A 144,179-nucleotide genomic window follows, 5' to 3' on the forward strand; every position below is an offset into this window, starting at 1 on the left:
ATTTTAAAACAAATGTTAAGGGGGTGGGGGGGAGGAAAAGAAAATGATCTATATTTAACGAATAATGCTTGGAAATGATCAAATAAAATATATTTTAAAAAAAACCAAGCAAGAGCTAGAAAAAAATCGCAAAATGTAAAATCAATAATTTTGATTACATCAAATTAAATAGTTTTTGTACAAACAAACAAAAAAAAAAGATTTGCATTCAGTGTCAAATAAAAAAAAGATTCCTATAAAAAAAACAAATGTTAAAATTCTTTTTTGTGAAATTGAGAAATATTTAATGAACTAAATAAAAATATGTTAGGGGAAAAATGAAAAGAAACCAGGATTCCATTGAAGGATATCTATCTATCTATCTAAATGTAGATATAGTTCATATTCATATAGTGCTTTAAGGTTTACAAAGCACATTCACATAAATAAACATGTTTATTTTACATTAGGGCCTCTGATTTCATTGGTCTAATGGATTCCAGATGTGGAAACTCTCTCTAAGAATGTAGGTCGGTACCTTCTTTCCAACTCATACTTTTAGAATGCTAAGAGGATAAATGACTTACTCAGAGTTAACATACTGGGGACATATTAGAAGTGGGGCCTGAAATGATGGGTGGGAATTATAATGGGGGAGGATTTGGGCATCACCATAAGGAAGAATTTTCTAACAGTGAAAGATATCTAAAAGTGAAACAAGCTGTCTTGGTGATCATGGGAGTTCCCCATGGTCTTTAGTTCCCATTGGACTTTAAGTAAAGTCCCCCTCGTCAGAAATTTTGCAGTGGGGATTTCTGCTTCATGTGTGGGTTGGACTAGATGCTCCTGACATTTCCAACTTGGAGATTCTATGGTTCTTTTCTTCCAATTTCATATGAATTCCTTCATTCTAAGTCATGGGATCATAGACTTAGACATGAAAGAGATATCAGAAGTCCCTCTAGTCCATTTTACAGATGAGGAAACTGAGGTAGAAGAGTTCAGTGATTTGTCCATGTCCTCTTCTCAGATACTTTCTCATTTGATCCTCACAACAATCCTGTGTTATACGTAGGTTTGGGGACTTCATCAATACCAAAATGTACATAGAACAACCAGACAACCTTCTATGTACTTTTCAACATTGAGATACTCAATTCAGTTCTACAGGTGCTTGGGATTTTGAACAAAATAGCTGTTGCCATTAAGGAGCTGACGTACTGTGTGTAGAGAGGAGACAGAGAATTGTATAGAAAAGCCACTAGCACAAAAGTATATGAGAATGGGGGCAGTTAGGTAGATCATTGAAAGTCAGGCCTGGAGATGGGAGGTCCTGGGTTCAAATCTGACCTCAGACACTTCCTAGCTGTGTGACCCTGGGCTTAACTTAACCAAAATTGCCCAGTCCTTACCACTCTTCTATATCAATACATAGTATTGATTCCAAGATGGATGATAAGGGCTTTTTAAAAAAGCATATGAGAATGCTTCCCTTTGCCTCTGCTGAAATGAGAGGCCTTTGGTATGGAATAAATTGCATAGACTTTTTTTGCTCAACTGGATTTTTTTCCATTTTTGTTCTTTGGGAAAGGAAAAGAAGAGGGATTTATTGCAAAATGTAGATAATATAAAATGTAGATGTTATAAAAACAAGATATTAATTAAAATGTTTTTTTTTTTTAAAGGAGAGGCCAGAATCAAATAAATATGTGTCTAAGAGGTGTTTAAAGGATTCTGCCCAGATATCCCTGGAAGGTTTGCCTTCAAGTTTGGGCCAATTGTGTCATTCTGTCATGGGTTTTAGATGGGTTATGATTCAAAGTTAGGTTCCTAATAGCTGAAGATTGAAAAGTGTGGTCTTTTAAAATCTTTTTTTCTTTAAACTTTCACCTTCTATCTTAGAATCAATCCTGGGTATTGGTTCCAAGGCAGAAGAGCAGTAAGGGCTAGGCAATGGGGATTTAGTGACTTGCCCAGGGTCACACAGCTAGGAAGTGTCTGAGGTCAAATCTGAACCCAGGATCTCCTGTTTCTAGGCCTGGCTCTCAAGCCACTGAACTACCTCACTGCCCCCAACAGTGCCTTTTTATACCGAGAAATGGCTATAGAAACTGTGACATATGAATGTAATGGAATATGATGCCATATGAAATGACAAAATGGACAGTTTCAGAGGAAACTTGGTTTATCCCCATTGCAGATGATATTAGCTGATGGTTTTAGATATATACTGTTTATTATTTTTAGGAATGACCCTTCTATTCCTATGCTTTCTAGTGTTTTTAGTAGGAATGAGTGTTGTATTTTATCAAAGGCTTTTTCTGCATCTATTGAGATAATCATGTGATTCTTGTTGGTTTGCTTGTTGATGTGGTCAATTATGTGGATAGTTTTCCTAATGTTGAACCAGCCCTGCATCCCTGGTATGAATCCTACTTGATCATGGTGGATGACCCTTCTAATCACTTGCTGGAGTCTTTTTGCTAGTATCCTATTTAAGATTTTTGCATCTATATTCATTAGGGAGATTGGCCTATAGTTTTCTTTCTCTGTTTTTGGCCTGCCTGGCTTTGGAATTAGTACCATGCTTGTGTCATAAAAGGAGTTTGGTAGGACTCCCTCTTTGCTTATTATGTCGAATAGTTTGTGTAATATTGGGGTTAACTGTTCTCTGAATGTTTGATAGAATTCACTGGTGAATCCATCAGGCCCTGGGGATTTTTTCTTAGGCAGTTCTTTGATGGCTTGATGGATTTCAATTTCTGATATGGGATTATTTAAGAAAACTATTTCTTCTTCTGTTAGTCTAGGCAATTTATATTTTTGTAAATATTCATCCATATCACCTAGATTGGTAAATTTATTGCCATATAGTTGGGCAAAGTAGTTTTTAATGATTGCCTTAATTTCCTCTTCATTTGAGGTGAGATCCCCCTTTTCATCCTTGATGCTATTAATTTGCCTTTCTTCTTTCCTTTTTTTAATTAAATTAACCAGTACTTTGTCTATTTTGTCTGTTTTTTCAAAGTACCAGCTTCTAGTCTTGTTTATTAGCTCAATAGTTCTGTCACTTTCTATTTTATTAATTTCTCCCTTAATTTTTAGGATCTCTAGTATGGTTTTCTTCTGGGGGTTTTTAATTTGTTCATTCTCAAGTTTTTTGATTTGCATTTCCAATTCCTTGGTCTCTGTCCTCCCTAATTTGTTAATATATGCACTCAGGGATATGAATTTTCCTCTAAGTACTGCCTTGGCTGCATCCCATAAGGTTTGAAAGGATGTTTCGCCGTTGTCATTTTCTTCAACGAAATTGTTAATTGTTTCTATGATTTCTTCTCTAACTAAATGGTTTTGGAGTATCATGTTATTTAATTTCCAATTAATTTTTGATTTGGGTCTCCATGTACCCTTGCCGATCAATATTTTAATTGCCTTGTGATCTGAAAAGGCTGCAGTTAATATTTCTGCTTTTCTGCATTTAAGTGCCATGTTTCTATGACCTAGTGTATGATCTATTTTTGTGAATGTGCCATGTGGTGCTGAAAAGAAGGTGTATTCTTTTTTGTCCCTATTTATTTTTCTCCATATGTCTATTAATTCTAATTTTTCTAAGATTTCATTCACCTCTTTTACCTCTTTCTTATTTATTTTTTGATTTGATTTATCTAAATTTCAGAGGAAACTTGGAAGACTTCTATGAACTGATCCAAACTGAAAAGCAGAACTAGAAGAACAATTTATAGAATAACATTATAGGAAAAAAAAACACTTCAGAACTCAGAGCACAATGATAAACCCAAATCCAAAAGAATTAAGAATAAACATTCCACTTACCTCCTCCTGACAGAGAAGTAAAGAACTTAAGATGCACAAAGTGACGTACAAGGCCAGTTTGGGAGTTGTTTTTTTCTGAACTGTGTACCTTTATAATGAAGGTTTTCTTTTTTGTTTGTTTTTTCATTAGTTCGTGTGTGTGTGTGTGTGTGTGTATGTGTGTGTGTGTGTGTGTGTGTGTGTGTGTGTGTGTGTAAGGGGAGTTGGAAAAAGAGAGGGACAAATGGATTTTTTTAAAAGAAAGAAAAAAAGATTTATGCTATTGTACTCCATATTTATTTCAATTTAATTTATTCCTATGCAATGATGTTGTGAATTATGATTCAGGCACTGAATCACCCTGCCAAAGAAAAATAGTGAAAATATACTGCATCAACATGGCTAATATCAAAATGTCTTGCATGACTTCACATCCATAATCAAAATCATATTGCTTGCTTTCTCAAGGGATGGGGGGAAAGGAGAGAATTTGGAATTCAAGGTTTTATAAAAGAAGGTTAAAAATGTTTTTTTTACATGTAATTGGGAAATACTTAATAGAATAAAAAATATTTTTTTAAAAATACTGCCTATTAAAAATATTTCACTGCCTTGCCCGAATAGGGGTAGGATTGCTATTGACTTTAGGGTTATTTGGAATGAATGAGGAGAATTAATGCATGTTAAAGAGGCCAGGATTTAAAGTGGACATCTCTTGCATCTTCAAATCATTGCCCTGCTAAGAACCCGTGCTGAGTGATCAAATGAAAACTGGGAATCAAAACAAAAGGCCAGAGTAGGAGAACAAGAAAGGGAGGACTGACTAAGCAGCTTTAGGAAGCCCAGGGTGGGGCTGAGTCTTTATAGGTCTGCCGGTGGCTATGGCAACGCCCAATTGGTCCTTTCAAATATTTCAGTCCTCTCTGTGGTTGGGCTGCACTGTCAGGTGTCTGCAGTCCTGGAAACGGCCCGGCCAATCAGAAGGCTGGTTTGCTAAATGCCTGGGTAGAATTCCCCTATTAGCTTAACTGAATATCGGCTGAATGTTACCATACACCAGAGCCACAGAATGCATGTGATGAGTTGAATATATCCCCTAGCCAGTTAATTTAACCTGTCCAATACGCTATTATTGGGACCAGAAGCTAAGAATATTATTATTAATATATTATTATATTACAGAATATATAATCATAATATTAGTTATCTTTTCCAAGATACTTATAGCAGCATTAGATAAATTAGGAAAAAAATACTGGCAAGAACTTGCATGTCTAATAACTCAGCAATGCCTGACAAGTGGGATTTATCAATAGACTATTATAATGTACTTAAAAAAAATAAACTCTTACCTTCCATCTTAGAATCAATAGTGTGTGAAGAGTGGTGAGGGATAGGCAATGGGACTTTTCCAGGGTCACACAGCTAGGAAGTGTCTGGGCTGGGATCTGAACCCAGAACCTTTGTCCTCAGGTCTGCATCTCTATTCACTAGGCCACCTAATTACCCCAAGGGTATGTGGTTGTTTTTTTTTAAGAATGGAGGAGACTGGGCAAGTCCCATTATTTAACCTTATTGCTCTTCTGCCTTGGAACCAATATACAGTGTTGATTCTAAGATGGAAAGTAAGGGTTTAAAAACAAAAAATATAGCCTGGGGGCAGCTGGGTGACTCAGTGGCAGGCCTAGAGACAGGAGGTCCTGGATTCAAATGTGGCCTCAGACACTTCCCAGCTGTGTGTCCCTGGGCAAGCCATTTAACCCCAATTGCCTAGCCCCCACCACTCTTCTGCCTTGGAACCAATACACAGTAGTGATTCGAAGACAGAAGGTAAGGATTAAAATCTATATTTTTTTACACTAGAGACTAGACCCTCCCATACCTCAAATTATTGTCCTTTATTTCTCCTCCCTTTTTTGCCAAACTACAGTACTTGGAAAAAACTATTTACACTCACAGCCTCCACTTCTCTCCTTTACCCTCTGCAATCTGGCCTGATCTCATCACTCTATTTAAACTGCTTTCACAGAAGTTACAGATAATCTTTAAACTGCTAGATCTTGTGGTCTTTTCTCAGTTATCATCACCTTGATCTGTCTGCTACATTTCACAGTTTACCACCCTCTCCTTCTAAATACAGGTATCCCTTCCATATTATGATTTTCCCCATCACAATTTTGATATTTCACAGGTTGGCTTAAGAAATCAAATGGGAATTTTAGGGGAGTTTTGTGGAAGCTGCAGATGACCTGTGAAGGCCGGCAGATGACAGAGAAGCCATTTAGAAACTCAGAAATACATAAAATATATAGGCAGTTTTATATAATATCAATATATTATTTTAATACTGTAAATATACATGGTTTCTTTTTCTAAGTTAAAATAAATAAAAAGTTAAAAGTTTAGGAAAAGAACACAGAAGTAAAAAATGTTAAGTGGATTTTCCAATTTGGGGGTGAGGGATTGGGGGGTTCAGGGGTGGTAGTGGCCAGGTTAGGTCTCTAACTCCCAGGAAGTGGAAGGGATACCTGTACTCTCTCCTCCCTGGGCTTCTGTGACACCATTCTCTCCTGGTTCGCTTATCTATCTGACCACCCCTTCTTGGTTTCCTTTGCTGGTTATCATATGATTTCACAATTCCTAATTGTGAAGGTTCCCCAGGGTTCTGCCATTGGCCCTCTTCTCTCTTTATATTCTCTTTGTAGCCTTATCAGCTACCAGGGGCAACTATGATCTCTGGGAAAATGACTCCTAAATCTATATATCCAATCCTGGTCTCTTGGTCCTTGCTCCTTCTCTTCCCCTAGCTTCAATCCCGTATTATTGTTGTTCAGATGTTTTTTCATTTGTCTTCAATTCTTCGTGACCCTATTTGGAATTTTCTTGGCAAAAAAACTGGAGTGGATTGTCTCCTTCTCTGGCTCATTTTCCAGATGAGGAAACTGAGGCAAACAAGGTTAACTGACTAGTCCAGGGACACACCACCAGTAAGTGTCTGAGATTGGATTTGATGATGGAATGAGTCTTCCTGATTTTATCTACTGCACCACCTAACAATCCCACATCACCATCTTCTCTATTATACATTTCAAACTGGATATCCCAGAGACATCTTAAACTCAATATATCCAAAGATAAACTAGATATTTTCTCTCTTTCCCTCCCTGACAAAGTTTTCTGTCTTCTAAACTCCCCTATTTGTCTTGAAGCTACCACCAACCTTCCCATCGCCAAGGTTCATTATCCTGGGCTCCTCACCCCATAGCCACAACCAGTTGCCAAATCTTGTTTCTACTTTTAGAAAATCTTCTACAGCTGACCCTTTCTCTCCACTTAGAAAAAAGTAGCTAGCTACCACCGCAGTTTAGGTTCCCATCACCTCTCACCCAGATGATTGCAACAGCTTCCTCGTGGCCTTCTTGCCTCAAGTCTCTCACCACACTGTCTCTCCTACCTTCTCCTGCCATGGCAACTTTCCTTACACAAAGATCTGACCATGGGACTCCTCTACTCCATCAACTCCAGGGGGTCTCTATTGCCTCCAGGCTCAAATAGAAACTTCTCTCTTTAGCTTTTAAAACATCCTATAACCTATTGCCAACCTATATTTCCAGCACTGCTGGACAATCATTACCCCCTCTTGCACTCTGTAACCCAGACAAAGTGACCTCTTCTCTCAACATGGCATCTCTCCTGTCCATGTCTTTGTAGTGATCATTCCAATTCCAGGAACACTTTCCTTGCTCACCTGTTTCATAGTGTCTTTCTATTTTTCTTTCCTTCCTTCCTTCCTTCCTTCCTTCCTTCCTTCCTTCCTTCCTTCCTTCCTTCCTTCCTTCCTTCCTTCCTTCCTTCCTTCCTTCCTTCCTTCCTGCCTTCCCTCCCTCCCTCCCTCCTTCCTTCCTTCCTTCCTTCCTTCCTTCCTTCCTTCCTTCCTTCCTTCCTTCCTTCCTTCCTTCCTTCCTTCCTTCCTTCCTTCCTTCCTTCCTTCCTTCCTCTCTCTCTTTCCCTACTTCTCTTTCTTTATTTTTCTATTTCTCTGTTTTACCGAGACCCTTCCTAGATGTGTGACTCTAGATAAGTCACTTAACCTCAACTGTGTAGCCCTTACCACTCCTCTGTCTTACAGTTGATACTAAAACAGAAGGTAAGAAGAAAAGGAGGAAGAGAAGGAAGAAGAAATAAAGTAAGTGTGTGTGTGTGTGGGGCAAGGGACAATGTGGTAAGGAAAAAATATACTAACTTGGGAGTCAGAGGATTTGGGTTCAAATCCTGATTCTGTTGCTTATTTGAATGATCTTGGGCAAGTCATTTCTTTCCTTAATCTCAGTTTCTTCCTTTGGAAAATGAGGAAATTGAATTCTGAGGTCCCTTCCAGTCCTAGCCCTCTGATCCTCTATACTATGCTGACCATTTGGGAAAGAGCTGTAAGAAATGTTGCTTAGTATGATCTCCTCTCCTAAGTTGTAAGGTCCTTGAAGGTCGGAATTGTCTAAGCTTTATATACCTCGACAGGATTCTCAGTACCAAGAGGCAGCAGGGTGGTATAGGGATGGAGCACCAGATTTGGCATCAGGAAGGACAGAGTCAAATCTCGTCTCAGATACTTAGCCTCTGTCTGCCTTGGTTTCCTCAACTATAAAATGAAGATCACGATAATTATTTCTCAGGGTTGTGGTGAGGATAAAATGCAATCATGTTTGTAAAGCACTTTGTGAATTAAAAAAACAATTCTATATAAATGCTCCCGATTATTGGAAGAGGTTCTTTCATTGATTGGTGAACTAAGGATTTTGTAAAAGATAAATCTTATATGTGACAGCATCTTGCACCTAGCTATAAGCAGTATTAGTATCTTTTTCATTACAGAGAAAGAACAACTATTTATTAAGTGCCTACTCAATCCTGGGAGATAGATGCGATTAGGGTCCCCATTTTATTGCTGAGGAAACAGAGGCAGACAGTAGTTACTTAACTTAGCCAGGGTCACACAATTGGTAGATGGCTGAAGCTACACTTGAGCTCAGGTCTTCCTGATTCCGAGCCCAGTGTTCTACCTACAATACCACCCAAGTGTCAATACTTTGTATAATGCCCTCCTTTATCTCATTTATCACCCATTTCCCACTCTAACTATCCAATTCTTATCTACTTCGTAAGTCTAGTTCCAGGCCAGGAAACCTTCCTCAATCTCTTCTCCTTTCATTCCCAGAGTATGTAATCCTTCTCACAAAATCTATTGTTGATTCTATTCTGGCATATGCTTTATGTATTTCGGGCTCTGACATCTCTATTGCTTCAGTATTTTATTGGTGAGATTTTATTTGTGAAACCTGAAATAGTCATAAAGCTGATGAAACTTGTAATTAATGACTTTTTTATGGACCCTCAATATACAGAAAGCTAAAACAATGTCTCATCGGGGCCTCCCAGAGTCCCAGCTAGGGGGAGAAGAGGAGGGCTTTGTCTTTGGGAGTCAAAATCTGGAGGGCTCAGAGCATGGCTACTGTAGAAATTAACTCCCCCTGCCTTTTAACGAGGCAGAAAAGGGGAAGTTTTTTTGTTTGTTGTTTGGGTTTTTTAAATAGATTTTTATTGATATCTTCCATTATTACTTCGACTATATTTTGTACTGTGTTCTTCCTCTCCACCCAGAAAAATGAGCCTTTACAATAAGAGAAGAAGGGAATAACCATTTATATAGTACCTAGGATATTCCAAGCACTTTTACAATAACCTTGTTTGATTCTGCAAACAATTCTGGGAGGAGAATGCTATTATTATCCCCATTTTACAACTGAGGCAAGTGAGAGTGACTTTCCAAAGAATATCGTGTGTCTATTTTTAAACTCATACTTTTTGTCCTAGTAACTCTAGACCAGAAGGGCAAGGGCTAGGAAAATGGAATTAAGTGACTCACCCAGGGTCACACTACTAGGAAATATTTGAGGAAATATTTGAACCCAGGACCTCCCAACTCCGGGCCTGGAGTCTATCTACTGTGCTGCCTCGGCATCCTTTCTCAGTCTCTTTCCCCCCCTCATTTTCGAAGTTACACCCGCTGGCTATGGTTATCCCCCAACCTTCTGCCCTGTTTTCTCTTCTCTTTTTGTTGTATACAATCCCCACATCCACTGCCCCAGCGCTGAGGGATTCCCTGTCATCTCCCCATGAGGATGACCCAGATCTCTCTATGACCCAACTCCCTGTTGGACATCTTGGACAGGATGTTCTTTAGGCATCTCAGATTCCGCCTGTCCTAAACAGAACTCGTTATCTGCGGCCACCCTCCACCCCCGACAAATGTTCTCCTCTCCTGAACCTCCTTGTTGCCGTCAAGGACACCCGGATCCTCCTAGGCCCCTAATCGGAAGCCTCCCGTCCTCTGTCCTCGGCCTCGTTACAACATAGCCAGGCTGGCTGCACGGGGCCACTTCTGGACAATATCTTTCCCATGCTCCCCTCCTCCCTCTCAGCAGCAGTCTGGTTCAGGCCCTCCTCCTCCTCTCCTAATAATGATGAGGATAATAGTGACAAGGATGAAGTTGTTATTTTAGTGGTGTCCCACTCTTGGAGACCCCATTTGGGGTTTTCTTGGCAAAGAGACTGGAGGGGTTGGCCGGGTCCTTCATTTGACAGATGGGGAAACTGAGGCAACTTGTCCAAGGTCACACAACTAGTGTCTGAGGGCAGAAATGAATTCATGAAAATAAATCTTCCCTACTCTAAGCCTGTCACTCTATCCACTGAGCCATGTTGCTGCCATCAGCATCGTCATCATCATTATCACAATAATACGAATATGAATACTACTACTACTACTACTACTACTACTACTACTACTACTACTACTACTACTAACTGGGATCAAATTTGGCCTCAGCTATTGCCTACTGTGTGACCCTGGGCAAGTCAGTTAACCCCTATGGCCTAGCCCTGACCACTCTTCTGCCTTATTGACTCTAAGGTGGAAGGAAGGTGAGGGTTTTTAAGAAATAAAGTTAATGGGGGCATCTGAATGGCTGACTCAGTGGATGGAGAATCAGGCCCAGAGATGGGAGGTGCTGGGTTCAAATGTGACCTCAGACACTTCCCAGCTGTGTGACATTGGGCAAGTCACTTAACCCCCATTGCTTAGCCTTTAATACTCTTCTGCCTTGGAGCCAATATACAGTATTGATTCTAAGACAGAAGCTAAGGGTTGAAAAAGATAATTAAAGATGCTTCGTGGGTTCAAATCTGGCCTCAGCCATTTCCTAGCTGGGTGACCTTTAACCTCCATGGCCTAGCCCTGACCACTCTTCTGCCTTAGAAATGATACCTATATATTGATTCTAAGATGGAAGGTGAGGGTTCTAAAATAATAGTAGCAGCTAACATTTATATAGTGCTTATTATGTGTTAGGCTCCGTGTGAACTGCTTTACAGTTTAAAATTCTGCCCTGTTCTTCTCTTTTTATTTTATACAATTTTATAGTATAAAATTTTGTACACATTTTATACAATTGTATAAAATTTTATATAAAATGCAATTATTATTTCACGTGATCCTGTCAAAAATCATGGGAAGTAAAGAATTCATGCTTACATAGCATTTACTACATGCTAGAGGCTTTGCAGTTATGATCTCATTTAATATTTGGTTATGATCAGAAAATCCCCGGGTGGTAGATGGTATTATTTATGCCCATTTTAGAGATGCTGAGCCTGAGGCTGAAGGAGGTTGAGTGCCTTATCCAGGGTCTCACAGCTAGGAAGTGCTGAAGGCGAGCTTCTGGCTCAGGTCTTCCTGCCTCCAGATTCCGTACTCTCCTCACTCTTCTACCTCCCTCTGGCTCTGGTTTAGTAAATTTCAGTTGTGTCTGATTCCCCTTTTGGGGGCGAAGTGGGTTTTTTTGGCTAAGATGTCAGATGGCTCTTGTTCCCTTTTCTGGCTTATTTTACAGATGAGGAAACTGAGGCCCCCAGGGGTAAGTGACTAGCCCAAGATCACACGGCTAGAGGACTTCTTGACTCCAGGACCAGAACTCGATCCCTGGTGTCAGCCTAGCTGCCTCCAAAGCTAAGGCTAAAGCATCTCCAGCTCTGATTCTAAGGTTTCCAGTGAATAATCAACATGAAAGCCAGCCCGGAGGGGAACTGGACGTGGAGGGGAACTCGACATGGAGAACTGGACAGGGAAGCCAAGATCTGCCCACCAGCTTATCTGAGAGGCTCAGGAGAGGCTGGCTCTCCCGAAGGCTAGATCCGGAGGGAGTGCTGGCCTTGCTCTGCCTCAGCCTGGGTTTGGGGCCTGGATCAGGTTCCTTTCCTCTTTCTGTCCCAGCCAGGCGGGGGCCCAGGGAGGCTGAACTTAGAGGCTGCTGGACAGCAGGCCAGACACAGAAAGTTTGTTTGTTTGGGGGGCGGGGGGAGGCAAGAGAAGGCAAATCAGGAGAAGAAACGAGGTTCATAATTCCGAAGGAGAAAAGCCTTGGGTTTCCAAGATTTTTCATCATCATCATCATCATAACTCTAATAGTAAATATTATTGCACAATAAATAATATTTACTCATCATAAGTAGCATTTAAAAAGTGTTTTAAGATGTGCAAAATTCTTTCTAGATAATATCTCATTTGAGCCTCCCAGGCTGGTAGAGAAGATTAAATGAGATAATCATTGTAAAGTGATTAACACAGTGTTTGGCACCTAGGAAGGGCTCTGTAGATGTTAGCTATTATTATTATTTGGGTAGGGAAATAGGTACAAGACTTGTCCAAGGTCACTAACATACATATAGCTGGTGCCTGAGGTGGGATTCAAATCTAGGAAGCTGTGGGTATTCTGGAGATAAAGTAGCTGTAGTTCTGGAGATCAATTCACTTGAATAAACATTTATGAAGCACCTGGTGTGTGCTGAGCTGTGAGATAGCTCTGGGGGAAATGAAGAGGTCTAAAAAAAAAAGAGCCAAGGCCAGTCCCTTTTCCTCCTCATGGAGTTTAGGCACCAGGAGGAGATGTGTTGGAAATATGTCTAATACAGTCATAACTAGCATTTGTCACGCACTTTATAAATATTTTCTCATTTTATCCTCTTGAATGCTATTATTTAATTATTTAATATTCCCATTTCACAGGTGAGAAAATTGACACAGAGTTTGAGTGACTTGCCCAGCTAATAAATGTCCGAGGCTGGATTTTAATTCAGGCGCTGAGCCAGTTTGCCAAACACTTTCCTAATTGCAACCCTGTGAGTTAGGCGGTACAAATGGCTGAGGCTCAGAGAACTTAGTAACGTGTCTAATGTAGAACCCAGCCCCCCCTTTTAAAAATTATTTTAAACCCTCCCCTTCCATCTTAGAATCAATACTGTGCATTGGTTCCAAGGCAGAAGAGGAGTAAGAGTTAGGCAATGGGGGTGAAGTAACTCTTCCAGGATGCAAATAAGGAATACAAGCAAGGTGCTGAGCAAAGCTCGAGAAGGTAGATGGGAATGGGACCAAGGAAGACTTCCTGGAAGGAGGGGTATTTGAGCTGAGCTTTAAAGAAAGGGTAAACACTCTTCTGTTTTAGAACTGACACTAAGACAGAAGGTTAAGATTTAAAAAGAAAGAAAGAAATTAAAATAAAGAAGGGTTAGAAATGTGACGTAGTGGATAGAGCACTGGCCTTGGAATCAGGAAGACTCATGTTCCTGAGTTCAAATCCAGCCTCACACAAGAATTAGCTGGGTGACCTTGGGTAAGTCACTTTACCCTATTTGCCTCAGTTTCCTTGCTGGAGAAGGAAATAGCAAACCAGACTCTTTGCCAAGAAAACCTCAAAAATGGGGTCAGACAGGACTAAAAGGACTCAAGAACAACTCAAAATTAAATGGGCAGGAGGGGAAGAGCTTGGATTCCTTGAAAAAAAAATGAAGGGACTGAATCACTCAAAATCATTCCAGGTTATGGGCAAAAGAACCGGGAATAGAAAGACAAAGGATGATTCACAAACTTTCAAAGGGGTTATATTCTAAAAACAAAAAGTCAAATGTTAAAAAAAAAAAGAAGAAGAGGAAGAAGGCTTCTCTTCCCCCCTCCTAGCAGGGCCTGGTGGTCATTGGATTTGGCCTCCGGAAGAAATGAGCTCAAATCTCATCTCAGACACTAATACCTCTTGGCTCGGGAGCTTCCTCATCTGTAAAAAGAGGGAGGTGGCCTCCGAGGGCTCCCCAGGTTCCTTCTAAACTCTAATTCATTTTATTCTGTGCAAGAAGGGGGAGTTCTTTCAGCGGACAGTTGGTCTCCATGTCCCTAAGCGTCTCCTACAATATTTCCCCACCAGTCTTCTCTGGCACACTGAGTTTCCCCAAGAAGTTTATTGCCTTCCAGATGGCTCCCTGCTTAAGCTGCATAGAGATTGTGGGCGGATCGAATGGAGCTCGAATCCTTCCCAGCTCTCAGTGGAATCCAAGCCTCCAACCCAGACCGGGGGTGCACAGCGGGGCAGAGTTGGTCCCGGGTCAGAGGGGAATGACCCCGGGGATGATTGGGGCTGTGATTGGGTCACCTCTCTCCTTTCCCTTCAGAAAAAACACTCCCTGGGGTCGGCGGACTCCTAGGCAGTCGGGTTGCAGGGCAAATGTTCCCAGCTCCAGCAGGGCTCTGCTGAAAAGCGGTGGGAGGGACTGTGTTTTATGCTTCTCTCTTAAAGTTACCCCTAGCACCATCTGGGGGAAGGTGGGGGGGACAATGCCCCTCCCCCGGGCTCCTCTGGCCCTGCCGGGGATTGGGGGCTTTCATGGCCGGCCGTCTAATTAGGGAGGGGAGAAAAAGAAAGAAAAATCAAGTGTTGGGGAGGCCAGCTTCTCTCCCAGTCACCCCCAGAGCCCGAAGGGGAAGAGGAAGAGGGAGGGGAAGGGGGAGGGGACAGGCGATGGCCGAAGGCCGGCTTCAGGTGTCTCGGTGTGGGTCCGGCCCCCCTCCCCCCCCCATCCCCGGTGAGAACTCCAAGCGCCTAATAATCTCCTTAGAGCTAAACAGAGTCCAAGTTGAGAAAAATAAATAAAACGAAGTAAGTTTGGGTCCGCCAGCCCTGCCTCAGCTTTCCGGGAGGTGGGAGCTGTGACTTCTAGAGTAAATGTTATGTACGCGGCCCTCCGGGCTGGAGAACTTTTGCCCCGTGTTTACCAAAAGGCAGTTTTTTACCTAGAAACGGCAGCTTCACACCCTTATAAGGCCAAACCAGCTGCCCTCGTATCTGCTCCCGATTTTTAACCCGGAGCCTCCTTTCCTGACGTTACCTTTGTCCTCACCCTACGATCTCGTGGTCCATACATGAATGGGGGATTGACTGGAGAGGTGTGGACACGCGCATCTGCGCGACAGGCAGAATGAGAAGCATCTTTTGGGAGCCTGGTCTTTTCTTTTAAAGAAATATGGCTCTATTTCTCAAGTCGTAAACCCACTCCCATTTGCACCTCGCAACTTTCTCCCCTCCTTCAACTCCACTTGGGTGCGGAGGCCTCTCGGTCAAATCACCTGAAATGCACAGCTGGGCGCTCCCCCCCCCCCCATCGTAAAAAGAAAATCTCGGTGGCATCCAATTATCCCGGGAGACGGGAGGGAGGGCGGAGGGGTGCAGAATATAGGGGGCGGGGAGCCAGAATCGGTTTCATCTCTAACCTAGGGAATGATAAGATTTTGGCACGAGGGGGGAGAGGGAGCTTTTGGAAATCTCCAGGTTCCGCTCCCGGCACCCAGTCGGGTTTGGGAAACCAGAGCAACAGTACATAAGCAAACAGCAACGTTCTGGGTGTGATTACAAACCGATGTCGGGCAGAAGAATTCAAAGTTGGGAGAATGACTCACGGGCACTATTGTTGGTGGGAGCCGGAGAGGGGAGCCCTTCTTGGGATTTTTGTATTTCCTGGCACTGCCTGGGGTGGGTCTCACTCTTTCACAGTCACGTTAAAGGCATCTCTATGGAAAACTCAGGATTCATTCTAGAGTGCACTGCACAGCTTAAATAAAAAAGAGGGGAAAAGCAGAAAGCATGTCTGTACCTTGAATAAAGGCCCCAAACTAGCCTAATGAAGGGAAGGGGGTTTGAATTCAACATAAGGGCATTTTTCTTCCCACATCCAGACAAGGTTGGAAAAAAGGCCAACACACAAGCATACACACAAGCTCCAAACCAAGCTTTCCTCCCATCCATGTTTTGCTATGAATCAGCCCTGCATAGCTATGGCACTGATACACCGAGTTTCAGACCAAGCAAAAAAAGGCTTGGAGGCAGAGGGGCGCCCATAGGAAGCAAAAGCTGAAAAAAGTCTCCCTCCCTCTTTCTCCCCCCCCCCCTCTTTTTTTTTTTTTTGCAAAAGGAGGAGAGAAGAAAAAAAATGCTGCAATGTGCAAAGAGGCTCGTGAGTGAACGACTCCCGGCCAATCAGAGCGCGCCGTTCCGAAAGTTACCTTTTATGGCTCGAGCGGTGGAGCTCGCGCGCCCCATAAAACCCAGAGCGCGAGCGCGCTCCGACTAGCTGTGAGCTCTTTCACCCAGCGTGCACTTGCCTCCCCCCTGCCTCCAGGTGCGGCACCACCTCCTCTCTTAAAGGTTTAAACTTGCCACTTCAAAGGTAAGAACCTTCCCTTCTTCCTCTTCCCCGGTCCTGATTGCTTTGGGAGAAAGAATTACTTTCTGCCTTCCTCCTCCAAACCCCTTAAGGGTGGAGCGGGGTGCCGGGCATTTATTCCTGCCTGCAAGATTTCTTTGGGAACCTTGCATTAACTTGGGTGGGTGGATGGGGGCAAGAAACTCGCAAAAACTAGCTGGATTCTTCGGGGCTGGAATCCCCGCGGTAGATCCATTCTTAGACCTTTATTCTCTTGGAGAAGACAATTGCTTGGTTGCCCAGCCATCGCCCCCTTGGTTAGGAGCGTAGGTGTGTGGGTGCGCATTGGAGCTAGTGGGTTTTAGCGTTTTGAGAAGTTGGCTGGGTGGTGATGAGCTTTTGGCGGGCCTTGCATAGTAACTGCCGCCTGCTTCGATGCTCACTTAATCGGGTTCTCCCTGGAGTCCAGGACTAAGAGGATTTGAGCTGAGTGTTTGGAATAATGGGGTCTGGCTGGCCCAGGGTGATTATTCCTCAATAATGGGGAAGGCTTAATCCTGTTGGCGTAGGACAGACGGAGGTTGGGGCTTGAACCTCATCCAACCGGCTGAGCGAGGGCGCCTCTAGGCGCGGGTGGGGTTGGAAGAAGTTGTAATGGGCGGGGGCGGCGGGAAAAAGGATCCTGGCAAGGAGGGGGATGGGAAAGGGAGCCTTAACCGCCGAGGCGGCGGGAGAGAGGTTTCCAGGGCGTGACCTGAGCTTTGGGCTTCCGTCTTTATTGTAGCAGCGCATGGTTTGCAGGGGGCACAGAAGGCGGTGGGCATCGTGCCTTATGGGGGGTGTGGAAAAAGAGGTTCCGGTTCCTCCCTCCACTTTTCATTCAAAGGCGGGGGAATGAATTAAGGGTCTTTGTCTCAGTCCGGGCCCCGTAGTGGCCGGGCCTGGGAAGGGCGTGGGGTGGATTAACAGGTTATAGGGCGGAAGCTCCAAAGTGTAGGGGGGTGGGGACAGCTCTGGTCGCGCCTGGCTCTGGGAGTGGGAGTGCCCACTTGTCTTCTGGGGGCGGGAGAGGGGGAGGGGCTGGGGGGTCTGCTTTGCAGCTGCCTCACCGTACTTGTACGAGGAGTTGCTGGGACCACCAAAAACCAAGCACCAAGGTTGCTCTGGTTTTTATTGCATCCGTTTCCAAAAAGATTTTTTGGAGGGGGGGAGAAGGGAAGCTTGTGTCACTTGAAACAGCATCTTGATTTTTCAGTTTACTTGGTGCTTTAAGACAGATAATGCTCCCTTAACTAAGCCATCTTTGAGGGATGGAGAAGGGGTTTTGACAACCCCGTGGCCTAATGATTGGAGAGACATGTCTTAAGCGAACCTTAATTGGCTTTAAATGACTCCCCACTTCTGAGGCTTGATTTCCCAGAACAGGGTGGGGACCCACCCAGGATGAGTTCCTTCTCTAAATCTCGGGGCATGGGGGGAGGGCTGAGCTAGCAACTTCCCCTTTTGAACTTCTGCTCCTGCCAAGCCCCAGGAGCGCCCTGTTCTTCTGGAGCGGCTTGCATAAGCGTGGCTCCCAACCCTTCCCTAGCTGCTAACGTCTGGCTGGGGTGGGTGGGGTAGGGAGTAGGGACCGATCTGGGTGTGGCCACACCGCCATGCCTCATTTTGAAAAAGGCCAGGGGGAGGAGGGAGCAAGGGGGAGTGGCTTTTCCTTTTTAATCAAGTCTCTTTAAAAGGGGGGGGGGGACCTGGCTTCCTGCCGCACCGCTGACTTCTGCAAAGCTGCCTCTCTAACCATTGCCTTTTATGGTAATAATGAAAGGCAAGAGAGCTGGGACTTCCTTTGTCCCAAGTCTCTAAGGCGAGAAATGCAAGCGGGCACTCCCCCTAGCGGCCAAAGGGGAGCAGTGCATTCAATACTGACAGGAAGCTCGAGAAGGAAAAAGGGTGGGGAGTGGTCCCTCCAATCTGCTTGGTCATCGCTCTATGCTCCAATCTCCTAAGCATCTCCTAAGGTGGGGATGAAGGCACCTGTAGGCTTGATGGTGTGCCTTACCTTCTTGCCTGCTGCCCTGTAAATGTGGCATGCCAGTGGACAATTATATTTATTTTGCTTTTGGATTCAAATATTAAAACCTTCCCCCCTTTTTCTAACAGTTCGCCATGGATGATGATATTGCTGCGCTCGTTGTTGACAATGGATCCGGTATGTGCAAAGCTGGCTTTGCAGGAGATGATGCCCCTCGGGCTGTCTTCCCTTCCATTGTGGGGCGCCCCAGACATCAGGTATGCATTATATAGCTTTATCAAATGGATATTTTTGAAGGGAAGGGGGGCAAGTGGCTTTGATAGCAAATGACCCTGCAGAGATTCTCCAAGGAGTCTAGACTATTTTGATAACAAAGTATATCAAAAAACCTTGAGCCAAGAGAAGTCAACAGGTCTTTGAAACTTAACCTATTTCTTTGTTGCCTAGAGAACCCTCTTACTAAAAACTGTTGGTTTTAAGAGCATTCCTAATGGTTTGGATTTTGGCAGTTCTTCTTGGGGAAGATTTTAGTTCCATTATCTGAAAAGGGTTGAACTTCCAGGTTGAAAAATTGAGACCCATAAATTTAAATTTATAAAGTCAAAATTGACAGTGTCATTTTTTCCTCTCTAGGGTGTGATGGTGGGTATGGGCCAGAAAGACAGCTATGTGGGGGATGAGGCCCAGAGCAAGAGAGGTATTCTGACCCTGAAGTACCCCATTGAACACGGTATTGTCACCAACTGGGATGACATGGAGAAGATCTGGCATCATACTTTCTACAATGAGCTCCGTGTGGCCCCTGAAGAGCACCCTGTACTGCTCACAGAAGCCCCCCTGAACCCCAAAGCCAACAGAGAAAAGATGACACAGGTATGTCTGGACTTATTAGGGTTCCAAAATTCTTAAGCCTCTTCAGCTTCATCCATTTATTATCAAGTCTTTATATCCTGCTTCACTTTTCTTTTTTTCTTTGCCATTATCTAGGGTTTTCCTTCTCTGACCTGAATCTTCTCTTTGGATATCTACAGGTTCTGTTTGCTTTTTCTGAACTGGCTTTTTTTCCCCTCCCTTTTCACTAGCAATTGGAATTGATTGTCTAGGTACTAACAGCTCACTTGTCTTGAGTGACTCAATCTAAACTATACCAGCTTTTGCCATAGGCTGGTATATCTATATAAAAAGACTGGATCTTAGAACAGTTTTTCAAAGATTAAAAAAAATTTTTTTGACTGTAGGGTACTTACAAATCTACAAGGACGTGTTGCACACCTGCATGATTATCCTAGTTTTGCTATGTTAAATCTTTTGGAGTAAGTCACCTACTCATGTAACTGTTTTATTCTGTTTCTAGATCATGTTTGAGACCTTCAACACCCCAGCTATGTACGTTGCCATCCAGGCTGTGCTGTCCCTGTATGCCTCTGGTCGTACCACTGGTATCGTGATGGACTCCGGTGATGGTGTGACCCACACTGTGCCCATCTATGAAGGTTATGCCCTTCCCCATGCCATTCTCCGTCTGGATCTGGCTGGCCGTGATCTGACGGATTACCTCATGAAGATCCTGACCGAGAGAGGGTACAGTTTCACCACCACAGCTGAGAGGGAAATCGTGCGTGACATCAAGGAGAAGCTGTGTTACGTGGCCCTCGACTTTGAGCAGGAGATGGCCACTGCTGCATCCAGCTCTTCTCTGGAGAAGAGCTACGAGCTCCCTGATGGTCAGGTTATCACCATTGGCAATGAGAGGTTCCGGTGCCCAGAGGCTCTCTTCCAGCCATCTTTCTTAGGTGAGGCTTTTCTTCCAACAATCTTCCCTCTGTCAGAAAAATGGGGTTGGGGGCAGCAGGGTTGACTCAGTGGATTGAGTTAGGTCCAGAGAAGGATCCTGGGTTTAAATGTCTAGCTTTGTGACAGTGGACAAGTCACTTAATCCCATTCCCTGGTCCTTGCCTTGAAAATTGGTTCCAAACAATATTGTTTGCAAGATTAATAAAATTTTCTCTTCCTTCTCCCTTTCTCCTTTTCTCTATGTAGGCATGGAGTCCTGTGGAATCCATGAAACTACTTTCAACTCAATCATGAAGTGTGATGTTGACATCCGTAAGGATTTGTATGCCAATACCGTATTGTCTGGTGGTACCACCATGTACCCAGGCATTGCTGACAGGATGCAGAAGGAGATTACAGCCCTAGCCCCCAGCACAATGAAAATCAAGGTGAGTTTGTTAGCAGAAACTGCCTCAGGGGACAGACGGTGCTTTGAGAGTACATCATTATTCCCTGTTAGGGAATTTAATTAAAATTTTACAAAATTTAAATTTTGGGAGCAGGCAGATTTGCCCCCTCCATCTATTTTCCATGTAATATGCACTTTATTAATAAATACAATTCAAACAAGTCAGGTATTTTAAGTAGAGGAAAATTGCTTCTTAAAACATCAGGGCAGTCTACTAGGGCAAACCTGTTCTGAAGTGACTTGGATCTACTACGAGTTAACTTGGTGCTCATCCCCGGCCCCCCCTTTTTTTTCTTTTATAGATCATTGCCCCACCTGAGCGCAAATACTCTGTCTGGATTGGAGGCTCCATCCTGGCCTCCCTCTCCACCTTCCAACAGATGTGGATCAGTAAGCAGGAGTATGATGAATCTGGGCCTTCCATTGTCCACCGCAAATGCTTCTAAATGGACTGTTGGTGTTTTTTTCTTGGTTGTTTTTTTTTTTGTCAAAGGGTGTGACATGATAATTGCCCAAAAAAAGAGATGAGATTGGCATGGCTTTATTTGTTTTTTTGTTTTTTGTTTTTTTGGCGCTTGACTCAGGATTTAAAAACTGGAACGGTGAAGGTGATGAGCAGTCTAAAGTAATGTTGGAGGCAAACATCCCCAAAGTTCTACAGTGCGTCTTCAGGACTCTGATTGTACATTTTTTTTAATAAGTCATTCCAAATATTGTATAATGCATTGTTACAGAGTTACTTGCCTCTATGAAGGCTGTCTTGCTCTATTCCCACAGGAGCAGAGCGACTTAACATAAATCCAGATCAGGGGGAGGGGGTGGGGGGTGGCAGTAGTATTGCTTTACGTGTAAATTATGTAATCCTTAAAAAAAAAACTTTTTGTATCTTCCGCCTTAATACTTGTTCCTCTTTTTTTTTTAATTGTCAGCCATAATGAATGGCTCCCTAAATTCTCTCCCTGCCCCCAACATAGATGTGAATGAAGACTTTAACAGTCTCCCTGGGAGTTAATGAGATTGGTGCCAGTACTTGGGGGAGGGGAGGAGCTTTACCTGTACACTGACTTAAGACCAGTTCAAATAAAAGTGCACACGTTAAAGAAACTTTGCCAATTGTGTTATGTGCTTTGCATGTTGTCTTACTGTTTTATACTTTCAATCTGGGATGATTCAAATTAGCTTGCTTTCAGTCCAATAGGAAACTTTCGACTTAATATGTTCAAGTTTTTGTTTCCATGGTTACATGTTTTTTCCCTCTCCCCTCCCAGAGCCAATAAGCAATTCCACTGGGTTAATCACTCAATACCTATTTCTGTGTTTGTATTTTAAAAGGAGAAAAATGCAGGGGGTTGTTTGAAATAGCTTGGGAAGAAGTTTTTTAAATCTTTTATCTTGCTCATTACTGGAGGTAGGCTGTAAAAGATTAATTTAGTGTTTCCCTGGCAGCATTGAGGTTAAATAATCAAATTGTTTATTCTCTCAAGCTATCTAGTTTGTTTCCTTCTAAATTGGGAACCGGGCTTGCTCTACATCCTCAACAAAGTCGGAGAAAATAGGTTAGCAAAAAAGATAGTTAATAAAATGAACTGAGACTGGGCTTAATCCTCCTTGCTTTTTATTGGGAAGTTCATAAAGTATAAGTAATAACGCAGCAAGGACTTAAACATGGACTCCTGAAACTTCTCAAGCTTCTATGCCCCTCTATCACCACCCTCTTGGCACTGTGGCACTATAATAATCAGGGTAATAGTAGACCTGCTTTTAAGTTAATGATGTTACATATATTTAAATTGGTAACAACTGACAAAGCTAAGATTAGGTTTCCAGGGAGTGTCAAGAACTCAAAACATTAGCAATAAAGAATTTGGGGGGGGGGAGCAGAAAGATGGCTGAGAAAGTGCTTGTGAGCGGGCTCCCTCCTGTGACATTAAATGGGGAAGGGAGGGAGTTTAGGGAAATCTTGGTACCCACACATCCATGGGGGCAGGGTGGCAGCTTTTACTACCCTTCTCACTTGCCTTGCATGCCACCTCTAACTGTCCTATGGCTTTGTGAATCCTGACATAAAGTGATGTTTACACTTGTTCCATGGACTTCTCCAGTTGGTTCCAACCCTCTTGGAACCATTTGCCAGAGACATCCAAGGTGGAATGGGAAGGTAATCATGAAGCTGAAAGGGGCCCTTGGAGGCTTTTCATATTTTTAATTGAAAATTTTTATTTCATTTAAAATATTTTTCCTCATGTTTTAAAAATTTGTTAATTTAAAATCTTCAATACTGTGCATTGGTTCCAAGGCAGAAGAGTTTGGGGAAAGAGCTAGTTAGTGGGGGAATAAGTGTCTTGCAGCCAGGAAGTGTCTGAGACCAGGACCTTCCATCTCTAGGTCTATCTATCCACCAAGTCCCCTGGTTGCCCCCCCCCCCCCCCCCATACTTGGTAGTTCTGGAGCTCTATATTAAGCTCTTGAAGAGGGAAAAAAAGCCATTGAGCTAATGGGTATATATAATGAGAATCAGTAAGCAGCCAAACAAATTGCTTTTGCTCCCTGGATTTCCTCTGTAAGAGTTGGCCTAGATTTACACAGTTCTTTGCAGCTCTAAACTTGATTTTTCCTATTGACTTAACTTGGGGCAGTAGGCAAGTTAACCCCATGGGCTGACTTGTTAAAAAATTGGGTTTTATTTTTTGTTTCAGTCATTTCTGCACGTGTTTCTAAAAATTGTAGCCATTTGTTTAGTCCAAACTCCCTCATTTTACAATTGAAACAGGCTCAGGAATCAGGCCTGAGATCATGAAATACAGAGCTTTGGTTGGAAATAAGTCCATACTTCTCTGAAGCACCCTCCAAATGAGCCATCCCACAAGTTAAAGCCAAATGAGAAGGTGACTGGATGCTGTGATCCTGGTCGTCCTCCTCACTCTCACCCTCTCACCTCCATCTCTTTCAGGGAAGAGGTTTTTTACCTTCCAAAGACAAGACTTGGCCACTTACTGCTTGCTTCAGAGCCCAAACTAAGAAATGTGTTTGTCAACATGCAGGGCTGAGTTCTTTGCTGGAAGATGGATGTGCATCCAAGGTGGCATCAAAATGCATATTCTTTTTTTTTTTTTTTTTTTTTTTTTAAATATATTTTATTTGGTCATTTCCAAGCATTATTCGTTAAAGACATAGATCATTTTCTTTTCCTCCCCCCCCCCAACCCCCCATAGCCGACGCGTAAGTCCACTGGGCATTAGATGTTTTCTTGATTTGAACCCATTGCTTTGTTGATAGTATTTGCATTAGAGTGTTCATTTAGAGTCTATCCTCTGTCATGTCCCCTCAATCTTTGTATTCAGGCAGTTGCTTTTTCTCGGTGTTTCCACTCCCATAGTTTATCCTTTGCTTATGAATGGTGTTTTTTTCTCCTGGGTCCCTGCAAGTTGTTCAGGGACATTACACCACCACTAATGGAGAAGTCCATTACGTTCGATGATACCACAGTGTGTTTGTCTCTGTGTACAATGTTCTCCTGGTTCTGCTCCTCTCGCTCTGCATCACTTCCTGGAGGTTGTTCCAGTCTCCATGGAACTTCTCCACTTTATTATTCCTTTTAGCGCAATAGTACTCCATCACCAACATATACCACAGTTTGTTCAGCCATTCCCCCAAAATGCATATTCTTATATGGAATTTGGCTAGCCTTTGACTAGTTTCCCTTTATTCACCAAAGCAAGGCCCAGAAAATTCATCCCATCAGGAATCCTCTGCTGCCTGCATGCATATCACTGGGTTCTCTTGTTTTGTTTTGTTTTAAATAACCCTTACTACCAATACTGTGTGTATTGGTTCTGGCTAGAGCATGGGGGTTAAGGGATTTGTCTAGTGTCACACAGCTAGGAAGTATCTGAAGCCAGCTTGGAACTGAGGACCTCCAAGTTTCTGGGCCTGGCTCAATTCACTGAGCCATCCAGCTGCCCCCTGTAACAGCTATAGTTTTGGTGTTCTTATAGCTAAAACCTATTTGTACCCTTCCTGGCAGACTTCCTCTGGAGTCAGCTGAACAATAGTAGTTACAATCACTGTTTTTTTAAAACTTTTTATTTAATTTTAAAAATTTAATTAATTTAGAATATTTTTTGTGGATATGTGATTCATGTTCTTTTTCTCCCCTCCTCCCACCCCTCTCCCAGAGCTGACAAGCAATTCCACTGGGTTTTACATGTATCATTACTTAAAACCTATTTCCATATTATTTGTAATAGAACTTTTTTTTAAGTATTAAGTATTTAGTTAAACTTTAAGTAATTACATTTTCAAGCAAGATACCTATTTCCATATTAGCCATGCGTACCTATAGTTAAAGCAATTGTATAATTGATGCTTTCTTATAGGAGATTCCTTACTCTTTCTAAAGCAAAGAAAAATGCACATAAATGATCCAACGAGGGGGTGGGTGGGTGGCTCATTGAACTGAGAGCCAGGCCTGGAGATGGGAGGTCTCCTGCTCAAGGTCTGGCCTCAGATATTTCCTGGCTTTGTGACTGGGCAAGTCATTTAACCCCAACTGCGTAGCCTTTACTCCTCTTTTGCCATGGAACTGATACTTAGTATTGATTAAAGGTTTTATAAAAAAAAAAAATTACTATAAGTCAAGCCCCATTTAAATTTAAAGAACTTGTAAATGGATATAAGTACAGGTAGGGTGGTAAAATGGTTAGGATGCTGGGCCTAGAGACAGGAAGAGGGATTCAAACTGCCTCAGACCTGTTACTAGCTGTGTAATCTGGAGCAAGATCACTGAACCTCCCTGAGGCTTATTTTCCTCAGTAAAATGAGAGGGATGTAATTATTCAAGAGCCTTTAAGCCCTTTCCAGCTACATTTATTAATCCTATAAGTATACATTCAAATAAAAACTAGTCAATTCTAAACCACATCTTTATGTATATATTTTAACATTCTTTTTTAAATTGAGTTCTAAATTCCTTTTATCCACTGAAAAGGTAAACAATATTTTTTGTTATATATTTTCTTTTTCAAAATAATATTTTTTCTCAATTGCATGTAAAAACAATTTTTAATTTTTTTTTAAATTTGAGTCAAACTCTCCCTTTTATCTTTCCTTGATATGGCAAGCAATCTGATATAGATGTTACATGTGCAATAATGTTAAATATTTTTCCATATTAGTGATTTTTGTGGCTCAAACAAAAAATATTTGTGATAGGTGTTCTTTTTTTAAAAACCCTTACCTTCTGCCTTAGAATTAGTACTAGATATTTGTTCCAAAGCAGAAGAGCAGTAAGGGTGTAAGTAAGTAAGTAAGACAATGGGGTGATTTGCCCAGGGTCAGGAGTGTCTGAGATCAAATTTGAACTCAGAACCTCCTGTTTCTAGGCTTGGTTATTAATTCACTAAGTCACCTAGCTGCCCCATTGTTATATATTTTCAAGAAATTATTAGTCCCCTCCTAGACTAGTTCCCCTGTTGCTTAGCTTAATTTCAGGACATCGACATAAGTGGTGATCACAGTATCTTAACTTTCCATTTTATCTCTTAAGGGTTACTGAACTCTTGTTCTCCATATCACACTGTGAAGCAAGTAGTGCAAGTAATAGTATACCTGTTTTACAGGTGCTCCTGAGGCCCACAGAGGGGAAGTGCCTTGCTTGAGTTTCACATAACTTAGTGAGTGGCCAAGCCAGATTCCTAAGCCTTCTGATTCTTTGATCAGTAAGTGCTTTCCTTCCTTCTTTTTTCTTCTTTTTTTCTACCTCTTTCTTTCTGTCTCCCTTTTTCCCTTTGTTTTTTTCCCTTCCTTTCTTTTTCACTTATTTTTTCTGAGTTTATTTTTTTAATATTTATTTTTCTTTCTTGATTTTAAAATTTTGAGTTCCAAATTCTCTCCCTCTCTCTCACCATTCCCCCACCCACTAAGAAGGTAAGCAATATACTTATTATACATGTGAAATCATGTGACATATTTCCATGTTAGCTATATTGTGGAAAAATTGATAAAACTATACATCAGTTTGAATTAGTATTTATTCCATTGCATCACACTGCTTTTTAGTGGGATGGATCATAGATGGAACCCAAGTCTCAGAGCATTTTTTTAAAAGAGCAAGACATCAATATGAAAGACTTCCAGAAAATAACAACAATACACTAATATGTTCCAAAGTCAAATAAAAGAGTTTGGAGTGATAGAGGCTACTTTTATTCCAGCATTAAGGATAATCCTAGTTTAAACTGGATAGGACTTTAAAAAGGTCACTTGGACTCTCCTTTCATTTTACAGATGAGCCTCCATGCCCTCAGAAGGGAAATTCTTTGTTTAAGTCAAATCAACAAAGATTTATTAAATACTTACCATATGCTAGGCACTATATATATTAAGGTTTATTATGCAGGCAGAACCAGGGATTTTAGCTTAGGTCACCTTGGCCCCTGAATCCAGCATGCCATGCTGTAAGAAAGGCATTTAAATTTTTGGTTCATTTGTTTGAAGGGGGAAACCCCCCAAACTAGTTAAAGCTACCATTTCTCATAATTTAGTCCCTCAATTACTATTCATTTTTTAGATGCATCTACATAAAAAATTAAAGTAATTAGAGACTTCCAAAAACCTTGCTGGTTAAGAAGTTATCACCTCAATTACTAAGTATTTCATTGAGAATTGTGCTTGCCCTGGTGTGTCTATCATTTAAAAAACCAAACCAAACATTATCTTCTGCCTTAGAATTGATACCAAGCAGTAAAGGCTAGGCAGTGAGGATTAAGTGACATGACCAAGGTCATACAGCTAGAAAGTAGTGAAGGTCAGATTTAAACCCAGGCCTTTCCAGGCCTGGTGCTCCATCCACTGAACCACCTAGCTCTCCTGTTATAATCTATCATTTCAAGAGCCCAAGGTGAGCATGGGCAAATAGCATCATCTGAGCCAACGGCTTACCTTTCAGGGTATCTCTAAGTCCTGTCTCTGGAATCAGTCAACTGACCAAAGAGTCTTTTTATTTTTAATTTGTTGGCCTCTTTTATTTTATGTTTTCCAATACTTGTTAGTCACTTGATTAATTTCAGGAAGCAGGCCTTACAGGCAGAGTCCCCTAACAAGGGAGGAGATGCATCCTCATCTCTCTTCTAAAGGTCCAGCTTGGACATTATGAAAACACAGAATTCAGGGTTATTTTTTCCTAACAAGCATTCGAGAAACGCCTACTATGTGCCCGACACTGCTCCAGGCCCTGAAGATACAAATATAAAAGTGAGACAATCCCTCCCCTCCTGAGGGAGCTTCTCTTTTCCTAGGAGGATACAATACATTCACAGGTAAGTCAATCTGGTATATACTATCCTTCCCAAGAAAGCACACGATTATTAGGGAAGGAGTTAAATGACAAATTGTAACAGTTATATTTATATAGCACTTTGGGGTTTACAAACATAAGTTCTCTATAGATTCTTTGAACAGCCCTGTGAGGTAGGTGCTATTATATCCATTATACAAGACAAAGAAGCTGAGGCTCAGAATGGTTAACTGACAGAGGCTTCCATAGCTAGAAAATATCTCAAGGATTATGAAACTGTTTCTAGCTGGTTCTAGGCCTACACTAATCCTCAGTCATTCTGGCCACTGTTCTCCAGGTCTCTAATATGGTTATCTGTAGTTTATTTTTTCTCCCAATTATATGTAAAAGCAATTTTTAACATTAGTTTTCTAAAATTTTGGGCTCCAGATTCTCTCCCTCCCTCCCTTCTTTTCCCTTTCTCTAAGGTGGTAAGCAATTTGATCTAGGTTATACGTGTGATATGATGCCAAATATAGACCAAATCTCAGGTCACCATTTCCTGGGAACTGATTCTTTTCATCTTTGCCGCTTGGGTCTTTCTGTTTCACATTTTATCTGGGGCATATCTTTGAGCTCTTTTCTAGCCTCTTATCTCATAGTTCCTATCATTTTTCCCAATAACATATCCATTAGTGGGCAACCAGTTGGAGCAAAGAATACAGTGCCAGACCCCAAATCAGGAAGCCTCTTGTTCAGTTCCAATCTGGCCTCAGACATTTACTAGCTGTGGGACTTCACCATATTTGCCTCAGTTTCCTCATCTGCAAAATGAGCTGGAGAAGGAAATGGCAGACTATTCCATTATCTTTGCCAGGAAAACCCTGAATGGGGTTCCAAAGAGTTGGATGTGGCTGAAACAATTGAACAACTACTACTCAATAATAGTGCATATTCAGAAAGTACAGGCGTTCGGTTGGCATTGCAGGAATTAAGGGAAGGTACCCCTGGAATCTGGAAAATCCAAGGAAAATTGGCCCTTTATACTTGAGGAGAAGTCTGAATTTCTTCTTTTATGGGGTATTTATAGTACCTTATTGTAATATTTGGATTAAGATTGTGGCCATAGGCTATATATTAATGCCAATGTTAATTAAAGATGAGTTTCTAAGCTTCTTCTATGTCATCTGCTACCCTTTGCATATTGTTTGCAGCTTCTGCAAAACTCCGCCCCCCCATTCCCATTGAATTGCTTATGCCCACCTGTGATATGCATCAAAACTGCAATGAGGAAAATTGTGTTGTGGAAGGGATACCTGGACTTGCATTCACATAACATTCTCTTCACAAGTGTCATATGCAATAGATTGTAGAAGGAATGCTGTTTCCATTTTATTTTATTTTAATCCCTTACCTTCTGTCTTAGTATTAATTCTAAGACAAAAGAATAGCAAGGGCTAGGCAATAGGAGTTAAGTGACTTGCCCAGGGTCACATAGTTAGGAAGTATCAAAGGCTACATTTGAACCCAGGTCCTCTTGACTCTAGGCCTGGCTCTCTGTCTATTATGCTCCCTAGTTATCCTGCTACTCCTATTTTAGAGGTGAAGAGAAAAGTTTGGAGAGGTTGCCATACAGCTAACATTAGAATTTAGATTTGAACCCAGGTCTTCTGTCTTGGAATACAGTATTCCTCTGAAACATAGACAAGGGCCATGTTGTCAACAGCTTAAAATAGCAAGTGGCAATCTTTATGTTTGATCCATGAGACAATAGGGAAAACCATGGGAAGGGCAGTGAGGTGGCTCAGTGGAAAGAGAGGCAGGTCTGGAGTTGGGAGGACCTGAGTTCCAATCTGGCCTCAGACACTTTCTAGCTGTGTCACTCTAGGTAAGTCACTTAACCCCAATTGCCTAACCAATACCAAGCTTCTGCCTTAGAACCAACCCATAATGTTGACTCCAAGACAGAAGGTAACCCAATTTTTTGATAATTGTTTTCTGACATTTTAGGCTTCAGATTTTCTCTCTACCCCTCCTGTTGGTCGATAGTTCGATATAGGTTATTATAGCAGAGTTTTCAAACAATATATATTTCCCATATTGTGACAGAAGATACATATCACAGATACAATAAAAAAACTCTTAAAGGAAATAAAGTGGAAGATGGCATACTCTGATTTGCATTCAGCCTTCAACAATTCCTTCTTTGGCTGTGGAGTGTATTTTCCATTACCTTATCAGAAGGTAAGACAATTTAAAAATGTCTTAAATTTTAATAACAAACAAATCCATAACCATTAGAGTTTGGGAAATGGGAGGGGTGACATGGTCAGATCTATGTTTTTGGAAAATAATTTTGGCAGCTGAATGGAAGACAGATTGGGGTGGACAGAGACCTGAGTTAGGTAGAACAATGAGAAGGCTATATATGGCCATATATGATCCAGGCAGGAGGTGATGAGGGCTTGAAGTAGGGTGAGTGCCGTAAGAGAGAAATTGCAAAGTTTGGCAAAGGATTAGATTTGTGGGCTGAGAGAGAGTAGTCTAGACACTGATGCTGTCTGCTGACTGGGAGGATGATGGTGCTCTTTTCCAGTACTAAGGAAGTTCTCAATCTTCCCATTAGCCTTCTTTTTTATTCTCTGATCAGTAAATATTTATTCAATGTTATCTACACATAACATTCTGTGAGAAACCCCAAAATTTCAGGACATTATTTGTTGTTAGTTGTTCAGTTGTTTTAGTTGCAACTGACTTTTTGATTTCCTTCTCCAGATGAGGAAACTGAGGCAGGGTTAAATGACTTGGTAAGGGTCACACAGCTGGTTAGTAAATGAGGCTGGATTTGAATCGATGAAGAGCTGTCCTCAAAGGACATTATTGGTCTTGCCTTTAAAGAGCTTCTGATCTAGTAGAAAAGATGAAAAGAATATGACAAAGAATTTATTAAGCACCTGCTATAGTCCTGGGACTGTTCTTATTTATTGGGGATACAAAGAAAAGGCGAAAACAGTTTTTCCCCCCTCAAGGAACCACCAATTTAATGAGGGAGTCAGGAGACAACATGCAAACAACTACTAAGGACACACAGACTATGAGATAGATTGGAGAGAATGAGAGGCAAAGCAGTATACGAGGTTTTAACTACAGAGAGACACTAGGGGGCACTGTTGTACATAGTCAGGAAGACTTCATCATTCCCAGTTCTAATCTGGCCTGACATTAGCTGTGTGCCTCTGCTTAACCTTGCTTGCCTCAGTTTTCCCATCTGTAAAATGAGCTGGGGAAGAAAATGGCAAACCACCCCAGTCTATTTGCCAAGAAAACCTCAGATGGGGTCACAGAAAGTCAGACAGGGATGGAATGATTGAATGATGCTGAGAAACAAACAGATATGAGCCATTAAGAGAATTCAGAAGTTAGAGATTCCCTCCAGCAGGAACAAGAATATGATGGTAGGGGAAGGGATTATAGTGGTGAGTCATAGCATAGGTCAAGGTGAGGATGGGGGAAAAGCCTGGTCATGGTTAGAAATGGTGATCATTCCAGTTTGGTGGAGAAATAGGGCATACATGGCTCCCACTATATTCTCACCCTGCTCTCTCTTGATTCTGGGGTTTTGTTCACTTCTCCCTCCTTCCCCCCATAGGTTCTTAACCTATTTTGTGCAATGGATACCTCTGGCAGTCTTGTGGAGCCTATGGATCCCTTCTTAGATTATTGTTTTTAAATGAGTCAAACAAAATACACAGGCTAATAAAACAAACCAGTGATACTGAGCTACATTTAATCAAAATATCTATTAAAAAAGTTTATGGACCCCAGGTTAAGAACCCCTTACCTACTTATTTGGGGTTTTTGGTTTTATATGAGTATTCTCTAACAATAGTGAATGTGGAAGTATGTTTATATGATAATACATGCATAATCCAGGTCAAATTGCTTTCTGAGAGTTGGGAGGGAAGGAAAGGAGGGAGACAATTTGGAGCTTATAATTTTGGAAAATGTATGTTGAAAATTATTATTATTATATGTAATTGGGAAAATTAAAAAAAAAAAGAACTCTGACAGTAGTTTCCTTCCTCAGTCTTTGGCTGTTGAGATTCTTTTATTCCTTCTAGGCAGAGCTGCCGAGATAAAGCTAATTGGTACTTTATATACTGCTGGGCCTGGATCAGGAGGATTGAAATTCAAATGCTGCCTCATTAGTTGTGTTACCCTGGACAAGTCACTTAACCTCTGCCTACCTCAGTTTCCTTAAATGTAAAAGGGGGATAATAACAGTACTTACCTCTCAGGCTGGTTGTGAGGATCAAATGAGATACTATTTGTAAAGTGTTTTTCACAGGGTTTGGTATGTAGTAGGTGTTTAATCACTGCTTCTTTACTTCCTTCTACACCCACCTCATTTCTAGCTAGCTGAAAGTCATCTATTTCACTTTACCCAGATTTCTCCTTTGCACTTTTATTCTAGTTATTAGTGAACATGCCTTATGCCCTCTACTGAATTCTGTTTTAGAGAAAATTTCTAGAGCTGTTAGAATACTTGGATAGGGATAGATCTATAGCTTAATTGATAGAGGGAACTTCCAGGGTAGATCAGTGGATGTCAGGGTCTGAACTTGAACCTAGGTCCACCACAGACAATAAGTTGAAGGATTGCTGCATTGATAGGAATTTCTTTACTGGCAAATCATGGGTCAGGACCCAAAGCAAATTTATGTTTTAAAGTTTGTTTAACTTAATTTTTTGTTTTAAATAACTTATAAAGAATCTACTATGTGCCAGGCATTGTGCTAAGCAGATAACTTCAAATAACTTAGAATGCTATCTCATTTGATCCTTATAAACAACCTTATTGTAAGAGAAGAAGTTCTCTTCCCCATTTTACATTTGAAGAAACTAAGACAAAGTTTAAGTGGTTTACTCAGGGTCACACAGCTAATAAATAGTTGAGACCAAATTTAAACTCAGGTCTTCCTGACTCCATGATCAGCAACCACCAACTGCCTCTACATTCTTTCTCTCTGTTCCTCTGGGATAGGGTTGAAGAAGGAACTAACTGTAGGACTTATGTTTCCAGGAAGTGCCAGAGTGTTCACTTAATTCTACCAGTATCAAATATCAAGCTTCAAGGAACTATCAGAGTATTCCACAGCCTGTGGCTACATTGTATTTTATCCTCAAAGTTACTAATAATCAGATTATTCTTTTATGTGTTTAATAAGCACTTAATAACAAAAGAAGCAATATTACATATTAAGTCCAGATACTTTGTTTTATGTATGATTTACCAGTGTACAAAGAAACTGATTTATTTTCACTTCCTAACCTACAAATAGGCTAGTCAAAATAAATGGAAAGTGAATTAAGTCTGAAAGAGGGTCTATTGGTTCTGAAAATGTGAAAGCTGGACTTTCCCTAATATAGCAAACAGCAACTCAGTAGAAAAAAGGAGAGATGGAAGGGGAGCTAAGTGGATTGAGAGCCAGGCCTATAGATAGAAAGTCCTGGCTTCAAATTTGGTCTTAGATGCTTCTTAGCTATCTTACCCTGGGCAAATCTCTTGATCCCCATTGCCTATCCCTTAAACAGTATTGATTCTAAGATAGAAGGTAAAGGTTTAAAACAAACAACTACCAGTTTGTGATAAACAGAAAGACATCTTTTTTTCTCTGTTTGTTAAAACTCTGCCATTCTTTAAGACCCAGCTGACATCCTTCCTTCTGTTCAGAAAGCTTGTCTGATTCCCCTACCCAGAAGAAATCTCCCTTCTTGTATACTTTTTCTAAAAGTGATTTATCCTACTTATTCCATTCTAGTGGGCATCGAGGTGGCTCAGTAAATGGAAAGCTAGGCCTGGAGTTAGGAAGACCACTTAACCCTGTTTGCCTCAGTTTTCTGATCTGTAAAATGACCTGGAGAAGGAAATGGGAAACCACTCCAGGATCTTTGCTAAAAAAACAACAAACTGGGTCACAAAGAGTCAGACACAACTAAATAACAATCACAAAATTTGCATCATATCTATTTTATGGATTTGTCTGTCCCAACTGATTTCTTAAGTTCCTTGAAGGTAGGTCTATGTTGGCAGCTATAACATTTAAAGTAGTGTTTTCCATAAACTGTTACAGATAAAAGAGTGGTTGGCATAAACTGTGACTGCAGAAATATGGTTTCAAGACATTCCCAAATATGAAATATACCCAAGTCAGCTGAGTTTTTATGGAGATTTTAATTAATACAAATAAAGAATTAATGAAAGAGAGAGAGTAAGAGGAAACAATGAGAAAAGGGCTAGGCCAGCCCAGGCCAGCCTAGGCCCAAGCCCTAAGAGAGAGATCAGTCAGTCTTTAATCCACTCACCACAAGATTTGTCCCTAGCAAGATTCTAGTGTTCAGAGAGACCCACCAGTTCAGCTCCTGAGCTCCACTTCAGCTTCCAAGCTGAATCCTTCCTCAGAGAGAGTCTCTTTCTCTCAGCTTCTGACCTCCTTTTAAAGAGAATTTTCCCCTATGTCACCCCCCCCCCAAGTTCTCACATCCACCAATCACAGTAGACGTTTTCCAAAGGACAGACCATTCTTAATTCACACCTGAGTAGACTAAACTTTTGAGTAATTTACACCTGAGTAGACTAAAACCTCACACCTCTTTTGTTAAGGCTTGTCCCTTACAAGTTTGCAAGTTGCCTGACCTTCATAGGTACTTAGCACCTTCCTAAAAATAGACTTAGCTTAAGGCTTTTGCTTCACTATAAGTATGAGTTAAGTATTTTTTCATTGTTCAGTAAAGAGTTTACAACTTTATCTTCCCCTAAAGTATGCTTAAGTATGGGTGGAGTAGAGTTCTCACATTCCTGACCAAGTCGCTTCATTGTTTAAAATGGGGAATGGTCTTAACCAAGTGTTCTGAAGTAGGGTCTGAGAATTTTTTAGATTCACACAGCTATGTGGTGCAGTAGATAGAAAGCTGGACTCAGGAAGGCCTGAGTTTGAATCTTGCATCAGAACACAATTTATGTGACTGAACAAGTCACTTAACATCAATGCTTCAAATTCCTCATCTATAAGATGGGATGATAACATAGCACCTACCTCAAAGGTTTGGGTTCAAAGGAGATAAATTATGTAAACTATATAAAGGCAAGCTCTCATTACTGATCTTTGAATTTCATCCTTCCAACCTGCCTCCTGCCCCCCTTTTTGCTGAATTACTGAATTCATAGACAATTGAACCAGTTCATACAGAGGAAGCAATTATTATGGAGAAAGAATTTAGTCCCAGTTACCTGATCTAATCCTAAAATACAATGTATTTGAAACCTAAATCTCTATTTTAATTTGGGCAGAGGAAACAGGGAAAACTGTAAATAAATAACTGTGCATAAACTGTCATCAAAGCTAATCCAACATATTTTTTGCAGGATGGGATGGGGCGGGGGGTAGATAGTATCATGACTTTTTGAGGAACTCTCCGTAGCATTTTTCTGAATTTTATCATAAGGCTAACTAGGTGAGAATGTCCCTAGTTCTCCTCTAAGAGGCAGTGTAGTATAATGGAAAGAGCCTTGACTTCTATTAACAGGCCCTCCTCTTTCAGACTGAGTTTACTTTCCACTTGATTTTGGCTGTCCTGTTTGTAAGGTAGCTAGGTGGTGCCATGGGTAGAGTGCTGGGTCTGGCTTCAGGAAGATTCCTTTTAGTTCAAATCTGGCCTTGGACACTAGCTTTGTGATCCTGAGCAAGTCCTTTAACCCTGTTTGCCTCAATTTTCTCTTTGCCAAGAAAACCTCAAATGGGGGTGATCAAGACTTGGATATGACTAAAGAACAATATTTGTAGATTTGGAGGAGGTGGTACAGTGGTTAGAATACTGGGCCTGGAAATGGAAGATTTGAGTTCAAAACCAGCCTCAGATACTTACTAAATGTATAACCCTTGGCAAATAATTTAACATCTGTTTGCCTCAGTTTCCCCCACTATAAAATAGAGATAACATGGGTACCTAGTATATATATATTTTAAAGAACCTTTATATTCTCTCTTAGAATCAATATTGTATATTGGTTCCAAGGCAGAAAAGTGATAAGGGCTAGACAATGTGGGTTAAGTGACTTGCCCAGGGTCACACAACCAAGAAATGCTTGAGGTCAAATTTGAACCCAGGACCTCCATTCTCTAGACATGGCTCTCAATCTACTGAGTCACCTACTTGCTCCCATACCTAGTATTTATAAATACCTGGTACATAATAGATACTATATTAATGTATAAAAATTATTATTTTAAGTGCTTATCTATGTGACCTGAGATAAATTCCTCAATCTCATAAAGCCTCAATTTCTTCATCTAAAAAATGAGATGTCACCAGGAAAGCATCATTTAAAGATCACGGGTTGACGTTTATAAAATGTTTTATATGGTGTAGCTAGATGTTGAAGTGGATAGAACACTGGGCCTTAGAGATAGAAAGACCTTTAGCTCATATTTGGGCTCAGACTCTGTTTGCCTCCATTTCTGTAAAACTATAAAATAAGTTGTAGAAGGAAATGGCAAACCACTTCTATATCTTTGCCCAAATGGGGTCAGGAAGAATTGGACATGACCGAACAACAATTCCATATGCAATGTCATTGGATTCTCATAATAATCCTGTGAAGTAAGTATGTGAGTCGTATGGATTCCTTCAGTAATTTAAGGATCCAGATTTTAAGGGACAAACACAGTAACTCCCAATATACCTCATTAGACAGCTTTGGGGAAGTGTTGAGACCAAAAACAATTCATAATTAATGAGCTAACTTTCTAGTAGTAAACTGCTTTGGATTTATCTAGGCTAATCTCTAAGGAAAGGCACATAGTTGCCAAGCTCATAGAGTTAGACTTTGCCTATAGTTTGACCTCCCTCTGCTGGCAAAGAAAGCCTTTTGGAGAAGGACTTGGACTTGGAAGTGCAAGTGTTACTATTGTCAACATGGAATCTAGAGGTCCCCAGACTTGTAGCTTGGAGGGATTTGGTGATCCCCAGTTTATTTAATTTGAAGGCAGAAACCCCAGGTTTTGACCTTGTCACATGAGAGTTCCTCCCTGAGGGAAAGTCCTACTTCACTGATCTCAAATTAACAATAGATTTTAAGATTTGGTGCAGTAGGTAGCTGTCAGTCTTGCAAGCTGAAGGTCCCTAGTTCCATCCTGGGAAGGTGGGTGTGATATACTAGGAGAGACTTCTGGAAACTAGGAGAGTCATTTGACATCTTAAAGTCTATTGTTAGTCTGAGATCAGTGAAGTAGGACTTTCCCTCAGGGAGGAACTCTCAGGTGACAAGGCCAAAACCTGGGGTTTCTGCCTCCAAACTAAATAAACTGGGATCACCAAATCCCTCCAAGCTACAAGTCCTGGGACCTCTAGATTCCATGTTGGCACTATCTTCCTTATTTTACAGTCTAGGAAATTGAGGCTCCAAGGGAAGGAATTGGCAAGGTACACATATTCTAACCCTCCCTCCCATTTTAACGAATGAAGAAACAGAGGCCTGGGAGAGAGAATCGACAAGCTAAAAGTCAAGTAGGCGAACTCTGTATAGATAAGCTCAGTAGACTAAGCCTCCTTGAGGTCTTAACTAACTCTCCTGCTGCTTGCCAGCGCCACTCACCTGGATTTCCTTCGCTACTTATTTACATGCACGTGTGAGCGTTATGCTCATCTAAAGAATGTAAGCTCCTAGAAGGAAGGGATAGTTTCATTTCTTTTTGTAGCGTCGGCTCCTACCTTGATATTTGGCTCTGGCCAGGAGTTTAATAAATGTTTATTGGTTGATTAATCAGTCCCATAGGACATATATGGAAATTGGGGAAACTGACGCTCTGACTAAGGGACGTGGTAAGGTCATCCTATTAAAAGATGCCTATTTTACAGATGAGGCGACTGAGGTTTCAGTTTCGGAATTTCCAATTCAAGGCTAATTTAGCTCCCCACTTTAACTTCACCTTACCTTGGAGGTTATAAGTTGAGCCCACGCAATGTGGACGTGCGCGTGCGCGTCTTGTGTACGTGGGCGCTCGTGTGGGAGTCGAGGAAAGGAGGGAGGGAGGAATGACTGCAGAAGAAGGGAGGGGATGGGCTAGGTTGCCCTATTTGCCTCATTCAAGATGGTCACTGCGGGGAGCCGCGCAGGGGGCCGCGGCAGTTTCCGGAAGTGACCTCATCTGGTCTGCGACGGAAGTGGCGGGGCAGCCCCGCCCCCGGCCGCCAGGGCCCTCAGTTGAGCAGCCGACGCGCCGGGTTTGAGTGGCGCCTGCCCGGCTCGGGGAAGGCCCCGGCGTTGCAGACTCGGGTGGCTACTCGCCGGGCGGGCGGCGGCCTCGGCTCCGCAACATGTCCAGCTCCGGAGAGGTACTACAACCCCGGGCGCCCTGCGCTCCTCTCAGCCTCCTATGGGCCCTGCTGGCCTTCTCCCCGCCCCCTCCTTCCCAGGCTCTGGTCCCCCCTTGGGCCGCCGGCTCCCCTTTAGCTTATGGCGGCTACGGCCCCCACCCACTCCCCTCGTCTCCCAGCCCTTGCCAGCCTGGTTCCTAGAGCCACGGCCAGCCCCTTTCCTGTGCTTGCCGAAGCTCTAACATCTCACTGCCCGCTTCTCCGTCAGCTGCTTCCCCTGGAACACTCGTCCAGTCTCCTCCACCCTACAGGGGTCTCTTTCTCCGTCATCACCTCCCTCTCCTCAATCTTCAAATGCAACAGACAGAGCGCTGTATTCGGAGTCAGAAGACCTGCATTCTAGTCCTGGCTCTGCCATTAACTTGCTTGTGTGATCCTCAGTAGCTCACTTTCTTGTTACAGTGGAAAGAACCGTGGCTATGCAGTCAAGAGTTCAAAGCCTACCACTGACACTGCTGTTTGATCTTGGACTAGTTAGTTTTTCTTTCTGAACCTCCGTTTCATTATCTGTAAAATGAGGGGGTTGGACTAAATGGCTTCTGAGGTTCTTTCTCAATTCTAGATCTGTGATCTTGTGCTCTGTTATGTCTCAGTTTCTTTATCCATAAAATGAGGGGTAGGGGTAGGATTAGATCATCTCTAAGACCCCTACCACATCTGACATCTTTTATTTCTGTGATGCTTTAGTGATGTTTGGTCCCCTCCCTAATTTTCCTTAGTCCTCTATCCTTTTCCCCTTACCTATCCCTTGATTCTGACTTTAAATCTTTGACCTTTTCCAGTCTCTCTTCCTTTCAGTGCTTTATTTTTTCCTTTTAGTTTTCTAGCCTCTTGCCCTTCTCTCCTTTTAGTTCAAGAATCTTCCTCTAGTATTTCTTGGTATATGTTAGTTTCCCCCCACCTTTCCCTCTTTTTAAAAATTCCTTTCTGTTCTTTCATTGCTGAAACAATAGGAAGACCACTGCATTTGGAATTGGAGACTCTTGGGAAAAGTCAACTCTGGTGCTCACTCATTGTGGTGTGATATCAGACAAATCACTTAACTTCTTTGGGCCTCAGTTTCCATATTACATAATTGAAGAGGTTAGTCTAGATGATTTCTAAGGTTACTTCCAGCTCTAGACTTGTGATTTTCATTTCTTATGTTCCAGTACTCACTTTTCCATTTCTGAGCTTGACTGTGCTGTTTGTAATCTAGTTGGTCATCCTACTTTAGACACACTTCAAATGATCAATGTCTTTTTCTAAGGTGTTGTCTAAAATGGAACATTATACTCTAGATGTGTTTTTACAAGGGCATAGTATATATATAGCCTCCCATAATATGAAGTTATTCTACTTTTGACATAGATCTGGTTGGATCCCAAGGTGAATGAAGCTAGCTTTTTTATTGGAAGCCATTAATTAGAGTATTACTATCTCTTTGCACATGGTTCTCCACATGAATGATGCTTGTTTTCCTCAGAATTGGTTAGTTGTAGGTTGTTAGCAGCATTTCTTTTTAAAAAATGAAATTTAGATCAAAGATAACTTTATATACCAAATTGATAACATTTTGTGATAAGCTTATATCTAAGATTATAAAGGAAAGAAGTGGTTATAATTTGTGACCCTTGTCGAAAACTGAATTCCCAAGTTAAATTGGGAAGTCCCTGGAGAAGAATTAGGACTCTCTTTGTTGCTGACATTCTATTAGCACATCTTTAGAAAAATAAGTTTTAAGTAAAGATAGCCACTCCTGTTGCTGCAAAGACTGTGAAGAGTGGTGAGAAAGAATAGAGGACCAGAAATTGTGCAGTTTAGTCCATCTTTAAGCATTAATTTAACTGCTATTGTTCTGAATTTGAGATCTGAATCCATTGCTCTCTGAGTTGTCGAAGTACCAGAGGAACTGAACTACATCAATATAGGCTTGCTATAAATGAAAAGGGGAAAAAAATTCACATGTTCTTGGAGCATTGAACCAAAGAGTTGGTTTCATAGTGCAATCAAGCACAAGAAAAATGATTTCAGGGGCTACTTGACCATCTTGCCTTGAAGTGATTATGATGGGTGTAAGGAAAAAGACCATTGAAAAGATAAAGCAGCTTCTGCCTCCACATCTGCTGCAGAGGATAAAAAAGTTGAGAAATTCAACAAAGTACTTAAGAAAATCCTCCAAACCAAGTTAATGTTTGCTTTCGCATGTGACAACTGTTGTGTGAGGTTAGGTACCTCACCTCCAATCAGATCTCCTTCCACACTGGATACTTGGATTCTGCCCTTAGAATCACCTTGTGCTCTGATAGATAGACTTTTGCCTTATTTTACTAGGACCTCACTTTCCAGCTTTCTCTAAACTATACTTTCAGGGGTTCCCTAATTGCTTAAAAAAAAACAACCCTTTATGCATTATCTTCTCCCATTAGAATGTAAATTTTTGAGGAAAAGGAGGCTGTCTTAGCCTAGTTCTTCTTAGCAGAGATCCCAATATGTAGTAAGAGTTAATAAATGTATCTATTTATCTATTAAAGCTTTACTGTTATGATGGAAGCAAAGAACACAGTTGCAATTACATACTTGCATTAAGAAACATAGTATTCAAGACTCAAGGGAGGCTGTAGTCTTTGTCAAAATGGATCTAGAGTATAATATTCTGTTTTGGACAACATTTTTTAAGAAAAGAGATTTATCATTTAGAGTGTGTCTAAAGTAGGATGACCAGAATGGTTATGGGCTTTTAGATCATGTCATATGAGGATTGATTGGAGGTTTATCTTGGAGAAAAGAAAACAAAATTTGGTAGAAGTCTGATAGTTGACTTTTAAGTATTTGAAGGTCTGTCAAGCAGAAGAGATGAATTAGATTCCTTGTACTTGGTGTCTTGGACAGAATTAGGAGCAATGGGGTGGAAAGTGCAACATGAAAAATCTAGGTTTGATAGTGAAGTAAAACGTCCCAATAATTAGATAGATCCACAGTAGACTGTCTTCAATATTTGTGGGTTCATCCTGATTAGAAGTTTTACTGCATAGGCTAGCTGGCCACTTGTCAGGTATGTTGTAGGGGATTTCTTGTTCAGTTTGGAGTTTGGAATATAAGCTCACTTGCAAACAATTATAGAAGGATGATTAAAATTTATGAATATTATTCAAATGGATCTGTGGCCTCATCTATTTGGATATTCCCTAGTTTATATTGCAATCCTTCTGTCCTGTCCTGTGTGACTTCTTATCCTCCTACAGATTTGCTCCATCCAATATCTATATTAGGAGACCTTTCTCAACTTTTTTTTGATAACCAAAGATACTAATGGAGTACCCAGGTTGTATGACTATTCTGCCTCATCCATTCTACAGGGCCAGACTATTTTTTCTTCTTAGCACTAACATTTTTGATCATCTTTAAGGTTCTGAAATTGGTTACATGTTGCAACCTGTTATAGCATGTGCAACCTCACACCTACAAGGTACCTCTCCAGTGCCTTCTGTGTGATACTTATTTTCAATTCTTTTAGAAACTGTTGTTTTTTCCCTATCTTAGCCATAAAACAATGTTGATAGACTCTTGTTATCACAAAACAAAAAAGCAACACCTTTAAGGGGAAGCTTTGGATCATTAAATAAACTTTCTAGTTTTTATTCTCCTATCACAATCTGGTTAATAGAAATTCTTGTGTTTGCTTAGTCTTTTCACATGTGGATTGTTAAGCCAAATTCATTTAAGAGATTTGAGATCTCTTCCAAGAGACTTTGAAGTGATTTTCTGTTTCATGGTATCAGGTAAATATCATTCACAAACAGGAGCATCTGGAGGATATTCATAACAAAATCAGCTTCAGTTTGGACTCTAGGCTGAATCTCTTCCTGGATGGTATTGAGCACCTTTGAAAAAGCATATGCTTTACTTGATATTCATGATCAGAAAGTTGTCTAACAAAGTTATTTCAGTAATATTCTTCATAGAATCTTGAATAGTTTTGTTGTATAAATGGGAGACATCTTGTTGGAAGAGATCTTTTTTGCTTTACTGAATCAAATGCTGTTTCAAAAGTAGCAAACAAGAAGCAGAGTGAGATCTTGTGTAGAAATATCTTCTGTAGAATATTTCTTGCAAAAGTCTTCCTGATTCCTACTAATGTCATCATTGAGGATAGAGTATGAGAGAGAGAGTCAGTGTCATATTTTGTTCAGGTTTGAGTTCATTTAGTTACATAGGTAATCAGTAAGCATTTATTAAATACCCACTGTGTGTGAGGTATTCTGCTAAGTGCTGGAGAGAGAGAGAGAGAGAGAGAGAGAGAGAGAGAGAGAGAGAGAGAGAGAGAGAGAGAGAGGCGCAAAGGACAGTACTAATTCTGAATCTTTAATCTGATTACATATAGACAGTTGCTTCATTGATGACTTTGTGTGAGTAATAAGTCCTTTCCTGTCAAAATCAGTTATTTGTGTGTGATATATTTATTGCTTGCCATATTCAGCATCTAGGTTCTTTTCTTAAAAATAGCCATGATATAAAACTCAGACTTCTCTAGCCAACAGGTCTTTGTCCTCTTTCATTCCATAGGTCTTTCTGACCTATACTTTCCAATATATTTCTCGACATCCCCACCTAATGCCATTTTTGCATTGAAATAATTGAATTTCAAAGTATATAATAGGCTCACAAAATAATGGAAAGCATTGAAGGAGAAAATAAACCTGCAGAAAACTTGGTAGGAGATTAACTAACCCAAATCATCCCAACAGATAAAATTGGAAAGTAGAGAATAAATCAGAATGAAATGGAATAGATTTGCTAGTGTTTTGATACCAGGTACTTTTCAACATTGGTACCAGTGGAATGACAACATTTAGGCCTTTTAAGCCCATAGTACTTTATGAAGAAGTTTTTTTTTTTTTAAGAGAAAAATAGCATCCAAGAAAATGACAAATTATGGTGGAACCTGATTAAATATACACTGAAGAAATTCATAGACTGTGGTTGGAGGGGGATTTTAATACAATAAAAAAAAATCCTTACCTTTGGTCTTAGAATTGATACTAAGTATAGGTTTCAAGACATAAGAGTGGTAAAGGCTAGGCATTTGGAGGTAAGTGACTTGCCTAGGGTCACACAGTTAAGTAATTGTCTGAGGTCAAACCTGAACCCAGAGGACCTCCTGTCTCCAGGCCCACTTCTCTATCTCCTGAGCCACCTAGCTACCCTGTTTGGTACAATTTTTAAGATGGTCAGGGATTGTTTTTTTGAAGGCATATATCAAAGAAGGGATTTCAGAGACAAAGAGGAAATAAAGAGATTACATTATACTGGGTTGCAGAATATACATGAATAAATGTAGCACTAATAGATGGGATAAATCTGAGAATGCTTTACAGAGGTAACCTATGCTGTTCTTCAAAGAAGTTCAGGAGTCAATCAGGTGGAGTTAAGAAAGTGCATTCTAGACCTGGAGAATGTCACAAACAAATGTGGAGAGAAAGGAGATGGAATGTTGAATTTGGGGAACAGTTAGTAGACCAATTTGACTAGAATGTAGAGAAGAGTAATGTGAACCAAAACTAGAAAGGTGAGTTGGAGTAGAATTGTGAAGGGCCTTAAATTCTAGTCTGAGGAGTTTGTTGTTTTTGTCTTTGAGACAGTAGGGATCCTCTGAAAGTTTTTGAGCATAGGAATACCATGGTCTATAGTTTAGGTAGATTATTCTGGCAGCTATTTGTAGGCTAGATGGAGAGTACAGAGACCCCGAGCAGAAAGACCAATTAGGAGAAAGAGTCTAAAAGGATAGAAAAAAAATTACAACTTGTATGATTTCCAAATATTAGCAACTGTTTCTAGTAAATATTAGCAAAGCTTCTTTTTTCATCACTGTAGGATAATAGCTAACATTTTATATTTGCTTTAAGATTGGCAGAGTACTTTACAAATACTACCTCAATGGATCCTCATAGCAATCCTATGAAGTAGTTGCTATTATCACCACCATTTTACTTATGAAGAAACTGAAGTTTCATTTAAGTAAGTTAAACAGTAAGCATTTATTAAATACCTGTACATTTCAGGCACTGTGCCAGTTTCTGGGATCCAAAAAGAGGAAAAAGACAATCCTGCCTTCAAGGAGCCTAAAGGGAGAGACAACATGCAATCAAATATAACCAAAGCAAGCTATATACAGATAAATAAGAAATAATTAAATGAAGAAAGGCACTGAAATTAAGAAGGGTTGGAAAGGCATCCTATATAGGAGGTAGGATTTTAGTTGGGGCATGTAATGAGTTAATCCAGTTCATTCAAACTCATCTCTCTATCCACCTATTTCTAATTTATCAAGAATCTTTTTTTACTTACCTAATTAACAAATATTCATTACAGGCATAAAGGAAGCTAGGAAGGTCAGTAGTCAAACTGAGAAGGGAGAGCATTTAAGACATAGTGGACAGCCATAGAAAATGCCTAGAGTGGAGAGATGAGAGTGTCGAACAGCCAGAAGGCCAGTGTTACTGGATTGAAAAGCTTGTTTTGGGGAGTAAAGTATAAGAAATCTAGAAAGGTAAGAATGGGCTTTGATATAAAGGACTTTTAATGCCAGAATAGGTGGACTACTTACATGTTAAGAATAAAGAGAAGAGGTGAATAGCCCAAGTGCTGCATTATTATCTTCAGAGTATTAAAATATATAAAGGAAGGTCTCTGGTATGTGGGGTAGATACATTTCGAAAGATCATTGATATTTTCCAGTGTGGAAAGTGATGCTTATCAGTCAGGTTACTAAGGTACCCTTTGATGCTTGAGGTCAGCAGCCTTTTCCATCTATGTTTCTGGAAGTGTTGTAAAATTCTAGTGCTTTTAGCTTGCTCTATCTTTTTGCCCCTTGCTTCTGGAAACAACTTCTGTTGCTTCTATTACCTTGAATCACTGTACCCCCAAAGTAGAAGAATTCTTTTGATTATTTTGGGGGAAGTTTTTTCTCCCCTCTCAGTTATTTCTTTGACTCTTGGTATCTCTGGGTCTAAGCTCATAAGGGAATATGGTGCAATTTTTTTCCCCTTGCATTGGATATAGAAGTGAATTTCTGTTTTTTAGAGTACTTTTTTGGGGTTTTCTATTTTGAGTTAGTAACTAAAGTATCCTTTTTACACAGCAGGCATACAATAAATATTGTGGACTCTAATCCCAATTCAGAAAAGCTGCCTAGACAAGCAAGACCTGAAGAAAACAGGAAGGGCATAGTAGAAAGCTTTGAATTGTGCTTCTCTTGACATGTTCCTTTAATTGTATTAATTTGATGCCGAAGAACAATTGAATTAGATTCTGGTCCTAACTTGAATAGTAGGTTTTCACCATTATAGAGGTACATTCTTTTAGATAGTTTTAGACTGCAGTTTGTTTTATAATTGTATGTCTTGGGGCCTATTAATTCATTTGATTTCTGCATTTATGGGGGAGATCTTAAAGCAAAGCCTGGCTGTATTGTGGATGGGATTCTTGTTCAGGGTTATATTGCAGAAGATGGTCTCAGAGGTCCCTTTTGACTGTGGAATTTTGTGACTGTTGTGTGATGGATGAAATATGAACCTTTGTTTCCCATAGAAAAACACTATTCTCCATAGGCAGAATGTACCCCTGACCTTGCTCAGAATGTGATCTGAGGATACAAAAGGAGGAACCTTTTGGATCAAAGTAACTCTTCACTATGAGGAGGAAAACAATAAAACATTCTGAACTAATTGATGGCAATATCACCATTGTAGAGGAAGATGACACCAAACACTTCTGGTACTAATTTGGCGGTTTCAGACCACTAATCTAGGCATCCTACTTTTGGGACTGTTCTTTTTAAATTTGGACACTGTATACTTGTATCAGAGATAACATGCAAAGGCATGAGAAAGACATTAAATCACCTTGACCAAGTGATTAAAATGATTCTAGACTTATTGTAGCAGAATTGGTAAATTGTGGTAAGTTGAGAAAAATCAAGGTAGAATGTAGTAGGAAAATATGAATATTTTAAAAAAATGAAAGTAGGGACTTTGAGAAGTCCTTGTGTTTTTCACTCCATACCCAAGAATTTTATTTTGCTGGCAATACTTTTCTTATTTTTATGAATGGGCATTGTTGAATGCCCACTGTTTACAAAATATTTTTCTTTTTCTTTTTTTAAACCCTTACCTTCCATCTTGGAGTCAATACTGTGTATTGGTTCCAAGGTAGAAGAGTGGTAAGGGCTAGGGTAAAGTAGGGTAAGGGCAAGTGACTTGCCCAGGGTCACACAGCTGGGAAGCGTCTGAGGTCAGATTTGAACCTAGGACCTCCCATCTCTAGGCCTGACTCTCAATCCACTGTGCTACCCAGCTGCCCCCAATATTTTTCTTTTTAAGAAAGAGCCTGATCTTGTTCTATGGATGCTTATTCTAAAATATGTTAACTGAGTGTACATACATGTTCCACAGTGGTACTTTGTCAGATACCCAAATCCTCCCTCCTCTCTCCCTTTCTCTCCAGAGTAGGGCTGGAGAATGGAAGAAATAGTGGTACAGAAGGAAGCTAATAAAACAATCAGGGTATAGGAATATCTTGGCAGAGGCTATGTTAAAGAGTCTGTTGCATTGTACTTGAACAAATTGCATACTACCTTCCAGTTACCACTTTCTTTTGGGTATCTTTGGAGCTCACAAAGAAAGTGAATATAAGATTTTCATTGATATTATTTGTTGTAATCTTCAGAATTTAAGATGAGGACAATATAGAACAATGGGTTTGAAATGATCTTATTTTACAACCTTTATCAAATGCTTTAACTTCCATTTTGGTTTCTTTGTTTGGAAAATGATTATACATGTTTGCCCTGATGGAAATGTGTGGGAAATATTCATGGAAGCTCATTTCTAGGGCTGCTCTGTTCTGTCATCATGCAAAACATTTGACAATTACAAATGACTTAACAGTTCCTATAACAAAATAATTTCCATTCCCACCATTGCATGTTTGTGAAATGCTCTTATGGAGGTTTTTTCCCTTGGACCATGATAGTAATGTTGATTGATGTGAGATCTTGTAGGCCAGTTGAAAAATGAAAGTCTTTGACCTGATATGTACAGAAAGTAAGAATTTAAGGAGAGGCATGCAAGAGATAAGCAAAGGCTTAAGCTAGAAAAAAAACATTAAAAAAAGTAATAATACAAAAAAGTAGTACAGATGATTATTTGCTGCTTTTCTATGCTATGATGATCATTAAAATAGAGAAAAGAAACAAAATCAGTGAGATTTTTTTTTTAAGTCCTTACCTTCTGCCTTAGAATCAATACTATATTGGTTCCAAGGCAGAAGAGTGGTAAGGGCTAGGCAATGGGGGTTAGGTAACTTGCCCAGGGTCACATAGCCAGGAAGTGTCTGAGGTCAGATTTGAACCTAGGATCTCCTGTTTCTGGACCTGGCTCTCAATCCACTGTACTACTGAACTGCCCCCTCGGTGAGTTTTTGTTGTGTTCAAAAGGCACAGTACTTTTATTATTGACATTTATTGAAAACTCACATTATAATAAACTAATTTTTGGATATGAATGCATTTATCTTAATTTCTATTTATTCTTAAGAAAAATCTCAAAATTGCAGATTTTGATACAAGTTTGAATTATTATTTTAAAGGTCAAAGGCTCAGTAATGAGATTTTAATTTTTTGATCAAAGCATGTGTTTTTTGTAGTATGTTTTTTTTCTTCTCACTTGTTTGCCTGTTCATTTTGCTTGGCCAGGCAGAATGTGTTTGTGTGGCCCTTTCACTTCACTCATATCCATTTCATTAGGAATTTTACTTTAATTTTTTTTTTTAAGCCCTTACCTTCCATTTTAGAACCAATACTGCTTATTGGTTTGTCACCCAGCTAGGAGGTATCTGAGGTCAGCATTGAACCCAGGCCCTCTCTTCTCCTGATCTGTCTCACAATCCATTGAACCATTTGGCAGCCCCCTTGCTTTAACTTAAAAAAAAAAAAATTCTCGTTTTCTTTTAGGAGATGCCGAATGAAGATGAACCAAACACCGTTGACCTAATGAATAGCATAAACTTAATGGAGTTTTCTGATGAGATCCTTTTGCACATCCTGAGTTATATCCCCAGTACAGACTTGATTTTAAATGTTAGGAGAACCTGCAGGAAGTTGGCAGCTCTTTGTCTTGACAAAAGTCTCACTCATACGGTGCTGCTTCATAGAGATTATCAGGTAAGGAATAAATGGTAGTAATTCAATCTACTCTCTCTTGCTTTAGCTTTATCCCAAATCAGATTTAGTTTGAGGGAATGGCACTTTGGTAGGTATTGATTGACTATATTAGTTGTTTTTTGTACTTAAAAAAGGATGCTTAAGAGAAATAGAGATTTGAATATTCAAGGCACCAGGGTACAGATCACACCTCCTAGATTCTCAGTGATTCTTGTATATCAGTGTAGTACTTAGACTGTCCATTTGTTAACCTTTGCTTTTGTTATGTGACTTACCCCAAGCACTTTCTTGTTCTTAAGGTACTCTTAAAAAAAAAAAATTCTTACCTGCTGTCTTAGAATCAATACTGATAATCAGTTCCAAGGTAAAAGAGTGGTAATGGCTAGACATTGGGGGTTTAGTGATTTGCCCAGGGTCACATAGCTAGGAAGTGTGAGGGCATGTTTGAACCCAGGACCTCCTATTTGTAAACCTGGCATTCTATCCACTCAGCCACCTAGCTACCCTTAACATACTCTTTACAGAAGGGAAATAGGAAAGTTTTATGGTAGCTGCCCTAAATCATCAACTTGAATTATTACTGCTTTGTAGGAAGGCACATTATTCTAGGAATGGATAAATTTCCTTGCATAGCATTAATGCCGAAACCCTGTTATGAAGGAAGTAGATAGATTTCTATTCTAGGGAAATTGGAATGCCATGAATAAGAACTAGTAAACTCCATGATAATTCAAAGTATAATGTCATAAATTTATATTTGTTAAGAAATTATATATATATATATATATATATATATATATATATATATATATATGTTTGATTTTGCCCAGAAATTTGTAGTTACTTATGCTTTTTTAGCTTCCTGCAAGGCAGGACATAATAGACCTATAGAATGTCTTTGAAATTTTCAACTATGACATAGATCTGAGTATGTACTATCTTCCAAATATAGGCATTCACCACTAAAATGAGTCCTCTTTGAAAGGAAAATAATAGGGACAGCTAGGTGGCACAATGGATAGATTGCCAGACCTAAGAGTTGGGGAGGACCTGGGTTCAAATCTGACCACAGACACTTACCAGCTGTGTGATCTTGGGCAAATCACATAACCCTAGGTGCCCAGCCCTTGCTGCTCTTCTGTCTTAGACTTAGATATGAAGACAGAAGGTAAGGGTTTTAGAAAGGAATAAAAAGGAAAGGAAGGAAGGAAAATAATATTACTAAATATTGAAGAATAATGCCAGCTTAAGTTTACATGTTTTTTTTATTCAAGCTAGAAAATGGGCTTATATATGGCCTCTATTTAGAAGGCTACAGTAATTTGTGAGTTAATGTGCAAATCTGGGTAGGGAGAAAAAGAAGACAGTAGACTTCCATGTCAAGAACTTCTCTGGCAAAAGGAGGTCTCTGTTTTAAAATTCTGTGATACTAATTTTTTAAAAGGGGGATTATAAGGATTTGAAGAAGGGTAAAATAATTTGTTGCATTTAGGTTCTTTGTAAATCTAAATCTTTTTCCCTCCCCTTCCTTCTTTAATGCAGGCCAGTGAAGATAAAGTGAAACAACTGGTGAGGGAGATTGGGAAAGAGATTCACCAGCTGAACATGGCTGGCTGCTACTGGCTGTCTGGTTCCACAATTGAGCATGTGACCCGCTGCAGGAATCTAGTGAAAGTGAACTTGTCAGGCTGCCATCTTACTTCTATCCGACTCTCTAAGATGCTGTCAGCCCTCCAGCATTTACGCTCTTTGGCCATCGATGTCAACCCGGGGTTCGATGCCAGCCAGTTGAGCAGTGAATGTAAAGCCACTCTCAGCCGGGTGTTAGAGCTGAAACAGACCCTATATACACCATCATATGGGGTGGTACCTTGCTGTACCAGTCTTGAAAAACTGCTGCTTTATTTTGAAATACTAGACCGCACCCGGGAAGGAGCTATTCTTTCAGGCCAGCTAATGGTGGGCCAGAGCAATGTTCCCCACTACCAGAATCTTCGTGTGTTTTATGCTAGATTGGCCCCTGGCTACATCAATCAGGAGGTAGTGAGGCTGTATTTGGCCGTGCTCAGTGATCGAACCCCTGAAAACCTTCATGCCTTTCTCATTTCAGTTCCGGGCAGCTTTGCAGAGAGTGGAGCCACCAAAAATCTTCTGGACTCCATGGCTCGCAATGTCTCCTTGGATGCATTGCAGCTCCCTAAATCCTGGCTTAATGGCTCCTCACTCCTTCAGAATATGAAGTTCAACAACCCGTTTTACTTCAGTTTTAGCCGCTGCACTTTGTCTGGAGGCCACCTGATTCAGAGAGTAATTAACGGGGGAAAGGACCTCAAAAGTTTGGCTAGCTTGAACCTCAGTGGTTGCATTCATTGTCTGTCTCCAGATTCATTATTTCGAAAAGCAGAGGATGATATTGATAGCAGCATCCTTGAAACATTGGTAATGTCCTGCTGCAATTTGAAACACTTAAATCTTTCTGCTGCACACCATCACAGCTCTGAAGATTTGGGGAAGCATTTGTGTCAGCTCCTAGCTCAGCTTCAACACCTCCGCTCTTTATCCCTGCCCGTTTGCTCCATTGCAGACTCTGCCCCAAAGACAGATAAAACACCCACACAGATGGTGACTAATGCAGTGCCCCGAGGATTTGGAAAGAAAGTCCGAATTGGAGTGCAGACATATCCTAGGTCCATGTCTTCCGATTCAGTGACTCAGAGGCCATCCTCTGTTTTCTGGACTCTTCTGGAGAATGTGCCGTTTTTGGAAACCTTGGAGTTAATTGGGTCCAATTTTTCTTCTGCCATGCCCCGGAATGAGCCTGCCATTCGAAACTCACTACCCCCCTGCAGCCGTGCACAGAACGTTGGGGATGCCGAGGTGGCTGCCATTGGCCAGCTGGCATTTTTACGGAATTTGACACTAGCCCAGCTGCCCAGCATTCTTACAGGCTCTGGGCTCATTAGCATTGGGTTGCAGTGCCAGCAACTGCAGACACTATCATTGGCCAATCTGGGCATGTTGGGAAAAGTGGTCTACACGTCTGCCCTCTCTGATATGCTAAAGCACTGCAAACAGCTAAAAGATCTCAGGTGAGGAAGGACCCATGATCTTTTTCTAATGTCTTCAGACTTGAATGAAGGTTTAGATACATTAGGTTTTCACCGAACACAGAGACTAATACCTCAGCAGGGAAGACCTGTTAGTCCCATTCACGAATCAGAGTTGTGTTTATACTGGATTCTTACTAGTATGTGATGGCACTACTTGACAGTTTGATTGTTTAACCACTTCAGTAGCTAAGCACTCTTGGATGGACTCTGGAATGGATTTTTTTTTTCCATATTAAATTCAGCTTTGTAGCCAATGGTATGGTGAGAGACCAGTTTTTCTATTTTGATGGATTTCCGTTAGTCAGGATCTTTGGACAGGGATCTTGATGTAGAGGAGAGGGCAGTAGTGTTGGAGTCGAGAGAACCTGAGTTCAAATCCTGCCTCAGACATTTACTTGCTTTGTGACCTTGGGAAAGTCACTTAATTTCTCTTACTTAGTTTTCTTGTCTATAAAATGAGGGAGATTGGACTCGGTGACTTCTAAGGCTCCTTCTAGCTCTCAATTGGTGATCCTATATAGAGACTTGAGTCTAGATGTTCTATTTATATGAAAAATCTTTTTTCTTCTTTTTTTTTATACCCTTACCTTCTGTTTAGAATCAGTACTAAGTATTGTTTCAAAGGCAGAAGAGTGGTAAGGGCTAGGCAGTGGGGTTAAGTGACTTACCCAGGGTCACACAGTTAGAATGTGTCTGAGGCTAGATTTGAACCCAGGACCTCCCATCTTCAGGCCTGGCTCTCTATCCATTGAGCCACCCAGCTGCCTCCTTTATGTGAAAATCTTACCTGACTCAACTCTAAAACTTTGATCCTTTGCTTATTTATACAAACATACATATATATGTAAAAAAATATCAACTGATCTAGTTTTTAAAACGTGATTCTGTGTGTGTGTGTGTGTGTGTGTTTAAACCCTTACTTTCTGTCTTAGAATTGATTCTGAGTATTGGTTCTAAGGCAGAAGAGCTTGTAAGGGCTAGGCAATTGGGGTTAAATGACTTACCCAAGGTCACACAGCTAGGAAATGTCTGAGGCTAGATTGGAACCCAGGACCTTCCATCTCCAGGTCTGGTTCTGTCTACTGAGCCATTTAGCTGCCCCCCACTTATTTATATTTGAAGAATTCTAACATAACAAATTTTAAGCACATTTTTCATTGATTATGGATTATAAAGTTATACTCATTGATTATAAACAATAATGTTAAAATACTTTCTGTAAATTGAGAAGGCTGAATGAGCATTGTATTAGAGGTCAGATTCTTATACAAGGTCTGCTACTTTGTGATTTTAGGTCAGTCACTTTGCCTTTGTGGGCCTAATTTTGCTCACCTATTAAATGAAAGAATTGAACAAGATGATCTCTTATTGTCTCTTCTAGTGCTAAAGTCTGAGTTTAAGTGTAAGCAGTCCTAACTATTGAACTTACAGTAAGCATTAGCTAACCTTAAGAACAAAAGTAATGAGGTAGCTGGTAGATGATAGTGTAGAATTTTGACATTTAGGTGTTTATGATTATGGAATCTTGAAATTCACCTGACTCTCCACCCTGAAATAGAATTCCAAAGTGCCATTTTTAATTATCTTCCCACTCACTGCTCAAACCTCCATCACCACCATAGCAAAAGTTCTAAAGAATATGGTTTTTTTTTTTGGTTTGCTTCTTGTTTTATAAAGAACCAAATTTGATTTGGTCTAGTCATTGTTCACTAATCTTCACCAAACTAGCTTTTAAATGATGCTGTGCTCCTTTCTACCATAATTCCCTATGGGGCAAAATATTTCTAGGGATTTCTTTTCTTTTTCATTTTTAAAACCTTCCCTTCTGTCTTAAAATTGATACCAAGTATCAATTCCAAGGCAGAAGAGTGGTATGGGGAGGCAAGCTGAGTGGATCAGTGGATAGAGAGCTAGGCCCAGAAATGGAAGGTCCTAGATTCAAATTTGGCCTCAGACACTTCCCAGCTGTGTGACCCTGGGCAAGTCACTTAACCTCCATTGCCTAGCTCTTACCTCTCTTCTACCTTGGAATCAATATACAGTATTGATTCCAAGATGGAAGGTAAGGGTTTTTATTTTAAAAGAAGAGTGGTATGGGCTAGGCATTTGGGGTTAAGTGACTTGCCCAGGATTACCCAGCTAGGAAGTGCCTGAGGCCACCTTTGAACCCAGGAACTTCCATTTCCAGGCCTAGCTCTCTATTCACTGATCCACTCAGCTGCCCTTTCCTTTCCAGGGATTTCTAAACTCTTGCTAACCTTGGGGAAGGAGAAGCCTAGGACTAAAAGACACCCAAATGGCAGAACAGATTGTTGTAATCGTGTATATTTCACTGCTGTGTTGAACCAACACATCTTCTCTCCTCTGCTTCTTTGTTTCTCAGCAACGGTAGCTCACCCCCTGAGCATATGTAGCACTTTGAATTTAACAGTTATTTATACCAGTATCATGCGTCCAAGTCACTGTTGCTTCGAGAACTGCCTTCTCTGACTCGTAATTGATTTAAAAATTTTCAATCAGAAAGTTAAATTTATGTAAATTTTTGGCTTTCTCTTTGCATAAAAGAGGACTGAAATATAGTTTTGTGTATCCAAAAAATGTGGAGCTCCAGATCTGGTCTAATTTGGAGTGTTGCATAGATCATTAAAAATTTTTTTATGAAAACATTGGTTTATGAAAACATGTGAATGCTTTTCAGACATAGATTTGCTTAAAGAAACAACAAAGGCCCCATTTTTACCAAGAGTAACTAAAATGAGTCAAATTTGCTGGAATAATGATGAAATGTTCTACTTTTGCTATTTTTTAGTGTAGATGGGATTCTTTTCTCAGAATTCATCTTTAGGCAATATGTGTGTATGTTTATGTTAGTATATGCATGCACATGTGCACACACCTAAAATAACATGGCTTAAAGGAAAGAACCCTGGATTTTGTGTCAGAGGATGGAATTTTGAATCCCATCGCTATTATACTATTTTATCTATTAGCAAGTCACTTAACTTCTTTATCTTTAGTTTCTTTATGCATCAAAAGAAGGGTTGGGTTAAATAACCATCACATTCTCCCCCCCCCCCCCATTTCTATAGCTATGATTCTATGAACCTTTGAACTACAGAGCAACTTTGATGCCTCACCGTGCCATGGGAATGCCCCTGAGCTCCTCAAGTCTTTCAAGGCCTTGTCAGAGAAGCTTTAACAGGACTTATCAGGGATGGCTTTGAGTACTTGCCCATCTTTAGGGTGTAGAGTTGTCGAATCAACCTAGCCTCATTTGAAAAAGCTTATTCCACCATAGGGGTGGCCTCTCACTGATGAAACTTCTGTCACACCAATTCAACAAAGACTTTTCTTTCTTTTTTTTTAACTTTCTTTTCTTTTTTTAATAGCATGTTTTCCCAGTTGCATACAGAAACAATTTTTTATATTTGTTTTCTGATGTTTTGTTTTGTGATCTAATTTCTCTCCTCTCTGTCTCTCTTTCTGTCTCTGTCCTTCCCTTCCCCTTCCTCTTTTTCTCTCTCTCTCCATCCGCTTCCCCAAGGTGGCAAGCAGTATGACGGGTTATAAGTCACAAAGACTTTTCCCAGAGAGAGAGAATATGTGTGGGTATAGCAGGGTCATGATTTGCATTAGTGGAGTACAACACCCCCTGCCATGTAGTATGGTTAATTATAGTGTTAAAAAGACATGTAGGGGGCAGCTGGGTAGCTCAGTGGATTGAGAACCAGGCCTAGAGACGGGAGGTCCTAGGTTCAAATCTGGCTTCAGCCACTTCCTAGCTGTGGAAGTCAATACACAGTATTGACTCCAAGATGGAAGGTAAGGGTAAAAAAAAAAAAGACATGTATAAGATCTTGGGATCCCAGGTTCACAGTTTCTTGTGTAAGCCCTTTGTCTGCCATGTGTTGTTCTTTTTTTTTTAACCTTTATCTTCTGTCTTAGAATCAATACTATTGGTTCCGAGGCAGAAGAACTGTAAGGATTAGGCAATAGAGGTTAAGTGGCTTGCCCAGAATCACACAACTAAGGAATGTCTGAGGCCAGATTTGAACTGAACACTTCCCCTTCTCTAGGCCTGGCTCTTTATCCACTGAGCCACCCAGCTGCCCCTGCAACATGTTCTGAAATTGAGAGTTTCCTTTATTGGAGGAGTCTGAGTCCTTTTTGAGTTGACTTGGTTTTGAGATTCCAGCATCATCAAGCCTAGAAAATTTGCTGGTTGGTCTGTCAGTTTTTACAGATGTTATCTTGTAGCCCTCTGAAAAGCATTTCTTTTTTTCTTACTGCACAGGAGATAAAACCTATTCATCTTTGTCATCAAAAGCATTCATTGATCCGCCATGTGTAGGACAATAGATTAGGTGCTGGTGCTACAAATGAAGTATCCTGGTACCTTGCCCTTAAGGAGCAGGCTAATACAAGCAGAGAGAAGGCAGGCAGGCTGCTGAGAGAACTTTACTAGAATCGAAGCATTGGAAAGTTAGAGGGGACTGCAGTGACCTTCTAGTCTAATCCATACCTGAAAAAGAAACCATTTTACAACAGACATACCTGACAAGTGTTCATCTAACTTTTTGCTTGAAGACCTCCAGGGAAAGGTAGCCCCATGCTTTCCCGAGGTGGTCTATTCCCCTTAGCGATGGCTGTAATTGGGAGGACATTCTTCCATGTGATTAAGCCTCATTTTGCCTTTTTGCAGCTTCTATTCACAGGTCCTAGTTATATCCTTCAAAACCAAACAAAACATGTCTGTTCTTTCTTCTGAAGGAAAACCATTCAGTTACTTGCAGGCAGAGATCATGTGACTCTTCCACCCTCCCCTTTCCCTTCCCCACCCACATTCTTTAGGGTCATCAAATGTTAGAGATAGAGAAGACCTCTTATCTAACTCTTTCATTTTACAGTTGAGGAATAATGATTATACAGCACTTTATGGTTTTTAGAGCACTTTCTGTACATTTTCTTATTTGATCCTCATGATACATTGAGGTAAATATTACAGGTATTATTTCCATTTTATGGATAAGGAAACTGAGGCTTGGAGAGGTCATGATTTATTTATGCTCACACAGCTAGAATAGAAGCAGGATTTGAATCTAGGTTTCTGCCAACTTTGAGTCCTCTATTGCTTTACTCTATCCCACACTGCCCACATTTTACAGATGCTATAATGTGCTAGGTATTATTTACATAGCATGTCAAAATTTGCAAAGTGCTTTAAATATATTATTTCATTTAATTTCTCAACATCCCTGAGGTAAGTTCTGCAGTATCATTATGTTAATTTTACAAGTTAGGAGATTAAGAATGAAGATATCTGTCCCCTCTTAGATTGTTCCTCTTTGCTAATCCTAAATTGAATCCAACACTTTCAAAATGAACTAAAACCTGATGATTGGAAATTAAAGAGCAAATAGAAGTAATTCTCCTTAATCATTTTTTTAAACCCTTGCCTTCCATCTTAGAATCAATACTGTATATTGATTCCAAGACAGAAGAGTGGTAAGGGCTAGGCAATGGGAGTTAAGTGACTTGCCCAGTAAGTGTCTAAGGCTAGATTTGAACCCAGGACCTCCCATCTCTAGACCTGGTTCTTAACCCACTGAGTCATCTAGCTCCCCCTCCTTTATCATTGATCTTAGCCGATATGCAGATCCTTTATCATTTCTTATCAAAGATGTAACATGATCTATTGGAAAGAATATTGGACTTGGAATCAGGGCACATAGGTTTTTTGCCTTCTGCCTACAACATACTATGTGCAAATCATTACAGAGTTATAGTCTCTCTTAGTTTCTTCATCTGTAAAATGGGGTTATTAATACTTCTGATCTCAACGTTTTGTTTGGAGAAAAGTGTCTTAAGTGCTTAAAGCACTATTGAAATGTGAGTTGTCATTCTTACTGCTGGTTCTTTTTTCTTTAAATAACCCTTACCTTCTGTCTTAGAACCAATATTATACGATATTATACATGTATTTTTTTAAAGAGATGAGACATACACATTAGATCTAAATTAGTAACAAATTATGATGGTGTATATACACACACATTATAATGCTTAATAGACACATACTCTAATAAATCTATATTTAAAACCCATACAGGCCCCTTGTGTACAGAGATCATAAAATAAGGGCACTATTGGGCAGGTTTATTATTATTTTTTATGAATCTTAAAAACACATTGAAAAGCTTACTTAGGTGATATTATATATTGGTTCTAGTACAGAAGAGTGATAAAAGCTAGGCAATGGGGATTAAATGACTTGCTCAGGATCACAAAACAAGGAAGTATTTGAACTCATATTTGAACCCAGGACCTCCCATCTTCAGGCCTGGCTCTGTATAATACTGAGCCACCTAGCTGCCCTCTACTGCTATCTGGTTTGTGATTAATTTGATTATACATACCATCCTAACTCTTTTTGGTAGGAATTTATTTTTATTTTATGATTTTAAGTTACTATTGCTAATTTTTAGTTTTATAACACCTGCATTTCCCAATATACCCCCCCTCCCCTTACAGAGCCTCTTGTAACAAAGAATAAAAGGGGGAAATGATTCTGAAGAATAAATGGAGACATTAATATTCTGTCCCTGGAGTACTCCATCTATGCAAAAAGGAATGGTAGTCTATTCTTTTTTCTTGGAAGCCATTATTATTTCTTCACATTTATAATATAATATATATAAATTCTATATAAAATCTATATATTGTATATATGTGTATATATAAATGGCAGTCCATTTTATCTTTCTTCTTGGAAGTCATAATTTTTACACACACACATATAATTCTATATAACCATTTTTATCTTTTTGGAAGCCATTATAATTTCTTATATATATGTATAAATTATATATAAATTCTTCTTGGCCATTATAATTTTACAGCAATCAGTTTCTTTTTTTTTTAGTTTTTAAACATTATTTGGTCATTTTCATACATTATTCATTGGGAACAGAGATCATTTTCTTTTCCTCCGTCTTGCCACCCCTCCCCTAGCCAACACGCAATTCCACTGGGTATCACATGTGTCCTTGCTCTGAACCCATTTCCTTGTTGTTGGTATTTGCATTAGGGTGCTCATTTAGAGTCTCTCCTCAATCATATCCCCTTCACCCCTGTAGTCAAGCAGTTGCCTTTCCTTGGTGTTTTTACTCCCACAGTTTGTCCTCTGCTTGTGCATAGTGGTTTTTCTCATAGATCCCTGCAGATTGTTCAGGGACATTGCAAGCAATCAGTTTCTATTGCTTTATTATTGCTTTTCTTAACATTTCCATTGTTGTCTTCCTGCATGCTGTTTTCCTATTTAGCTTACTTTACTTCTCATCAGTTCATATGGGCCTTCCCTTGCTTCTCTAAACTCATCATAGTTATTGCTACAATTTGTTTAATTCTTCCTGCCCCCCCCCCCCCACTTGATGGGAATCTACTTTGTTTCCAGCCCTTTGCTAGTTCAATAAGTGTTGCTACAGAGCTTTTAGCATATGTAGTACTTTTCTTTTTATCTTTGACCTTCTCTGGGTTGATGTCTAGGAGTGGCATCTCTGGGTCATGGAGTCATGGGTATGGATGTTTTAGTTAATGTACTTTGAGTAATTCTAATTGCTTTCCTGAATGGTTGGACAACTCCATAGACAGTTCGACCAACAAAGGAGGTGGGGGGAGAGAGACAGAGGGAAGGGGGTTGGTGGAAGGGGAGGTGACCAAGGGAGAGTCAGAGAGAGTTCCAAATTTGGGATTTTACATCCCTTTTGCTTGTTTTGATACTCTGGGATCTTGCAGGTTTTGTTTTCTTAGAGATTATTAAAGAGGATAATTTCTGTTGGGAAACCCTGGCATCTGTCATGTTAACACAGGAGATTTTAACTCTTATTTCCTTCTGTTGAACCCTTACTTAGAATTGCAACACCTTTTCCAAATTGCTGCCTCTGATTGTAGGCTTCCCTAACTTCTCTTCATCTCTACTCTTGTTTCCCATTTCTTTAGCTTTTTTTTGGTCATCTCTTCTGTAAAATTATTGCATCATCTCTCAGTTCCCTTTTCAGGGCTTAGAAATACTTTTTACACTTAAAGTATATGCCATACTGCTATTCTCTCACTTTCAAATAGCTAATCTGGAAAAAAGCTTACAATTGATATGTTTTTTCTTCCACTCAGTGCTGTGAACCCTTAACTTGCTAGGAATTTGCCTTAGCTTGGACATTGAATAGTTATATTTCTAATAATTTTCCTTTCGGTAAAATGGGAATAATAATATTTGTACCACTTTCTTTACAGGGCTGTAAATCTTATAATTTTATCAGTGTTAGCTCTTATTAGGAGTGGAAACTGGATCCTTTCTTCTTTTTCTTATAGCTATGTTTATTTTTTTTTTGAATACAGCACATTTTTAAAAAAGTTTTTAATCAAAAAATTTTATTTAATTTAGAATGTTTTCCCATTGGTTACATGATTTATGTTCTTCCCCCCGATAGCCAATGAGCAATTCCACTGGGTTTTACATGTGTCATTGATCAAGACCTATTTCCATATTATTAATATTCACACTAGGGTGATCACTTAGAGTCTACATCCCTAATCATATGGATCCTTTCAATAAAGAACTTTCTGTTGTGTTATTACAGTTCAGCCATTTTTTAGGTGTGTCTAATTCTTTGTGATCCCATTTGGGGTTTTCTTGGTGAAGATTCTGGAGAGGTTTTCCATTTCCTTCTCCAGCTCATTTTATAGATGAGGAAATTGAGACCAGCAGGGTAAAGTGACTGGTCAGGATCCCATAGCTAGGAGTGTCTGAAGCTGGATTGGAACTCAGGAAGAAGAGTCTTCCTGAATGCAGGCCCAGCAGTTTATATGCTGCACCACCTAGCTTCCCTATATATAAAGTGCTATATAAATGCCCATTAATATTAAGGTTCGCAAAGTGCTTTATATACATGATCTCATTTAATCCTCAAAAATCTTGTGAAGCAAGTTCAGTGGGCAGTATCAATAAACCATTCATTAAAAGCATTTATCTCATATCTAGTATTAAGTGCCTAGGCACTAGAAACACAGAGAATGAAAAATTCCCTCCTGGCAAGGAACTTCCACACTACTGGCAAATACAGATATAGAATAAATACATAAAAGTAGTTCACTGCAAGGTAATTTGGGAGGGAGTGTATCGGCAGTTGGTGGAGATCAGGAAAGACTTCCAGATAGTGCTTGAACTTTGTTTTAAAGAGATAGATTCTTTAAGGAAGTTCATACTCCATGCATTCCAGGCATGGCACATGGCTAGGGCAGAGGCATGGAGATCCGAGATGTGGTGTCATGTGTGAAGACCAGAATAGTCTGGTTTGGCTGCATCCCAGGATGCATGAAGAAGATGTCCAATAGCGCTGTAAGATCAGTTGGAAGGGGCAAAGTGGATAATGTGCCAAGCCCTGGAGTCAGAAAAACCTATCTTCCCGAATTAAAATCTGGCCTCAGACTAGCTGTGTGTTTGGTTCAGTTTCCTTATTTGCAGAATGAACTGGAGGAGGAAGTGACAAACTACTTCAATATCTTCACCAAGAAAACCCCAAATATGGGATCATGAAGAGTTAGAAATGACTGAACAAAATCAAGGAAGAACTCATTTGAAGGAGCATCTAGTTGCATAGAGTACAGGCCTGGAGCTGGGAGGTTATGGATTCAAATCTGCCTTCAGACATTTCCTAATTGTGTGACCATGGGCAAGTCACTTTAACCCCATTGCCCAACCCTTATTGCTCTTTTGCCTTAGAACCAATACATGGTATTGATTCTAAGGTGAAAGTGAGGGTATAAGGAAAAAAAAAAAAGCTAAGTTGGGTCCTGGTTGTGAAGGTCTTTTGGAGCTAACAGAAGAGCTTATATTTAATCTTCAAATAGTCAGTTGGGAGCCACTAGAGTTGATTAAAGGAGTCAGGTGGTCAGGATTTTGCTTAAGGAAAATTGCTTTGGCAGCAAGTATGAGGGATAGACTGGTGTGGGAAGAGACTTGAGACCGGGAGATCAGTCAGGAAGGAGGCTGTTGATGTCAGCTGGCTCTGTGAGGAGGGAGAAGGAGGGAATGGCAAGCTCTGACACCTGACTGGCTCTGTAGTGTCAAGGGGATGCTAAGATTATGGACCCAGGAGCCTAGAAGGCGGGATGCCTTTGACATGAATATGAAAGTGAATAGAGCTATGTTTGTATGGAAGTATACTAGAGGGAACTCACTGAAATGAGTAATTTTCATATTTGGCTTATCGACTTTGTTTACCTTAGAGCCACTGCTTTCAAACTGACCTACAGCAGTTTGTCTGATTGATGAAACATATGAAGAGCTAGCTACCGATGAAGACACCCCCTACTTTGCCTATGCCATTGTGGGAGAAATAAGACTCCCACTGAAGGAGAAGGCAATGGGGAACAAACCCCACTTCTATCACCTGGGCATGTGGAGACGGTTTCTGGGAGCAGACATATGTTTTCCCCCACAAATGGTGTTCTAAAATGGTGATGAGGGTCAATTAGTGAGCACAGTCCAACTAGAGAATGGGCTAAAGAAGTTGTAGGATGGCCTGTTTATATCATTTCATTGGGAAAATGTGATCTAAGTTTCAAATGATTCTTTATAAATGAACTTTTGGCACGTAGCTCAGTAAACTAGGGCCTGCAGAGAATAAATGCCAGCTCCTAAAATGTAGCCAATTTAGAACCGGCTCCTGAATTTCTGCCTTCTGCTATGACAGTTTTAAGAGAAGCCAAGGCAGATTGGGATGAAAGGAGCAGGTGGTGCTTACCCGCCCTTAGGCTAAAGCTGATAGGAAGAAATAGTATTAAAAAGGGAAATGGTTTTCAAATGCTTGGAGATGAAACTGACTCTAGCCATTTGTATTTGGCCTCTTGGTCAGAACTAGTAAGTTTAGGGTAGAGACTTGAAGTGGAAAACAGAAAGTCCTGGACAGACAAATATTCAGATACAGGCAGGACAGTACTTATCAAGTTTTTGATTCCAAAAAATAATTGAGTCATTTTCTTTCCCCCAGAACGAATACATTTGCCTCTTTCTCCAAGTCATTGAAAGTTTGGGTGACTTTGTAGTCCTAATCAGATTATAGTGGGGTTTGTATCTCAGGAATAAATATTTTCAATTCAAGTTTAGTCCAGAGCTTACTTTTTTAATTTAAGGAAACTGAGGCAAACAGTGATAAATGACTTGCTCAGGGTCCCATATGTAGTAAGTATCTGAGGTTGGATTTGAACTCAGATCTTCCTGACTCCAGGCCTCAGTGCTCTATCCACTGTGACAACTAGCTGCCCAGAGTCTTTTGAATTTTGCCTAGTAGGTGATGTCCCTCACCAGTAAAATGTATATAACTCTTCTGGAATTACTACTACTAAGTACTAGAAAATAAGACAATAGCTCCTTCATTTTTTTTATTTTAATTTTTAAAATTTTATTTAATTAGTCAATTTAGAACATTTTCCCCTGGTTACAAGAATCATGTTCCTTCCCTCCCCTCCCCCCCACCCTTCCCATAGCCAATGCACAATTCCACTGGGTATTACATGTGTCCTTGATCAGAACCCATTTCCATGTTGGTGTTTGCATTAAGATGTTCATTTAGAGTCTCCATCCTCAATCATATCCCCTCCATCTATGTATTCAAGCAGTTGTTTTTCTTCTGTGTTTCTACTCCCGTAGTTCTTCCTCTGAATGTGAATAGTGTTTTTTCTCCTAGATCCCTGCAGATTGTTCAGGGACACTGCATTGCCACTAATGGAGAAGTCCATTATGTTCGATTGTACCACAGTGTATCAGTCTCTGTGTACATTTTCCTGGTTCTGCTCCTCTCACTCTGCATCACTTCCTGGAGGTTGTTCCAGTCTCCATGGAATTCCTCCACTTTATTATTCCTTTGAGCACAATAGTATTCCATCACCAACATATACCATAATTTGTTCAGCCATTCCCCAGTTGAAGGGCATCCCCTCATTTTCCAATTTTTGGCCACCACAAAGAGCGCAGCTATGAATATTCCAGTACACGTCTTTTTCCTTATTATCTCTTTGGGGTACAGACCCAGCAGTGCTATGGCTGGATCAAAGGGCAGACAGTCTTTAGTGCCCTTTGGGCATAGTTCCAAATTGCCCTCCAGAATGGTTGGATCAATTCACAACTCCACCGGCAATGCATTAATGTACAGACTCTGCCACATCCCCTCCAGCATTCATTACTTTCCTTTGAATAGTTCCTTTCTTCAGAAGGCTCCATTAAGTCTCATAGCAGGGGGAGAATCAAGTTAACATGAATTTTCCATATCTACTAAAAAAACCAGTGATAATGCAAAGAGATGGGGGAAACACGTTTCTTATCCCAAAACTTGAATTAATTTCTTTGGAATTGGTCCAGAGAGTCGAGTTTTGGTGACAATTAAATTTTTAATTAAGATTTCCTTTTCTTAGAGCTAGAAGGCACCTGGTGTTACCTCTGTTTCACAGATGAGAGAAATGAAGGCCATAAAGGTTGTAAGATGAAGGGGAGAAATAGAACTCAGGGCTCAGTTCAGTGTTCTTGGCCCCTGTAGTATTTTGGTTTGTGAAAAATAGAAATTTAAATCTTAGTGTATAAGCATTAGAAGTGACCTAAGGGCCAGCTAGGTGGCTCAGTGGATAGAGGCCTTGAGATGAGAGGCCCTGGGTTCAAATGTGACCTCAGACACTTCCTAGGTTGTAACCCTGGGTAAGTCACTTAACCTGCCTTGCCTGGTCCAGCATTGGTCAAGGTTTTCTAGCTCGAATGCCCAGAGGGCAAATTCAAGCCCCTTGCATTTCCTGACTGTGGAGGGAGGTAGTGCTGGACAGAGGGACAGGGCATGGGAAAAATGTCCTTGGGCGCTGGGAAGGGGGGGAACAGAGCAACTCCCCGAGTGCTGGCTGGTCCTCATGCCAATACTTCACCATACTACCTCATGCCGCTCTTCTGCCTTGGAAGCCATACTTCTGATTCTAATGCATTTGATTCTAAAACAGGAGGTAAGGATTTCTTTTTTACAAAGTCGCCTGAGAGATGAGTTGATCCCATCCCCATCCTTTTTCAGAGGAAGGCCCTGAGAGAGGAAGTGGGAGCCTATATTTGGCAAGCCAGTTTTGGAGTCTAGATCCCCTGACTTACAGCATTCATTCTTGTGTACCCTGTGGCCATACTGGCTTTCGGAACCCTTGAGTCACCAAAATGAGGCTTCCCACAAAGCCATGGGAGTTCAGAAACGAGGCACTTCCCCCTTAGGATTGAAAGGGACCGTGTTGAGGTGAAGCAAAGAAATCGGCGAGGGCAGAACAGATCAGAGGCTCTGTATCCAGCCAAACGGATTCCCTTCCTGCCCTACGGGGGCCGCAGGCCTCCGAGCAGTGGGTTCCGAGGTGAGGGCTAAGCTGGATCCGTTGTGTTCCCGTTGCTCGTCAATTAGCCATTGTTTTCGGGACTGAATGTGCCCCAGGGGCCAGCCCTTCTGCCAAGCCCGCGCATTCCCGCATGGTCCCCCGCTTCCCATGGCCGCCTTGAACAGAGCTGCAGAATAGAAATAGCTTCTTCAAAGGGAGATCCTTGCTAATTATGCCCAACCGAAGCACAGCCACGGCTCCACTTATCAAGTTGGCAGCAAGACTTTTAAACCGGTGAACGGGACCGATCCAAGCGCCAAGGAGCTCTTTTCTTAGCCACTGACTGCATGTTGATGTGTTTAAACTGGGAGCTTTCACTCGGCTCCCTAGGCTTAGCCGCGCTAATGTGAAGCCACAGCGCCACCTGGCGGCCAAAGTACTAACTGCGTTCACTCCCCTCTCCCTCCTCCCGTTTTCTAGCTCATCAGATGGGTCGGTTCACCTGCCGTATTGAGTTATTGCTTTGCATACAGAACAAATCGCATTTGCTGGTTACCTCATAGCCTTGAACAAGAGCTGCTCTTGTGCTTTCGTGTCAGATGCCAGTAGCGACGTTACTGTTGGAAGGGAAAAGCAATTTGTTTGCCCAGCTTGAGAAGAATATGGGTTTTGCAACAGATTTATTGCCTCCCTTGCTTCAGGCTTTAAACAGCCATGTTTGCGTGTGTGTCTTTTACGCTATTTTTCCAAATTGATCTTTTTTCCCTCTTCTGAAAATGGAAGCTTCCCTTTGAAGATCTCTTTCTTCTTGATCAGTAGCATAGCATTTTTAATTTCTATTTTTAAGGACAGGACCAAGTGATGTCTGAATTACCCTTTAAAAAAAGTTTTATTGATGCCATTTGGTTTTTTTATACTATAGTCATTTTCCAATGTACAATCTTTCATTTTTATTATTATTTTTTAATTTAAATCTTTACCTTCTGTCTTAGAATCAATACTGTGTATTGGTTCTAAGGCAGAAGAGTGATAAGGGCTGGGAAAATGGTCCAGTGTCTTGCCCAGGATCACCTACAGGTAGTCTCTAAGGTCAGCTTTGAACCCAGGACCTCCTGTCTTTGGGCCTGACTCTCAATCCATGGAACCATCTCCATGGAATCACCTAGCTGCCCTAGAATTGATTTCTTGATATTCAGGCGTATAGAATACAAATGGGTTACAGGGTTGGGGGAGAAATGAGAATTATTTTTTCTATGCATCCTTCCTGATATAGAGCATTTACTTCTATTTGAGTCAGTAGTCCATTTATATATATTCTTTCTATAAGTTCAGACTTAATGAAATAATTTTACTGTTTTTTAAGAGGTACGTGGCCCATCTGTCTTCCTTTCACTGTTTCTCAATAAATTAGCACTTAAGACCTTCAGCAAGTTCCTTAAGCTTTCTCAGCTTCCTCATCTTTAAAATAAGAAGGTTGGATTAGATCATTGAGGCCGAGGGCCAAATCCATGGCAAAGCTTTATTTAAAAGTGTAAAAACCATTCTTAGTTTGGAGGGGCGGAGAAGTGTACAAGCATAGGCAGTAGTTGGCTGACCCTTGGATCAGATGACCTCAAAGGTCTTTTCTAGCTCTAATATTCTGTGAAACTATTAATTAGTGAATGAAAGAAAATTTATTCTGAGCTTACTATGCGCCAAGCATTTAAGTGTGTTAAAGTGTTGGGAATTTAAGTAGAGGGGTAGCACAGTCTGCTCTCAAGGAGCATGCAGTAGAGCATCAGGGTGTGTGGAAAGATGAAGTAGAAGATTATCCAGTTAATTTGTTCATTAAAATCAGATGGCAAGGGTGTAGCCTATAGATAATTTTATGGAAAAAAGGGCAACAATTTGATACCAGTGGAATTGGAAAGTTGTAAAACCTTGTTATCCTTAGCTCCTTAAGTGAATCTTGGACAATGGCTAATTTACTTCAGCTGATGCCTTTTCCAAATCTTCTGCTTTGGTAGGAGTGAGTGTTGTGATTCCTAGAAATTGGATTGGTAGCTCAGATATTAGTTGGTAACTAATTTAATCCCTTTTGACAAGTCTTATATGATCTAATATAAGGTTTTTCACCTCAAGAATACTTTCAGGTTTTTCATTTGTTTGATATACTTAATGTTGTTTAGGTATGGAACCTGCATTTGTAATAGTTAAATGGGGCCTATTTTTTAAAATTGAAATTGGCTTGGATTTTAAAAGCCTTCTATCTGTACTGAGTCACAAAAAGTCAAGTGATTTACTGGTGTTTCTCCAATGTACTAATTGCTAGCTGGAATGTTGAAGCTAATTCTTCCTAGCTCCATTCCTTTGTTTTGATGCCCAAGGAATTTTTTTTTTAATTCTTACCTTCTGTCTTAGAATTGATGTTCAATGTCAGTTCCAAAGCTGAAGAGCAGTAAAATGCTAGACAACTGGGTTTAACTGACTTGCCCAGGGTCACACTGCTAGGAAGTAACTATGGTAAAATTTGATCCCAGGTCTTCCTCTTTCAATGCCTGACTATCCACTGAACAACCCAACTACCCCCAAGGGATTGTTTTAATGTCTCCTTTATATTTGTAATGGTTGAATTTTAAACGGGTGTGGTATTTTTGAAGCACTTTTGTTCTCCCTCAAGTCTGTCAATTAAAAAGAAACTTTTTTTTTTCCTTTCAAATTACTATTCCCTCCATTCCTCCCTGGAGAAATTGCTCTGGGTGGTTAACAAGATTATTTGAGACCAGTTTGGGTATTGGGCATTTTGTACTTATTCCTTAAGGAAGAATTTTTCCCTTTATAGCTGTCCCCACAGGACTCCTCCTCATCATGATCCTGTAGTATCTATTTCTTGACATTGCCAGTTTGGAGCAAGAAATGGGCAGTCTGAAATTCCTATTGGATCTTATTTATCAAACTGTAACTGAGTGTATCCGTTCTTCATAAAGTAGGGCTGGTGCTATACTGAAGTGGAAGGTCTTAGTTCAAGGTGACTCCAGCTGTACTTCTGTTCTTAATACACAAATTTCCGTTTTTAGAAACCATATTAAGTATGGTTGGTGGTAGAAGGTGGATGGGTATGCCACTGCAGGTTCTGGGAATGGGAATAGTTGGTGATGATCTGTGAATTATCATAAGTCTTACATGCTTTTTCCCCCAAATCATTTTGAGGCATCAAAGACCGACCCATAAACTCCAGGAAACTGTGACTGTTTGAAATAAGTGCTCAGTTTATTACTATCCACAGCCTTTGATACCCTTGTAGAAAGTATTGTGGAATAGGTAAAGAACATTTGAAAGCAACTTGTGTTTCTTTGGAACAGGGAAAGGAAGGGACATTGTTTCATTTTCTTGGTTTGCTTTTCAGCCCCCTTTTTTGTAAAAGCAGTTTGAATCAATAGCACTGGCTTTAAATTTGCCCATTATGTTGGAGACCTTAAACATATTTAAATATTTAAGAATAGCTTTGAATGATGAAGTTTTGTTCATGGCTAAGGATTTTATTAATCCACCTGCCCTCTAAAATGTATTAAATTTTGGCTGTTATTATTTACTGCTTATTAATAATGATAATTGATAGCTGACCATTCTTTCTAAGTTTTGCAAATTTCTTTATTAAATAAATTATCTTAAGACAATTTTATGGGATAAGTACTGTAGATATACTGTACCCATTTTATAGTTTGGCATTCTTAGTCTTGGAATCCATTATTGCATAGTTTTGCCTTATCTTAAACAGTGTGAGGTAGTAAAAAGAGCATTGTATCTGTAATCAAGAAGATCTGGGTTCCAGCCTTTCCCCAAATGTTGATTGTTAGGTGACCATGAGCAAGTCACTTCCCTCTCTGAGGGTTTTCATCAATAAAAAGAGTGGTTGGATGAAATGATCTCGAATGGCTCTCTCATCCTTTGTAGCTGAATTTGCTGGATCTAACTATTGACTCCACATTTTGAACTGTCTATATAAACTTAAGAGAAATCTACTTGTTCTCTCTACCTAGAATCATAGCTCATCTTCTCTTTTTTCAGACTAGAGCAGCCCTACTTCAGTGCAAATGCTCAGTTCTTCCAGGCTCTGAGTCATTGCTCTTCCCTTCAGCGCCTCTGTATCATCTCCCGAAGTGGTACTCTGCAGTCAGATGCTGTGATGTCATTCATGGGCAGCTGCCTTGGGCTCATCATGTGCCACATGTTTACAGGAGAGTCCCTCACCGCCTGCAAGAATCTTCAGCAGTCCATTGTTCGAAGGTGAGATGCGAGAAGCCCTAGAGTGCGATGGTTGTCCATGTGAAGCCATGTGCTTAGGCTAGGGATTTATGTGCTCAGGGGGTGTGAGCATTTAGGAAGAATGTGTCTATGAAAAGTATTGATTGACTTTCTCAAGCTTTTTGACCAGCATAACAATTATACTTAGATAAAAAGAATCAGGTGGTGATTTAATACAAAGAACTTGTGGTTTCTTGGTATCACTTCAGTTACCCTTTATTTATCTGAAATTGTTGGAGAATGTAATGCCCCTTCTATATGGATTTTCCAGGTAACTGAAGCTTATTCCCTTAAGTGTCAAATTTTTAAAAAGTCATTAAAAAAATTAAATCTTTTTCAAATTAAATATTTCCCTGTCCTTCAAAACAGATAGCCCAAACGTGATTTAACCTTTTCTTGACTACTTGTTAGCAGTCATCATTAGGGAAATTCTTATACTATTTATTATTGTAATTTATAATTATACTGTTGCCCTTAGAAGTTATCAAGGTGCATCACACCATTTGCCCTTACTGCCATGCTTCTTGAATTCTTATGTCTGCTTTTTATAGTTTTTATGACCTCCCCTCATTGTACCTGCTCCTTAGCTTTTAATTTATAGCTTCTAATGTGCTCCACAAAAATACTACCCAGAAGCTTCATGGTGGGTAACCCTGGCTTCTTCAAGGGTATGCCAGTGGAATGCAAGCTCTGGTGGCTTCTAGCATGCTGAGAATGCTTTGATTGTAGTCCTAGTGACAGACTGTGTCTGTTGTCCGAAGACCAGCTTGACTAAATATGGAGAGGCTTCTCCCCAGAAGACCGGACATCTAAGTGATGAGTTATTTTGCCATGGCAACCCATGAAACAAAGAAAAATACAAAATGACCCTCAATTCTATTTGGTCCTGGCCCCTTATACTCCTGGGAGTGGCGGTATCAGAGTGGTTGAAAAGGATGCAAAGGTTGCTAAGAATTACATAGTTCTTAGATTGTAATCTCACTGTTTGTAATCTAAATGAAAGATCCTTGTCCAATGACAAATGACAGCTGTATGAACTGGATTGTATCAATACTGACCGTCTCACTGTAAATGAAAGCAGAAGAAAGAAGGAAGTTCTAGTTAAATGGAAGGATGGCTCCAAAGCCCTCCTTAGAGAGGCTAAGAAAGGAATTTGCAAAGTTGATTTTATCATATGTCCAGAGGCAGCAAGAAACATAATTTAATGGGACACTTGGTCATCTTGCCTTGTAGTGCCTATGATGCGCATAAGTGAAAAGACCACTTTGAAGATTCTTGCAGCTTTGTATGTCAACATCTCTTGCAGAGGATGAGGTAGAGACATTCTATGTAAAGCTTAATTAAGACTTACCAATTCAATCTGAATTTACTCAGTGACTTCAGTATACATATAGGCATAATGGAGGACAGGAAAGAATATGTTGGAAAATTTATCTTGGGATCAAGAAATATGAGACCAAAGATTTGTAGATTACCTGAAGCCTCACATCCAAATATGGGTATTTCAAGAAGATAGTTGGAAGATCCCCAACATGATGTTCATTGAATAACATTGCAAAAGATGAAATTCTCTGTTTTAACAGATAGAAAGCAACCAGTTACCATTTAGGGGGATCATTTCTGAATCATCTGTCTCTGTGTAATTTGACCATCAGCTTATTAGAGCAAAGAGCAGAATCAACACCCATTTACAAGAAAGATAAGAAGAAATACGTGATTAAAATAGCACCATTTTAACTTGATAAAGCTTTTGACTTTACATTTATGGGAATTGCATAAAGAAGCAAACATGAACACAAACTATGACCATTTGCTGTGGAATTTTAATCTATGAAAATCCATTGTCATAACAATAGATACAAGCTCTCCAGGAGCAGGAATTATTTTCTTCTTGTCCTACCCTAGCACAGTGCTTGAAATACTTTTTTTAAAATGTAAACCCTTACCTTCCATCTTGGAGTCAATACTGTGTATTGGCTCCAAGGCAGAAGAGTGGTAAGGGCTAGGCAATGACTAGGTCAAGTGACTTGCCCAGGGCCACATAGCTGGGAAGTGTCTGAGGCCAGATTTGAACCTAGGACCGCCCGGCTCTGAGCCTGGCTCTCAATCCACTGAGCTACCTAGCTGCCCCCTTGAAATACTTTTTGATTGAACAAAAAACCCCAGAAGGTCTTAGAAACTGCTTCTTGACTTGTAAACATTTTAGAAAAGAGAAAGAAGCAAATGCTAGTGCTGGTTTAGAATAAAAATTCAGTTTCAAAAAAGAGGAGGATAGTGGATGATTATGAACACTATCACCTCATTAACTAGGGACAATAAGCTTGTCAGGAAACCTAGTTAAGTTAGATTATGCCAAAAAACTAAAAGGACAACAAAAGATGAAAAGTAGAAAAGATGTGTCAGGATATCAACAAAATAACAAATTATTTTCCTCATCAATTACTATGGAATCTCTACATCTGAACTTAATATTCATATCCCATATGCCCTGAATGGAGAGGTAGAAATGCTACTAAAAACTAAGAAAGAATAGCAGACCAGACCAAGTGTACATCGGGGATTCCCAGGCTAGAGGCCACAGTTTTGAGCACACTGAGACATGAGTTCTCCCTATATCCACCAGAAGAGGATGAGATGCACAAAGATTCTGAAAAACACATGAGTTATTCCTTTAAAAGAAAAAAAAAGCATTATGAGGAAATCAGGAACTACTGATTTAGGCATCTACAACTTTATCATCTCTTCTAAATTTTCACATGAATGAACTATATACATGTATTGAAAGCTTTCTGAATTAAAATAAGAGAAGGGAGAACTTAGGCTTTTGCAAACAGTATTCTAAAGAAGATCACATTCTTGAGTTTAAAGTTGACTGAAAGGTACAGAGAACAGAAAATCTTTTTTTTTATCATTATCAAATGAATGTTTATCATTCAACTATAAAAAAGCACTGGATGTGGAAGAATCAAATTTAGCTTAAGAGTTGGTAAAGTTCATGAAGTTATTTTGTTTTCTTTTGAGTTATAGGTTGTATATTAAATGATTGAAAGTGATGGATAAGTGGAGTAGAATTGTATTTGGACATATGAAGCTGTTCAGCTCTCCTGTCCTTTTGATTTGTCTGGGATTCTCTTGAATGGTCTCCATGTTCTTCCTGGTTCTCAGGACTCCTTTAGAAAGCTGCAGTTGTATTGGTGTTATTGCTTAGAGTCTCCTTGAGTTGTTGATTTTGCAACGTGCTTCACATTCTCTCTTTTCCATTTCTATTCACCCTTCAAAATTGTCATAATTTTAACTGGTTTCCTGTTTAGTACTTTTACTTTTTTTAAACCTTTACCTTCCATCTTCAAATCAATACTGTATTGGTTTCAAAGCAGAGGTTAGGCAATGGGGCTTAAGTGTCTTGCCCAGAGTCACATAGCTAGGGAGTGTCTGAGGTGAGATTTGAACCCAAGACCTCTGGTCTCTAGGCCTGGCTCTCAATCCCCCCAAGCCACCGTCCTGCCCTATTTTAGTGTTTTATTGATGCTCTCTTCTTTTTGTAACATCACTGTGATTTTCTTTCTCTCCCCCCACCAAGTCTTACATAATTATTCATCTGTTAAAGACCACATGTTTTTTTTTTAACCTTTACCTTCTGATATAGCATCAATATAGAACTAGGTATCAGTTCCAAAGAACATGAAGGGCTAAGCAATTAGGGTTAAGTGACTTGCTCAGTGTAACAGTCAGGCAGTGTCTGAGGCCAGATCTGAACCTAGAATCTTTGATTCCCAAGCCTGGCTTTCAATCCACCGAACCACTTACTACTCCTTCCCCACAAATATTTGGGTTTTTTTTGTTTTTTTTTTGCAACGTGAAGAAAATCTAACATTTCATGATTGAATGTTGAGTTGGGTGGATGACTTTTTGAAAACCTTTTGAGCAACTTTAAAAAGGATAATTTTCATTTAGAATTCTGGGCCTTGTTTCTTCAGTTTGCTATAATCCTATTAATCTAGTAGAATTTGTACTGATTAGTGAGACTCAGATTGCTCCAAGGTTCTGGGTTATTCTTTCTGTTTGAGCTGACATCAGGATTAAGGCCTCCTCAGGATGCTGTGTAAAGCTGCTGCAGGATCCCTGGCTCTGATAAATATAAAAAGAGGGATCAGGCTCTGCTGCTTGGGCAGAGGATCCGGCAGAGCGTGTCTGTGACTGTGGGAGGGAGGCTTGGAGGCTGCCTTCCCCAGGCTTGATGCCTGGTGCCACTGCAGAGCAGGAAGGAGGGAAGAGATTCACTCCTACCTGGTAGGTTGTCAGGCAGAGTCCATTATCACTTCACAATGACTTCCTCCTGGGAATAGAACCCTCCCTTGGAACAAGTTTAATCAAGCAAAATAATTAACATGTAGGCCATGTCTGAAAATGTATGACTTTTTCCACACCTACCGTCCATTGCTTCTCTGCAGAGAGGTGGGAAGGATGCTTCCTCATCGGTCTACTGAAGTCATGATTAGGATAAGAGAAGGTTTTTCATGTCTCTGAAGTTCTTAACTATGAGAAGTCTGTTATGTTGATAAGCTGGGAATGTTCAGTGAAAGTAGTCATTTTTGGTATTTCTGATTCGTCAAGTTCATGCCAAAAATCCAAGAGGGAAAAAGAGAACTATTTGATGGAATAATCTATATTTTAGAGTATTTGAATTATTCTCCTTCTTTAATGGATCACATATATTATCTTCCCTTAGAAATTGCAGATCAAGTATATCTGTTGTCCAAAAAAAAAATTAAAACTCAAAACAAACCTTAGCATTCTGTGTTTGGAGGCAGTTCTGGTGGGGAGAGAGACGTCTAGGCCCCTTACCTTCCAATTTGTCTTTTATCTACCCTTCTGAAATCCAAAGATCTTTTTTTTTTTTTAAACCCTTACCTTCTGTCTTAGAAGCACACTACTAGGTATTGGTTCTATGGCAGAAGAGTGGTAAGGGCTAGGCAAATGGGGTTAAGTGACTTGCTCAGGGTTACACAGCTAGGGTATGTTTGTGGGCATATTTGAACTGAGAACCTTCTGCCTCTAGGTCTGGTTCTCTATCCACTGAGCCACTTAGCTGCCTCAAACCTAAAGATCTAAGTTGGACTGTTTTTTAGTGTTTTTCATGGCTCTCTGGAATATCAATATTTGCTAATTCTCAGAGGCAGTCATATTTCTCATTGGAGGAAACCCATGTTGACTTAGGTGGCCTCTTTTTATTTTAAGTGTGTCTTCCCAAAGAATTTTTTTTAGACTTAAGAGGCAATTTCTTTCTTTTGAAAATTTTTGGGGAATTTAGTAGATATAAAATAATTCTGCTTTCTGTTGGAACTGGATCTTCCTTTCCTTTTCTTCTTTTTATGTTTCTTAGGAATACTGCAGTGCGAAAGGATGCTTGGTTTTTTTAGAATGTATTTGTGCCTGCTGTTCACTTCCAGCCAGAAGCTCTAATCGCTCTGTTATAATAGAGTGGCTACCTCCATGATTTTGATATCCTAGAAGATTTTGATTTGAGGAGCTTCAGCAGGAGAGTAAATATCCAACAAGGAGCAGAGATTTGGTTTCCTTATAACCATGTCTAGTTCATGGGAAATGATACAGAAAAAGAATTTTATTTTAAACGGATTATTTTAGAAATGAAGCATTTGAAATATCTTATGATACTAATATGACTCTTCCTGATACATGCATCATTGATTTGGAAACAAATGAGGTCTCTAACCCTTCCCTCCTTCAGCTTTCCCTTTCCCCTCCGTGCAAGAATACTGCAGGAATTCTCCTATTTTAGTATAAATTGTAAAGATAGTTCATAAGCCCTTACTCACCTAGTTCTCTACTTTTCTGTTGATAATAAGACCACAGAGACTAGAAAGAGTTGATGGTTGGCCCAGCTGCTCTAAAAACGATCACAAGGGCAGCCAGGGGAAACCATTATACATAGTCCTATATATAGCCCTTTTAATACAGTTTCATTTGTTTCCCCATTGACTCTGTGGGGAATAATCCTAGTTAACATACTATAATTTTTGGATTCCATAGTGTCTAATGTGGAAATTCAATAAATGAAGAAATCATTGATAAGTCACTATAAGAATTTGTTAAGCTCAAATTTGTAGTAAGAAAAAACCTTTTCACTGTAGGTTTTTATGAATAGCTTATTTGTGCTCCCCTAGTGCTCTCTTCCCTCTCAACCTCTGTCAATCCTATTATATCCAGGGGCATGAAAGAGGGTGAAGGTTTATTTCTAGGGTACCAGAAATGAAAGAGAAGATAGTATGAAAGCTGTGATTTTTCCCAAACAATCTGTTTCAGAGATGAGTCCTTCTCTAGCTTTAGCCTCATAGGAATTATTCTATACTTTCCCATCTCCACTTGGTTGTAAACAGAATTTCCATTTACTAGTTTTTTGGCTTTGTTATTGGAAAACTTGTTATGTTTGTATTGCCAGGAAGACTGAAAGCAATATCTACCAGATATCTTATCTGCAATTTTAGGGATTAGGTTTGAAGGCCCATTTTTCTACCCCTAAATAAGGAACTATCACATTAAAAACACGCTACTTCTTTGATGTTTTTAGGATTTATTAGGTATGTTGATACACAGCAATTTCAGCTATGGAAAAGACAATCTAAGCCAGTGGTAAAAGGAGTTGTACAATTTGGAATTATGTAAAGAAAATTACTCAGGCCCAGAGATGGGAGGTCCTGGGTTAAAATGTGGCCTCAGACACTTCCTTGTTGTGTGACCCTGGGCAAGTCACTTAACCCCCATTGCCTAGCCCTTACCACTCTTCTGCCTTGGAGCCAATACACAGTATTGATTCCAAGATGGAAGGTAAGGGTTTAAAAAAAAAAGAAAAGAAAAGAAAAAAGTTACTAAGAGCCCTTATCTTTGAGCCAAAGATTCCACTGCTAGCATTAAGGTGCAAGGGGGTCAGTGAGAAAAAGAGAGAACCCATACATACCAATTACAGGGTGCCCCAAAAAGTTTTAAACTTTGCTATTGCATCATGAAGCATGAAGAAGACTTGTGTGAACTGATGCAAATGAAGTAAACAGAACCAGGAAAACAATATTCATAAGACTACAGCAATGTAAATGGAAAGAACAACCTCCACAAAATGACGGAAAGCAAATATTGCAAAATTAAAAAGTCAGCGAACGTGACCCCAAAGAAAGAAATGAGCACTCCTTCCTCTGCTTCTCCTTTGCAGAGTGGGGTGGGCGGTCCATGGGTTTGGAACACTGCTTATAGTTTCAGATTTTTTCATTGTAGTCATTGGTTTCCCTGATTTTTTTTTCTGTTAAAAAAATAACCTTTGTTACATAAGATGATTCTCTTGGGAGGGGGAGTATAAGGAGAAATTTAGGCAATGTAAAAACAACATATCAATATAATTTTGTTTAAAAATACAGAAAACACTGACTAAAACAATGCAAATAGAACTACAATAAAGCAGTCAATTGAATAGAGTGGAAAGAAAGAAAAGAGGGTCATTGAGACATCTTTTTAAAAAAATTCAGAGGAGAACAGAAAGAAGCATAGACAAGCAGGGTAGCTTTGAAAACTACAAGTAGAATGTTACTATATGCTTAAAAAGATATAAAAGAAAAACATGTTGTATACATAGTAGAGATCTCCAGTTTTATGTACAATCCTCTTTTCTTTTTTAACCCTTACCTTCTGTCTTGGAATCTATACTTTGTGTTGATTCTAAGGCAGAAGAGTGATAAATGCTACAATGGGGGTTAAATGACTTGCCTAAGGTCACAGAGCTCGAAGTGTCTGGGATCATATTGGAAAACCCAGGACTTCTGATATTCAGGCCTGGCTCTCTAGCTGTCCACAATTCCCTTTTTCTATTCTACTGTGTACATGGAAATGCCCATTTCATTTTATAGTTAAGTACAGAATAAACAAAAAAAAATTCACAGAATGCTGTGAAACTATAATGACCAAACTTGACCCCAAATACAAAATATGAGAAGACCCTTCACCGTGTTTCTTTGCATGGGTATGAGAATCTACAAATAGCATTAAGCTTTTTGGTTATATTGCTAATTTTCTGAATTTTTTCTTTTTTTAAAAATGTTTTATTATAAAGAATGGCCTTTTGGGTGGTGAGAGGGAAAGATATTAGTGGTAAATGTAGTAATATTAAAAAAATCAATAAAAATTTATTTATTTTTTAAAAAGGGCTACCTAAATGCCCTAGTGTAGTGCTACTTTGGGGAGTAGCCATCCCATCTGGGTCTTTTTTTTTTTTAACCCTTACCTTCCATCCTAGAATCAATACTGTATATATTGGTTCCTAGGCAGAAGAGCGGTAAGGACTAGGCAATGGGGGTTAAGTGACTTGTCCAGGGTCACATAGCTAGGAAGTGTCTGAGGCCAGCTGAGAATGCTGGTGTTTTCCTTTTTTATTCCAGATATATGATTTCATTGGTGTAGGCAACCCCTAGAATGGAGAGTCCTTCCACTGATGCATATATTTCTCTAAAGTTCTTTTTTAGGAAGATGAGGGGGCATGCCTTTACTTACATAAAGGGAAAGTAAAAACTAAACCTAAAGACTTAGGCCAGACATTTTTGTTTTTATTGATAAACTAATCTGGTTGGATTAAATCAATATTTTTTAAAATCTTTTTTCTTTTTCAGGGTGGGGGCCAGGATGAAGGGTAGGGGGAATAGTCAGGAGGAAGTGTGAAGAATATATTTTATTACTGAGTTCCTGGTTTAGAAATTCCTTCAATCGATGTATCCTGGTAATTCAAACTTTAACTTATAGTCTTTAAAGAGTTTCTCTGTAGAAACGCAGATGAAAACATATGACTTATCACTTGTTTATTTGGGTATATGTTTTGGGGTTTTGGTTCTATAAGATAACAAATTGAATTGCTTGTCAGCTGGGGGGATGGAAGAAGGGAGGGAGATAATTTGGCTTGTATAACTTTGGAAAACTTATGTGGAAATTTGTTATTTTAATTAAAAAAATTTAAGTTTGATAAAATTTACTTGTGAATTTAAAAAAAGTTTCTCTGGAGCTCTGAGAGCTTAAATCTCCCCATTAGACCCAGCTACCATGTGTTAAATGTCGGGTTTGAACTCAGAACTTCCTGACTCCCAGGCCAAACCTCTGCCTACTATGCCATGCCACCTTTCCCTGCATATGTTGAAAATTCTATGCCAGCCGGCACTGCTATTCCGAATCCCTTTGGCTAAAAAAGAAATTAATAAACATTCGGGGAATTTGGAGCTGGGGGGAGAGGGAGAGGACCGTGTTCTGATCCCTCAGATGTCTCCTTCCACCAATGCTGAGAGGACTTGGGTAGGGGAGAATAGTTCCTGTGGCTCCGGCAACACTCTCCAGGGATTTGCCTGAAACTAACTGGCCTGTGTAACAGTTTGGGAGTTCAGGTGCCATGCTTCTATTGCTGTGCCCTCATATAAAGCCACTGAAGCACTCTAAGCCTTGGTTTCTTTAACTGTAAACGAGGGTGCTGCATATGTCACAGGGTTATTAGCATCAAATATATAGAAAGCACTTTGTAGATGGAAATTGATTACCATAACAAAAGTTTGTTGTTAGCTAGTTGATTACTAATTATTGAGGCATAGTCCAGGTAAACATACACCTCCATCCTTTTCAACCTCTGATATAATACTGGGCAAACATAACTAGTGCCATTAACTTTGTTCTGCTCTGTTCCCGTCAGTTTATTTTGGCCTACTGATTCTTAGGCACCACAAACTGAGCTAGGAAAGTCTTTTTCTGGGGGGTTTAGAAATGGCCAGATCCAGGGACAGCTGGGTGACTCATTGGATTGAGAGCCAGGCCCAGAGATGGGAGGTTCTGGGTTTAAATCTGACCTCAGACACTTCCTAGCTGTGTGACCCTGGGCAAGTCACTTGACCCCCATTGCCTAGCTCTTACTGCTCTTCTGCCTTGTAACCAATATTCAGTATCTATTCTAAGAAGGAAGGTAAGGGTTTAAAAAAAACCTCATTAGAACCCATTTTAGGGAGGGAGACAATTTTGATAATATAACTCTGGAAAACTTATGTGGAAATAAATTATTGTGTGTAATTGCTAAAATAAAAAATAAATTATATGTAAACAAATAAATATATTTATTAAGTTAGTTTATTTACTAAATAAATAAAAAATATAATACATAAAATAATTTTTGTGTAAAAAAATAAAGTTAGCAGGGGAAAAAGTTCCCTTTTGATTAATAAGATTAAGATTAACACATGATTGTTTTGTCTTATTGCCTTAAAGGCAGAGATTTGTGATTCTTTACACTTTCTTTTTTCCCCCTTCCCTTTCCTTTCTTTTAAATTTATGTATTTATTTGTTATATTAAAGTTCTCAGATAACTCTCTCTAGAGAAGGCATAATCTGACAAAAAGATTTATCTATATATCCATATCTCTTTCTGTATATCAGTAGTTATTCTTCAAATGGTATTTCTGTGGCTTTATTTAATATTCTCTTGGTTCTATTTGTTTCACTCTTCATAATTTCATGTGGGTCTTTCCATGTTTTAAAAAAAAAATTAACCTGCTCATCATTTCTTACAGCCTAGTAGTATTTTATCACAATCATATGCCACAACTTGTTTAGCTATTCCCTAATTGATATACATCCACTTTCTATTTCTGGGCCACCCCCTTCCCCATGAATATAGTTATGCCTTAAAAGACTTGTTTTGTGTACTTAAAACTCTGCCTGGAGTTGGGAGGACCTCTGTTCAAATCTGATCCTCAGGTACCATCTAGCTGTGTGATCCTGGGCAAGTCACTTAACCCCAATGGCTTAACCCTTACTTAGAACTGATATTAAGACAGAAGGGCTAAAAAAACCCCCCAAACTTTGCAGCAAAAGGATGATTTTCAGCTAATTTAATGTCTTTAAACTATTATATCCCCCTAAATATTGATATCTTAATAGCATTAAAGAGCTTAATTAAGCTTAAGTAGAAGAAAAATCAGCCTTTCAGAAACTGACCCTCTTTCTTAACATTTCTTAAAATGGGTTTTAACTTGCTTTTCCTAGATTTCTCCAGTAGATGGAGATGTGGTTTATGGTACCTAAAACATCACTAATGACCACTCAGTGTTGAATAAATATTCAGTATTTTATCTTCTCCTCCAGGCTTGTGTTATACAATAGGAATTATATGAAAAGGAAAAAAAATGGATTTTGTTTTGTGTAACTTAGTGCATTTCTTTTCTAGTACTTCCCCATGAGAATTCAGAGAATTATCAAAATTAGTTTGAGGAAAGACTTGTTACTGTAAGTCTTCCTTCTTGCCCATCTCCTAGGGCAAAGGCAGGATTATTTCTACTGGTGTGCTCTGCAGTATTGTGTTAGAACTAGTTTGTTTTTCCATGACTCAGCTGATGGGCATCTACCACTTCCTTTGGGATGAGAGTCTCTGGTGTAAGAGATTTCAGTCTAAAAAGATTTTCCACTTTACCAGTCAACATTTTGTTTAATTTTTCTCTTAAAATAGCTTCATTAGGCAATTTTTATTTTTCTCTTTTGCTTTTTAACATACCCTTCAAGCATTTTCTAAAATTTTTAGAGATTCTTTTTCCTATATCTTAATCTTACTTCAATGTAAATGTTTTTACTCATCTTCATCCCCCACCCCACCCCAATTTCCTTAAGAGTTCTGCTGCGCACTACTGAATTGATATTTCCTTTATTTAAAATTTTTTTTGGCTTCTTGATTACTTCAACCATCCCACATGCATTAGTCTAGATTTAGAGTTTTAGAGGAAATGTTATCTGAAAAAAGGCAAACTTCATTGCAAACTCTGGATTTTTCTGTTGCCTGCTTTAATTTTGCTTCTCTGACCAAACTGAGTCAGAAAGAGCCAATTCTGAAAGGTATCTTTTCCTCATGCCCCACCAACTTCCTCACTTTGGAAAACAGTTTTCAACTCTGGTGATTTCACCCACTTTCTTCGCTTTCTTCCTCCTCACTCCTTCAGGGTTAGCCCTACAACTCCAGGCCCAGTTTACTAGCCAGAGCAAGTTGTGGACTTGGCCCCTCACTGCCGAAAGCTTAATGTATCTTTGGATGGGGGTAGTGAATCATTCCAACAGCTTGTTCTAGTTTTCATTGTCTGTCTCATTTCCTGCCCCTCAAGAAACTCCTGAATCATCTTGTCACCGATTGAATTAATAATAAATGGCATCCTTGTTGGTTTGTATTACCTAAGAATGGGCTGGAGCACTGGATGAGTTTTCCTCAAGTGGGTGTGGTAGTCCTTTTTTGTCCACCTTTCGCTCCACCAGCTCTTGCCTTGGGCAAGGTGAAGGAAGGAAGCCAGAGAAAGTCGATGCAGCCTGGCACTGCACCACACCATGGAGCATATTCTAGTACTTTGTTTTGGAGCTGTGATCCACAGCGCCTACTTTTGCCTGGCCTCATTCTAGATAGTTATGTTGAAATCAGAAATGCTTTCTAATGGGACAAGGACTTAATTCTAAAAAATCTTCCTCCTACGTACTTTCCCTTCTTGAGATTTTTGGGATACTCCCCTTCCCTGGTTGTCCTCTGGCCTGTCTGATGTAAGTTCCTCTGCTGACTCATTATCCAGACTACACCCCTAACTATGGGTATTCCCTGGGCCTTTTTTGGGTTTAACTATAATCTCCATGCTGATAACCATATTTATTCTCTATCTTTGTTTCTGTCACTCTCTTTAGATCTCTCTGTCTCTCTATCTCTGTATTTATCTAGCCTCGGTTTCTCCCTTAAGTTTCTTTCATGTATGACCAATTCCCTATTGGATGGTTAAAACTGAACGTCACATACTACACAGATAACCCAGTGGAATTGTTTGTCAGCTCCGGGAGAGGGGAGGGAGACAACATGAATCATGTAACTTTGGAAAATTTATGTGTAGATTTGTTATTGGAATAAAATAAAGATAAAATTAAAAAAAAAAACTGAACATCACTGAGATAGCTTAAATTCAACATGTCCAAAATGCAACTCATTTTCTTTCCCTGCAAACACTCCCTTCTTTTAGTTGTCCCTATTTCTGTTGAAGGCATTGCTATTTTTCCAGTCTCCCAGGGTTGTAACTTTTTGGCATTATTCTAGACTCCTCACACTTCCTCATTCCATATGTAACTAATAAATTGCCACCTCTTGATATCTCAACCTTCATGATCTCTTTCCCCCGACCCCTTCTTTCTATTCACACAGGTACCACCTTAGTTCAGACCCTCATCATGTCTCGCCTAATTATTGCAGTAGCCTCCCTGCCTGATCTTCATTGTGAAGGCTTTCCTGTCCACCCCAACCCCAACTATTAGTGTTATCCCACCCAAATTGACTTGTATTTAAGTACTTTGCATATATTTGTATTTGTACTGTATCTTTTTTCTGTGTGTTCTCTCCCCCGTGGGAATTTGAGCTCCTTGTATGTAGGGATTATTTCATTCTTTGTACTTACCTTCGAAAGCTTAGCCTAGTTCCTGACCATAGCAGGCCCTTAATACATACTGGTTGATAATTGATTGAAGTTTCGTTTTAAACTTTAGAATAGAACAGTTTATTTTTTTAATATACAAAGTGAAAGTGGTAGATATTTAAATACATCTTGACATCTCAGTCCATCTAGTTTCCCAAGGTGACTGATTGACAGTAACTCGAGTATTCCACTTGGTACAAGTTTATTACATTATATCAGTTCTTTATTGAGAACAAAGCAAGCTATTCCAGAGTAGTACAGCATCAAAGATATGTTAACAATTGACACTTATATTATATTGATCTGGGTCATTATTGTTTTATAATGAAGGTCTTCTGTTCTTTGTCAACTAAATTCTTTTGGATAGTTTCTAAGAAGGACTTAATTTGCATTTATTTTTAGTTGCATTATAGTGAAACTTTTTTATGTTAGCCTAGGCCTTATGCTCTTTTGCATGATAGGTTTTAATGATACTTCTCTTCTTTAAGTTCTATCCCATTTAACCCACCAATAAATGCATACATTTGTTTTTAAAAGGTGTATTAGCTTGATTTGACCAAAGATATCATACTGCCTTTGAGACAAAGAATTAGATCTGTGAATAGTTGGGCATCAGCCCTACCAAAGCAGCTTCTAATCAGAGGACAAATTTTATATTATTATATAAAGTAAGATGAGCAGAACTGAAGCAGAATTGGGTAGTAACATTAATAGCAATAGCCCCTTCAAGTCTGAAGGACTTGATATAGAACCATCAAATGGTAAACATGCTAAAAGCCACGAAGGGACAAATTTCCTTATTTTTACTTAAGATCTCATTTTTTTCATCATAATTTTGTATCTTTGTTTTCTGGTGCTTCTATCCAACAAAGGCTAAGATGGTCAATCTTTTATATTTATAGAGATCAGAAACCCCCTTTCCCATTGCTAACTATCGTACAGATATGATCTGGAATGGAATTTTTTTTTTAAATCCATACCTTCAGTTTTAGAATCAATGCTAAGTATTTGTTCTAAGGCAGAAAATCAGTAAGGGCCACACATTTGGGGTTAAGTGACTTGCCCTTAGTTACACAGCTAGAAATTGTCTTTGGCTAGATTTGAACCCAGAACTTGGCTTTCTACACAATAAGTCACCTAGCTGCCCTGAATGTTTTTTGAAAAGGTTTTCTGTTTCAAAGAGAAAGACTCTGAAAGAAAAAGTATTTGCATACAGCAATGCCTTTTTAGGAATTACATCATAAAATTTCTAAACCATGTATTTTTATTTGGAAATGGTTTTCTTGAATTTGTGAGCTTGAGGATACTTTATATAGAGATTTGCAGACTTTCCGCTATACAGAATGGAGGGAATTCTTTTGAGAGGGACAAGAAAGTCTGTTGATTAATTTGGTTTTGACCTAGAGTTCCATCAGATGGAGTCCTTTGATTGTCACTTTGTTCCATGTGGAAATCTTCCTGTTTGTTTAACTGTATTAGAATTTGCTTCTCAAAAGCTATTCCACACCAATAAGGAGTGGGGAAAAGTGAAGATAACTGAACAGAAGCACTAACTGCAGTTTCAGTGTGGTTCCAAAGTAGAAATTAAACATAATTGTGTAATTATTGCCGTAACTTCTTAATTTGCAGAAGATGTTGGAAAATAACTCCCTGATGTGCTCTGGCTTGTTCCTGGCAAATACCCTGGGATCAGTAAAGGGTGCTCTTGCATTAAGTCTTTTTGGCTCTTTTCTTCTAATTCCTAACTGTCCATCTGTAACATAAGGGTAGGAGTAGATGGTAGTGTTGATGATTACCTGAGGTTGTGGTTTCTGAGCACTTTGTGTGAACACATTCTTGGGATTGTAGAAGCCTACGGGATTTATACTTTTGACTTCTGTTTAGCATTTTAAAAATGTGAATGTCAGTAGAGTTCATGAATAAATTATTTTCTACCTGATTAATGTTAGAATTTTAGAATTGTGAGTTATGAATGGATTTTAAAAATTAAATATATTTTATAGTCTTTAGGCATTTCTTCACTTGTGTGTTTCACCACATTTATCAGTTAAGCATTTGGTCACCTATCTTGAATGCCATTTCATATCCATAACTTATGTATCTTAGGGAACCATGTGATTAGTAAGTTATTTAGCATTCCTGGCCTCAGTTTCCTCATAATATGGGAAGAGGAGAGAAAGAACTGACATAGTTTTAGACATACATTTAAAAAAATTAAATGATGCTTCTATATTGTGGGTTAGGAAGGAAGACACATGAAAACTTTAGTGTAACAAACAAAAAAACTTAATTATTGTTTTTCAAAAGTAGCTGTTTACCAAGGCCCCTTCCAGCTTTAAAACTGAGATTCCAGATAGCATTTTAAAAAAATCATTGGTAGCTTGATACCATCTAAATTTCTTCTTCTCTGTGTTCTTTCTTCATCTTGCTTTCTTTTTTTACTTCTTTGATCTTTTTGCTGAGACTTAAAATTTAACTATTACATCTTGAAGAGCTTCTGATGTACATCATTAATAATTAGGAAATTAACTTAAAATGAATTAATAAAATGGAAATAAAGTCAGTTTTCCCTTTGGAGTTTCAATAAAACACACCCACAAACCCTTATTATATAGTATGTGTTATTATAATCTGGAATTATCAAGAAAACCCAAATGATCAGATTTTAGTTTTTAGAAAATTTTGCCTTTAGTGGCCAAGGGGTAATTTGTGATCAGATTAGGGAGTCATTGATATTGAAAAACTTGAATTTTCTCACTGGGTTTAGTTAGTTTGGAAGCAGCTCAGGGTGTCTTAATACTAGCTAATCTTAACTGATGAGAGAGCAAAATAATTTTACTTAGAAAATGTTTTATTATTAATGTAATTCTGGCTGACACAGAAAAAAATTAAGATCTCAGCAACTCCAACTTAATAATCATGGTTATATCTGATGTGAGTATCAAAATTTTTCAAGTTGCTGACCTTGACTCCGGTTGATTTCCTCATGCATGTTGTTAGTTGATTAATAGTCTGAGAATTCTTTTGCTCTTGATTTTAGCCAGTCCTTCTAGGGCAAACTAGTCATTGCTCAGCATTAAGATTCCAAAGGGATCTTTGGCATAGATGGCACAAGGGAAGTGATCTACTTTCTTAAGGTTACAAAGCTGATTTTGTGCCCTTCTGCCTATATGCTTCCCCTTTCTTAAGAGCCCCTATGAAGTATTGGTACCTATAAATAGAATTCTGTCTTCTGGAGGGAATTACCTTGGGAATCATTTCATCAGCACATTTAAGACAGGCAGAAGGCAGAGTGGAAATGATCTCTAAGGACAGGCAGAAGGAAAGGTAGAATCTTAGAAGTTGTCCATTGTCTTTTTGGACCAGAACATAAACAGTGATTGGGGGGGGGGGGTTATAAAGTCAGTGGGGAAAGGGGAATATTGAGTGATGCATTGGTATTCAGGGTACATGTAATTGAAGCTGGAGGTGACCAGGGTACATTCTCTGATATATTCTGTATTATTGATTAGAAAAAGATGAATATAATGTTATGAATTTAAGGCATCTTGCCCACCACTATATCCAAATATACCCAGTAATTTTTGTTGTGTGGTTTTTTGTTGTGTGTGTGTGTTTTTTTTTCATTATGTAGGCTTTAATAAGCCTGCTGTGGATAGTGCTTCCCCTATTAGGTAGGTGTTGTCTGTAGTCCTTGCTCATTCAGAAAGTAAAAGAGAGGGGTGTGTGTGTGTGTGTGTGTGTGTGTGTGTGTGTGTGTGTGTGTGTGTGTGTGTGTGTGTGTGTATTTTATGGTTGCATCTGTTGTGCTTTTTAGGGTTGGCATCTGTCTTTGATGCTGAGCCATATACTAGTTCAAGTACAGTTATAGCTCAGAGACATCACTTTTTCCACTCTTCAAAAACAGAGCTACTGCATTAGGGCCAAAATAATTGGGGAACAAAAATGGAAATTTGAGAACACTGAACTACTAAAGAAGAAGATACTAGGAAAATGAGGTCTTCTCAAATTCCCCACCTCTTGGTAAAACCTTACTGTTATCTGTGGATTGTAATTAACCACTCTACTGCTTCTCTCCTGTAGGCTTAATATCTTGCCAAGTCATTAGGATATAAATCTTTCTTTATAATTACATAGAAAATGGGAAATTTGGCATTATTAATCAGCCTTCTAAGAGGAGATGTACAAATTCTGGAAATTTGGAAATCAGAGAGAGAGAGAGGATGGAATGAGGACTTTTTTTTTTAAAAGCTGAAAGATACATGAGATTTAATTTTTACATGGCCTTTTCTAGCTTTAAAGTAATAATAATCATAGAAAAATATAGTCTAGTAGATTTAGAGCAGGAAGATACCTTAGAGGCCATCTAGTCCAACTACTTCATTTTACAGGTGAGAAAATTGCTATCCAGAGAAATGAAGAGTGACTTACCCAAAGTCATACTTGTCCTGCATGGTAGAACTGTTATTGAATTTAGGTCCTCTGATTTAAAATCAAAAGATTTTTTCCCCCATTACACCATTAACTCATAGAAGATAAACATATATAACTTGACGTATGTATACAATTATCATGGTTGATATGTTTATTTTAAAAGTAAGGCTTTTTTAGATAATTACAAAGTACTTATTGAATTTTGGCTATTATATATTCAGCTGCCGAGGAATTTTCTACCTCTTATCTATTTTTGTCAGTTTAAAACTAACCAGGAAAAACCTGAATGGAACAAACCATTAATATAAAGAGGCTTACATTATCTTGGACTTTGTGTCCTCATCTATGTTAAACAGACATTCAACAAATATTTAATTAAATGACTAAGAATAAAAAATTTCCAAAACTTGTTTAACAAGGGTTTTACTACATGGGATATTGCTTAATTAGCCTTGTTTTCAAAGCTCTCTCTTAATAGTACATTCTGCTCTGTTGATTTTTTTGGGGGGGGGTCATCTTCATTGGCTCATGAAAAGTGAACGTTTACTGTATTGAAACAGATTTGTAATTCATCATATAACTTCCTTAAAATGTTAAGAGATGATGATGGAATTTTTGGAAAATAAGAAATATGAGGAAATACATGCTTGCTTGACAGAATTCCCATTTTGCGTTTTATGACAAAAGATGTGAAGATATTTCATATTCTACAACATTTTAGATTACCTTTCCAATACCAAGTCCCCCACAAGCTATTTGTTTTGTGGTTGAGACAAATGAAGCAGCAGCCTTCCACTTTAAGTTTCTGCCTTTGAGTCTTAGATCGATGAGATTTGCAGCAGCATGAATTGACTGCTGAAAGCATCCTTTCTTAGTAGTCTTCCACCTTACTCTCTTCTCTGCTTTTAAGAACTACTCTTTGATTATTGAAAACATTAGATTTATTCTACTAAAAAGCCCTGATTCCGAGACAGTGATTGCTGAAAAAATCAACTTTAAAATGTTTAAGTTGATAATTAATTTTAGAATCAATCTTTAGATGAATCCAGAAGACCTCTTCATCAAGTATGGTTATCTCTATACTCCGAGATTCTTTCAGGACCAGAGCTATTTCTCTTTCCTGAGTAAGTTCTTTATTCTAAAAATAAGTATTTTTATTTATTTCATTAAATATTTCATAGTTACATATGAAAAAAATGTAACATTCATTTAAAAATGTTTTTGAAGTTCTAAATTCTTCCCCTCCTACCTCTTGAGAAAGCAAGCAATTTGATATCGATTATGCAAGTGAAGTCATGCAAAGCATATTTCTGTATTAACCATGCTGAACAACTACTGAAAAAAAATCTTTTTTCAAAGAATGTTACTGCTCCATTCCACAGAGCTATATTTCAGACTGTCATTATTTTATTCTTTACATCTTTTCTTCTTGCTTCTTAGAAACAGAAGCTATTACATATGAAAAGCTTTTCCATATTTCATAAACTTAGTTGGTGGTTCTTTACTTCTTGTGGGAAGTATTCAATTAACTTTTCCCCCAGTTTTTGAGGGGAAGAGAATTTAGAGGGGAGGAACCCAAAATATTTTTTCCCCTATACACTAAAAAAATTTTTTTCGGTAACCATTTTTCTACTGCTGTCCACCAATTTGATTTACATTCTAATATATTTCTGCTTGCCCTTTTTAAGGGTGTTTTTTTTTCTAGGCAGTAAAACTAGAGATCATTGAATGCAGTGTGAAGGTGGTCATTGAGGGAATAGAGAAATGACTTGTCTGAAGTACCATATTTAGTTAGTGAGAGCCAGACTTCTCTGAGTCTTTTATATATCTTCTATTACACTATCTGTTGTACATGGAAAAACTTGGAACCTTTCTCAAAAGATTAATATATAGCATGATGTGAATTTCTAAAAATTAAAATAAAAACAAAATCAGAACTTAGGTATAGGTTTTCCTTCTTTTAATTTCACCCCTAAACTATGTACTATTATGACAGTTGTTAGTAATTGAGCCCAGTGTAGGTCATGCATCCTACAACTGTTCACATCACTCTTCTCACCCAGAAACCTAGACAGCTTCTTATCCAGTATTGTTGAGATGGCAGTAGGGGTGGGTGGGTGGGGTTATAGCTCCTGGCAGCACCAGGACTTTTTTTTTTCTTGACTTTAAATCACAGTCATTTTAATTGACAGCTGAACCCATTCATTCCCTCTATCCCTCCAGTTGAACCATCTCTTATGACAGAGAACATATTTAAGCAAAAGCATCCACTCCAGGGACCACATCTGACAATATAGACAAATAATTTGCTTCCTTGCTCCTGTAAGGAAAAGGTGTTTTACATTATTAGATTACCAGTTTTTCTGTGACCTCCATTGATTTTCAGGTACTTAGAGTTTTGACTTCCTTTTCATTTACTTGGTTGTAATCATGGTACATATTATTTTCTTGGTTCTGCTTATTTTCACACTATATCAGTTCATGCAACTTTTCCTATGTTTTTCTGAACTTCTTTTTCTTAGTTTCTTACTTAATTCATGTTTCATATAACGTTCATGTTTCAGCCCATTAATATGTCACAGTTCATTAAGCCATCCCAAATATAGTTGTTTTCAGCTCTTTGTTATCTAAAGGAGTGTGGTTAAGAAATATTTTGTTATCTCTTGGCCTTATGTCTCTGACTGAGCCTTCCTTGGGGTGTGTCCTTAATGAGGGATCACTGTGTCAAGAGGTTGGGACAATCTAGTCCTTTTCCTTGCATATTTCCACACTGAAATCCAGACAGTTGAATTTTTTCCATAGCCCCACCAGCAAGGTATTTATGTGCCTCCTTCCCACAGCCCCTCTGACTCTGTCTCCATTAATTTTTTTGTTGTGTGATCACATACTTTGCATGGTGTGAGGTGAAACCTCAGAATTGTTTACATTTTCATTTCTCTCACTATGAATGAATGGTTTGGAACACTTGGAATTTTCATGCCACTTATCATTTATAATTCTTTTTTTGCCTATTATTGTAGTTGACATATAGAATCTCCTGAAACAACATCTTGTGAAACTTTGCCTGTTTGAATCTCTAGGAAAATGAGAGGATATGTCATGCTTTTTTTTCCTTTTTTTATTGATAATATAATGTTTTGGTATCACATTCATTTTCTTTTCCCTCCCTAGAAAATGTTATCCCTTCTTTGCAAATTAAAAAAATAAAGTGAGGAAAAAATGCAAGTTAATAAAATTCATCATTTTGATAGTCTGACATTATATTCTTTATTGCACATTTAGTGTCCTTCATGAGGGATTCAGTTAGAAAAACATTTTTGAACATATACATAAAATGTATACTTCCCTGCTTTCTTTTTTCATTCATCCATTTATTTATTTAATTTTTGCCCTGCCTTCTTAAACAGAGTAAAACCAACTATAGTTTTACCTTTTCTTAATTACTTTGTGTTATTAATCTGATTATCTTTGGTAGCAGAGATGAATACTTTGAAGATAGTGGTGGCCTCACTGTTTATTGTGCAGGGGCGTTCTCTTAAATGGCCAGAATTGGGGGTGCTTTTTGGAGTTCTTGTATCTGCTTTTTGTAGTTTTTCTGTCACTTCTTGTTACTTGCCTTTGTTTATGTCTCTTCTGGTAGCTCCTCTCACCATTTCTTATTGTGTCTAATCTGCTGTGGATTTAGAAAGTAGATTACCAAACACGATAGAATTGTTTGTAAGAAATAAAAAATAGGCTTTGAGTGAAGACTTGAAATTTTCTTTTACATGATCTTGATTACATACATGACTTTATAATATCTTTTGTCCACTTAAGGATCTTATTTGCTTTTCTGGTTTTCATCTATGTTCTAGATATGTGAGGTTGCTTAAATATCTGGATAGTTGGGGGTGGGGGATTACTTTAGCACAGTATTATAAAAATGAAGTTCAAGTTTTATTCATTGTTGTTTTTTGCTATATGCATTTGTGAAAGCTAAATAGACTGGCCAAGGTCTAATTAGCACTGCTTGATAATGTATTTTGAAGTGGGTTTTGCTGGAGGTAGATTGCTATTTGAAAAGACTTTTCATTTTGACCAGATTAGATAAAAGTGCACTGGTCTGTCTTTGGTTTGACTTTTGTTCCCATTTTGGAATCCTAGAGCAGAGGCTGTTAAGAGCCATCTCTAGAATTATGGGGAGCCCTCCTTGACATTTTGTTGTATTTCCAATACTGGCTGTCCTTGGTCAAGGAAGTAATATCAAAGGGTCAGAGTTTCATGGACTATATTATTTTAGTTCATTTAGAGCCTAGTCTGTCCACTCATCATGCAACAAATGATGTTTTCTTTCTACAGAGTGCCTTGCCTAGCTCCCTTCCCCCACATCCTCCATTTTCTTTTCTTTTTCTTTTATTTCCTCCCTTTCACAAACTGAACTTTTGCAGAAGAGATATTAGATTTATGCTGCTGTTTCAGGTCTTCTGATCTCTATGTTGGTTCTATGTTATTTTTTCTCCTCACTTTTCTTATTATAAATTGTATACTTTAACACTGGCTAGAGCCAAATTTGAAGTTAATCCAGGCATGAAATCAAGTAATCAGTTTAGAATAATTTGTTTTGGGGTTTGGATTTTTTGTGGGGGGAGCCACCTTCTCCCCTTGCTTTGGAACATTTTGTGTTTGTTTTTTAAGTGCTGATCACTTAAAAGTGTGGGGAAAAACACACATACAAAACCCCCCAAAAAACGCAGGCCCACCTGGACAGCTGTATGAAGAATGGAATTGCCTTTAGGGAGAAAGATCGAAGGAACATACACATGGCATCTGCAGCCACATTCTTTGCTTTTGGTAAAATGCTAATCCCAATTTAACATTATGACAGCAGCTCATTAAAAGCCGTTTGGAAATGTGCAGATCTAGGCAGCAAAAAAGAAGGGGCTTTGCACGCACACAGTTGAGAATAATGGTAAACCACGTGGCTCTCATTTTGTTTTAAATCAAGTAAATTACACAAAGGGAATTTACAGGCATGGACTTGCTGTGGTATGTAGCCTTCAAGGTTCACAGTCACATAGATAGCTTCTAGTTAAAAAATACAAAACAAAATTCAGGAGGTATTTTGTTGGCATTTTTATTACCCAAACATCAAGTTTTATGAGAGCCTTTCTGGCATTTGCTTTACATATGCCATAAATCCAACTCTTTATCAGGTATTTGGGGTTTATGCTTCTGCTAGTTGTAATATCTTGCTGGATAACTTATTTTGAAACTCTTATTTGGTTTCTTCTCATTAAAAGTCAAGATTGAATTTTCATTTGTCATTCATTTATAGCCAGTCTAAACTTGAGGGTTGGTTGGTTTGTCTTAGTTTTAACAAAGCTTTTTCACTAATAAAAAGGTTACTTTTGTCCACTTGCTTTTTTTTCCTTCCCCTGTAATATCAAAAATATTAAAAGATCATCCTGTAGGAATTTCTTTCACTAGCCAACAGATTAAGAATTTTTTTCCTTGCTTTCTTCAGTAGTGTAGTACTTTTCCATCTGGGGATTAACTTTGTCTTCTCAATTCAACATTTAGATATTTTAGCCAGTTTAAATATAGTATAAGTCTATAGAATTTTAAGAGTTTAGAAGGGACCAAGGATCATTTAGGCCAATCTCTTCATTTAGTTTATGAGAAGTAAAATAACCTTCCAAGATCAGGAAGCTGGTTCTATACTGGTAGATTTAGGACTAGAACATAGTTCTTCTGACTCCCAAGTTAGGACTCAGTTCCATTATACCACCAAATAAAACATACAACATAGTGTAATTTGGAGGGGAAATAGAGCCCTTTAAAAAATATGCAATATCCTTTCCCCATCACCTCTCTTTGGAGCCTTCTTCAGCTTCTTTGCCATCTTTCTGCTCACCAATCTTTCTCTCTCTCAAGATCTGTTGTACATATTCTTTAACTGGTTGAGAAACAGGAATGATTGACCAGAACTAGAACTTAAAAGGGAACTTAGGGGTCTTAGTACAGTGAGGAAGTAGCTGCAGGGAGAGAAAGGGTTAGAGGGAGATTTCAATAAAGTTAACCATTTGATACAATTCAGTTATTATTAATACTCGGGGGGAAAAATGTTTACTTTCTAAGTTTTCCAGATCCTTAAAATTAGGTAGTTAATTTATAAGGGGTCATCTCTATCTGTCAACCAGATGCCACCCTTCAGTGCAGACAAGCCTTGCTGAAGCAGCAGGGTACCAGAGAGAGACAGGAGACAATATGTGCCAGGCAAGGCAGCACACCATCACCACCTTGACTGCCATCTTTCCTCAGAGCCCTTGAAATAGCAAAGCTTCTAATCCTGTCTCATAGCCATCATCCTGGAAAGCAACCCGTTACAGAGATGCAGCTTGGCAGTTACTCATGCAGGTATTATAGCCATTGTGACCCAGAAAAGAGAGTTCTTGCCACAAAAGTCCCTGACACAGTCAGATGGTTCAGTATCAGAAACTGATAAGACTTTATCTATGGAAATGACTTTAAAGCACCATTATTAGTGTCTGCCTTGGCTTTTACATCCTAAGGCCCTTGGAACCTTTCCATCTGACCTAGAGTTGAAACCTTCCATGGGTGTTGCCTCTCCCATTAGAATGTGAACTTCTTGAGGGCAGGAGCTGTCTTACTTTTCTATTTGTATCCCCAAGGTGTAACACAGTGTTTTGCACATAGTAAGTACTTAATAAATCCTGTTTTCCATTCATTCATTCAAAATTATGCATAGTTCTGTGCTTTCCATATACTAGTTATATTTTAACTCGCCATACTGTTTTTTTCCTTGCTCCCTCCCTCCCTCCCTCCCTCCCTCCCTCCCTCCCTCCCTTTCCTTCCTTCCTTCCTTCCTTCCTTCCTTCCTTCCTTCCTTCCTTCCTTCCTTCCTTCCTTCCTTCCTTCCTTCCTTCCTTCCTTCCTTCCTTCCTTCCTTCCTTCCTTCCTTCCTTCCTTCCTTCCTTCCTTCTTTCTCTCTTTCTCTCTTTCTCTCTTTCTCTCTTTCTCTCTTTCTCTCTCTCTTTCTCTCTTTCTCTTTCTTTCTCTCTTTCTCTCTTTCTCTCTCTCTCCCCCCTCCCTCCCCTTTTTCTTAATATGAAATGATTGAATTTTGAAGGAAGTTTATAGCTGATTTATTCATCTACACATTTAAACAGCTTATTAAATTAGATTTAGGTCCTGGAATTTGTTGGGGGAAAACATATAACAAGAGACGATCCAAGTGTCTGTTAACTTTGTTGTCCACCCCCCACCCCATCCCCCAGCCCACTCAGGGGCATACAGATTCAAACCAGAATTCATCCTATTTATTCTGAGTCTAGAAGTCTAGAATCCTGAAGTCTAAGATAGATCTTCAGCTGACTTAAAAGCTTGCTCCTATGCGATGGTGAACCTGTGGTGCCTTCAGGGATCCCAGTTTGGTTTTCAGCTTTTTGGTTCTCCTGGATTTCTGTCACTAGAACTGGACCAGTGTGGGTCCTTTAAATAAAGGCAGAAACTTTGGGTTATTATCTAATGTGCAGTTTGGGTTTTACTGACTTTGCTTCCTCTTTCTCCCCACCCTTGCATCCTCCTAGATTCTAATTGATCTTCCTGTTTTGAAGAACAGGGCATATTTGAGGCTTATGAATTCATCATTTATGAATCATTTGTGTCTTAGTGATGAAGGCTGATAGTAATAATAATTCATTGGTCTTAGGTTGAACCATGAGAAACTTGAAGGCAGGAGGTTCAGAGGTGGTTAAATGCTTTTACTTCTTCCTGACCAAGTCAGTATCTCTTCTCTCCAGTCTTTTTGACTGTAATCATCTCTGTGTTTGCCTTCATATTTAAAAATTAGCTCATGTCACTGGCTAATAACCTGTTTTTAATTTAGTTTCCAGGCGGAGCGTCCTGCACTAAATGTCGTCATTTTCCCCCTGCTTCACGAGGGCTTGACTGATGTCATCAGAGATGTTCCCATGATGCACCTGGATGAAATTACCTTGTTCAAAAGCAGAGTGGCTGAGGAACCACCGAATCTGTGGTGGTGATGGCTTTATCAGGAAATGGGATGGTCTGCATCAACAGGTGAAATAATTTTCCTTAGCCTGAACTTTTATCTTCCTCATCCCTCACCAACTTCTTCAGCTTACAGCTGCCTTATTGGATGCTTTAGAATTACTTCAGTCCAATTCCACCACAAGGCCAGAGGCGACTGGACATTTCCATGGGCACATGAATGTTGTCATTGGTTATTCTGCTGCTGCTTGTGCTCTCCAGTACTCTACTGAGAAGCCCCATCGGAGTGGTTTGGCTGTTTCCTTGTGGTTGATATCAGTTCTTTGGTTTGTAACGTAAAAGGGAAGAAAATATTCTCTCTTCATCCCACTACATTCCACTCAATATGTTTCACTAGGGCTTTTTGTATGTGCTTAGCAGTACATTTTGTAACCTTTCTTCTTTTAGACACTTTCTTTGTGACTACTTGTTGCTTTGGTGAGATTTATATTGAGAGTTAAATGTTAACAAGATTACACAAGGAGAGTGAAGTGGGCAGCCTTAAAAGGGGAGGACGAATTTAGGTGAAATAGATGTGGCGCTTGGTACCCAGGCATGAGGTACCATGTGTGTACTTGCACATGAAAAAATATATATCAGGATAACAGCTCTTTGAGTGATGTAATCTATTGACTCGTTTCAAAGACCAGTGTACTGTAATTTTTCTTTCAGCAACCTTTTATATGAACACTGCCATAGTCTCCACATGCAGCCATTTGCACCCTGGCCCCTCTCTACTTGTGACCTTAGGGACATTTGAGCCTTCAGAAGAGAAAATGTTTCTTTACTTGGTGTCACAGGGCCAGGAAACCTTGTCTCAGACAGCCCAGGAGCAAATTCAGCCTGCTCACAGGATGTGCTTCCATGGATCCCACTTGTCTCCACCTCTAACTCCATTTGTATTCTTGGATGAGGCTCAGGACCAACTTTTTTCCCAGGAGTCCTTGAGCCTCTTTGTGTACCTGAGATGATGCTAGGAGGGGTTCTTTGTCCTTGTAGCGCCCGGGGATATGTACCATCCAGGGAGAAGGAATTTTAAGTCTTTAGGCTGTCCTGAGACAAGGTGGACAGGGGGTAGAGACATTTTATTCCCATAGCAACATGCGGGATAAAAGGAGCAGTGGAATCCCTGGAGTAGTCTGGGTGAAGGTTTTAAAAGAGGAGATTGAGCAGATCAAGGAAAGCAACCTACAGGAAAAATAAGGATTTAATCCACAACATAAAAGTTGACACCTTGTCTCTGACTGGGCACCATGTAACTAGGGGTGTTTTGGCTACCTTGGGGTGGCCCTCCCTTTGTTGCTACTTCCACTGGAGGGCACTCCATACCAGAAGTCTCTGCATATGCACAGAAGGTCCCAACTGAAAGACTGGAATTCCAGAAAACCAGACTGATCTTAGGCAAGGAGCATGATTGCTCTTTAGTCAAGATTGTGGTAGCCCTCTGAAACTGAAAAAAGGGCTTCCTTCTGTATCAGATATGTGTAATTGCTGCATTTACTATGTGAGGTCTGACACTTTTACAGCAACACAGGGAAAGCAATAGCAAAATACCTGGAGCTACTACCTAGACACATTCCAGCCCCAGGAAAACATTGGAAGCTGTGGAGAGGTTCCGGGGTGATGGGAGTGGTGCTGATGGCAGTAGCTTAATTTTTGCACTGTCCAGTTCCTAGGCTGTCTGTTTCTGGGTTCTCCTTTCCCTGGTAGTCTGTGACACCAAGGAGGGTGTTTTTGCCCATTTTTGCTCTTGCCTCTTTGTCAGGGGCCATCAAACGATACTTTCTGGGTATTCCTGCTGAGGAGAATTACCAACTTGTGTCTTCAGGGACTCAAGTGAATCATTCCTGCAGAGGAATTTCTTTTGCCTGCTTTTCCTGGTGTTCCAGCCTTTCCTCCTTATTTAGCCAGGTTTTATGGCAGCACTCAGTCAACAACATGATATATTCACCCATTTTCTCTTCAGTACTAGCACATAATTAAAAATGAGCTTGTGTCTCCTCCCCGTAATGCCTAGAATTCACCTTGTAATGGCTGGCTGACAGGCACTAGTGGTGCCTGGTGCCGCACAGCCTCTGCTTTCAGCTTCTGATTGAAGTTTTGTTTCTTTTGTAAACATTCCTTTGCCTTTGTCCTTCATCATCATGTTTAAAGCCTTATTTTCTTGCCCAAGTTGGTTTATTACTTATCCAGTTTCTGATCCCATTTTTCCATTTCCTCTCTTAGCTGTGCCTCCTTTTCATTATCTGCCAACATCTCTGGTGACCCACCCTCAAAAAGCCTGCCAGACAAACCAACCTTTTCCTTTTATTACTCACACTGTAGAGAAGACTATAGTGTTTATCAAATAGACTTTTAAATTCCCTATGCTGTTGCCTGGGCACACATCCTCTTCTTCCCAAGGGTCAAGATCGAATCCATAGATTAACTATTTCAAGGCAAGTTGTGATTCTCCATTTTCCCCACTTTCCCCACATGAACTTTGATCCCTTCTATGTGAGTTTTTATTGGCTCAATTAAATATTTGATGAAATACTTTTTATAAAAAGAATTTTAACAGATGTCCCAGGCTCCTCTTGAAGTCAGATTCCAGAAAGTGGGTAGTAATTTAATCTCATCTTATTAGCTCACCTTCTACCTTGCTGTAAGTATGGAGACAGTAACTTGGATCCTCAAAAAGATGAAATAACTTTATTCCTTATTTCGGGGAGCCCAAGGACCAACTCAGTCTCTGCACAGGTAAAACACCTTTGTATCCCACTTCTAGAATGTTCTAGACCTGGATTGTTTCAGTTCCAGTCGTCTAATGATGTATAATATAACATGCTACCCCGAAACTTGTCTATACTGGTGGGCACTATTTTATTGGTTTTCTTACGCTCTATTAAGTCATAAGGGTAGCTTTGATTTTGGTCTAAAATAGCATCCAGAATAGCATATGTCCTGATAGCCAAATACTCACATAGATTGGTGCCATCATGAGATTTACCTTATCTGATTCCCCTTTGTGCAGTAGTGGGTCATTTGAAGTCTTCCTACTGATCTGTAGGCAAACATTTCAGGGCTTATTCCAGAACATTAAGGATTAGTTGAAAAGTGTCATCTAAAAATGAAACTTTCCTCATGGCCATTCCACAGAGATGTCAAAAAATGGCTACATTTTGTAAGAGCTCTGGATAGGAATGGAGATGGGCAGGGTTGAACACAAGCAAGCAGCATACTTATGCTTCCTTACTTAACCTGAGAGGTCCTGTTCAGTGGGTGCACATTTAGTCTGCTTTTGACTGGAAGAGTCCGTGAAAGGCTCTGGCCTGGAGGATGGGACCTCTCTTGTGTGATGGAAGATGGTGAGCTACACAGCCAATACCTCCTGGATAGAAAGAATGACCTTCCCCTGTACGTCAGGTCAAGCTGTAAACATAGCGCTGATTGTCCTTCAGACCTGGGTGTATTGTAGCACGGCATAGAGTCAAGATTAATTACCAGTGCATCATTTTTAGGGGAGGTTGATGAGATTCTGTCAAGCAGGTGTAATAGCGCATTAGAGTTCCTCGTCATGGAGTGAGTCTTTATCCTGGGCATGATGTCTCATTTTAAAAAGATGCTGCATGGCCTTAATAGCTGTAATAGATCACTTGAGGTCTTCATCTTGATCCATAGGCAAACGTTGCTAATTTCCCTACCTATTCCAAAGCATCAGTGGCTACTTTACTTGAATCATCTGGAAAATAAAATTGCCCTCACAGCCACTGTTTCGAGTTGCTCAAGGTTGGCCACATCTTTGAAATGCTCTTATAAGGCTAGGTATAAAAGAGATGAGCACAGGTCAGAATCAGGCGAGCAGGAGGGGGCTGCCCAGTCCAATCTTCTCTCTACAGCCAGTACCTGGGGATAGCTTTGAGTGGATAGACAAGTCGTTCATTCCAGCAGCCCTCACTTGGTGCCACCCTGACCCTAATAGGCCTACTGTATCCTGGGTTACTTCCAACAAAGGCCGTGATGTGGCCAGTGACTGGGGAGAGCAGCATACATTTGAACAGCACCACACAAGTCATCACAACACTTTTATAGTTTGGGACCCCCAGCGGGTGTTTGAAGATAGTACCTGCAGCACTGGCAGTTTCATTGTGTTATCTGGTATGGGACCTGAGCCGAATATCTCTGAAATGACTGTTTTTGCTAAAGAGTTATTCAGGAAGAGGAGATTCTTCAACATACAGAATAAGCTGACTAGACCAATTAAGTAAATGTTCTTTTATAGAGTATTCTGCACACACATTGGCCCTACAAAATTCATTGTATTGTTTTCTGCTGCCAGACTGAGATGTTTCATTGAGAGACATCTCTGCCGATCTTAATGACAAAGGCTGTGCAATATCTCACTGCCATACCACACCAAGAGCTACCCCAATAACCTTTCATAATGAGGGAGTAGAGTGATATCTGTGGGGCTAGACTCCATAGTGGAAGAAGAGGTCTCTGATGTTCTTGGCTTGGACAAGACCCCTGATTCAGTAGGACACCCCATAAAGTAACTGAAAATGACAACCTAACAAAGCCTCTTTCGATTTGACAGTGAAAATCTTTCTCTTTTTGAGGAGGGATTGCCATAATCCAGGACATGGCTTTTTCCCCTTTCCTGCTCATTTTAAAATATATACTGCCAGTGAAGCTTTTTTTAGAAGATGGAAGCTCTCCTGCTGACCCTTGGGTTCTTGAGCTTTCAACAGCAACAGCAGATGCAACAAGCTACAGTGTCCCTAAATAAGGTTTACTGTTGGTTGTAGGATGAACATGGTCAAAATAGATGTTAAAAATTGGACTTTGGCTGAAGTTATGATCTATATCTTGTCCCGTGATAGCATCAGCAAATGGCAGCAGTGAACCATAAACAAATTCTTTGCTGGAGGTAGATAGCATATTGTCTACCCGACTTTTAGACTAGGTAACCACAGTGTGAGTAGTTAGGTCATGGACTCATCATTTTTAGGAAATCGGAGAGTTCAGAATGTCTTCATTCTTGATGACATTTGGTGTTTGTGTCCCACCCCTTACTATAGGCAACCTTACCCTTATTCATTCTTTCTTGGTTGGGGAAAAATTGAGGAGTGGGACAAGGATTTAGCTGGGCAAATCAAAGTGTAACCCACTCTTTCAGTATAAGCACGTCCTTGTCAGTGGACCATAACTTGTCTTTTCAAGGCCAGTTCTCTCTTCTCTTTAGTCCATATTGTGTCTTTCATCATACATAGTGTTCCCAAGTTTCTTGTATGAGTATTTTGAAAAGTGACTTGTCCCATTGGAACAAAGAGTATTGTGTTTTTATGTACTTTCATAGAGGTTTTACAGTAGTCTTTGCTCTACAAAGGAAGGGGCTAGTGACTGCTGTTAAAGATTTTCCCCGTGTCCACTCTAAGTGGATTTGTTTACAAGGTGTAAGATATTCTAGTGTACTAATGGATAATGGACTCTTGCACATAAACTGAGCCATGATTCTTTCCTTATAGAGTTTGAATTTGTCAATCATATCTGTGAGTCTTATTATCTGACCTGCTGTAAAAATTAGATAATTTTTTATCTCATTAGAAAAAGAATTCCTGAGAGATCAAGAACTGACATTTTAATAGGCTGTGTTTGATATGTGGAAAAGAACACATACGACCCAGGGATACAAGAGTCTAGAAGAGTCCTCTCGTGCTGGTATGTCAGCCAGGTCAGAGAGTGAGTATTGGAAGAACCACACAGGTCTGGAAGCTGAGGTAGAGAATCAGACATCAGCTCGGCCCAGATGAAGACGCCCCTGTGATTATACCTGCCAGTGGGATCCTCAGCGAGACTCAGCCTGGTGTGGTTGGTGTCTACATTTATAACTCAGGGGTTTGTTCCTAGGCTTTCCGAGGCTCTTCGGAGTGCTCGATGGTATGTGATAGGACCTGCTGCCCTCCAGAAGAAGACACATGGATTAGTAATGGTGCTAGACCATCTCCCAAGGTGAGTCCCAGCTAGGCCAATGCACACGAGCAGGTCAGGGTCAACCACGATTTCCTTTGGTATTTCAAGAAATAGTTCAACCCAGTAATGGGAGATGCCTCCAGAAATGGAGATTCATGGGCTGAGCTGTGACACAGGCAGCTGTTAATCTAACTGAGACAGTTAGGAAAGACTTTATCTGTGGCATTGGACCCTCTTAATATTTGCTGTAGGTAGAGCATTAAAGACAGGGATGCCATTGAAATGCAACCCCTTGGTATACTTGCACAGCCAGCTTTCTTCCTGGTACTGGTTGATTGTAATTTGTGAGAAGATAACACTGTTAACTGCAGCTGCCTCCCAATCCAGACGTGACTCATAGCTGTCCCCTTTTTCAGAACTCATTTTGACTGGAGCTGGTGGAGAGTGGTGAATTATACCCCTCATCTCAAATTACTAGAAGGTACTGACTTGTCCATAGAAAACGACAACATTGCCCAGGGCAGTTTGCAGGTGGACTAGAGCAAGTCATTGGGTCCCACCCTATCAGAATGCCTTCCTACTTCCTACCCAATCAGAAGACTAAGTGGAAAGGAATTGCCTAACAATGGGAAGACTAAAATCCAGAGGAAGAAGACCCTGTTGTTGCCTTCCTCACCCAGGCACTCACACCTCCTTCTACAGGTACACTATTAGGACCAAATTATAAGACTGATTTTAAAACAAGAACAACAAAAAACTCCAACCACAATGCTCTATGAGGGAAAGTGGACAATGAATTTTCTCTAGTTCTTTTAAATTCCTTTCCTTATCAAAACTCTCGATATTAACTTTTTCTGCATATGCTTCTCCAAATGAACATTGTAAAAAGTCTTAACTCTAAAGAACCCTTCCATACCTGTCCAGATTCTTCTCTAGCAGCTTTGATCTTGCTACTTTTCTCTGGGAAATGATATAATCAAAGTCATGGGCCCCAACCTCTGTGTTCATTGCGAAGGGGAATCCCTATCCCCCAATTTTCATAAATTCCAGGTTGCTAAAATTCAAAATGAACCTACAAACCCCAAATAACCATCAGTTAGCTCCCAAAGACAACCTGAAAGAAAATCCTAGAACTGAAAAGATGATTATTGCAGTCTTTAATCTGACATCAATTTCCATAAAAATATAACATTTCTCAAGAAGTACCAATGTTCTCAAAACCCACTGCGTAGCCAAACCCACTCAGATCACAGATGCTACCCATTGAGTCATTTTTCAGTTACTGTTATGCAAATCCTCAGTTACTGCTTGCTTTATTACTACTCTTCTAACTTGCTAGCTGTAGCTAATGTTTTTAACAAACTTGACTTCTTAAATTGAGTTTTTTAATTTTTGGGGTTCCAAGTTTTAGACATTTGTCCAGTTGAAACAGGTATTTTATTTCAATTATGTATCAAATAATTTAATTGTCATACGTCATTTTGGTAAGATGAAGGGTCACTCTTTATTCTGAATAACTCTATACAGGACTGTGGAAATAGGCCTGACCCTTCTAAACCCCTTGCTGATTTAGCCTACAGGATAATGGCTACCTTTCACAGGAAGCAGCCTTGTTTTCTCACACAAACAATAGGAATTTATACTATATGAACTTACACTGGATAATTTTTTAGAAATTCTATAATAATTTTTTTAAAAAATAGTATGTATATATATATATATTTAATTTCAATAGAATAACAAAGTTTTAAATCCTAGAAAGCATTTTAGGCACTTAATAGTGGCCTGGTTAACCTTTTCATATCGCCTTATTTCTTTTGTGCTTTTGAAATAAACACAGCTGTTCCAAAAGTTAACAGCCACCTTTTACTAAAATGTAAGGACTAAAATCCCTCAGGCTGTATGGTGGCGAGGTCTCCTTTCCATAACTGTCATAGTGTCCTGGGGACATAATCTCCTTGTTGTCTATAGCTCTGGTGAAATGAAATGCTTTTGATTTGAGTCTTTTAGGCATATATAACCTCTTCAATCCCCCTCGCTCTGTTACACATCTGTTTGGTGCACTATTCCCAAAGGACTTCCTGAGGGAACACAGAACTTCCAGATGTGCCATCTCCTCCTCATCCAGGCAGTATTCTCATCCCAGCAATGTCAGAGCAAAACGTGCTTTACTTAGGCTTCCTTCTCAGAATGGCATCCAGTGGGGTGGTGTACATTGTGATTTGAAGGGCCCGGGAGGAGGGAGTGACCCGTCTAACCTACCTACGTCTCCTGCGAGCTTCCAGCTTTTCTTCTCTTTTTCTTCCTTTTCGGATCAAGGCTGTCAGACTTGTTTGTCCTGTCTTTGTCATTCACTGTATAATTAGATCGTGGGCCAGTCTTCCCTGTGCTGTGTGTGTGTGTGTGTGTGGCCTAATTTATGGCCATACAAATCTGAGCACATTTAGACAACCTCTACACTAGCCCCTTCTTTGATTCTTTAAAGTGATTCACCTCTCAACTACCTGTTTTTGGCTTGCCCTTCACCTTGTCACGAAAGGACCAGGGTAACTGATCATTTGATAGACATTTATCATCGCTCCCTCCATTTCTTAAATAGGCAAATGTTTTTCAGATTTTCTCCTCTTCCCCAGGAGGAATGGCACGGAAGGAACCTTCCTATTCAAATCCTCCCAACTGTGTACCTTTTTTGGAGAAGAGGAAGACATTTTAAAAAATGTCCCTTTGTGGGCATTTGTGGTTATGCCCTCTTTGTTTAACATAAGTGCCCCGTGTCCTAAGAGGACTGTTTATTGTCTGTCATGGACAAAACTCTTTTTTTCCACTTTTGTCTTATGGAGAGGGACGTTTTTTAGCTCCTTAACTCTTCCCAAAGCCCATGAACATAGTGCAGCTAGTTTGCTTAGTTGTCTTCTTTTCTGTCCCTGGAAAAAATGAATTGTACTTATTTGCAAAGGTGATATGTTAGAGTTGCCTTTTCCATGCAGATGAGGCCCCTCTAGTCCTGCCATATCCTTCATGAACCATAGACAGAACCCCAATTGCCTCACCCTTACCACTCCTCTGCCTTGGCACTGATTCCAAGACAGAAGGTAAAGGGGTTAGAAAAAGAAGAAGAACCTTAGGGCAGTAGAATATGGTTGATTAGAGCTCTAAGGTTGAGCCTGTGAAAGAAATGGCAATCTGAATTCTTGGCCTTTATTTATTTTCCAAATCCAGCCACAGTCTGATTGAAAGAGAGAACACAGGGGAGGGGGTACTGCAGGAATGCTGCAATGCTCACCCCGTCATGTCCAAAATGAAGCTTTTTCCTTTACCATCACAGAGTTAGTTCTGGCCCAGTGGACATGAATCGTGAGGAAAATTGCTGCTCCTGTTCTCTCCCTCCTGGAAGATCCAGCTGCCACAGAATAGGCAGGTGCAACCTGTTAAACATTCCAGCTTGCCACCCCAAAGAACTAGTTCTTTCACAGGTTAGCCCCACTCTCATACAGGCCTTTGAGTGTCTCAGAGTGTCTCAGGCCTTTCAGGTGATGATTTTTTCCTTTCATCTTCTTCTCATCAGAAGTTTGCTGCTCATACTAAAATCAGAGGATGCTTCCTTCCCTCGGAATTTATTGGAAGGATATGATCATATCTTTATGACTGGGGCCTCTACTATTCTGTTCTCATGAGCAAGCAATTTTAAACAGTAACATAATTTATACTAATAAACAGGACTGGGAAAAGGGCAGCCCCCAGGCAGCAAGGGGGTATCAGTAGTGGATGGAAATGAAAATGGCTGTGAAAAGAGACACCAAAACTGTAGACCTGATATTTTTAGTGTCCCTGCAACAATCCTTTTACTTAGAGTGAGAATTTCCGCTGCTTCTGCACTCGAGACAGGATTCACCAGATGTTAATAATGTGCTTATTTTCTCTAAGTGCTATTTTGGCACCGGTGTTAATTACAATTTATATTCTGCAGCATTTACACTGGGAAAAGAACCCACCCTAATAGTCCCCAATTGGCAGAGCTGGGCTATTAAGCATAGTACCATATGTTCTGAGCTGAGAAAAGCTTGGGACTTAGATCCTGGTCAGCATTAAAGCTCCCAAATGAGTTTTATTGTGTGTGTGTGTGTTTTTCTTCTGTTATAGGGGTTACTGGGGAGTGGGGTGGAGGTGACATGAATTGGAGGATATTTTCCCCTCTTCTTTTAAAACGTTTTTGATACCTTCTACTTCAAAAAGAGGACATGCTTTTAATTTCCCTACTCTTTCCCCAAGGCTTCCATGCTACTATGTCATCTCCAGCTTTTTTTTTTCCTGAGCAGCACATTATTGCTGAGTGAAAGAGAGAGAGAGAGAGAGAGAGAGAGAGAGAGAGAGAGAGAGAGAGAGAGAGAGAGAGAGAGGCAGAGAGAGAGAGAGAGAGAGAGAGAGAGAGAGAGAGAGAGAGAGAGAGAGAGCAGAGAGAGAGAGAGAGAGAGGCAGAGAGAGAGAGAGAGAGAGAGAGAGAGAGAGAGAGAGAGAGAGAGAGAGAGAGAGAGAGAGAGAGAGAGCAGAGCAGAGCAGAGCACCTGGGTCCTAGCAGCTTCAGGCAGGATGGTGATGACATGGAAGTTTCAGCCAAAGAAAGTTTGTGCATTTAATGACCCTTAGCTTCCTACTCTACATGGGAGAAGAGGGAAGGAGGTTTCTCAATTTGATTAAAATTAATTTTATGTTCAAGCTTAGAGAAGCTTGAATGAATATTCTTCCCATTCCATGGGAAACAGTATGGTGCCATGGAAAGAGCCAGAGAACTTGAGGCTCCTATCTCTGCCACTTATAACCCATGTGACCTTGGACAACTTACTTTACCCATCTGGGCCTTATTTCCCTTAGATGTAAAATGAGGGAATTCTACTAGATAAAGTCCTTTCTACTATAAAGCAAATTCTACTTTTTTTGGGGGGGGGGTGAGGTTCTATTATAAAGTCCCTTCTAGGAATAAATCTATGACCCTTAATTTTCCTTTTAAAAATGTTTTTCCTTTTTTAAAAAAATAAAGCATTTTGATTTGGTGACATGACAGTACATGTTCTTTTAAAAAACTGAAATGGTTAGGAATTGAGAGGGACAGATGTGCTTTTGTTTCCTCTGTGTTTAGATGTCCTTAGTCATGCCTGGGCACCCCAACAGGGAAGTAGAGAAGTGAGGGCAGATCCTGATTCAAGTCCCTTGTTCCATAGCTTTCATTTGGAATCCATTTCAGTGTTGACTTGTAAAGAACCTTGGAAACCTGATCTAAACTGGCGTCTCCTCACTCTTAGACACAGAATTCAGATCAGCATCATGTAATCTGAAAGGATGGTGAGGAAAAAGCATTGGCCCCGCACTGTACCACTCAGGTTCCTTATGCAATAGAAATATGACCTATAACAAATTCAATTCCCCTTTTAAAAAAATCTTGGTCTAGCCTTGCAGTGCTGATTTTTCAAATCGTCAATCTCCCTTAACTGCTTCATGCTGGGACTTGTGTCTTGCTGTTGGCAATGAGATGCCCTGCAGCTGCCAGTTCACAGGGTAAATGACTGAGAAAAGGTGATCCCTGGGGTGTAAAGGGTAAGAAGCTGCTGTAGCAAGTGCCAAGACAGTTTTCAGAGAGGATGCTTGACTCTTAAGTGCAGAATCTTGCTCAGAATGAAAACTTGTGGTTATGTGTGTGTATGCATGTGTGCACACACGTGTACACTCGGATCATTTCATATAAGATTATTGAATTTGCTTTGAAGTGATTGCATTGTGAACAGAGACCCATACTACCCATGGCTGAGATCATCCAGAGAAGAGCAAGTTTTAAAATAAATGAATTTAAGATTGGGTATTGAAAAGAAGCAAGCATCTTGGTTCCATGGTCTGTCAGCTAAACACTCCTTGTTTGATTAGATGCATAAGCAGTTGATTTCCATAGAAACCAATTGGGATGTGGTCAGAGATGTAATGATTAATAGAAAAGGGACATTGCTGGGGGGGGGGCTTATTTTAGGGAGGGAGGAGGAGAGAAAAACTAGGGTGGGGAGTGATTTAACGCCTTCAGAGTCTGGGAAACTCGAAATGGAAAATCCTTATTTCTTCCATTAAGTTCTGAAGGCAGCCTTCCTCTTCTTCCTGTCCCCATTTTTACTTGCTGCTTTTAGGATTTGAAAATTGCTGGAAATAATAATAAAAAAAGTTAATGGATGAGGCAAGATGATTAACATTGTTGCTGTTAGCAGCAGGATCCTGGCCATTTCAGCCATAAAACATGAAGCAAGGGAGACATTGACCTTTCTGCTGTTGAAATAAATGGAAAAGTCGATATCCATTGTTTTCAATGGCATCGACCTCTTGACACCCCTATCCCCCCCCCCACTTTTTTTTTATTGACAGTAAAAGGGTGGAGATGAGGAAGGTCTGAGGGAGAGACACTTGTACCAGTCATTGATCTCATTGAGGACAGAGAATTCAAAATATTTGAGACCTGCAGAATCCTCGGCATGAATGGAAATTTGAAAACTGTAGATCTGACAGAGGGAGATCAATTTAGACTTAATTATCATACTTTTTCAGGCTCTTAAAAAAAACACTCATGTAGAATTTTATATTGTTATCATGAGGTCAAGGCACCTAATTTTTTTCCCCCCAGCAGTCCCACTGCTGCAAATTTCATCAGTATACTGAAAAACAGTGTTAAACCAGGCATTGCTAATTAGCTGTATGACAATGAAATAATGTAGCACAATGCCATTAGGATCTAAGATCAGTTTTTGAAGTTTGTCCTTTGAAGTGGAAGCTAAAACCACTTAAAACTGATCGGGGGAATATCTTTTTACCAAAATCTTAAGGAGACAAAAGCCTCAGTGACTGTGAGAATATTTACCTGTGTAGTCAGTCTCAGGTATACTCACTCACTCGGGTACCTGCCCCCGTGCATACGTGATCATGTCAGTAATTCTTGTACAATGATTGTCAATAGTGTTAATTTAAGTGAAGTGAAATTAGTCACTTGATTTATCACTGTCCTTTTGTGTGTGTGTGACTTTTTAAAAAAATTGTATCTGTTCATCATAGGGTGATTTAAGAAAAGACTTACAATGTCAACAGTGTTACAATTTAAGGAGGCTCAAAGAGTCCGGGTTTATCATGTGATAAGGTGCTATATTATAACAGCAGGAAACAGAACCTGTTTACAAGTGACAAATTCCTCAATTTTAACAACTCCATCTGTGCACTTGGTTTTACACTTGTATTTTGCAACTGGATCTTTGTGTTCATAGTATCAAACCACATATTGAATGTGCTATTTTCATGTAAATTTGTGGCATGTAAAAGATTTCAAATAAAGTGAGATGGATTTTAAAGAGGTTACCTTGTGTCTTTTGCCCCATTTCTGAGAGGGGACTCTTGGTGTTCAAATTAAATCTTGTGGGTAAAAATCAGTTATCATCTGGAGAAGACTTGTTCCAATTCCAGCTCCATTGTGTATGCCATCATGGGCTGAACAGGATCTTTTGATCCACTTTTACAAAAAGTCTGTGCCTAACAGTATCCTCTTGTATGGAGGCTTTCCTCTATTCACCTGCTTCACAGAATCACAGAGTCTTGGGGAAGGGAATGTGGTAGCTATAGAGCTTAACCTGTCCTGACCGAGAATTTCTACCTCCCCAACTAGTGATCATCCAGCCCCCATATATGGGGATGCCATCCTCCAAGACTACCTATCCTACTTTTAGGCAGCACCAATTATTAGGAAGTTTATTTTTTAAACCTCCACTTTCTGACTTAGAATCCATGCTGGGTATTGGCTTAAAGATCAGAAAAGCAGTAAGAGCCAGGTAATGGGGATTAAGTGACTTGCCCAGAGTCATATAGCTGGAAAGTATGTGGGGTCACATTTGAACCCAGGACCTCCTGTCTTCAGGCTTGGCTCTTCATCCACTGAGCCACCTAGTTGCCCCCATTAGGTTTTTTTCCCTTCTATGGAGCCAAATCCTTTCTTTCTATAACTTACACTCCCTGCTTCTAGGGCATTTGCAACCCAAGCATATCAAATCTAGATCTTCTTCCAAGTGGCAACCTTTTTTTAAAAACAGATATTTATTTTCCCAATTATGTGTAATAACAATTTTTACATATGCTTTCTGAAGTTTTAAGATTCACATTGTCTCTTCCTCCCATGCATCTTCCCTCCTAGGGATGGTGCGCAATTTGATCTGGATTATACATGTATTATCATGCAAAACATACTTCCATATTGGTCATTGTTATTAGAGAATACTCCTATAAAACCAAACCCCAAAGCAAAAACCCAAATAAAATGGTGTAAAAAATAGTATGCTTTTTATTTATTTAAGTTATTGCTTATTTTTACAAAGATATTTTACCAATTACCTATGATAAATTTCCACATAAGTTTTCTGAAGTTATAGGATCTTCTAGGATCCAAATTGTCTCCCTCCCTACTTTCCTTCCCCTTCCTGGAGCTGGCAAGCAATTTGATCTGGGTTATACATGTATTTTCATGCAAAACATGTTTCCATATTGGTCATCATTGTGAGAGAATGCTCCTATAAAACCTAAACCCCCAGATAAAGCCATAAATAAGCTGATGGGGAAGATCATCTGCTTCAATCTACATCCGACTCCCACAGTCCTTTCTCTGGAGGTGGAGAGCACTCTTTGTCCTAAGTCCTTCAGGGTTGCAAGTGACAGCCTTTTATGTACTTGTTGACAGCTAAACTGTTACCCTGAAGTCTTCTCCTCTCCAGGTTCAATATTCCCAGTTCTCTTGAACAGTTCTTCCCATTTTGAGGACTGAAATCTTTGTCACTGTCCAGCTCAAACATTTTCTTCTTAGAAAGCAAGCACCCCCAGAAGCGAGCACAGCCCTCTAGGGTTGGGTGGCCTTCCTGGAGCAGGGTGCAGTTGGATTATCATAGTATTTGATTCCACAAACAGCAAGCACCTATTTGCAAAGCCCGACAGCTGTGGCTGCTGAGGGAGCTATGGGAGGGAACTTCATAACCCCTGCCCTTAAGGAATTTATGACCTAGAAGAGGAGTTAAGACCTAAACAAATAACTCATGCAGAGCAATAGGACTGCGTGAGGGAGATGTAGGGAAAGAGGGATGAGAATTCAGAGGGAGAAAAGAGCACTTCTGGCACGGGAGATCTGGGCAGTTTTTAAGGAGTTTTGAGCCAGGCCTTGAAGGATCAGGAGAATTTCAAAAGGCAATGAGAAAGAGGGAAAAGGCATCATAGGTCTGAGCAACAGCATAAGGAAAGCTTTCCCTAAAGCAGGAAATTGTAGAATGTATTGGGGAGGGGAAGCTATGTGGCTTAGTGGGTAGAGAGCCAGGTCTGGAGACGGGAGGCCCTAGGTTCAAATGTGACCTCAGACAGTTCCTAGCTGGGTGACCCTGGCCAAGTCACTTAACCTCCATTGCCTAGCCCTTACCACTCTTCTGCCTTGGAACAAATATTTAGTATGAATTCCAAGATAATAGAAGGGTTTAAAAAAGAAGAATACATTGGAGAAATAGTCTTACATGGTATTCTTTAATGGTTGCAAAATGCTTTACATAGTTCATTTGAGTTCATTGAGTTCATAACTTTGGAAATAAAGTTCTATAGATGAAGAAAACAGAGACCTGAAAGAGGTTAAATGACTTGTTCATGAGCACACAGCTAGTAAGTGGCAGCCACAGAATTTGAACCCAGTTCTTGACTCCAAGTGCAGTAATAACAATATTAATAATAACAGTAATGGACAAGTTTCCCTTATTTGTCCAATGAGCTAGACAAGGAAATGGCAAACCACTCCAGTATCTTTGCTAACAAAACAACACCTGGGTTCATGAAGAGTCAGACATGACTGAAACGAATAAATAATGGTTGCAGTTAGCATTTATGTAGTATAGCATTAAAAAAACCGAACTCATTACCTTCTGTCTTAGGATCAGTTCTAATACAAGAAGAGTGGTAAACGAGGTTAAGTGACTTATTCAGGGTCACCCAGAAAGTGTCTAAGGTCAGATTTGAACTCAGCACCTCCCAACTCCTGTCCTGGCGCTCTATCCACTGCTGCTCCAAAGTTTGGTTTGGGGGTTTTTTGAACTCTTACTTTCTGCCCCAGTAACAATTCTAAGCTAGATGAACACGGACTAGGCAATGGGAGTTAAATGACTTGCCCAAATTCTACTAAATGTTTTATTTTGTTTTTTGAAACTCTTACCTTCTGTCTCAGAATTGAGACGAGTATTAATTCCAAGGCAGAAGAATGGTAAGGGCTAGGCAATGGGAGTTAAGTGACTTGCCCAGGGTCCCACAGCTAGGAAGTATCTGAGGTCAGATCTGAACCCAGGACCTCCTGTCTCCAGCCTTGGTGCTTCGTCCACTATTCTACCTTGCTGCCCGTATTGTTAATCATAACAAGGTGATTCTTCTTCCTTTCCTTCCTTTCCTTCCTCTTTGAATCCAGGACTTCTTGTCTTTAGCCTTGGCTCTCCATCCACTGAACCACCAAGCACACCCTGTTCGACAAACTTAGAGAAGCGTCTTGTAACTCCCTTCCCTGTGGGAAGGCTTACCCCGGCTTGGGAAGCCCTGGTGCAATGGAAGATGGGAAGAGAGGGCTGAAGACAGGCAACTGGACATGTCCTAAACTGGTTCATCAACTCTGTGGGCTGGGTTCAAGTCTACCATAGAAACAGAGTCGCTCCGTGATTTTCCTCCTTTGGGCCAAGAGCTGGGCAGGCAGGGAGCTGAAGAAATCCGTTCATTAGTCCAGGACTTCAGCAAGTGTCCTTCCCAAGATGGGAAGGAGCTGACTGTTCTCACCACTGCAGCTCCATAGGACAGCTGGGCAATATTAGATGGGAATTTGTGTAGTTGAGAGAAATGACGGCGGCCCTTGCTTCAGAGACACATTTACGACTCGATCATTACAATGACAGATAAGAGTGAGGGAGAGGGGAGCCAAGTCTGAGAAATAACCATGAAATATGGCAGAATGGCAAGAGCATTAAGGAGGGAGGGGGGTATGACTGGATCATAACTAATCCAAAGTCCCTCGGCCAGCACAGCAGAATGAAGCCTTGCCTAGAGCTCTCCTGCCTCTCAGTCATATCAGGCTGGACCCTGGATTGTACCTTTTAGTTGCTTCAGGAGGGCAGGGGAAAAGGTTCCAGAAAGTTCCTTCCACAGAGACTCTGCTGCCTCATTTGCCTGCAGAGTAAGCTTTTCATGCATGTTACTATATGTGAAATGTACATCTATATATGTATATAAATATGTGTACACACACACACACAGAGGCAGCCAGATGGCACAGTGGTTAGAGTACCTGGCCTGGGACCGGGAAGACCTGAGGTCAAATCTAACTTTAGACAGTAACTGTAGGCAGGTCACTTAACTCTGTTTGCCAGTTTCCTCCTCTGTCAAATGAGCTGGAGAAAGAAATGGCAAACCACTGCAGGATCTTCACCAAGAAAACCCTGAACAAGATCACAAAGAGTTGGATGTGACCAGACAACAACACCAATATACTGCTGTATCCCCCCTCCCTCCCTGAACACTGTAAGGGTTAAAATAGAGAGTTAGACAAAATAAGAGAGCAGCTTTTAATAATTTATGTTTTAATGAGAATATAATAGAGTTGTAAATTAATATTCTCCCTTTAAGCCAGAGAAAAGAAAACTTCTAGCAGCTTTTAACAATTAATAATTTAATTTAATTAAAATAGAGATAGTGAAAGAATATAGTAAAGGAGGGGAAGGTAGAGAAGAGGAAAGAGATTACTAATCTTAAACCCTATAAATATACCTAAAATTCCTAATAACTACCTCTAACTTTTCTGAGGACAGATTCTTCTTGACTGGCAAACACCAGGCTTATCTAACCTACACTGTCTATAAATCTAACTCCCTAAAATAATAAGACAGCTACCACTCACTCACTCCTTCGATTAGTTTTCTTTCTTTCTTTCTTTCTTTCTTTCTTTCTTTCTTTCTTTCTTTCTTTCTTTCTTTCTTTCTTTCTTTCTTTCTTTCTTTCTTTCTTTCTTTCTTTCTTTCTTTCTTTCTTTCTTTCTTTCTTTCTCTCTTTCTCTCTTTCTCTCTTTCTCTCTTTCTCTCTTTCTCTCTTTCTCTCTTTCTCTCTTTCTCTCTTTCTCTCTTTCTCTCTTTCTCTCTTTCTCTCTTTCTCTCTTTCTCTCTCTCTCTCTTTCTCTCTTTCTTTCTCTCTTCCTTTCTTCCTTTCTTCCTTCCTTCCTTCCTTCCTTCCTTCCTTCCTTCCTTCCTTCCTTCCTTCCTTCCTTCCTTCCTTCCTTCCTTCCTTCCAACCCTTACCTTCTGTCTTGGAATCAATACTGTGTTTTGGTTCCAAGGCAGAAGAGTGGTAAGGGTCACACAGCTAGGAAGTTTTCCAGATTTGAACCTAGGATCTCCTGTCTCTAGGCCGGGCTCTCTATCCACTGAACTACCCAGCTAACCCCTCAATCAGTTTTCTATAGCAGCCCAAGTAGCCAACTGACAGCAGATCTTGCCTATGAGACAGACCTCCTGCTCTCTAGAGATTCCAGAGGCAAAAAGCCCTTTCAAAGCTAAAGCCAAAAGCCCTCTCAGTAAGCTCAGGCCCGCCTTTATATTCCAGCAACTAAACACCAACCCATACTACCAGCAACCAACCCCCAATGACCAACTCATGCCCAACAGCCAACTTCCCTGCCACTGTCAGCAACTGACACTCCTTTCAGCAACTGACAGCCTACAACTGACACAGCAGGAGGCTCCTCGGTTCCTACTTCCTGTCACTGTGGGCTGGTTAATATATGGTAAGAGGATCTCCAGGTCCCCTATTAAATAAAAAAAAATTAAAGAATTCCTTTTTACAACACATATACTTACATATTCACAAACATATAAATAACACATACATACAACATAACAACACACCCATTTACATACATGCCACACACATATAAATAATACATGTACAAATCCATACGTCCATCACATACAACACACATAAAATACATATATACACATAGAAATAATACATAAAATCTATTACACTGCATACATACAAATATAGAAATTATGCAAATCCATAATAAGACATATACACAAATATTTAATATACATATACATCTATAACAATATGCATATACAAATATAAATAATACATAAACAAATCTATATTACATATATACAAATATGTAACAAATCTATAACAAAACATATACAAATAATACAGATACAAATCTATAATAATACATATATACAAATATATAAATTTATAATAATGCATATACAAATATGTAATACATACAAATCTATAACAAAGCACATATACAAATATGCAAATAGCATATAAATCTATAATAATACACATATACAATATGTATAAAATACACAATACATATATAAATGTATACATCCATTACACACACATGGGCGTGCGCATATCAGATGGTAATCTTTCTTCTATAGGAAACTTCATTCATTGTGTTAGACAAACCCAATAGGGTTATTTCAGACGTGTTCTCCAACTTGTGTTTGCTTTTTATACAGGTCTGGGTTTTTTTGCTTCTGGTTGTTCTTTGTTTTGTCTTTCGAACTGTCCAGGTGGAGCTCGTGCTTTTGAACAAGGAGTTTCCTGACCAAAAGAGAGGATTAAGGACTTATCCAAGGTTTGGTGGGCCTTGACAAATGTTTTTCCTAACTTCCTTCTGAGCCAAATCTATCTTATGGCAGAAGTAAAAAAGGCAAGAAGAACCAATATGTTTCCGTGGTATTCCCTGTCTAAAGCAGACTTTGCCACAACGGTTTTAGCAGCCTTACATTTTGACACTTAGAGAGCTTCAGCTATGGAGACAAGATGATTCTGGAGAAGTAGGAAAAGATAGAAAACAGTCCTGTCAATAGTGCCTGATACATAGTAGGTGCTTAATAAATGCCTGACTGTGTGCATATGTGTATACATGGATAAACAACATGTATTTATATATGCATTTATATATGTTTATCTGTAACTGTTCAGCATTTAGAAGGCTTTGAGAATACCTCAAAGGAGCTGCATCCATTGACATGATGAATTTTTTAAAATCCATAAGGCAAAGAAAATAGAGAAAAGATGAAAAATTGTATTTAAAGTACAATTATAACAAAATTTTTGTGTCAATTGACACACCTGAGTCTTCTACTTTTATATATACAGCTCCCAATTTTTCCTAAATAATGAGCCACAATCTTAGCAAGTGAGACTTAAATTTGGGGAAAGCTTATCTTGAGCTCATCATCTAGTCCTACTCGTTCATTTTATAGAAGAGGAAACCATATCTCAGAGAGAGGAAGTGATTCATCTGAAATCATAGGATGAGTTAGTGGCAGAAACAGGATTAGAACTCAGGCCCACCGGTACAGTTAAAAATGATACATAATCTCCTGTATGAAGAGGATTTCTCTCTCCATTATGTCCCCTTGCTTAACGTCACCTCATCCATCATGGCGGACAATAGAGTAGTGAGCTAAGTAACTCTCTACCTCTTTCCTACCTTTCCCTCTCTCTACTATTACTACTTTAGTTTAATAAAGATATAAAGGGGGCAGCTGGATGGCTCAGTGGCTTGAGAGCCAGGCCTAGAGATGGGAGGTCCTAGGTTCAAATCTGGCCTCAGACACTTCTCAGCTGTGTGACCCTGGGCAAGTCACTTAACCCCCATTGCCTAGCCCTTACCACTCTTCTGCCTTGGAGCCAATACAAGATGGAAGGTAAGAGTTAAAAAAAAAAAAGATATAAAGCTATTAGCGGCATCAAATCTTAATTTTAACTATTACACCCCCCCCCCAACCCCCTTACAGGTGATATTGACAATCATGAATCATAGACCTGGGGGAAAAAAGAAGAGCAACAGGTCTGGCTTTTACCTTTTTCTTGAAGAGGCAGCATGGTGTGGTAGAAATAATTTTAGAATGAGAGTTAGTGATCCTGCTTTACTGCGTGTCCTTGGGTAAGCCACTTCCCTGGGCCTCAGTTTTGTTATCCATAAAATGATAGAGTTGGATTAGATGATTTCTGTGTTCCCTATTAGCTCTAAAATCCTATAATCCAGTCAGAGAAAAAGACCAAGAATTGGATAAAAGTGAGAGCAAGGAACCTAGAACATTCATAAACTTTCATTTGCCCCCAGAATAATGAGTGTTAGTATTACCAAAAGAAAATATTGTGTGATGGTTAAACCCACCTGGAATTTATCTAGTCTTGAAGAATGTTCATTGAATATTTCATTTATGAAGCAAGGAGATATTACTCCCAATTTATACATGAGCGAAATGATGTATCTCAGAGGTAAGTGATTTAGCCCAAATCATACAGTTGGTAGAACCAGGATTTAAATCCAAGTCTGCTGCCTCCCAGGTTACTTTTCTTTCTAAACAATAGCTTCTCCCCACCCAAAGGCATGAGAAGCTGTTGTGCTTTATATTTAAAATCTGGAGTTTAATTTAAAAAAATGAGAGAAATTGAGAGAATAGCTGGTGGTGTGTCATCTGGCCCTCTTAGCTGAAGATGGCGAAGAGAATGGGGAAAGGGGGACTTACTGATCCAAGCCCATTTTCAGAATCCAAGTCACACCTTCATCACCTCCAGCTTCTCTCCCAGATTCCCACTCTTGTGGAAGCCCAAGTCTGGGTTGTGGAATGAGGAAGTCAGGAAGGGTGTGGAGGTCTGATGGCTGTGAGAAAAGGCGATGAGAGAGCCTTCATTGTGCTCCCCAAAGCAGACAGCCGAATCATGGCGCTGGACAGGATGTTGACAGCTTCACAATATGGGTTTCTCCTTGTTTGTTTTGGCGACTTTACACCATTTCTGAGGGTCAGAAACCTCACACCTGCCAGATGATGGTGGCATGTGACGTACCACCCTGGCCTGGATGATGTGTCATTGTTTCCAGAGCTTTCAACAGGAGGTCTGCCCCGAGCTTTCATCTCCACCCTCTGTTGTGCTCCCGTACAACTCTTGCCTTGTCTGACATTCCAATACTCCTGCTTTGTTTTAGCATGTCGTTGAGCTGGGAATACTAGTTAGTTCAGACTAGACCGTGGCGGCTTTAGCTGATGTTCTGGTAATGAGAGCCTGTCTTCTGGGGAAATGAGAGGTCATGGTGCACCCTAAAGAAGACGGTAAACTTGGAGGAAGGGACATTTTTACAGGCATGCGTTAGCCCTCCCTATAGGTAAGCACTCAATAAACCAAGAGAAAATGGCTCGAGAATTCAGAGCCAAAACCGAAGGATATTTTCCTTGATCCTCTCTGCTCCACATTAGCAGAAAGTTTGGTTTCCTAGTTATCTGGTGAGTTTGTAAATGTCTAGAGAGCTAGACTGGCTTAATTATCAACATGGTCTTAGATTCATCTGATGAAAGTATGACTGTTTGCCGAGCTGGTTTGATTGTTAATGGGATCTGAAATTCATCGGGCAATATGCTTTCGGTTTAGGTAGTGGAAAGGCCTTTGGATCTGAAGTCAGAGAATCCTGGCTTGAATATTTCTTTTCTGTAGGTTGTTGGGTAGCTCATCCCTCACATGGCTTCAGTTTCCCCATCTGTAAAATGAAGGGATTGAATTAAATGCCTTTAAATGCTATGACCCTGCAGGGATTAGAGGCTAAGTAAGTTTCAGAGGCCAAAGGAAAATTCATTCAACAAATGTTTATTGAGGTCCCTACTGTGTGCACATTGTTGTTCTGTTATTTCAGGTATGTCTGCCTCTTCATGATCCCATTTGGGTTTTCTTGGCAGAGATACTGGAGTGATTTGCCATTTCCTTCTCCAGCTCATTTTATAGACGAGAAAATGGGTAAACAGGATGAAGTGACCTGCCCAGGTTCCCTCAGCTAGTAAGAATCCGAGGCTGGATTTGAACTCAAGTCTTCCTGATTTCAGGTTCAGTACTGCCCAGTATGCAGAAGACATGCTGCTAAATGAATACTCTAAATTTTGGCAGTGATAAGCTTTTAGAAAAGATGTTTAGATAAGATGCTCCATCTCTCTGGTTCAACTCCACCAAATTTTTATGAAGATTTGCCACAGATTTCTAAAGTCTGGAGCTTTCCTCATTGTTATTTTACCATATTCTTTCTTTAATATTGTTGATATAGTTTTCTTTTCATTAGAATTAATTTGATAACTGTGAAAAGTTGTCTGTTCTCAGTAATGCAATGATCTGGGGTGATTCTGAAAGATTTTATTTATGACGGGGAGTGCTCTGCCTCCTCCAGAGCAGGAACTCTTGGAGTTAGATGGATACGGATCAAAGCAGACAATCTTCCACATTAGTGTATTTCGGGTTTTAGTTTGGGGTTTGGGTTATATATGAGTTTGCTCTTACAACAATGACCAATATGGAAGTGCATTTTGCATGACAATAAAAATAAAATAAAAAAGAATGAATATGATATAGATGGTACCCAACCTGTGGCATCCTGATAAACTAGAACTTGGGTTTCAAAAATATAAACTCTTGACCCTGGCATTCAAGGCTTTCCACAATCTGGCATCACCTTATCTTATACTCCTACTCCCTTTCACTTATTCCACCCAAACAGAACTACTCCGTTCTCCCCCAAATTCTTTGAATTTCCTCCTTTTCTTTAAGACTCAGCTCAGGTGTTACTTCCTCCATGAACTCTGGGAAAGTTCAGATATTCACATTTCATAGGCAGGGAAGGAGGTGAATTTGGTGCCAGCTATACTCTAAGGTAGTGATGGTGAACCTATGGCATGGATACCAAAGATGGCATGCAGAGTGCTTTCTCTAGACACACAGCTGTCCTCCCTGAGTTTGTTACTAGAAAGGCAAAGGGACACGGACAGAACGGCTGGCTTCCTTCCCTCTCTCCATTGTGCCTGATAATATTTTTTTTCACATCCCCACCACCCACCCCTCTGCCCAGCAGCCCAATGGGAGCACTTCCTCCCTCTCCTGGGGGGGTAAGGGGGAGGAGCACAGCACATAGGCTCTGGGGGAGGGCAGTACTTGGTCTTGGGGATGGGGTTGGGGTGGGGTCTGGCACTCCATCTCTAAAAGGTTCATCATGACTACTCTAAGATCTTGCCTGCCTCCCTCTCTCTGCACTGTAAGGACCAGCATGCCTTTCTATCGCTTCTGCAGCTAAACCTTCCTGTATGGGTTGTCTCTCCCCGATTAGAGTGATAGCTCTCTTGAGAGCAGAAAGAATCTCACTTTTCTAATTGTATCCTGTGAAGAATTGATTACTACTACAGAAAGACTTGCAAGCAAATGTAAGAATGGAAGTTTGAAGACCTGTCAATCAAGAAGATTCCAAAGAAGAATGTGGCCAGGAAGAAGGCAGTTTGAATAAGCTGGCACAAAAACTGATTTTCTCACTTCTTCCTTGAGACTCTGAGGAAGAAGCTGGCAGAGAAGACTTACTCTGAACTTTTGGCTATTGGTTCCTCCATAAAAGATTTGGGGCATAGCTCTTAGGATCTTTTCAAGTCATTAACAATATCCCTTTAAGACAATTCAACCTTTACTTTCTTTATATTGAATTTATAATAGATTAGGGAAAACATAAATCCCCGCTACCCTATCTCAACTCCCTACCCTTTCTTCCTTTAAAATAAATACATTTTTTTTGTATTTTAAAGTGAAATTAGTCTGTTAAAAACTGCTGTCAATTTACCAATGCTGAATAACTGCTTAAGACCAACAGAAGAACAGGAAGTGGATGGGGGGAGGAAGAGTGAGAATTCAGTGTCTCCCATAACCTTATTTCCCAATGTGACTGTTCCAGCACTTCCCTTTACCTTAAATTACCTAGTTAAAGGAGCCTCTAATACAATCCCCAATGCTTAGCAAAGTGCTTGGTATAGAATAAAGGCTTTGTCATTCATTCATTCATTCATTCATTCATTCACTTTTTCAAATGGTTCATCTCCTCACTTATCAAATTAGGAATTTGCCATATTTCTCAGTTACAGATCTTATGAAAAGTTTTAACCATGATTATAGGTTGTGACTTTCATGTTTTTTTTAAAGGGTTTTTCTTTTCCTCTCTGAAATATGGAGCTGATAGGCTGTTTTATTATTATTTAAATTTTTAATAACCCTTACCTTCCATCTTAGAATCAACACTCTATATTGGTTCCAAGGTAGAAGAGTGGTAAGGCTAGGCAATGGGGGTTAAGTGACTTGCCCGGGGTTACACAGCTGGGAAGTATCTGAGGCCAGATTTGAACTCAGGACCTCTCATCTCTAGCTCTACTCTTTATCCACTGAACTACCCAGTTGTCCCTGACAGGTTGATGTTAATTTTCTATTGATTTCAGATGCATGTCCAATATTGAATATCTCTGGTCAGGCTCTAAGCTCAGAAAATAGGATTCCTTTCTATCTTTGATATTCATGATGGTTTCTACCTAGAAAAGGATTCTAAATCTTTGCATCTGAGAGGAAATTGGACTACTGTAGATCAGAATAGATAAAGAGGGGGCAACTGAGTGGCTCAGTGGATTGAGAGAGGCCCAGAGATGGGAGGTTCTGGGTTCAAATTTGGCCTCAGATACTTCCCAGCTGTGTGGCCCTGGGCAAGTCACTTAACCCCTATTGCATAGCCCTTACCACTCTTCTGACTTGGAATCAACACACAATATTGATTCTAAGGTGAAAGATAAGGATTTTAAAAAGAAAAGAATAGATAAAGGATTTATTAAACACTTCACTAGGTGCCAGGCACTGCCCTAAGTGTTAGGGATACAAATATGAACAAAAGGAAGGATGGACTCAAGAAGCTTACATTTTAATAGGGGAAGACAACATATAAAAGGGAGCTAAAATGTGTGTGGTCGGGAGGTGTAAACATTTAGGAAAAGAGCTAGGGTAGAAGTGAGCTTGCCAACCCAGGCATTTCCTTAATTAGAGGTTCCAAGCAAGAACTCACCAGTCAGGAGAAGGCTAAGGGATGGAGGCATCTCCAGTGTATAAAGGCAAGGGCAGAAGTGGAAAAGTCCAGAGAGTCAGGCTAGAAACAAGCATGGAATTTGGAACCAGCAATTTTCTTTTAAGAACGTTAACATTTTTTGTTTCTATGTAATTGAGAAAAAAAAATTAAATGTTAGAGAAAAAAAGAATTGGGCATGGTTGGCCAGGGTGTTGCCTCCAGTGGAGGCTCTGGCCAGGACTCTACCAATCAGGGAAGGGGACTACAAGGGTGGATTTTGTTCTTCATGAAACACAGACTCTTAAATGATCTAAATTAAGCACTCTGATAGAGCCCCGCCTGGTCCATATGTTTTAGACGGATTCTGTCTTTGAACAGCAGGGCATGGTAAAGTGCCAGGATCGTAGGATTCATGAGCGCTCAGTATGGAAGCTCGTCTATCCGTGTGGCCGGCTTCACTAAGCCAGTGCCAGGTTTCCAATTTCTTTCCGCCTTAAACATGCTGAGAGTTTGGGCTGCTCCGGAGGCCACGTAGCCCCACACACTGTCATGTGTCTCCTGAAGATATTCTCCAGATCCTCAGCCTTTTCCTCTCCAAGAGCAAGTAGCAGTGAGATTCAGGGAGCAATTTCTTTCAATCCCAGAGAACTTGGAACACATATGCAACGTCCCTGGGAAGCCTCCCCCTCCTTACTCAGGAGCTTCTCCACCTTGAATCTCCCACCAGCCTCGACTGTTGGACAGACCCAGCATTCCTGGAGCCTTAAATCTTCAGCACGATGTTAGCTAATCTTCAAATGACATTAAGGGCATCCATTTAATCTAATTAATTAATGTTTAAAAGACCCTCACCTTCTGTCTTAGGCTCAATACTGAGCATTGGTTCTAAGGCAGAAGAGTGGTAAGGGCTAGGCAATCAGGGTTAAGTGACTTGCCCAGGGTCACACAGCTAGGAAGTGTCTGAGGTCAGATTTGAACCCAGGTCCTCTTGTCTCTAGGCCTGGCTCTCAATCCACTGAGCTGCTCCTAGGAATGTTTTTAAATACATAAAACATGATACACAAGATTAGAAAGGAAACCAATTATATACTGCAATACTATTTTTGAAAAAGTTCACATGCCTTAAGTTAAGAACCTCATCATTTATTCTTTTTGATTGTATTATCAGTGCCTCTCTCTAAGCAGAAAGCCTGCCACCTAGAAGCACTCAATAAAATGCTTGTTGATTGATTGATTGACTGATAGTACCAGGACTGTTCTGAGACTCAAATGAGATAATGCACATGGAGTGCATGGCAAGCTTTAAAGTGTAATATAAATGTCAACCTTCTCAGATTATGAATTGCAGGTAAGGAGCCCTCCCTGCGTTGGTAGAAGGCATTCCCTCATTTGGGAGTTCCTCATACTAATGAGGTTACATGTCTAGTTCTTGTCCCTTTCTCTACCTCTTGATATCATAGACAACTAAAGAAGAATACAAGTTTAGTTTAGTTTAGTTTAGTTTTTTTTAAACTTTTGCTTTCTGTCTTAATAACAACTCAGAGGCAGAAGGACCAGGGCTAAACAAATAGGGTTAAGTGACTTGCCCAAGGTCACACAGCTAGCAAGTGTCTGAGGCCAGATTTGAACCCAGGACTTGGATCCAGACTTCAGGCCTGGTGCTCTATCTACTGTGCCACATACCTGTCCTGCATCCCTTATTTGTAAGGCATCCATCCCTCTTTTCAGGTTAAAGAGGATCACCAAAGAGATAAGCTCTAGGGGAGATCAGTTGTCTTACTGCCTGAAACTTGACTTTCAGATGGGCCACCCTTTTGATTTCCTATTCCTGAAAAGGAACATTATTCACTCCCCACTCCCATTTAATAGGAAAAAAAAAGAAAGAAAAGCAAAGCCCTTGTCACCCAGATGGAGAGTTAAACAAAACAAATTTCTCTACAGTCTGTGCCCATAACAGTATTTCTCAATCTTCACCTGGATTGTGGTTCAATGAAAAGCACATAGGGATGGGAATTAGGAGGAGGACTGGCTCCAGGATTGGTTCTGCTCCTCTACAACATGAGCCAGAGCCTCTAGCAAGAGGTCTCCTTCTGAGGCCATTCTACCATGGGATTGCTTCTAGCTCTGAAATTTAGTGAGAAATGGATTATCCTTTGAAGGTCCCCAGCCACACGGTCTCTTCTCAGGAGCTGTGCTTTGTACCCCAAAAAGAAAGACTATGGAATAACTAGGAAAAGGCAGCCAGGGCTAAGCCTCTGAGAAGTAATGTTGGTGGGTGTTACTGTCTTGGTTGGGGGCAGCTATGTGGCTTAGAGGATGGAGCTTTAGCCTAGAAATGGGAGTTCAAATATGGCCTCAGACATTTCCTGGCTCTGTGACTGTGGGCCAGTCACTTACCATTCTGCTGCCTTGGAACCAATATACAGTACCAATTCTAAGACAGAAGGTAAAGATTAAAAAAAAAATCTTGCTCACTGAGGCATCTTAGACTATAAAAGCCCTGCAACTGATTGGCCTGGTAACCGGATCTTCACATGAAGGTGACTTGAGTTTTTCTAAATGTTCCTTAACTAGAGAGGTAAGCATGATGGCAAAAACATGAGAGTAAGTATTCTCACACTATCCAGCTGACTTTGTGAGCTAAGAACCTTAGCTTCCTTCCTTCCTTCCTTCCTTCCTTCCTTCCTTCCTTCCTTCCTTCCTTCCTTCCTTCCTTCCTTATTTCCTTCCTTCCTTATTTCCTTCCTTCCTTCCTTCCTTCCTTCCTTCCTTCCTTCCTTCCTTCCTTCCTTCCTTCCTTCCTTCCTTCCTTCCTTCCTTCCTTCCTTCCTTTTTTCTTTCTTTCAATCCACTGAGCCACCTAGATGCACCTCTATCATTTCTTAACAGTTCAATTATTATTCCATTCCATTCATGGACTATAATTTATTTAGACATTCCCCAATTGATAGATACCTCGTTAGTTTCCAGTTCTTTGCCACTGCAGAAGGAGGTGCTATAAATATTTTTGAACATCTGGGACCTTTCCCACTTCATTTGGTCTCTTTAAGGTATAGGCCTAGTAAAGATATGCAGTTTAATGTCTTTGGGGGATAGCTCCAAATTGCTTTCCAGAATGGAATGGCCAGACCATTTGATAGCTTCAGCAGCAGAGAGAGCAGAATGTGTGTGTGTGGGGTGTGTGTGTGTGTTTGTTTGTGTTTTCCCTAAGTCCTTCCAAAAACTTGTCATTTTCCTCTTTTATCACCTTTGCCAATCCGATGGGTATGAAGCAGAACTGCAAATTTGCTCTAATTTCATGAGAAATGTCATCTAAGGCCACAAAAATCATGTAGAGTAGTGGAGAGACCCAGTTCTGCAACTTTCTACCTGTGTGATATTCCACAAGTCACTTAAAACTCTTTGGTCCTCAAATTTCTCTTCTTCCAAATGGGGATGATGATGCTTACATTTTACTGGACAGGGTTGTCCTGAGATTCAAATAGGATGATGTGGAGGATGTGCTTTGCAACTCTAAAGTGCTACATAAATATTAGCTGTCACAGTTATTTTCTTCATCTGCAAAATGAGAGGTTTGAATAGATGGCTCCTGAGTCAGTCCTCTACTGCTGGGGGATGTAGATTTCTACAGAAGAGGCCAATGGGCTACAGCAGCTAAGAACAATAAGCCTTTATTTGGCACTTTCTAATTCACCAAAAAAGAAGGCAGATACTTCTTAGCTGGGTGGCTCACTTAATCCTCCCAATGCCTACCTCTTACCACTCTTTTGCCTTGGAAGCAATATACAGTATTGAGTTTAAGATGGATAGGGGTGAAAATAAAGAAGAAAGCCTTTAATTAAAGACAAGAGCAACTAAGTGTCATAGTGGATAGAGTGATTGCTCAGAAGTCAAGAGTCTGGGTTCATATCTGGTTTCAGACACTTCCTAGCTGTGAGACCCTGGGCAAGTAACTTAAAAAAGAAAACAAACCCTTCCCTTCACTCTCAGAATCAATACTGTGTATTAGTTCCAAGGCATAAGAGTGGTAAGAGCTAGGCAATGGGGGGTAAGCGACTTGCCCAGGATCACATAGCTAGCAAGTATCAGAGACAAGATTTGAACCCAGGACCTTCTTACTCCAGGCCTGGCTCTCAATCCACTAGGCCACCTAGATGTCTTCTGGACAAGTCACTTAACATTGGTAGAGTCAGTTTCTTTATCCAGTAGCTCCCTATATTAATGAAATCACATGTCCAGTTGCCATCTTGTCCCTATAGCTACAGAATATTGTTAGGCATTGGAGGAGGTACAGAAGTCCAGTGGATACAGTGCCTATCCTGCAGTAGGGAGGGTTCAAATCTGGCCTCAGACATTGCCTAGCTGTATGATCCTGGATAAGTCACTCATCCCCAATTGCTCAGCCCTTGCCCTTCTGTCTTAGAGCTGATACTAGGATGGAAATTAAGGATTAAAAAAAAAAAGAGGAAATGTTTCCTTCCCTTTTGGAGATTGTGGTTTGTGTCGGGTAGGGATTAGCAGAACACACATAAAAATATAATATAAAATAGAACAAAAAAGAGAGAAGTATACAGTGTTACATGCTATATAAAACATTGTCTCTACCTTCAAAGACCTTAAAATGGAATAGATTGCTGGGAGCCATCAGGCCACAATGTCTTGACAGAGTCATGTGTGGTAGCTAAGGAGGCCACATCTTTTGGCAAGATGTGATTGCTCACTCAGTCCCCCTTACATGACCTCTCTCATTAATGCCCCATATCTATGAAACTGACATGATTATTAATCCCCCTAGTCTCAGAAGGAATAATGCAAGAGCAAAATGCCGGTACCCTAATTCTCTAAAACATCACCAAAAGATCAGACCATCAAACCCAACCCCAAAAGACTATCATGGGTTAACTTTTACTTAAGTACATAATCCCCAGTGAAACCACAGCTACAGGCCAAGCCCAAAACTTTCCCACTCACAGAAACCTATTCTCATGGAGCCAACACATAAATCAATCATAAAGGCCCATACAATACGTACAAATACACCAAGCTTCAATATGCCTCAGTGACTCGACTACACAAACTAGTAACTCAGAAGCTCCTAAGTAAACCCTGAAAAATGATCAGTCTAAATTTGAATTGTGTTCCCAGTATCCCTCAACCTCAATGATATGGTTGTCGAATTGTCTTTTAAGAACTTTTGATTAATTATTCCATTTTATTAAAAGTAATATGTAAATTTCCTTGATTGTTTGTAAATTCAAAACTTTTCACAGGGTAATGAGAAAATTAAGCCACCTGTGATGAAATCATTTATCTTGTGTGGAACCTTTATGCTGTCTGTAATCACAATACAAAAATATAGAATGTTAATCAAGTGATTTGTTAAAAGTTAATGTATCACTTTTCCTTCAATTGGGGAATGGCTGAACAAATTGTGGTATATGTTGGTGATGGAATACTATTGTGCTAAAAGGAATAATAAAGTGGAGGAGTCCCATGGAGACTGGAACAACCTCCAGGAAGTGATGCAGAGCGAGAGGAGCAGAACCAGGAGAACATTGTACACAGAGACTAATACACTGTGGTATAATCGAACGTAATGGACTTCTCCATTAGTGGCAGTGTAATGTCCCTGAACAATTTGCAGGGATCTAGGAGAAAAAAACACTATTCATCAGCAAAGGATAAACTATGGGAGTGGAAACACCGAGGAAAAGCAACTGCCTGAATACAGCGGTTGAGGGGACATGACAGAGGAGAGACTCTAAATGAACACTCTAATGCAAATATTATCAACAAAGCAATGGGTTCAAATCAAGAAAACATGTAATGCCCAGTGGATTTACGCGTCGGCTATGGGGGGTGGGGGAGGAAAAGAAAATGATCTATGTCTTTAATGAATAATGCTTGGAAATGATCAAATAAAAGATATTAAAAAAAAGTTAATGTATCACTTTTCCCGATTATCTTTCTTTGGACATGTTTGTTGGGTAATGTATCTGTGTGCCAAGAAAATGGATATAAAAATAAACACTAGGCCTGAGGATGACAGAGCAGCTATCAGATGCAAAGCAGTCCCATGGCCTTAACGATTTAAGCTGTCTTCCATTTGTTATTTTTTTTTTTGACTGATTGTTCGCCATCTGTCGGGAACCCCTGGAGTCGCAAGTGAGGCTGGACCTTGCCTGTGACAATAGATGCATTGATTAAAAATGGATACTTTCTTGCCTTATAAGTTTTGCTTACATTGTTTAGTCGGCCAAAAAGCATATATTAGATGCTTTGCCAGATACTGTGCCAGATACTCAGGGGATACAAAGAGGCCAAAGACAGTCAAAAGAGCTTACAGGCTAATAGTTGTGACCACGAAAATATGGGTTTCAAGACTGTGAATTGCCCTAATTGTAAAGATAATTTTTAGCGTCTTGATTTTATATCAAAAATAAGTGGTTGCCATGGGAAAAATTCCCAAGTCAGCTGGGTTTTATGGAGATTTTAATTAATATAAATGAAAGAATTAAGGAAAGGGAAAGAGACAGAGTAAGAGGAAATAGTAGGAAAAGGCTAGCCTTTCTCTTTAAGAGAGAAACTAAGTCAGTCTTTAATCACTCACCACAAGATCTTTCTAAGCAAAACTCTAGTGTTCAGAGACCCAGCAGCCTCCTCTGACTCCTGACCTCCAATTCAGCTACCAAAGCTGAACTAATTTGAACTACCTTGAACTGGTTCAGACAGCTCCTTTTAAAGAGAAATTTCTCTTGTGTCACCTCCCCTAAATTTTCACATCTACCAATCACAGTAGATGCTTTTCCTAGGACAGCCCATTCTTAGTTTTTAGTTCTCACCTTCTCTGGGTAGATTATATCTTCTGAGTACTTCACACCTCTTTGTTAAGATTGCCTTTTATAAGTTGCTTGACCTTTTAGTGATTAATTTGACCTTCATAGGTACTTAGCACCCTTTTGTATTAGATTTAAAAATAGACCTAGCTTAAGGGCTTGGCCTCACTATAAGTATGAGTTAAGTACCTTCATTGTTCACTAAGGAGTTTTACAACCTTATCTTCCCCTAAAGTATGCCTAAATATGGATGGAATAATTTTTAAGTTCCCAATACATTCCTGATCAAGTACCTCCATTGTTTAGATGGGAAATAGCTTTAACCAAATGTTCCAAAGTAGAGTCTGAGAAATTTTAAGATTCACATGGAGGAGACAACATGTGAACAAATACATACAAAGCAAGTTATATACAAGATAAACGAGAATTAACAGAGAGAAGGTACTGGAATTAAGAGGGATTGGAGGAGGCTTCCTAAAGAAGATGAAATTTCAGTTGGGACTTAAAGGAAACTAGGAGGCTGAGATGAACAGGGAGAGCATTCCAGGTGTGAGAGATAGAGCAAATGACCAGAGCTGAGAGTTTGGAGCATCTTGCTATTGCAATGGCATAGAGGTCATCGTCAGTGGATTGAAGAGTACATGGTGGGTTATTTTGGAGTTTTGGTTTTATATGAGTATTCTCTTAAAACAATGACCAATGTGAAAGGTTGTTTTACATGGTAATACATGCATTATCCAAATCAAGTTGCTTGCCATCTCCAAGAGGGGGGAGGGAAAGAAGGAGGATTTGAATCTTAAAATTTTGGAAAACATATATTGAAGATTGTTATTACATGTAATTGGGAGAATAAACTATCTTTGAATTTAAAAAAGAGTACATGGTGGGAGTAAGGTGCAAGAAGATTAGGAAGGTAGGGAAGGGGAGGATAATTTATGAAGAGCTTTGAACTCTAAACAGAGGAGTTTTTATCTGGTCCTAGAGGTGTTGCAGAAACCACTGGAATTTATTTAGTAGGGGTGTGATACAGCCATACCTACACCTTTAGAAAAATTACTTTTTTGAATTAAATGGAGAAAGGATTGGAGTGGGGACAGACTTGAGGTAGACAGACCCATCAGCAGACTATTGTAGCAGTTCAAATATGAAGTGATGAGGACCTACCCTAGAGTGGTGACAGGATCTGAGAAGAGAAGAGGCATATTTAAGAGTTGCTGCAAAAATGAAATTGTTGGGCCCTGGAAATAGAGGATGGGAGTGGGTTGAGAGATATGACACCTAGATTGATTTGCCTGGGAACAGGGAAGATTGTGGGTGCCTAACAATAATAGGAAAGCTTTGAAGGAAGGAGGGTTTAAAGAGGAAAGATAATGAGTTTAGTTTTGGATGTGTGGAATTTAAGATATGTATTGGACATCCTGTTTGGGATGTCTGAAAGGCAGTTGGAGATACAAGGCTGGAGGCAGAAGAGAAATTAGGGCAGGATAGGTAAATTTTAGAATCATCAGTGTAGAGATAGTAATTAAATCCTTGGGAGCTAAAGATAAGATAAAGACAAAGATAAGATCACTAAGGGAAGTAGTATAGAGGAAGAAAAGAGGAGGGCCCAGGACAGAGCCCTGTGGGACCACTACAGATAAGTTAAAGGATGTGATCTAGATAAAGAGCCAAAAAAGAGACTGAGGAGTAGTTTACTAGGTAGGAGAGAACCAAGAGAAAGGTGGTATCCTGAAAACTTAGAAAACAATATCAAGGCGAAGGAGATGCTGCAAAGAGGTTAAGAAGAATGAGGATTGAGAAAAGGCCACTGACTAAATAAAGTCATATTTATTTTTTTTTAAATAATTAGTTTTTGATTTATTAAATATAGTTATACATTACAATTATACATTTTTGTTACTTAAACTATAAATATTGTGAAATTATGGTTTTTTTCTCAAAGTGACACACCATCCAAGTTATGCTCAGGTTTTTGGCAAATTTTGATAAGCTCAAAAGGTTGCCCATCACTGACCTAGACTGAAAATGAAACCTTTCTGACATTTTAGGACTCTGCTGGAGCTTATGATCTTTTGGCATAGAATTTGAAAACTCAAGTTCACTTGCATGGCTGATCTGATGATCTGATGGAGGCTGTATACTATAATTTATTTCCACCCTTGAGATCCTTATTAAATGAATTCCTTACTTCTTCCTGTTTCTACTATCTAGACTTCCAGAGACTTTTCTACTTCTAATATGTAAAGAATGGGTATTATTTTCCATTTTCTGTTTTGATCTTGTCCATTTCAGTAACTTGTGTTTACTGCTCTTGAACTGGAAAAGATACTTCATGTCTCAGGTTATTTTTTTTTTTAAATTTTATAGTATTTTATTTGATCATTTCCATGCATTTTTCATTAAAGACAAAGATCATTTTCTTTTCCTCCCTCCCACCCCCCGTGGCCAACGTGTGATTCCACTGGTATCACATGTGTTCTTGACTTGAACCCATTGCCATGTTGTTAGTATTTGCATCAGAGTGTTCGCTCCGAGTCTTTCCTCTGTCATGTCCCCTCAGCCATTGTAGTCAGGCAGTTGCTTTTCCTTGGTGCTTCTATTCCCTCAGTTTGTCCTCTGCTTTTGGATAGTGTTTTTTTCTCCTTGATCCCTGCAGATTGTGCAGGGACATTACACCACCACTAATGGAGAAGTCCATTACGTTCGATGATACCACAGTGTGTTTGTCTCTGTGTACAATGTTCTCCTGGTTCTGCTCCTCTCGCTCTGCATCACTTCCTGGAGGTTGTTCCAGTTCACATGGAAATCCTCCACTTTATTATTCCTTTGAGCACAATAGTATTCCATCACCAACATATACCACAATTTGTTCAGCCATTCCCCAATTGATGGGCATCCCCTCATTTTCCAATTTTTGGCCACCACAAAGAGCGCAGCTATGAATATTTTTGTACAAGTCTTTTTGTCCATTATCTCTTTGGGGTACAAACCCAGCAGTGCTATGGCTGGATCAAAGGGTAGACATTCTTTTGTCGCCCTTTGGGCATAGTTCCAAATTGCCCTCCAGAATGGCTGGATCAGTTCACAACTCCACCAGCAATGAATTAATGTCCCTACTTTGCCACATCCCCTCCAGCATTCATTACTTTCCATAACTGTCATGTTAGCCAATCTGCTAGGTTAAAGTCATATTTAAATAATTGGAAAATATTAATTATTTGTGGATGGGCTGAGCCAATATTATAAAAATGACAATACTATCTAAACTAATCTACTTATTCAGTGCCATCCCAATAAATCTACCAAAAAGTATTCTGTTGAGCTGGAAAAAGTAGTAATAAAATTCATTTAGAAAAACAAAAGTTCAAAAATATCAAAGGAATTAATGAAAAAAAAGTTTAAAGGAAGGCAATCTAGCAGTGCCAGACCTTAAACTGTATTATAAGGCAATAATGATTCAAACTATCTGGTGTTGGCAAAGAAATAGAATGATGGGTCAGTGGAATAGAGTAGGTGTACAATACACAGTAGGTCTAAGCTTTGGGGATAAGAACTCATTATTTTGCAAAAATTGCTGGGAAGTAGTCTGGCAGAAACTAGGCATAGACAATATCTTACACTATTTACCAAGATAAGATCAAAATGGACACATGATGATAGTTAAGTTCTTCACATTTGATCATCATATATGATTGTTGTTACTGTGTACAGCATTCTCCCGGTTTTGCTCACTTCACATAAGTCCTTCCAGGCTTTTCTGTTTGTCATTTCTTATGGCACAACCATTACAACCATATACTACAACTTCTTCATCTATTCCCCATTTGATGTCCCTTCCATTTCTAGGTCTTTGCCACCACATAAAGAGTTACAATAAATATAAGTTTTTTTTTCCTTTTCCCTGGATCACCTTAGGAAATAAATTACTTACAAAAATAAATAAAGTGGTATTGCTGGGTCAAAAGGTATACACAGTTTTATATGTTCTTTGGGCATAATTCCAGATTGCTCTCCAAAATGGTTGGATCATTTCACAGTTCCACCAACAATATATATTAGTGTCCCGATTTTTCTGCATCCCCACCAATATTTGTTGTTTTGCCTTTTTATCATTTTAGCAAGGATCATTTTATCATTTTTAGCAAGGCAAGGATCCAGGACAGCTCCAAGGGACTCATGACAAAAAAGAATATCCACTGCTATATGTGGAACAGTCAGAGTCTGAATACTGATTGAAATATAACATTCTTCACTTTATTTCCTCCATGAAATTTTTTCTAGTATTAGCAAGATGTGTATTGTTTCATAATACAATGAACAATAAAATATGTTCTATATGATGATATACGTACAACTTATATCATATTATCTGTCTTCTTGGGGAGGGAGAGAGAAAAAAAGAAAAAGGGAGGAAAAAAACTTGTTAAACAAATAAAAAAGCAAAATGGATACATGGCTTAGATATAAAGGAAAATATCACAAGTAAATTAGAAGAGCATGGAGCATATTATCTATTAGATTTATGGATAGAAGAAGAATTTATTAATAAATAAGAGATAGAGAGTATTTATAAGATATAAAATGGATAATTTTATTTATATAAAATTAAAAAGGTCTTGGGGCAGCTAGGTGGCTCAGTGGATTGAGAGCCAGGTCTAGCGATGGGAGGTCTGGCACCTCCCTGGCACCTGGGAGAGCAGTTTCAGTGGAATAAAGAGGTGAGATGCCAGATTATAAAGAGTTAAAAAGAGAGGGAGAAGAGATAAAGTAGAGGTACTTGTAGATGGTCTTCTCAAGGAATTAGCCACAAAGGATACAAGAGATATAGAACAATAGTTATCTGGTTTGGAAGTATCAAATGAGGGCTTTTTGAAGATGAGAGAGACACTAATTTTTAAGGAAGGAGACAGGAGATAGAGAGAAATTAAAAATAAATGATAAAATGGGAAAGACAAAGCTAACAATTTGTTGTAGGAGTTAGTATGGAGTGGGATTACATGTGCAAGAATGGAGGTTAGCCTTAATTAGGAGTAAAACCATCTCATGTGAGACAAGGAGTGAAGGAAGAGAGAGTGACAGAAGGCATCTGAGTGATATGAGGAAGAAGGGAGAAGAGGGAGCTCCCAGCAAATGGCTTCAAATTTTTTTTCTGGAAAATATGGGACAAAGTTCTCAGCTGAGAGAGTAGGGGAGGGAAATCCATGGAAAATATGAAGAGGAATGAAAAGATTTGGAAGTGCTGGTGTGTAGAGTGGGATAATGAGTTCATAAAAGGAGGTATTATTTAGTATAGTATTTAATATAGTATAGTAAGACTATTTAGCAGTTGAGGTTGTCTAACCTAAATTTGAGATGGAGCCAGTAGGAACAGTTGCAAAATTTTCTCTATCTTCATTCAGCAGCACATATCTACACATGTCTCCACAAGCTGAGGCTTGGTAGGGTGCAGTCGGTGGTATGACAAGGGGACCAGAGACAGAAGAGAAAAGGAGAATGTAGAGTTAAACTGATCACCAAGGAGTCAAGGGGAAAAAAAGAGGGACTGATTAGAGTAGAGATGATGGCCTGAGAGGGAACTGAAGGACTGAATGATTGGAGGTCACAATGTGGCACAAGAGGAGGGATGGATAAGGGAAGTTAGAGGGAAGAAAGCCAATCGATTATGGTCATATAAGAATATTTTGGAATTCTCAAATATGGAGGTAGTGCATTTGTGGATAATGGAAAGATCAAGAGTATGACCACACTTTTTGTTTGGTTAAATTGGAATGGAGGTATAGACCATAGGAGGTAAAAAGGATGAATTGAGTGGTTAGAGCAGTGATGACGAACCTTTTAGAGACAGAGTGCTCAAACTGCTCCTTCATGCTGCATGTGAGCCACTCCTTACCCCAGACAGGGGAGGGAGGAAGCATTCCCATTGGGCTGCTGGGCAGAGGGCTGGGTGATGTCCTCAGACATGGTGGAGAGGGGAAAGGGAATGGCCCCCTCCAGCATGTGTGCCATAGGTTCGCCAACATGGGGTTTGAAGGTCTGAGGGATAATCAACATTTATATTTAAGATCTTAAACTTACAATATGTAAATTTAGCATGAGGGCAGGAGGTTGTTGAGAAGAGAAAAATTGTGAGCCTCATATTGAACTCATTGAGGAAGGAATGTTGCCTGCCAGGATTCTGATTGAATGGTAGATATGGATTGCATGAACCTCAAAGAAGGGGAGGTTACTGAGTGATAGAGGGAGAGAATCTGGAAGTGGAATAGGATATAAGGATTAGTCCAACTCCCCTACCTCAATCTAGGCCTAGGGGAATGAGAGAAAATTCAACTAATATTGGTTAGGATGGCCTGGAAGTCTGTGTTTTGGGGAGGAGCCAGGTTTTAGGGATTGCTAGAAGATGGAAGGAATGGGAAATGAAAAGGTTTAGGATGAGGGGAAGTTTGTTTTCTATGGGACAGCCATTCCAGAGAGCACAGTGGTCTTCCAGTACCATTTTTGGGGACTTTGGGGTGGAAGGGTCAAGGGGGATGGGAATGAGGGATCAGTTGGTGGGAGATGGGAAATGGGGTTTGGATGATGACCTACAGAGATTCAGAATCATTGGAATGTATAGGATATGCCCAGATTGAATATATTCATAACTGAGTGGAAGGTACCACTCCTCTTTCTCAGGGAGGATGGAGACCAAGCTAGAGACAAGCTCAGCACGAAATGGCAGTCACACAGTTATCTGAGAGTCCCTGTTTTGCTTCTCTTCTTCCCTCTGAAGGCTGGAAATTAGGCAGGAGACAGTGCATCGGGAGAGTGAAGTCCCATTCTCTATAGACTTTCCTCTTCTTCTTCCTTCAGGGCACAGATACAATAGGAGAGAAATGGCTCAAGGTCAGAGGGAAGGCCAATCCTCTTCCTCATGGAAGCTTTCCACATCATGGACAGCAGGAGATTAGACTGTCAGAAGAATTCGGAAGTGGAAGTTGCCTCGTGTTGGCACAGATAGAAGTCTTACCTAATCTTCCCTTTAGGGTCACCCTAAAAACAGAAATTGAAGGTCCCAGATCAGAGGAAAGTCACTTCTCTTGTCTCCTGAGACTGGGGACCTAATGGGTGCAGCCAGAGGTAGAAATCTCACATAGAGCAGGAGATGAAAATCACACGGGCCAAGATAGAAGCCTTCTCTTGATGGACACATGCAGAGGAGTTGAAGGCTTAAAGTTTGAGGAAGATCTTGCTCTTCTTCTCACTGTCTTCCTTTCCCTCATCCTTCCTCCCCTCTTTCTCCAAACCTTAATATCCTACTTTTCTGGAGAGTGTGGTATAGTAAAAAAAGCAAGAGACTTGGGGTTGGGTTCTGGTTTTGACACTATCTGTGTGATCCTGAGAACGTAATTTTACCTCAGTTTCCTCACCTGTAAAAAGGGGGGTATCACTTTCACTTTCTATCTCAGTGGGTTTTTGTAAGGCAAGTACTTTGTGGACCGTATGCTGTCAAAGTGAGTTGTTGTTCTTATCAAAATGTATCTGGGGTGTAGCTAGGTGACTTGGTGGAAAAGAAGTCAGATCTAGAGACAGGAGGTCCTGGGTTCAAATCTTGCATCAGATGCTTCCTAGTTGTGTGACCCTAGGCATGTCATTTACCCCATGGCCTAGCCCTCACCCCTGTTCTGTCTTGGAACCAATACTGATTCTATTTTTAACCCTTATCTTCTGTTTTTGAATCAATATGTGTATTGGTTCCAAGACAGATTTCTGAGCAGTAAAGATGAGGCAATGGGGGTCAAATGACTTATCCAGGGTCACCCAGGCAGGAAATATCTAAGGGCAGATTTGAAACCAGGACCTCCAATCTCTAGATCTGGCTCTCAATCCACTGAGTCACCTAGCTGTACTTACTTAGTATTGGTTCAAAGAGAGAAGTTAAAGGTTTTTTAAAAATACAAGTTCTTCCAAACCCATTTTGTAAGTTCCACCTCTCTGGACCCCAGTAGTTCATAGTGACCTTCTCCTCTTCTGAACTTCTGAAGCAACAAGGTTCCCTGAGATCCCAGTGGAGGCAGATCTGAACCCTGACCCCAGATCCCCAGGAATAAGGGCACCTTCCCAAACCCCACCCTGTTCCCAGCCCAGCCTCTTGGTGGAAATGTGGGCTGGCAACAGCTCCAAGTGCCACAGCCTCTCCCTCAGCAGCTGCAGTTATTGAAAACAAAGGAAACACAGTTATTGACAGCCAAATCCTTGGCGCTGTCAAATGATTTCACATCAGAAACAGATACGGTTTTATCAATGGAAATGAGATTAAGAAGATGGATTACAGAGGGACCAGCCAAGACCAGGAAGAAGGAAGAAACTCTGCAGGCCAGTTCCCCCTAGTACTCCAAGGACGATCTCAGACAAGTGGTCTGAACTCAAGGAGAAGCCTCAGTGGTTCACCTTCCCAACACAAGGTAACAAGTTTACCCTATAGGCAAGTGGGGTATTAAGCATCTACTATGTTTGGGGGCAGTTGGGTGGCTCAGTGGGTGGAGAGCCAGGCCTAGAGACAGGAGGTCCTGGGTTCAAATCTGACCTCAGACACTTCCTAGCTGCATTACCCTGGGCAAGTCACTTGACCCTCATTGCCTAGCCCTTACCACTCTTCTGCCTTGAAGCCAATACACAGTATTGACTCCAAGACGGAAGGTAAGGGTTAAAAAACAAAAAGGCATCTACTATGCTCCAGGCAGCAAGAAGGCACAGTGGATAGGGCACTGAGCTGGGACTCAGGACGACTCAACTTCATGAGTTCAAATCTGGTCTTTGATCTTAGCTGTGTGACTGTGGGCAAGTCACTTAACCCTGTGTTTTTCCATTTCCTCATCTGTCAAATGAGCTGGAGAAGGGAATGGCGAACCACTGCAGCATCTTTAGCAAGAAAACCCCAAACAGGGTCATGGAGAGTCAGACATGATTGAACAACCAAACAGTCATAATAAGATGTTCCAAGCTCATTGCTAAATGCTGAGGGTACAAAGAGAGCCCAAATGAGGAACGCCCACTTGGTGCTCTGAGTGAGCTCACGGTTTAATGAGGGAGGACGTAAAACTTAGAGGGAAGCTTGTGGCCTTGCAGAAGGGGACGGTTCATGTGGGACCCGAGGGAAGCCAGGGACGCCACGAGGTGAAGCTGGAGGGGGAGAGGATTCCCGGGGAGGAAGAGAACCAGGGAGAACCCACAGAGTTGGGACACGGAGGGTCTCATTTGAGGCAGAGCCAAGAAGCCGGTGTTCCTGGGTGGCAGAGCGTTTGGAGCGAAGAAAGCCTGGCAGTGGAGGATGGAGGAGCGTTATAAAGGGCCTTGAACACCAGACAGACAATTTATATCTAATCCAACAAGTCGTAAGGATTCCCTGGAGTTTCTGGGACAGGCATGATATCACTGGACCTGTGCTTGAGTGGATGGACCATAGTGAGGGGAAGGGAGTCACAAAGACCAGCCAGAAGGCTGTTGGCAAGAGAAATGGCCAGGGCAGGAACTATTGGACAAGGGACCAGGGAGCCAGAGTCTGGGAGCAGAAGAGGGCTGTCAGGCTATAACGCTGATGTCAGCAAGGCACCAGGTAACACAGGTAAGATAAGACCATCCAAGGCCATTACAGCCCTGCCAGAAATATCGGTGTCTAGCCCTAATGCAGAGTCCTAATCCAGGAAATGAGGCTGGAAGAATGAGTAGATGACGAGGTTTAATTATTCAAATTTACAAAGTGCTAAATCAAGTATACAAAAAATCAAGCCATTCTCCAATTGATAAATGGGCAAGGGACATGAACAGGCAGTTCTCAGCCAAAGAAATCAAAACTATTAATAGGCACATGAGAAAGTGTTCTACATCTCTTATAATCAGAGAGATGCAAATCAAAACAACTCTGAGGTATCACCTCACACCAAGCAGACTGGCAACATAACAGCTATGGAAAGTAGTGAATGCTGGAGGGGATGGGGCAAAGTAGGGACACTAATTCATTGCTGGTGGAGTTGTAAACTGATCCAACCATTCTGGAGGGCAATTTGGAACTATGCCCAAAGGGCGATAAAGGACTGTCTGCCCTTTGATCCAGCCATAGCACTGCTGGGTTTGTACCCCAAAGAGATAATAAGGAAAAAGACTTGTACAAGAATATTCATAGCTGCTGGAAAATGAGGGGATGCCCTTCAATTGGGGAATGGCTGAACAAATTGTGGTATATGTTGGTGATGGAATACTATTGTGCTAAAAGGAATAATAAAGTGGAGGAATTCCATGGAGACTGGAATAACCTCCAGGAAGTGATGCAGAGTGAAAGGAGCAGAACCAGGAAAACATTGTACACAGAGACTGATACATTGTGGTACAATCGAAGGTAATGGACTTCTCCATTAGCAGCAATGCAATGTCCCTGAACAATCTGCAGGGATCTAAAAAACACTATTCACAAGCAGAAGATAAACTGTGGGAGTAAAAATACCGATGAAAAGCAACTGCTTGACTATAGGGATGGAGGGGATATGACTGAGGAGAGACTCTAAATGAACACTCTAATGCAAATACCAACAACATGGAAATGGGTTTGAATCAAGAACACATGTGATACCCAGTGGAATTGCGTGTCGGCTGTGGGAGAGGTGGGGGGGGGAAGAAAAGAAAATGATCTTTGTTTCCAATGAATAATGTTTGGAAATGACCAAATAAAAATTAAAAACAAATAAATAAATAAATAAATTTAAAAAAAAAGAAATGAAGCAAGAGTTTTAAAATGATATGATAAATGCATGTGCCAGTGGCAAGAACTGGAAAAGAAATGAGTTGGACAGCTAGGCAACTCAGTGGATAGAGTGCCAATCCTAGAGATGGGAGGTCCTGGATTCAAATGCAACTCAAGATACTTCCTAGTTATGTGACCCTGGACAAGTCACTTAATCCCCATGGCCTAGCCCTTACTACTCTTCTGCCTTGGAATCAATACTCAGGATTGCTTCTAAGACTGAAGGTAAGGGTTTAAAAAAAAAATGAGAGCTTTGGCAGAAAGACTGAAACTGAATTAATAACTTAGCACAAGGAGACTGGAACAAGGGTTACTGTAAAAATTAAAATTAAATCTCAATAAATAAAATATCATATCTTAGGAGATTTATTAATGATCATTAGAAATAAAGGAATTAAAGGGATACAAAATAAAAACCACGTGCCCATGACTAATCAGCCAGTTCAAACCCTCACTTACTACCACCATGTTTGCTGCTATCAAGCCAAAGATAGGCCAGGGCCTTCCACATCCCTGTCTAATATCCCATGTCTACAGGAAGTACATAACAACAGGAAGTTATTGGGCTCCTGGGAAATGTAGTTCTTTTTTTAGGGTAACAGATTTTTAATTATGCATTATTCAAGTTATAGACTCCCTGAAAATTAGAATAGATCAAATAGAAGTCAAAGACTGGATAAGACAACAAAATATTGAAAAAGTAGAGGAAAATGTAAGATTTCACATATCAAAATTAACTGACCTGAAAAATCAGATTGAAGCAAGTTTTAAGAATCATAGGATTGATCACATGATCAACAAGATGACAGTCTAGACATTTTTTCTGATTCTTTCAACCTTTCAAACCTCCGATATTCACCAAAGATAAAGCAATTTCAGCTGTTTCCATGGTCTAGCACAGTGGTGTCCAGTTAGATAGAAATATTGGCCGCTAAATTACATATAAAGACCCTTGCAGGCCATATATTGACTTAAAACCACAAATTAATATTGTCTATGTTTTTATTTTTTTTTTTAACTATTTCCCAATTACATTTTCATCTGGTTTGGGTTGCATTCAGGAATGGTGTGGGCTACCTGTAGTATACAGTGGTGCCTTGATACACGAGCACCTTAAGTCATGAGCAATTGGAGATAAGAGCTTTTTTGCTTCTGCCGGTGGGAGGAGCCTGACATGCATGAGGTAATCAGTATGAGCCAGATTAAGGGAATGTTGAGGATTTGGGGGGAAAATTAAACAGTTTATTGAAAAGACACACCCAGAAAACATTGCAACAGGTCATGCATTGGAACTGTGTGAAGACACTTGTTTCACACATATTGAAAACGTTCTGAAAGGGAGGAAGGAACAAACTTCCATGGAAAGTTTTTGGCCTCTAAGTGAAATCAAGGAAAGTGTGGCAAAATAGCCAAAATTCAATGAAGAAAATGATGATAATTAAGTAAAATTTAAAAATAGCAATTAAGTTTAGCCATAAAGTTACATATCATAAGTAGTGTGTAAGGTCAATTTTGCATTTAAATGTGGAGTAAGTTATTTTAAGTGATAGCGCATGGAATGAAAACCTCCGCCAGCATCTTTGCCTGACCTTGAAGGTAAATAACATTTCATAAGCAAGTTTATTTCTTAACATTCTTATTATCTATAAATATACATATTTGGTATTTATAAAGTACATTTTCGTATTAAAAAGCAGTGTGGTTTTGGGGGGCCGGAACGAATTAATAGCATTTCCATTCATTTAAATGGGGAAATTCGATGTGACACTTGAGCCAGTTGAGTGACGAGCTTGGTCATGGAATGAATTAAGCTCGTGTGTCAAGGCACCACTGTATTTGACACCAGGTCCCCCAGAGAAGATTGAAATCCCCCCCATCCCCCAAACAAGCCATGAATTCATGCCTACTTTGAGGTCACTTAGTGTCCCCCTTGTCCCCTTCCTACTACACTGCCAACAGCAAGGGGACACTAGCCAACTCTGAGGCTTGCAACAAAACAACCTGGTACCCTTCCCTCTTTCTAGTCCTATGGGGATTTCTGTGACATTCTACTAAACCTGCAAGAGCCCAACATCCAGCTGGGGCCGGTTCTATCCCCCACAAGTCATTTGAGGAAGAAACTGAGGTTGCTTAATCATGAATTTCCTGGTGTGGAAGGAGGTGAACACGCCAGGGCCTAGGAAAACCACCATCAGAGATGAGGGAGTAAGAAAGTGAGCAGAAGGGGAAAATAAAGGAAAATGAGATGGAAATGATCAAAGATCTCAGGTGGAGGAAAAAACCCCTGAAAGACCGAGGGCATAAGCAGATAAGTCAACAGGGAAAACATTAACAGCAGAAGGAAATGTGGTCTCCAGATCTTCTAAATGAATTTAGAACTATAGGAATAAATATTCCAAAACAAAAGGAAAATGACTCCACACGTGATACAACAGAAAGCCCTGTGGACTTTGGGGAGAACGTGGAACCCCAACATGCTATGCCTGAGTGGTGTAAAAGAGAAAGGAGAATTGTGAGAGCAGAATTTAGGGCATACATAGCAGAAATAATTGCAGAATAGAAAAACTTGACTCTTTGATGGCAATACTCACCAAAGAAACAACAGCAAAAAAACTGGTTAGGTATGCAAATACCCAGAAGTGAGGGACAATCTAGAAGAAAAGCAAAAACTAGTAATATTAAAAGAAAACGTGCTCTCTATTCAAGCAAAACACATTGATCTCAAAGACAGGATGCTTAAAGACATCCTAAGGATTACAAGTCTCCTGGGAGAACATGGCAAGTCAAAAAAAATCTGAACACCGTCATGGAAGAAATAATACAAGAAAATGCCCAGCACTTTTGAACATAGAAAAGGTAATGCTAGTTGAGAGGACTCATAGATTACCTCCAGAAAAACCCCAAGGCTGCAGAGACATATAGCAGTTAAATTTAACAATTCAGTTCAACAAGTTCTCCAAACAACCTGGAGAAAGGCTTTTAAATGAGAACGAAAGAAAGTTCAATAACCGAAGACTATTCTGAACCTCCAGAAATCATAGAAGGGAATGAAATAATGTGTCCTGAAGATCAGTGGAGCTCAGGATGCAGTCCAGGGTGACTTACCTTGCAAATATGAGTAACCATAAGGGAAAAAAGATGGACATTCAGTAAGAAAGAAGTCTTTGAAGCATTTATAGAAAGAGAAATGGAATGAAGGCAGAATTCAGGGAGGGGTAAAGGCGGAGAGGTGCTCTTGGGGCATTAGAGATGGAACCTCACAACATCCCATGTACAGGTTCGTGAATGTATTTTGTGGAATTACATTACAAAATGAGTGTATGGAATGGGGAAAGGAGGAGAAGAACAGAGTGGAGTGTGCCTGGGCCAAGTTGAGGACTAGCAGTGAGGGGAAGGAGATTCCTGTGGTTTCCCAGGAAGAGAAAAGCCTATGGGGAAGAGTGAGGAAGGCCAAAAAAGGGATCCGGGGGAAGAAGTATGCCTTTTTTGGTGGTAGGAGTGAGCTCTTTGGATGAATGTTGCAATGGGTGAAGATTGATGCTCCATGAAGGCAGATGGGGACCTTGTGTTGAGTGTTGTCTGAGGGATTTAGTGGTTGAAAAGATCACTTGTCTTGCTTTGGGAGTGGGAGGATTAGAACTCCTGAGGGCAACTGGTCTCTGGGGAGTGGTAGGGCATCAACACAGGGAGGATATTTTGAGGAAAATGGGGAAGGAATGTAACTAGAGAGAGGGCACAGTTCAATGGAACACTATAATCAAGGACATGAAGGGAGATGGTCCTGCCATGGAACAATGTCTTCTCTTTCACCTGTACACGTGTTGGTGTTTTTCCAGGAGGGCAGACTCTACAAGGCAGTGATAGAAACTTCTTAGAGAGGAGAGCCCAGAAGGAAAACCTCAGAAATGTTGGTTGTTTAAGGAATACAGAGAACAGAGAGGGATTAGATAAGTGGCTAGATAATGAAGAGAGTAAATGAGAGAAGTCCTCTCTGGAAAGGAGTGTAAAAAAATGAAATGAAGACCAAAGAAATGATCAAGACTAGTTGAAGGGGAGGAGAGGAAGGGGGAAATCAACTTGATTAACTGAGAGGAAAAAAGAGGGAAGAATTAAATAACCAAATAAAAGCAAGCAAGAAAAGTGAACCAGTAAGTAAAACTCAAAAAGATAGGAGGTAACAAACAAGAAGGGAGACCAAGTGGAAGGGAAAGAGAGCCAGTGGGAATAGGTCCATATCAAAAAGAATAAGCTGAAATAATCAAAGAGACATATGGTTGTGTTCACAGAAGAGGAGAGAAAAATCATAGTGGAAAAGCATCAACAACAAATGGGACAAATGGAGGAAAATATAAACCTAATTCATAAATGTGAATGGATTAAACAATACAATAAAATGAAAAAAAGTGACATTTTGGATAAGAAAACAAAATCCTACAATAATGCTTACAAAAAAAAAAGCCCATAGACATACATAAAATAAACAGAAGGGATGGAGAAAAATTGCTATTCATAGAGAGAATAAAAATGGCAAGATTTGAAATCATGCTATTGGATCAAACAAAAGTAAACATTCAAAAAATAGAAAGGGAAAAACAGTTTCTGATCCATAGTCAACAAACCAATATCAGTAATAAACTTATACACTCCAAATGCCTTATCTGTTATGATTATTATTATATTTGTGGGACAGTGTAAGTAGTTAGGATTTTGGACTTAGAATCAGAGGTTTGAGATTCAGTTCTGCTCCCTAGTAACCCTTAGAGGCACAACATGGTGTGGTGGATAGAAATTTGGTCTTGAAGCCAGAAAAACCTGGAGGTAAGCCTTGCTTCTGATTCTTAGTGACTCTGGGAACTTGGGCAAATTACTCAACCTCTCAATGCCTTCAACATCTCTTTAAGACTATGAGTTAGGAAGAAGGTATCAATCTGTTCTTGTAGATAGAGTTTCCTCACCTAAGAATTTCTAGGAAATCATGAATTTAATCCCTGGCCCTGCTAACTGTTTGACCAAGGACAAATCACATAAACTCTCTAAACTTCAGTTTTCTCATCTGTAAAATGGAGATAATATCTTCCTGCCTTTCCTTATTGGGGTTGTGAGGGTCAAATAAAGATCGAATTAATGGAATCCCTTTGCAGATGATAAGGTCAAGTCAAATCAGCAAATACCCACTATATCTGGCCTCAGATAATTATTAGCTGTGTGACCCTGGGCAAGTAATTTAACCCAGTTTTCCTTCCTTCCTTCCTTCCTTCCTTCCTTCCTTCCTTCCTTCCTTCCTTCCTTCCTTCCTTCCTTCCTTCCTTCCTTCCTTCCTTCCT

The 144,179-nt window shown here is 39.9% G+C and overlaps 2 protein-coding genes across 4 annotated transcripts; both read left to right on the forward strand.

The window, feature by feature from the left end:
- Positions 1 to 18,265: 18,265 nt before the first annotated feature.
- On the forward strand, positions 18,266 to 21,743 carry ACTB (actin beta). The gene is made up of 5 exons (XM_001363445.5): positions 18,266 to 18,654; positions 19,031 to 19,270; positions 19,752 to 20,190; positions 20,438 to 20,619; positions 20,942 to 21,743. Exons 1-5 carry the CDS (start codon positions 18,532 to 18,534, stop codon positions 21,083 to 21,085), a joined length of 1,128 nt encoding a protein of 375 aa, XP_001363482.1. The 5' UTR covers positions 18,266 to 18,531; the 3' UTR covers positions 21,086 to 21,743.
- A 16,379-nt stretch (positions 21,744 to 38,122) lies between these two features.
- Positions 38,123 to 95,931, forward strand: FBXL18 (F-box and leucine rich repeat protein 18). Of its 3 annotated transcripts, XM_056806448.1 has the most exons (6): positions 38,125 to 38,307; positions 44,391 to 44,575; positions 48,341 to 48,550; positions 50,093 to 51,639; positions 69,094 to 69,312; positions 95,161 to 95,931. In XM_056806448.1, the coding sequence occupies exons 3-6, from the start codon at positions 48,344 to 48,346 to the stop codon at positions 95,315 to 95,317; spliced, it is 2,130 nt and encodes a 709-aa protein (XP_056662426.1). In that variant the 5' UTR covers positions 38,125 to 38,307; positions 44,391 to 44,575; positions 48,341 to 48,343; the 3' UTR covers positions 95,318 to 95,931. The 3 variants fall into 3 exon arrangements, with proteins under 3 accessions (XP_056662427.1, XP_007498499.1, XP_056662426.1); XM_007498437.2 differs by lacking the exon at positions 44,391 to 44,575 and having other exon boundaries at positions 38,124 to 38,307; XM_056806449.1 differs by lacking the exons at positions 44,391 to 44,575; positions 69,094 to 69,312 and having other exon boundaries at positions 38,123 to 38,307.
- Positions 95,932 to 144,179: the final 48,248 nt, after the last annotated feature.

This window comes from Monodelphis domestica, chromosome 7, assembly GCF_027887165.1.
Source record: "Monodelphis domestica isolate mMonDom1 chromosome 7, mMonDom1.pri, whole genome shotgun sequence".
Lineage (NCBI taxonomy): Eukaryota > Metazoa > Chordata > Mammalia > Didelphimorphia > Didelphidae > Monodelphis > Monodelphis domestica.

What these genes read in the sequence shown, in the direction of transcription:
- ACTB (XM_001363445.5), top strand. Translation starts at nt 18,532, where the DNA reads ATGGATGATGATATTGCTGCGCTCGTTGTTGACAATGGATCCGGTATG. An exon ending in ACAGAGAAAAGATGACACAG is followed by an intron (nt 19,271 to 19,751) that starts GTATGTCTGGAC and finishes TTCTGTTTCTAG; the next exon opens with ATCATGTTTGAGACCTTCAA. An exon ending in CTTCCAGCCATCTTTCTTAG is followed by an intron (nt 20,191 to 20,437) that starts GTGAGGCTTTTC and finishes TTCTCTATGTAG; the next exon opens with GCATGGAGTCCTGTGGAATC.
- FBXL18 (XM_007498437.2), top strand. An exon ending in TGCTTCATAGAGATTATCAG is followed by an intron (nt 48,551 to 50,092) that starts GTAAGGAATAAA and finishes TCTTTAATGCAG; the next exon opens with GCCAGTGAAGATAAAGTGAA. An exon ending in CAGCAGTCCATTGTTCGAAG is followed by an intron (nt 69,313 to 95,160) that starts GTGAGATGCGAG and finishes TTTTTAATTTAG; the next exon opens with TTTCCAGGCGGAGCGTCCTG.